This window comes from Oncorhynchus nerka, linkage group LG21, assembly GCF_034236695.1.
Source record: "Oncorhynchus nerka isolate Pitt River linkage group LG21, Oner_Uvic_2.0, whole genome shotgun sequence".
Taxonomy (NCBI): domain Eukaryota; kingdom Metazoa; phylum Chordata; class Actinopteri; order Salmoniformes; family Salmonidae; genus Oncorhynchus; species Oncorhynchus nerka.
Window position 1 is genome coordinate 24,969,375 of NC_088416.1, and position 120,418 is coordinate 25,089,792.

The 120,418-nt window shown below is 44.9% G+C and overlaps 3 protein-coding genes and 1 pseudogene across 3 annotated transcripts; 2 read left to right on the forward strand and 2 right to left on the reverse strand.

Moving 5' to 3' along the window:
• Positions 1-45,196: 45,196 nt before the first annotated feature.
• LOC115104156 (ADP-ribosylation factor 2) lies at positions 45,197-54,594 on the reverse strand. Its single transcript, XM_029625402.2, has 5 exons — positions 54,487-54,594; positions 48,846-49,003; positions 48,118-48,228; positions 47,860-47,984; positions 45,197-45,930 (listed from the first exon to the last, which is right to left on the reverse strand). Exons 2-5 carry the CDS (start codon positions 48,991-48,993, stop codon positions 45,769-45,771), a joined length of 546 nt encoding a protein of 181 aa, XP_029481262.1. The 5' UTR covers positions 48,994-49,003; positions 54,487-54,594; the 3' UTR covers positions 45,197-45,768.
• A 2,137-nt stretch (positions 54,595-56,731) lies between these two features.
• Positions 56,732-63,017, forward strand: LOC115104158 (protein Wnt-9b-like). The gene is made up of 4 exons (XM_029625403.2): positions 56,732-56,927; positions 57,915-58,168; positions 58,995-59,260; positions 60,852-63,017. The coding sequence occupies exons 1-4, from the start codon at positions 56,842-56,844 to the stop codon at positions 61,311-61,313; spliced, it is 1,068 nt and encodes a 355-aa protein (XP_029481263.1). The 5' UTR covers positions 56,732-56,841; the 3' UTR covers positions 61,314-63,017.
• An 8,381-nt stretch (positions 63,018-71,398) lies between these two features.
• LOC135559633 (Golgi SNAP receptor complex member 2-like) lies at positions 71,399-78,442 on the forward strand (annotated as a pseudogene).
• Positions 78,443-79,240: 798 nt separating this feature from the next.
• Positions 79,241-117,543, reverse strand: LOC115103502 (G patch domain-containing protein 8-like). The gene is given in 9 exon segments (XM_065006464.1): positions 79,241-81,407; positions 81,410-84,510; positions 86,673-86,803; positions 87,065-87,208; positions 89,099-89,185; positions 89,308-89,375; positions 98,293-98,365; positions 105,626-105,703; positions 117,439-117,543. Coding segments are annotated over 9 exon segments (4,602 nt in total). The 5' UTR covers positions 117,529-117,543; the 3' UTR covers positions 79,241-80,577.
• Between the last annotated feature and the right edge of the window lie 2,875 nt (positions 117,544-120,418).

The following is a 120,418-nucleotide window of genomic DNA, read 5'->3' on the forward strand; positions in this document are numbered from 1 at the left end:
GCTTTGACCACTTCATAATTCAAACTGTCCTCCAGAGGTAGCGCTGACAAAACCTCTTGGGCTTTACCAGTTAATTTACACTGAAGTAATAGGCACCATACCTCTTCAGGCCATTTCAATGCTACGGCTATACGCTCAAATACACACAAATAGGAGTTAACCTCCGACTCTCTGAACAAAGGTACTAAGGCAATCTGCCTACTAATGTCAAACGTGTTTGAGGACACAGCTGGTGAGGACGGCTCACAAACAGGCACAGTAGGAACGAAGGCTAGCCTTGCTGTCTCTGCCTCCATTTCCATCTGGCGCATTTTGAACTCAAACTGCCTTTGTTCTCTGTCTGCCTCAATTTTACATACCTCCAACTGGAGAGTCTCTCGCCTAATTTGGGCTCTCTTCCGCCTCCAGTTGGAACTGTGCTAAATGGACATCCCTCCTGGCATCACTGTTTGACAGTGGGGAGAGTGGATCAAAACGGGACAATGTGGCTGGTGTTTTAGCCTCGCCCTCATTCTCAGACACCAATGGGCTTACAGGAGCAGCAACATCCCCTACAGGGGTCGTAGGCTCAGGCAGCGGTAACACAAGCACCTACTCTTCCAACAATACATTTAACACTAGCTGTTTAACCTCCGCCTTAACTAAACTCTGCGGAATCAATATTGAATAATGGTCAGCCAAGGTCATTAAATCAACTCTACGACATTTGTCAAAAACCTCCCACAAAGGGTTATCCAAAAAGGACTTCAACTCAAAAGTAGCCATCTTAAACTACTTCACAAGAGCCAACGAAAATAGCAAACACTAATTCTACAGCAGTTATGACGCTCAACACTGAACTATACCACTATAACAATCTACATGAGCGGCATGGGTGTCAGTTATGACAAATCCCAGATGAGCTCCCACTTATGTTACAAATCCCTTTTGGCCCGACAGTCTAGGGGGGGATGGTAATGAGACCCGTAACATAACTCATGCAAATTATAATAGTGACAAAGTAAAAGTGTGAACGAAATAACCACGACAACTGAAATCTACCATCAAACTCAGGGTTTATTGTAAAACACACGGTAATGGGGGGAGCAGGAAAAGGGGCTGAGCTGGACCCACGGAAAGAAACAATAAGTATTCAAAAACACCCCTAAGCTAGACTAGCCTACTTTAACAACAGCTAACTAACTAACCAAAAATACAGTGGGTGGGTCCGCCCAGTTCTAACTAGTGTTTTTAAACAAAGTTTACCTACGGGTAGTGTATGCCCATGGGCGACTTGTCTTGGTTCCCCCTTTTCCCACCAGCAAACAAACACAACACCATAACCAAAAACAATACTCACAGGTGATGACAAAGTGCTATGGAGGTGCTCAAACAAAAGATAGCTCAATACATAAAGAGAGAGTGAAACAGAGAGACCTACAGACATGGCATTTACAGAGAGATTGAGCTCTAGAGCAAACAACTGACAGGGTTTTTAAACCAAGGGAAAGGAACTGTGATTGGGTCGGAAACAGGAGGAGGTGTGTCTTCTGATTGATGATTGGATTGGTGACTGATTGGGGAGTGATGATTTTCACCTGTGAGGGGAGAAGGAGAGAAAAGAACACAGGATACACACACACACAGGATACACACACAGGATACTGGTATCCGTAACAGTCTCGCTGCCAACATTCCCTTCAGCATTCCCACCACATCCACAGACCCCTGTCTCCGAATACTGTTTTTTCGGGTCTTCCATATCACAAATTTTGCTGCCCCTAACACAAAATTAAGCAACACAGCTATACACCCTTTTGACTGAACCTGTACTTTGGCCCAAATATATACAGTTGGGAAGAGAAAACCTATCCCAATGTTGAGAACCAATCAGTGATCAGTTCAATCATCCCGAACAACCTGGGACACAGTAAAAACCGATGTGCCAGAGTTTCAGACTCAGCACAGAATGGACACCCCTCCCCAACAGTAGGGTCCAGGTGTACCAGGTGTACCAGATGCATGTTGGTGGCTATAGCCATTGGAGGTCAGCTGTTCTCTTATCAATAGGCAGTTTGTATAATGATCGCCAACAGCCTTTTGGAGAGGCACCTGGACCAAGCACATCCGCACACCTCATCGATTTGACCCCTTCCAGGGAAAAGGCATGGGACACCTTTACACATATTCTGTACATGGCCTTCTTTCCCACCTCCTTGAACTCCCCCAGCTCCGGGGTATCGAAGGAAAGCAGCATCCCCACGTCCTCCTCGAATGCCCCCATCGCAGCACTAACAATCAGTGCAGGGAACACATAATCCAGACCCTCATTCCACCGATCAGAATTGGAAGTGTCAGTCACATACTGCAGATGAAGCACTGGCAAGGAGTCGCAGACCTCAGTGATGACCTTCCTCAGTAGGTGAGATGATCGGATCTCAGCTCCTCCAACGGTCTGCTCCTGCTCCGCATCAGATGACCCAGCTTGGTATATCCCACACCTAACAGGCATGAACGTAGGCTAGCTGAACCCACAACACGGAACTGGATGGCAGTGTTGTGAAAAAGAGGCTCTTCAAAAAGCCACATCCCTGGTGGCGTGCAGGCCTTTACGGGACTAAGACTCTCCAAGCCTGCATAACAGACAAATTTAATGGAGTCAGGCCAGGCAAATCACCCCCCTCCAGCTTTAAGAGGAAAAGGTGCTTGTCTAAGCCCAAACAGCCCGCTCTCCTCATCAATATGTAGGCTGTTTCGACCCAGCTAGAACCGTCTCTGTACAACAATCTCTGGGCTGCTTGAAGCCGGTGGCAGGTACAGGGCTGCAGCTTTAATCCAGTGTTGTCCAGACCAAAAAATACAAAGTCTTCATCCCATCTCTGCCCCACTGAAGCCCCCCTGGTAACCGTGGAGCGGACCCCGTTTGAAGCCCCCCTGGTAACCGTGGAGCGGACCCCGTTTGAAGCCGACCTGCCCACAGCGCTTCACTCTTTCCCCAATTGACTCTAGCTGAGGAGGCCCCCTCATACACCTTTAAAGCGTTTGAGAGAACCTTAACATCATCACCCCGTAATAAAAACTATCACGTCATCTGCATACGCAGACAGTGCTATCGTGGGACCCTTCATTACACCTGGCACAGAGAAACCAGTAAGCTTCGCTCTTAAAAAACAAAGCATTGGTTCAATCGCCAGACTATATAACTGCCCTGAAATTGGACATCCCTGCCTGATGCCCCTTTGGACAGGGATGGGGCAACTCAAACCACCCCCCATCTTCACCATACACAAGGCCCCAGCATACAGTAAATTCATCCAAGACAAAAAAACATCCCCAAACCCAAAGGCTTTCCTAGTTTTAAACAAGTACTGGTGGCCCACACGATCAAAAGCCTTCTCCTGATCCAAAGAAAGTAAACCCACATTTACATCAGACAGTTTACAAATGTCTAAAACATCTCTTATCAGAAACAAGTACTCGGTTTGGGATCATGTGACCCTTGAACGAGATGGCCGCGTGAACTAAGAGCTCCGCACAAGTAGTTTCCAATTCCTAATCTTACCTCCATTCCAAGTTCACACTCATTTAGCTTTAGTAAGAAAAAGTCATGGCGGCTACAAAAGGCGACACTACAGGTGACATTTTTACCCGGACTCGAGTATTAGTGACGGAAAAAGCCTCCAAGAAGAAGCTAGCTTCAGAAATAACTAGCGCCATTAGCCAGGAGCAAGAGAACCCGCTCCCCCACGAGGCACAACGAATGCCAACCTCGCACTCTGTCGAAGACATCCTCTCTGAGTTGAGATCCCAACGTACAGAACTAAACACCAAATTAGATGCCATTAACTCTCAGCTCAGTGCGATAGGGGGCAAGGTGACAATCCTGGAAAACGCATTGCCTGACATCAACAACAAGATAACCATAAACGCGGCGCCTGGACGAGGCAGAGGGGCGAATCCTATCCATGGAAAACTTATTGACAGATGCCATGGAAACAATAGCATATGCTAAAAAGAAAATCGAGCATCTGGAAGAAAAACAGAGGACCTGGAAAACAGGGGGCGAAGGAATAATTGTGTTCTATTCAATCTGGGCGAAAAAGAAGAGGGAAACATGCCACTGATCCGCTACCTGCAAGACAAACTTCCCAGTGGCTCCACCTGCCCACCGACAGGCCCATAGAACTCGAGAGAGCTCACCGAGCACTGAGGCCCCCACCAGCAGCCAGACAACCACCGCGCCCAATCACCATACGTTTCCTGAGATTCACCGACAAGGAACGAGTCCTACAGGTGGCGAAAAACAACACCATCACAGTGGGAAACGCCAAACTCGCTTTACACCAGGACCTGTCAGCTGGAATACGCCGAAAGCGCAGAGAATTTGACGAAGTGAAGAAATACTCCATTGACCGAGGCATCTTCAGGGGATTCAAATACCCAAACGAGCTCAGGATTCTTCACCAAGGAGCCTTGCGACACTTCAAAACTCGAAGAGGCAAAACGTTTTTGAAAGACAATCCTGGCCAATGAGAAACAGACCAATGACTAAATGCGATTAATGCCATTACTAAAGGAGGTAAGACGACATATAGCCGATATCCAGAGACCCACCCCCTAAATGTCATTACAGCCGTCCAATTTATATTTATTTTCCTTTAACTGAGAGGGATGGGCTGTATAGCCTAACCTAGGCCTACTAATGTTTCAGCCTACTTTTATTTCCCTGTTTTTTTTGTTGTTGTTGCTATTATTACCTGGGGTTCCCTATGTCCCTTGGGGGAGGTATATGTAGGCTGGGCTATTGATTTTATTTTTCTCCCCTCTTTTACTGAGGTCTGGACGAGGGCAACTGTGTTACTTACTCAATGCGGGGTGGAGAGGATGAGGCATTTCTTTGGTGGGGCGAGGGAGACGTTGTGCGTTGCTAACTGTTCCCGGTTTTTGTTTTATTCGGAACACAGAATTGAGACTGAGCGGGGTAATAGATCCAACTGGATGTGTCGAGTTGATTGGGAACTCGGCTGGGGTGTTCAGAGATTATTATTTTATGTACACCATTTATTTTCCTTTTATGTGAACGCAGTTGTAATTACTATCCACTTTTACCCAGCGATGACTTGCACTAAAGTTCGATTACTGCTCGATGACGATGACTAGTACCTTAAATCTATTGACATGGAACTGCCATGGTCTAGGGCATGCAATAAAACGGAAAAAGATACTATGTGCTCTAAAAAAGGAAAAAGCAGACATTGCGCTATTACAAGAGACACACCTCTGTGATGCTGAACATGCCAAACTCCGCAGAGCTTGGGTGGGACAGGTGTATTTCTCATCTTTCAAATCAAACAGTAGAGGCACAGCCATACTTATCCATAAAAATGTTCCATTCATAATAGACAAAAACATATCTGATCCGGAGGGATTTATTTTGATAACTGGGTCACTATATGGTCAACCAATTACTATATTAAACATATACGCCCTAACACAGATACTCCTGCCTTCATGTCAAAAATTATAACCCTGTTCAATGAGCATTGTGTCTCCTTTGGTGTGGTGGCCGGAGATTTTAATTGTACCCTTAACCCAACCCTAGACAAATCATCTCAAGTCCCCACCACAAATCCTAGATCTGCAAAGATGTTGAACTCTCTTACTAAAGAGATGGGGCTGATAGATATCTGGAGAGAGAATAATAGCTCATCTATGGACTATACATACTACTCTAATGTCCATAACACCTACTCCCGTATAGATTACATTTTTATCCCAAAGAGTTTCATAAATTCAGCCACTTGTACAATCGGACCCATAGCACTTTCAGATCACGCCTTTGTCCACCTCCGCTTTGACCTCTGCAAAAACATCCCGAGGTCAAAGAGCTGGAAATTCAACACCTCCATGCTATCAAATGACGAGTTCCATACATTAGTAACTACATGGATAGACAACTACACACAAGACAATAAAGATTCCCCTGTTTCTCCGGCCACAATGTGGGACGCTGCTAAAGCCACACTAAGAGGTCATCTAATTGCATATGCTTCCTCTAAGAAAAAAGCAATGGAAGCACACAGGCTAGATCTTGAGAGGGAGCTGGAATGCTGTGAAAAAATACATAAACAATCCCTAGACAGCACTTCCTGGAGTCATCTTAAAGCAGCCAAAGCCAAACTGAATTTGGACTACACTCGGAGATAAAAAAAAAGTTTTCTTTACTAAACAGAAATACCATGAGTATAGCAATAGGCCCAGTAGATTGCTTGCTTACCAATTAAAAAGGAGCAGTCAGAGCGTACAATCATGGCTATCCGAACAGCAGAGGACGAGGTCACATATGACCCAAAAAGATCAATTTAACTTTTCATGATTTTTACTGCAAACTATATACCTCTGAGAGAAAACACACGGAGGCAGAACTCCACTCTTTCCTAGAGGGAATCTCGCTACCTAAACTATCAGAGACCGACCAGGAAGATCTCAACTCCCCCTTCACTCCTGAGGAGATCCTGGAGGCAATTACCTCCATGCCACCTAATAAGTCCCCAGGCCCAGATGGATTCCCCAGAGAGTTCTATAAAGCTTTTTGGCCCCAGCTCAGCCCTATCTTCATTCCAATGCTGGAGGATTTTTGCAAAAATGGAGTTCTCCCAGACTCAATGCACACAGCTCGCATTACAGTGTTGCTAAAAAAGGACAAGGACCCCCTATCCTGCTCGTCCTTCCGGCCCATAAGCTTGTTGGATTTCGACTATAAAATAATTACCAAATTGCTCGCCATAAGACTAAACACTCTTCTTCCCAAAATAATAAAAAGCGGACCAAACTGGATTTATTAGAGACAGATACTCTTCTGATAACATTCGCCGTCTTTTTGATATTATTGATCAAGTAAACGCACAAAAGACCCCTGTCCTGCTGGCTTCACTGGATGCTGAGAAGGCGTTTGACAGGATGGAGTGGAGCTTTCTGTTTTCAGTCTTAGAAAAGTTCAATATGGGCCCAAATTTTATTAAATGGATCAAATCACTATACTCTCATCCAAATGCCATGGTGACTACTAATGGACTGAACTCTGACAGATTCCCTCTGGAACGGGGCACAAGACAAGGGTGCTCGCTGTCCCCGCTGCTCTACTTGTTGGGGGCGGAGCCTCTGGCAGAGCTGATAAGGAGCAATCCAAGTATTATGGGTGTTTCTGCAGGTGGCCTGCAGCACAAGATTTCGCTTTACGCGGATGATGTCTTGCTCTACATATCCAACCCTGAGAAATCCCTCCCTCTCATTTTAGACACAATTGCCCAGTATGGCAAGTTCTCAGGTTATAAGATCAATTTTAACAAATCCACTGTCTGCCCTCTCAATATTACACTCACCAGCTCTATGAAGACACTTTGTCCTTTCCAATGGAAAACACAGGGGTTTCAATACCTCGGGATCTTCATAACACCAGATCTGAATAGCCTTTTTAAGGAAAATTATCTTCCACTCCTGGATCGAATCAAGAACAATCTCCAAACCTGGATCTCCCTCCCAATTAGCTTAGTAGGAAGAATTAATGTAATCCGTATGAACGTCCTCCTAGACTGAACTACTTATTTCAGATGCTCCCATGCTATCTCCCAGTTTCCTTCTTCAAAACAACTAACCAAAGCATCACCAAATTTATATGGGGCAATAAAAAACCTAGGATCAAGTTTTCCACTTTATCAAAACCCGAATCTAAAGGTGGCCTTGCCCTTCCCTCCCTTCAATTGTACTACTGGTCTGCCCAAATCCGCAACATGCTAACATGGATCACAAACAGACAAGAGTCAACGTGGATTCAGATAGAAGCCCAATCCTGTGGTTCATTGCCCTTAAGCTCAATTATATTCATTAATAACTTTAGTGAAGTGGGCAACATAGCCAAATCCTTTGTGATTTACAGCACCCTACTAGCGTGGAGGGACTGTAAGAAATACCTGGGCATTTCCTCCCAAATATGTTCTCACTCGCCTATAGTAGGCAACCCAGACTTGCCAAAAGCCCTGAGGGATGCCAACTTTAATCTTTGGCATACTCTAGGAATCAGGACCTTTTCAGACCTATTTCATCAGAAAACCACTACACTGAAATCCTTTCAAGAGCTCTGCAGTGAATTCGACGTGCCAAGATCCCATTTTTTTTAAATATCTTCAAATTAGACATGTAATTTCCTCATTTACCTCCAAGAGGAGGTTTAGAACTCAGTTGAACGAAGTTGAAACCCTTCTTGTCACAGCACAATCCATTAAAGGCAAAATATCTTGCATCTATAGACTCCTTTCTGAGAAAGGAAGCTCCTCCTTTACTCCTTTGAAAATAATCTGGGAAAAGGACCTTGGTCTGACTATTAGTGATGAGTTATGGGCGGAGGTTTGCGACAAGGTATACTGCTCCTCTACCAGTGTAAAAATGAAAGAATCTAATTACAAATTTTTGTACAAATTTTATTATACTCCTTTGAGACTCCATAGAATGAAAACAGATATGTCTCCTAACTGTAAAAGATGTACCTCTGAATGTGGAACCTATATGCATGTATTTTGGAGCTGTAGGGAGATTGCCAGATTCTGGCAATCTGTACATACCGCTGCACAGAAAATACTAGAGGTACAGTTTGATATGACCCCATGTATCTATCTTCTTAATGCCCAGCAGGACTTTGTTCTTGATCCTGACAGAGAAAATTTGCTTATGACTATTACATACTTTGCTAAGAAATGTATTTTTCTATTGTGGGCCTCTAATACCCCCCCTACATTTAAAATGTGGATTGACCAGATTGTTGACTTCCTTCCTCTTGAAAAGCTCACTTATGACCTCCACAAGAGACAGCCCAAGTTTGATAGACTCTGGTCCCCACTATTCAACTATATTTCAAACTGGACAGAGAGAACGGGGTGACTAGGGAAATGCGCAGATACATTTTGTGTAAGGTACTGTAAAACCTAAAAAGGAATTATTGGCCCATCGTCTCAGCGAATGCTTGAAATAGCTGATAAGAACCTTGATAGTGCTGCTGCAAGTGGTATGTTGTTTTTTTGTGTGTGTGTGTTTTTATTTTAATTTAGTTTTTGAGTACGTATGTGTGTGTGTATGTATATGTGCGTATGTGCGTATGTATGTATGTATGTATGTATGTATGTATGTATGTATGTATGTATGTATGTATATACAGGTACCAAGGAAAATATATAGATTAAGAAAAATAAATGCTTTTATTTGACTTTATCATTCATTTTTAATTGTATTTTAATTTTTTCAAATGTATTATTATTTTTTGACTTTTTATTTTTTTAAAGCCTGTCACATCTGTGAATGTGGAATGTGTTTTGTTGGTTGATTGAAAAACAAGAACTTAATAAAACTTTAAATTGAAAAAAAAAGAAACAAGTACTCAACAATAGAGCGATCAGGTTCACAGTAGGACTGGTCCTTGTGGATCAACAATCCCAGATACTCTTTCAACCTGTTTGAGAGACATTTAGAAACAATTTTGTATTCAGCGCACAGCAAAGCAACAGGTCTCCAATTTTTTATTAGAGCCAAATCCCCCTTTTTTGGCAACAGTGAAAAGCACCGCACGATGACAGCATACAGGAAGAGAACCCTCATGAAAAGATTCACACACCACTTCATAAAAATCCTCCCCAATAGACCCCCAAAAGTGCTTATAAAACTCAGATGGTAAACCATCGATGCCAGGGGCTCGGCCTGTTGAGAGCTGCATAACTGCTGTGGACAGCTCTTGCAGTGTAATGTCAGAGTCCAATGCTCAGGTCCCAATTGAGGAAGACCGTGTAACAACTGTTCAGTACACAGAGTCACAATCCTCCGCCTTATAGAGGGCCGAGTAGAAATCCACGGCATGTTGACGCATTTCACTGTCATCCGTGGTCACCTTCCCATCAGGGAGACGAAGGCAGACCATCTGTTTACGTTGCAATGTCGACTGTCCTAGGTTTTAAAAAAGCGCTAGGAGCATCCATATCCTTGAGGGAAGCGAAACAAGACCTAATCAAGGCACCCTTCACTCTTTCATGCAGAAACGACCTCAGTTCATGTCTCTTGTCCTGTAAGTTCATGACTAGTCCAGGGTCGTTCTGAGTGATCAACTTCAATTCAATAGACTTGATGTCCTGTTCAAGGGCCTTGATAGTCTCTTTAACTTCAGTTTGAGACAGAGCAGTATACTGTTGACAAAATACTCGTATTTGGGCCTTCCCAACCTCCCACCATTGTCTCAAAGACTCAAAATTCCCTTTGTAACCCTCCATTTTTCCCAAAACAACAAAAACCTTTCACAAAACATGACATCATGTAACAATTTAACATTAAAATACCAGTAAGGTGATGACCTTCGTGGACAGGACAAGTGAATATCAACAGTAACAATATGATGATCAGAGAAACCCACAGGAGTAATGGCACACTTTCGAACCCTACTACAGTATTGCTCAGATACATACATCCTGTCTAACCTTGCTGCACTGACACGACCTTCATAATTTTTAGCCACGTGTACTGCCTAACTTTTGCATTCCTTACTCTCCACACATCAGAAAGCTCAAATTGGCTGACCGCAGGTGTGGTTCTTCAGCGGTGCGATCAACAGTAAAATCCACTGTACAGTTCCAGTCACCCCCTAAAACCATACACCCTTCTAGATCACACTTAAGATTTCCTTTATTTGATCAAATATAGCAATACGCTCTGTACCCTCATTAGGAGCATAAACATTAAAAAAACAATTGAAAAAAAACATAACATCCACCTTGACCAATAAAACCCGACCTTGACAATCTCTGTTGTAGATACCACAGTCACCCCTAAACCTGAGGAAAACAAGATTGCCACCCCAGCACTGAAATTAGTAACGCGACTGAGTACATGCTGCCCCTCCCAACACATACCCCAGTCAACTTCATTAGCCTCATCACTATGTGTCTCCTGTAGGAAAACTACATTAAGCCTTTTCTGTTTTATTACTTCTAATACCCAAGTCCTCTTATTCCTGTCCCTTCCCCCATTCATATTGAGAGAACCTACCCTTAGTACCTCCATGTATAAAAGAGAAAAGAAAAGCAGAAGAAACCACAGAGAAACCAAAGAGAAAAAAAGACACCCTATGAAGCATGATCATCATCATTGTTTTAATCTTCTCTTATTAACCTGACCACGTTTCCCACCACCTTTTGCTGCTGCAACAGCAGTAATACATTTCCTCAAGCGAAACCGCTTCTTCTCACTCAATTGGTCTAACCCCACCGTCTTCTGTAACATCACAGCTGACCTCACAAACTTATCAACATCAAAATAATCTGCCAATTTGACAGATTTCCCAAAAGTCTGATCCAGAAACTCATTTAACTCCTCCAGATCGTAAATTGAATCGTCACCAGCTGCTGTCATATCTAAAGAGATATCCATATCATTCTCTTGATCCTCAGCTGAGGCCACAGACAACTGACTCTCTACCACATCCCTTTCAACACTCCCCACTCGTACCAGGCATCTCCTCCACTACCTGGGAGACTAACCCCACCTGAACCTCATTACTCGTAGTGGGCATCTCCTCCATTACCTGGGAGCCTAGCTCAACATGAACCCCAGCACTCGTAGTGGGCAACTCCTCCACTACCTGGGAGCCTAGCTCCACATGAACCCCTTCCTTTACCCCAGCACTCGTACTGGGCAGCTGCTCACCAGTCTGAGGAACTGGCTCTTCAGATACATCCTTACCTTCTACAACAATAATTTTCTGCTGCATAACATTTCCCTCTAATACAAGTTGCAACTCCGTGCCCTCAACATGGATAACTTGTTCCTCAGCAACAGGTGCTTTTGGCTGCTCTACCGCTGTCGGTCCATCTCTCCCTACATCAGTGGGCCAAGGCGTTACGATGACCACCTGCGCCCCTCCCTCTGCCTTCTCCCTTTTTCGGGCAAGCATGTCGCTTACGACCAATATCCCCACACTCAAAACACCGTTGACTACCCGTACTAGCATAAGCCATATACAGTCTATTGTCATGCTTGATTTTAAACGATAACTCTAAAGTCTGCTCCGGTGAGTCCAAAAACAAACACCTGTCGCCGAAACGACATAACCTGTTTCAACGCCGGGTGTTTGCAACCCAACGGGACAACCTTAATTGAACTGGCGAACTTCCCAAAGCGCAATAACTCGCGGTCCAATAGCTCATTTGGAATAAACGGCAGTACATTTGAAATCGTTACCCTTGTTGATGGAGAAAAAAGCGGCGTAACTTGAATAAACATTCCTTTAAGAAGTACGCCATGCTCAACCATCCGATCAACAAGACACTCTTCTTTAAGAAGTACGCCATGCTCAACCATCCGATCAACAAGACACTCTCCTTTAAGAAGTACGCCATGCTCAACCATCCGATCAACAAGACACTCTTCTTTAAGAAGTACGCCATGCTCAACCATCCGATCAACAAGACACTCTTCTTTAAGAAGTACGCCATGCTCAACCATCCGATCAACAAGACACTCTTCTTTAAGAAGTACGCCATGCTCAACCATCCGATCAACAAGACACTCTTCTTTAAGAAGTACGCCATGCTCAACCATCCGATCAACAAGACACTCTTCTTTAAGAAGTACGCCATGCTCAACCATCCGATCAACAAGACACTCTTCTTTAAGAAGTACGCCATGCTCAACCATACGATCAACAAGACACTCTTCTTTAAGAAGTACGCCATGCTCAACCATCCGATCAACAAGACACTCTTCTTTAAGAAGTACGCCATGCTCAACCATACGATCAACAAGACACTCTTCTTTAAGAAGTACGCCATGCTCAACCATACGATCAACAAGACACTCTTTTTTAAGAAGTACGCCATGCTCAACCATCCGATCAACAAGACACTCTTCTTTAAGAAATACCACCACCGCTTTATTCATCCGGGATGCATAAGCAACATTCTCGTATCCTACCTTCTCTCCTATGGCGACCAGAAACTCCTCCACCGTGACAGTAGCTTCAGTAACACACCTAAAGCCTTGCCGAAGTGACAGGGACGGCATCCCCATTCGGGTTGCCATCCCCGCCAAAATCAGGGTAATTTCGATACGAAAAACAAAATACTTAATTCTACCACAACAAAAATAATAACCTTAATCATGCACAGAAGAAAACCAAAAAATGCCACCAAGAAATAGAAAACCGAAAGAAAGTTGTGAATATCTAACTCTACACAACACACGCACTCCTTCGCTCATACAATTTCCAGCATGCACCAAACACTCCCAGCATGCGGAGAGAGAGAGAGAGAGAGAGATTGACTGAGATTGACATTTTCAGCAAATAAAGTATGCAAATGTTCAGTTAGATAAATGAATGTTACTTTTCCAACAGTCATAGGCTTGACGACTTAGAAATGGTCAACAACAAATCATCAAATATGATTAATTTCAATAAAGCTAATTTCAGGACTGGTATGGGGATATATTTCTTCATGATCTGTAAACACACTTAGGCCTACAGCTTAGCGTAATACAAAAATATATACATTGAAATGAACTGCTGTGGAAAATCAGAATAAAATATTCAGACGTTCATAACGATACACAGACATAAAAATCTACTGATCTTAGTATGAAAACAGGGACCTTTGATAAACACATGTAATCTTCAAACACTTGAATCATTAATGACCTTCAAAGCGTAATAGTATAACTGTGACCGATTCCTGATACACGCTATTCCTTTTGGAAGGATCCAATCTCAAACACAGAGAGGGGGGAGGAGGCCATGTGATTGGTTGGGAGAACCCCTGACTTCTCAACAACAACAAAAACAGTGAAACTAGGGAGGGAGTATGGAAGGAAGGAAGGCTGTCCCAATCAATATGTCAGAGTAAAAGTTGGCTCTGTAGAAGTGTTCAGTCATCCATCTTCTCCCACAGCGATGAAGCCCATATGAATGCAGAGAGAACCTGTATGGACCATCTGCTGACAGAGAAGGATTGAGCACCATCACACACTGTTCTAAATCAGTACGCTATGCTCTCTCTCAGACACACACACACACACACACACACACACACACACACACACACACACACACACACACACACACACACACACACACACACACACACACACACACACACACACACATACACACACACATACACACACACATACACACACACACATACACACACACACACACACACACATACACACACACATACACACACACACACACACACACATACACACACACACATACACACACACACACACACACACACACACACACACACACACACACACACACACACACACCAGCGTCAAGGACACGGTAAGAACCGCACCTCCTTCATGGAACAACAGCATGCCTAATTGATTGTAGACGAGCTGTGTGTCCTGAAGGGTAGCCTATTGCCTTGTGTGTCTGTGTTCTGAACATACTTTGTAATGCATGTGTTATCTGGTTTGCTATCACTACATTGACGCAAAGCTGCTCCCAGTTGGTTCAATTACTTCCAAAAAGCCCTAAAACCAAACAGCTATGCTGCCATGAAGCGTTGCATCATCACCAGCCAATCGGCAGGCAGCAGTCATGTGCTTTGTGCAACAAAGACCTGGGGAATAAGCAGGTGCATGGCAAGAAAACAATGAAATATAGTCACATACCGTATAGTATAGACAAATACACAGACACGGTACAGAAAATGCATAACATTAAAGCACACACACGCTCATAGGTTTCCGCAATTGCTGTTCCCTGCTTGAAATGGGCCCATGGACAGACTGAAATGTTTGCTTGTGGCTGTATCTCTTCGATTCACTCAAGTGTCTCTTCTAATGAAGAGGAGAGAACAAATAAATAGAGAGGAGAGAGCAGATAAATAGAGGAGAGAGCAGAGGTACACAAGCCTTCTCAAGTGTCCTTTTAACTAACTACTCTAAGAGCTACGTTGAGATACTGTTGCATTAGCCCTCTGCCAAGGCAGGGTGAAGCTGTACACGAGCACGCACAACCACACACTGACACACACACACACACACACACACACACACTGACAGACACACGCACGGACGCACACACACAAGCACACGCACGCACACACTTCCTTCCACTCATCCCATTATACAGTAGGCTGTGTTCGTTATCCTTCCGACATCGGCAGTCATGCCGGGGTATTAGAATGTTTCCATCCCTCAGAGTAGTGTTATCTCCCTCCCATACAGTATTACAGCATCCTCTCACTAGCAGCACGCCTACCGCTTCCCTCTGACAATGACTTCCGCTCACTGGTGACCATCACTCAGCACACGCATGATGTGCGTTGAACTCAATCCCACATAAACCCTACTACACAACGTTGTTGTGGGGACAAAGCTCGGGCCAAGATCGGATCCCTCTGCTCCAAGGTATCAGTAGGGGAATTAGACTCATACAAGGCAGGCTACTGGGCTGTAGCATACTTCTCCTATTAATGCATTGTTTCTGTTAAATGGTTTCTGTAGTGTGTACTGGTCAACCTCAGTCAAGGGCTTAAGATAGACTTGTTTCCGTTTCATCATTAGAAACTGCATGGTGATATTTTCAGGCTACTTATTGCTGGCCTTCAGTTACCTCCCTCGGCAAGTGGGCTACAGGCACAAGGCTTGACCTCGGCTTTGTCCCAAATGGCACCCTGTTCCCTACATGGTGCACTACTTTGACCGGTTGCTATAAGGCTATGTTCAAAAGTAGAGCACTAGGTAGGGAATAAGTGGCATCTGGGAGGCAGGCCCTCATGTCTGTTTGGAAGAAAAGAAGCCAGTGGCTCAGCTATTCAGCCTACTAATCCATTTCCATCCATTCCAAAAACCAGACAAGCAGGCAAAACCCCAAGGACGAACAGAATGAAGGACAGCAGACAGACAGACAAGAGTCCAAAGCAGCCCCGGCACATTTTGTTCTGACCGTTGACCAAAGGCATTTCAGAATACTGCAGTTTCTTTCTTTCTTTCTTTCTTTCATCTCCTGACCCTTTTTGAAAGTGTCTTTTCCTTTGAGGCATTTCAGGTTATGTGCTCTGGATGGCGACATCAATAGAATCACACTTGTCTTTGGATTGTAAGCTCAGGCAGGACCAAGTCATCATCACTAAGAGAAAAGACTCTCGTTCAGCTCCACCTCTCTCCTCTACAGTACTCTTCATTGTCATCCACATCCCTCTGTTACTTGCAGTGCATTCGGAAAGTATTCAGACCCCTTGACTTTTTCCACACTTTGTGACGTTACAGCCTTGTTCTAAAAATGGATTCAATTATTGTTTCCCCTCATTAATCTACACACAATACCCCATAATGACAAAGCAAAAACAGTTTTTTTTTTATTCTTGCAGATTTACAAAAAATAATAAACAAATAGCTTATTTACATACATGACACTCATGACACTCAAAATTTAGCTCAAGTGCATCCTGTTTCCATCGATCATCCTTGAGATGTTTCTACAACTAGATTGGAGTCCCCCTGTGGCAAATTCAATCGATTGGACATGATTTGGAAAGAAACACCTGTCTATATAAGGTCCCACAGTTGACAGTGCTTGTCAGAGCAAAATCCAAGCCATGAGGTTGAAGGAATTGTCCATAGAGCTCCGAGACAGGATTGTATCAAGGCACAGATCTGGGGAAGGGTACCAAAACATTTCTGCAGTATTGAAGGTCCCCAAGAACACAGCGGCCATCATTCTTAAATGTAAAAACTTTGGAACCACCAAGACTCTTCCTAGAGCTGGCTGCCCAGCCAAACTGAGTAATCAGGGGAGAAGTGCCTTGGTCAGGAAGGTGAACAAGAACCCAATGGCCACTCTGACAGAGCTCCAGAGTTCCTCTGTGAAGATGGGAGAACCTTCCAGAAGGTCAACCATCTCTGCAGCACTCCATCAATCAGGTCTTTATGGTAGAGTGGCCAGACAGAAGCCACTCCTCAGTAAAAAGCACATGACAGCCCTCTTGGAGTTTGCCAAAAGACACCTAAAGACTCTCAGACCATGAGAAACAAGTTCCTCTGGTCTGATGAAACCAAGATTGAACTCTCTACGTTGAAGCATGGTGGTGACAGCATCATGCTATGGGTGATGTTTTTCAGCGGCAGGGACTGAGAGACTAGTCGGGATTGAGGGAAAGATGAACAGAGCAATAGTACAGACCGATCCTTGATGAAAACCTGCTCCAGAGCGCTCAGGACCTCAGACTGGGGTGAAGGTTCACCTTCCAACAGGACAACAACCCTAAGCACACAGCCAAGACAATGTGGAAGTGGCTTTGGGACAACTCTCTGAATGTCCTTGAGGGACCCAGCCAGAGCCCGGACTTGAACCCAATCGACCTGAAAATAGCTGTGCAGCAACTCCTCCCCCATCCAACCTGACAGAGCTTGAGAGGATCTGCAGAGAAAAATGGGAGAAACTCCCCAAATGCAGGTGTGCCAAGCTTGTAGCGTCATACCCGAACACATTGTATTGTCTAGCAAACTTGTGTCTTTGTACTGCTCCTGGCCTGTTCTTCCCTCAACCCTTACTTTCACTTCCATCTCATCTCTCCAAAACTCTCCTTTATTCTGTCATCGCTTTCATTCTCTCTCTCTCACATCCTCCCTATCTCTCTCTTCTCAACTGGTTTTCCCTCTAGCAACCACAGTCCCTGGTTGATGGAAAAATTTGAGCAGTGGAGGGGGAAGGAAAGAAGAGGGGAAGAGACAGGAAAAAACAGAGAGGGAGGAAAAGAAAGGTAGCAGAATTCCCCAAGCTATAGTCCTCCCTCCACTCTGAGCAGTCAGCCATCCTTCCCTATTCTCATTTTCTCTGCCTGTGTTTCTGTTACGGCTCCCTCCTGCTCTGGCTTATCAAAGACGCATATCCATCCATCCCATTAGGACTAAGGCATGCCTAGAGCATTTTTTTATTCATCCATTTCTGTCTTTACATCCCACACCCCCTGACATACACACACCCTCTCACTCCTCTCTTGCTCTCTCTCTCTCTAAGAATTCCTCACTTGTCTCCCTCCATTTTCAGGGGTGTGTCAGCAAACCAAACCTGTGCACTGCTTTTTCCAGTTTGGAAACAGAGAAAGAGGGTAAGAAAGAGAGAGAGGGTAAGAAAGATAGAGAGGGTAAGAAAGAGAGAGAGGGTGAGAGAGAGAGAGAGAGAGAGAGAGAGAGAGAGAGAGAGAGAGATAGGGGTAAGAGAGAGAGAGACAGAGAGAGAGAGGGTAAGAGAGAGAGAGGGGGTAAGAGAGAGAGGGTAAGAGAGAGAGAGGGTAAGAGAGAGAGAGGGTAAGAGAGAGAGAGAAAGAGATAGGGGGTAAGAGAAAGAGAGAGGGTAAGAGAGAGAGAGAGAGAGAGAGAGAGAGATTTTACACTCACGCATACAAACAAATTGACTGTGCTCTACACACCCATTCATTTCCATCTTACTTTCTCTCTCTCCCTCTCTCACACACACAATCCTTGGAACGCTTCACTTCCCCAAGGCTTCCCATGAGGCTGACAGATGCAGCTGTTGTCACCGCCACCTCCACACACCGGTATTTCCACACACACACACACACACACACACACACACACACACACACACACACACACACACACACACACACACACACACACACACACACACACACACACACACACACACCAGCGTCTCCTGCCTCAGTAATGACAGATCTATTCCCTCTGCTCCCCCCTCCCATTTCCCAGCTCTTCAGCGCATGCATGGATCCTGCAACCTCCACCCAATTCCTCCAGCATCTCTCTGACCCACAACCCCACATCCCTTTCCCCAGCCACCCTGCATCCTTGTCCCCCTCATCAGCCTGGATCTGTTCAGAGCATCACATTCTAGCAATGCCTCATCGCCAGCGCCCACATCCAACCCCCCACTCCCTGCTGGGAGAGAATCTGATAGCACAGCCAGCAGATTGGAAAATGAAACACATTGCAAACTACAATTGAGCTGCTATTTATGTATACATGGAGATAGTAGCGTTGACATGCCTTGGGATGGTGCATTGCCCATGCTGCGACGCGGACAGCTGGAGCCGAGAGGGATCGCGTTTCCTGTTCCTCCTCTTTTTTTCTCCTCCCTCCTGTCCGTCGCGTTCTCTTTTCACACAAGCGTTTAGTCTCTCCTTCCTCGTGCCGTCCCCGCTTCCTATTCGCTCCTCTCCTTCTTCCGTCCTCCTTCCCTTTGTCTCTTTCTCTCCCTCGTCCTCTTGCTCTCTTGGATCCTCCTCTGCGAGATGGCTGTGATCCAGCAGCCAAGCTCTGATAGCTGTGAGCGTGTGTGTGTGAGAGAGGCGTACTCTTTAGCAATAAGTGCCTAAGAAGAGAGTGTGTGTGCCTGTGCAGAGATGCTCAGCACACGGCTATGAATGAACAAAAATGTTGCTCATGATAGTTTAATGTGCTCTCTCTGTCTCTTTCTCTCTCGATCTCTCCTGTTTTCTCTCCATTGCACACCTCTCTCTCTCTTTCTATCTCTCGCTCTCCCTCTCTCTTAAAGGCACAGGCATTGCATTGCATTGCTACAGGCCTGGGGGCGCATCTCTCGCACCGAGAGATGATATGGCAACCAACGGGAGCCAAGGGACTTGGTCTTGTGGAGCTCAGAACCAGAGCTAGGAGGAGGTGGGTGGAGAGACGCTCCCCAGTAATGAGAGAGGGTTCCTTTCTAGTTCCCTCAACCACACACTCAATCTGAGGAAGATTGTGTGTGATGTGTACACAAGGAGATATGGTGGATGGGGGGGGACAGACAGACAGACAGAGCAATAGAGAGAGAGACAAAGCAATAGAGAGACAGAGACAGAGCGAGAGAGAGAGAGAGAGAGAGAGAGAGAGAGAGAGAGAGAGAGAGAGAGAGAGATTGGAGATTGTGTACTGTACCAGCAGTCTTTGGCCCATGCAGAGAGGGCATTAGCTCACTATCACAGCCAGTGTTAAGCTCTGTCAGCCCACATTCCCACTCCACTGATAACCACAGAAATAAAGTTTTCCGTTCAGTTTCATACTTATAAAAATGGTGAGGTGAAAATACCGCCCTGTCACGGGAGCAGCTCGGGATAGCTCTGTGGTGGGCGGGCCACCTTGGTAACCCTGGCATTACTGTTATCAAATCAAATCAAATTGTATTTGTCACACGCTCTGAATACAACAGTGAAATGCTTACTGACGAGCCCCTAACCAACAATGTAGTTAAAAAAATGTTTTTTTTAAAATACAGATAAGAATAAGAAATAAAAGTAACTAGTAATTAAAGAGCAGCAGTAAAATAACAATAGAGACTATATACAGGGGGGTACCGGAGTCAACGTGCGGGAGCACCGCTTAGTTGAGGTAATATGTACATGAAGGTAGAGTTAATAAAGTGACTATGCATAGATATTAACAACAGAGAGTAGCAGCGGTGTAAAAGAGGGGGAGGGGCAATGCAAATAGTCTGGGTAGCCATTTGATTAGGTGTTCAGGAGTCTTATGGTTTGGGGGTATAAGCTGTTTAGAAGCCTCCTGAACCTCGACTTGGCACTCCGGTACCGCTTGCCTTGCGGTAGTAGAGAGAACAGTCTATGACTAGGTTGGCTGGAGTCTTTGACCATTTTTAGGGCCTTCCTCTGACACTGCCTGGTATAGAGGATGGCAGGAAGCTTGGCCCCAGTGATGTACTGGGCCGTTTGCACTACCCTCTGTAGTGCCTTGCGGTGGAAGGCTGAGCAGTTGCCGTACCAGGCAGTGATGCAACCCGTCAGGATGCTCTCGATGGTGCAGCTGTAGAACCTTTTGAGGATTTGAGGACCCATGCCAAATATTTTCAGTGTCCTGGGAGGGAATAGGTTTTGTCGTGCCCTCTTCACGACTTTCTCGGTGTGCTTGGACCATGTTAGTTTGTTGGTGATGTGGACACCAAGGAACTTGAAGCTCTCAGCCTGCTCCACTGAGGCCCCGTCGATGAGAATGGGGGCGTGCTCGGTCCTCTTTTTCCAGTAGTCCACAATCATCTCCTTTGTCTTGATTACGTTGAGGGAGAGGTTGTTGTCCTGGCACCACACGGTCAGGTCTCTGACCACCCCCCTATAGGCTGTTTCGTCATTTTCGGTGATCAGGCCAACCACTGTTGTGTCATCGGCAAACTTAATGATGGTGTTGGAGTCGTGCCTGGCCGTTCAGTCATGAGTGAACAGGGAGTACAGGAGGGGACTGAGCACACACACCTGAGGGACCCCTGTGTTGAGGATCAGTGTGGCGGATGTGTTGTTACCTACCCTTACCACCTGGGGCCGGCCCGTCAGGAAGTCCAGGATCCCATTGCAGAGGGAGGTGTTTAGTCCTATGGTCCTTAGCATATTGATACGCTTTGAGGGCACTATGGTGTTGAACGCTGAGCTGTAGTCAATGAATAGCATTCTCACATAGGTGTTCCTTTTGTCCAGGTGGGAAACGGCAGTGTGGATTGCAATAGAGATTGCATCATCTGTGGATCTGTTGGGGCGGTATGCAAATTGGAGTGGGTCTAGGGTTTCTGGGATAATGGTGTTGATGTGAGCCATGACCAGCCTTTCAAAGCACTTCATGGCTACAGATGTGAGCGCTACAGGTCAATAGTCATTTAGGCAGGTTACCTTAGTATTATTGGGCACATGTGCTATGGTGGTCTGCTTGAAACATGTTGGTATTACAGACTCGGACAGGGAGAAGTTGAACATGTCAGTGAAGACACTTGCCAATTGGTCAGCGCATGCTCTCAGTACACATCCTGGTAATCCGTCTGGCTCTGCAGCCTGGTGAATGTTCGGCTGCGGAGAGCGTGATCACACAATCATCCGGAACAGCGGATGCTCTCATGCATGTTTCAGTATTATTTGCCTCGAAGCGAGTATAGAAGTAGTTTAGCTCGTCTGGTAGGCTTGTGTCACTGGGCAGCTCTCGGCTGTGCTTCCCTTTGTAATCTGTAATGGTTTTCAAGCCCTGCCACATCTGACGAGCATCAGAGCCGGTGTAGTACGATTAGATCTTAGACCTGTATTGACGCTTTGCCTGTTTGATTGTTCGTCAGAGGGCATAGCGGGATTTCTTAATAGCTTCCGGCTTAGAGTCCCGCTCCTTGAAAGCGGCAGCTCTAGCCTTTAGCTCAGTGCAGATGTTGCCTGTAATCCATGGCTTCTGGTTGGGGTATGTACGTACGGTCACTGTGGGGACGACATCATCAATGCACCTGTTGATGAAGCCAATGACTGATGTGGTGTACTCCTCAATGCCATTGGAGGAATCCCGGAACATATTCCAGCCTGTGCTAGCAAAACAGTCCTGTAGCTTAGCATCTGCTTCATCTGACCACTTTTTGATTTATCTAGTCACTGGTGCTTCCTGCTTTAATTTTCGCTTGTTAGCAGGAATCGGGAGGATTCCTCTGTTACATCTATAACTTTTGTAGCCTTTTAGGATGTTTGTCACTGTAAGCACTGATGTATTCTTCTGTTGTCTGGGCAACATACACCTCTCAGACATGAACACAGCCAGGATCTAGGGCAGAGCCCAGCTACATACACAAGAACAGTTTACAAATAGAAAAATCTATATGGCTTTGCATTTTTGTTGCACATAACAACATGGTATCTGACAGAACAAGGTAAAGTGTGAGCCACTGCTGGTGAAATCACACACGGTATAGCGAGGGTCAGGGACACACCAAGGTCGAGGGAAAGAACCACAGGCATTATGGGTGAGAGGAAGATCCTGAGCATTGCAGTCGAGGGACCAAGATTGAGGGGCGAGTGGGAAGAGAGTACAGCAGCTAATGGACTGTGACAGATGGAGGAGAGAGAAGAGGAGGTGAAATGCCTGAAGATGGAAAGAGATAAGAGGAGGAAGGAGAAAAATTGTTTTTAAATGATCGGATTGATAAATAATGTATGGAAGAGCCAGGCTGCCCAGAACTTTAAGAACATGCTGGTCTGTCAGTCAGTCAGTCTGTCTGCCTGTCTGTCTGTCTGTCTGTCTGTCTGTCTGTCTGTCTGTCTGTCTGTCTGTCTGTCTGTGGTCCAGCTGGTTTACAGGCAGAGAAAAACATGAGCCTGTTGCCCGCTGTCACTCCATCTCTATTGGAAACAGAGTCAGAGGATGGTAGAAGCCTGCTGTACTTCAAAGAACAGACCACAGTGTTCCTTCCCGAGGAGGGAGAGAGCGAGAGACATCCCCTGAGTCCACGCTTTTATCCCAATCACTCCCCCGTGTTATACAAGCTTATAAGAGCTGCCAGTCTTGGGATTCGCGTACACAGGGACAAACAGGCCACTCTGCATTTCAGTCTGAGAGCATCAAAATGATGATGATAATAATGATAATAGCCGGTAATGACTGTCATGATGGGAATGATTTTCACTTATCAACATAAACAGATTGGGTGGTTGTGTGCCACAATGTGTCATGGCAGGTTTGATTTCAACAGAGTGAGTGTGAGAGAGAGAGAGAGTGGGGGGGTTGACATTATTACAGGTACTCAAAAGCCCAATATGGAAACAAGACCATCATTACTCATCACCAGTATGTACATTTTCTATACCGTACTTAGTCCGCCAATTCTAATCAGTTACTATGGATGGCAGCTGGGCAGTGACATTTCACAACGTGCCATAACAAAACACAGAGCCAACTATGGGACATCCCATATTTATCAGTCATCTATCGTTCTAAACCTGAACAATTATCCAGTCACTACTCCGATGAACCTCTCATGGCCAAGGAGAGGGAGGCCCTATTAGTGACAACAAAGCCCCCAGAACAACAGATAGGTCTAAACTAACGTAATGTATTACAGCTACAGAGAGAAAATACAAAAAAAACTCATTTCACTGTAATTTAGTGCAGCTCCCTCGGGCTCTTTTGATGGCAGCAAGGTGATGTGCTTAATATAGTTTTGTGGAGCGCAGAAAGAGGATGTCTTCGGTGGCCATTCAAAATCATTCAGGCCTAGATCACTGTGTGTAGACACAGTGGGGGAAGGAGCACCTGGCTGGACTGCACAATGACTGGGTCCAGCTAAAACAAAACAACCAATTCAACATTGCACATACAACTGAAGGCTTAATGCTGCCTGTACTATGACCTTTTCAAAAGCCCCAGAAGGACTCTAATAGTTGTAGGTTACACTAACTTAGTGGAACATCAACATGAAGGAAGACCAGTCCTGCCTTTAAAAGACCATCAGGATGCACATTATATACTCTAGAGATGCTTCTCTATAGCTGAATATCAAAGTCCTATGTGGCTCACTTGGTAGAGCATTGTGCTTGCAACGCCAGGGTTGTGGGTTTGATTCCCATGGGGGACGAGTATGAAAATGTATGGACTCACTACTGTAAATGTTATGCTATAACAAAAATGTCTTAAAACAGAACTCTTATAATAAAAGGCTACATACTCACTTGCAAAAACATGTACCCTGTAGGCTACTATGGAATGAGGGGCAGTCTAACATCTTGGGTTGCATGGCAATGGGCTTCTTCTTTAAACGGAATATCGTTGACTTTAACTGGACAGCAGAACATTTCAACAATTGTTGTGTGCAAAGTAGGCTAAAGCTATTTCATTTAGTTGTTAGTAGGTTGTTCTGTCGAGGTGCAGGTACATTTTTACCAAACGGTCAATACAAAAAGAGAAGGAAAAAAACGCGACGCACCTGCACAGACCACGCAGACAGATGGAGACAAATTGCCTCTAAAAAAAAAAGCTATTCCGTTATGATGAAATGGAAACTTTTCCCCCCATGTCCACCTGAACTAGGCTACCTAAAGGCTACATTAAGTTAGAGATATTTGTAGCTTTTCCGTCTACGATGATTTAGACTCTAGAATATGCTAATTTCAATTGTTCACGGCCTCTCAGAATGCGCTGACATTTATGACAGTCCACTGTCTTTTTCATCTTCATCAACTTTGTACACCACTGTGCCTTTGTCTGCAAGGGCCTCAATCAGCATACAAATTCGACGCCCATACAAGGCATGGTGGCAGCGATCTAAATGTCATCAGAGATGTTTGGAAATTCCTAGAACATGGCTGCAATGATGTTTTTCTCAATTATATTCCAGAGAAAATGGGCCCTATTCTTTATTAGAACAGCCAAACAGCTCAACAATGATAACAATGATATCGCCCCTTGTTCATGTTTCATTCACCAGGGTTCCTTCCTTGCAAAAAGGTTGCAAATGTTATCTATGTTATGTTTGTCCCTAAAGATTCTTGCTCGCATGAAGTTACATATGTTCTCTGTGTGTGGCTGAAGAAAACATTACCATTAGCAGTAACAGCAAGCAACGGTGGCAGCAGCCAGTAGGAGTTTTGCCTGGTGGGCTTTCTCTCATCAGGTCGTGGGTGTGGATTGAGTGAGGCCAGGGAACTGGTTGTTGTGCAAATTGCTGAAGAGGCCGAGCTTCATCGTAGCAGCCCTGCAGTGTTCTGTTGGACTGCAGGCTCGGCTCATGCCTTCTTATAACATGACATACACTGTTAGCATCTTCACTTTGGAGCTGACTTCATTTGTAGTGAAATGTTGTCCTACCCTAGACCCACCCACCCTAGCCTCCTCTCCTTGACATCCATTGCTTTTCAGTTGGCTCTTTAATGATATGTGTGAATGAAATGTAGGTCTACCCATCCTCCCCACCCACACAACTAACCCACATATCCATCACTGTCACTTTAATGATATGTGTGAATGAGATGTAGGTCTACCCATCCTCCCCACCCACACAACTAACCCACATATCCATCACTGTCACTGTAATGGACATGCACATCAATCGGGGGGAAATCTGAGTAACTGCCTTGCACTTTGTTCCTTTCTCTGCATGCTGGCTGGGGGGGATGCACAGCGGAAAAATTGACCATTAGGCAGAAGAGGCAATTGCCTCAAGCCTCACTTCATCAAGGGGCCTTGTGAGCTGGGCATAATTTAATAAAATAATACAAGTAATCTTTCATTTAAAAAATATATAATTTCTTCGCTTGAGACCCCGGTTGCTCCACTCGATACATATACATACATATACACATACACTGAGTGTACAAAACATTTGGAACACCTCCTCTTTCCACGACATAGACTGACCAGATGAATCCAGATGAAGGCTACGATCCCTTATTGATGCCACCTGTTAACTCCACTTCAATCAGTGTAGAGGCAGTGGAGGCGATGGGTTGAAGAAGGCTTCAGCCTTCAGACAATAGAGACATTGATTGTGTATGTGTGCCATTCAGAGGGTCATTGGGCAAGACAAAAGATTTACGTGCCTTCAAACGGGGTATGGTAGTAGGTGGTTTGTGTCAAGAACTGCAACGCTGCTGGGTTTTTCACACTCAACAATTTCCCATGTGTATCAAGAATGGTCCACCAACCAAAGGACATCCAGCCAACTTGACTAAACTGTGGGAAGCATAGGAGTCAACATGGCCCAGCATCCATGTGGAAAGCTTTCAACACCTTGTAGAGTCCATGCCCCGATGAATTGAGGCTGTTTTGAGGGCAAAAAGCAACTCAATAATGTTTTGTCCACTCAATATATATATACATACCATATATTTCAAATAAATGTTAATATAATCCACCTTTTCTTTCATAATAGTAGAAACAACTGTTATTAATAAATAATAGACTCTTCCACCTGTAATATTTGTGTTGTGGAGAAATGACCAGGCAGGAGACGGGAGTACAGTTAGTTTTCGTTTAGTCAAAACCCCTCGTGCTCTACAGTTCCCGGCACCCCAGTGCACATGTGCATTTCCTATTAGGTATAGTAACGTAACACTGCCGTAATGCATTACTGCTTAGTAACAGCACAGTAACTAATATAAACAGATGTAGATCCCAGATACTACACTCCTCCCCCATAGTGTTTAACTCCCAGAGAACAAGGTAAATATGTTAGGTAACTACTAATGCAATATCTGATCAATGCATTCTTAAACATTTTTCAACTACTGGGTTGAAGCAGACTTTTCACATCAGCATGGCGAATCGTTTGGACAACCTCCTGCGGTCCCGACGAAGACCTGTGCGGAATCCGGAGCCCATGGCTACACCTGCTCCGTGGCCAAAGCCGATGGAGGTGGGCTCTGCACGTTTGCCCAAGGCAGAGCGTAGGAGAAGGAGGAATCTGGGCCTCTGCTCCCATTGTGGGGAATGGGGTCATTTCTTCCCAACCTGCCCTCTATCCACTAATAAGCAAGGAGGTGACAAGCCAGGGAATTCTCCTGCTCCAACCCAGGTAGGATGCAAGATCTGCCCTCCTTTTCTATCAACTCAACCAGTGTGTTTTCCCATTAAATTCCCTGAATACCCTAGCCACTCACTCCCGTTAGCTCTGATTGATTCCGGAGCTGCCAGGAGTCTGTTCGATAGTGAGCTGGCCACTGCATTACGCATTCCTTTGGTTCCCCTAAAGTCACCCATTCCGGTTCGAGCCCTGGATAATCGTCCAATAGGGACAGGGCTCGTACATCACATCCCTGTTTCTCTGCTGACCCATGACACTCATTTAGAACAGATTATCTTTTTGATTATAGACACCCCCAACGCACCCCGTTGTTTTAGGTCTCTCCTGGTTGAGTTGGCATAACCCTGTTAATTCCTGGTCCTAGAGGAGACTGCTGGGTTGGTCGCAGGAGTGTTGAGGGAGGTGTCTCGCAGTGTCTGTCAACACGACTACGGTGGAAAGTCCGGACCACGCCCCTAAAGTGGAGTTACCAGAGGAATACCAGGACATGCACCGGGTTTTCTCTAAGACCCATGCTACACGCCTGCCTCCTGGGATTGTGCCATTGACCTGCTGTCTGACACAGCCCTCATGAGAGGACACGTCTATCCCCTCTCCAATTCGGAGACCGAGGCCATGGAGAACTACGTACAGGAGAGCCTCCAGCAGGGTTTTATCCGCCCCTCTACGTCACCAGCCTCCTCTAGCTTATTTTTTTGTTAAAAAGAAATATGTGGGACTGCGCCCCTGCATTGATTATCGAACTCTGAATAAAGACACCGTCAAGTTCAGCTGTCCTTTACCCCTCGTCCCAACCATCATCGAACAAATGCACAGGTAGCAGTAATTCACAAACTGGACTTGAGGAGCACCTACAATCTGGTGCGCATTCGTGCAGGCGACGAATGGAAAACGGCCTTTTCCATGACCACGGGCCATTACGAGTATCTCATAATGCCTTTTGGCCTGTCTAATGCTCCTTTAGTCTTCTATGCCTTTGTTAACAAGGTGTTTTGGGACATGCTGGGACGGGCGTAGTGGTTTATATAGATGACATTTTGATCTATTCTGCTGACCGCGCCCAGCATGTCTCATTAGTCAGGTCTGTGCTGGGAAGACTGTTGGAGCATGATCTATATGTTAAACAAGAGAAGTGTTTGTTTTTTCAGTGGTACGTGTCATTTTTTCCCCCCTCCCAGGGGAAGAACACCATTCTCGTCGTTGTGGACCGGTTTTCCAAAGCTTGTCGCCTCGTTCCTCTGCCTGGGCTCTCGTCGACCATGCAAACCGCGGAGGCTCTTTTACGAACGTCTTCCAGCACGATGGGATCCCGGAGGACATTGTGTCAGACCATGGCCCTCAGTTCACCTCACGCGTATGGAAAGCATTCATTGAACGCCTTGGGTCACGGTCAGTCTCACCTCTGGGTTCCGTCATCAAGCTAATCGGCAGGTGGAGAGGGTCAATCAGGAGGTGGGCAGGTTCCTGAGGTGTTACTGTCAGGACCGGCCGGGGGAGTGGGCGGATTGTCTACCTTGGGCTGAGTACGCGCAGAACTCCCTCCGCCACTCCTCTACTATCCTCACTCCTTTCCAGTGCGTGTTGGGGTATCAGCCGGACCTGGTACTTTGGCATCCAAGCCAGATCGAGGCCCCTGCGGTGGACGAGTGGTTTCAGGGGGCGCTGAGGAGACCTGAGTGGTTTCGGTGCGCGGATCCCCCTGGTACTGCTACTCATTCTGTGCACCAGCTCTGGAGGTTTACGTCACCGGCCTTCAAGGAGTCACTAAACTGGACTCATTACCACCAACCCCAACCTGTCTTGTCTCATTACGTACACCTGGTTCCATTCCCCCTGATTAGTATGTTATATATGTGCCCTCTGTTCCCCCTTGTCCTTGTCGGTTATTGTTACCATGTCCGTTGGTCCTGTGAGTACCTGTGCTGTTGCATCGGCTTCCATGCTACGTGTTATTGTGCACTTGTTTTACGGGTCTCATCCCGTCTATTATTTAGAGGTTTACACCTCACTCTTTTGTTTGGGTGGAGTAAAGAAAACCCCCTATTAAGTATTCCTGCACCTGTCTCCAATCATTAGACAACGTGACAGCAGCAGAGCAGGGCAGAGGAAGAAAGAACGTTTATTGAAAGTTCCCAGAATTTTGCAACCTTAGTCACATCCCTTCAATAGAGTTCCCGACACTTGTAGAATCTATGCCAAGGTGTATTGGAGCTGTTTTGGTGGTTGTGGTGGCCCAACGCCCTACCAAGACACTTCATGTCGGTGTTTCCCTTCTTTTGGCAGTTACCTATAGTTTCAGTCACTTGCGAATTCAAGGAAAGTTGGTGGGTGCACTGTTCAGATGCTGGAATTATATGGGATAGACTTTTTCAAGTGATTTGTTTGACAAGAATTGGTTGTGTTCATGGCACATTAAAATGTAATACATTTTTACAGTTAAATGTCTTTACTATAAAACCCATTGGGGAGGGCTCAGACTGGCCTCTGCCTGGGTCCTCCAAATCACTAAATCCGCCCCTGGTGATACATGGAGAATGGTCTGGAAAATGGTTTAGATGTTATGTTTTTAGGTTGAGCTGATCACTGCACATAACAACTTGATAATATTCTGCTTGGGACCACTTTCTTCAATAGCTCATAGAGCAAGTTACAATACTATAAGTGGTGCAATGATGCTATTAATCTAAACATATCTACAGGTTAATTGCTGACATTTTGCATTTCCCAGGGCTGAGCTTATAAGACTGGCTCGTCCCCTAGGGCTAACACTGTTTGTCATCTTCGTCATCCTCTTCATCACCACCCCTCTCTGTTCTCTCCATCCAAGCATTGCGAGCTCACCGGCCCAGAAAGCCTTTCACCCGTACAAGCAGTGGCACAATAGATCTGCCCTCGCTCCAGTGGTGATACTGTAGGGGAATGTCAATGACAATGTGGTTGGCTGGATGCTCGAGGGGGGGACATGTTTGGTAAGGGGGGGTGCATCGATCATCCTTCAACCTCGCCTCCACCACTCTTACACTCTCTCACACATTCAGTCACTCACCTCTCAACGGTAACCTTCACAGCTACCTCCAGCCAATAACACAATAACCCTGCATCTTGGATGGAGTGTACTATAGAATGAAATATACACTCCCCTACATATTTATTTGATCAGTGAAGCTAAAATGTTTCATTTGGCTTTAAACTCCAGCATCAAATGTTTTTTGAGGCAATAGCACAGAATATATGTATTTTCATACATATATGTTTTAGCATTTAGAATTGAAAGCACTTTATGTATCTAGTCCCCACATTTGAAGGTGTCATAAGTATTTGGACAAATTCACTTATGGTATATTGAATTTGGTCAAAAGTTTAGTATTTGGTCCCATGTTCCTGGTACACAGTGACTACTAGTGACACTACAAACTTGTTGGACACATTTGCAACTTGATTTGGTTGTATTTCAGATTATGTTGGGCCCAATAGAAACGAATGGTAAATAATGTATTGTGTAATTTTGGAGTCATCTTCATTGTAAATAACAATATAATATGTTTCTGAACATTTCTATATTAATGTGGATGCTACCATGATCATGGATAATCATTAATGAATCGTGAATAATGATGAGCGAGTAAGTTACAGAGGCAAAAATATCATACCCCCCAAAAAATGCTAACCTCAACTGTTATTGGTAATGGTGAGAGGTTAGCATGTTTTGTTGTAGCCTCTGTTATTGGTAATGGTGAGAGGTTAGCATGTTTTGTTGTAGCCTCTGTTATTGGTAGTGGTGAGAGGTTAGCATGTTTGGTTGTAGCCTCTGTTATTGGTAATGGTGAGAGGTTAGTATGTTTTGTTGTAGCCTCTGTTATTGGTAATGGTGAGAGGTTAGTATGTTTTGTTGTAGCCTCTGTTATTGGTAATGGTGAGAGGTTAGCATGTTTTGTTGTAGCCTCTGTTATTGGTAATGGTGAGAGGTTAGCATGTTTTGTTGTAGCCTCTGTTATTGGTAATGGTGAGAGGTTAGCATGTTTTGTGGGTATCGTCTTTGTGCGTCTGTAACTTTCTCATTATTCACAGAAAAACAAATATGTAATACAGATATGTATGAAAATATCCTCCAATAGAAGGTGACATTCTATGCTGTCACCTCATATAAAATATTTGATCTTAAACCAAAATGCTGGAGTACAGAGCCAAATTAAGAGTTTTAGCTTCACTATCCACATAAATCCGTAGGGGAGTATAGGTTTCTTTGGGCAATAGAGGTTAGAATAGGGGTATAGTAGTGCATGTGGAGAACATGATGGATGTCAAGCCAGTGGATACACAAATACTGCAATGTACAGTGAACCCAGCCTGATCCAATATACTGACTAACATTTAATTCATTAATTAACCTCTTATGCTCTATGTACACTGCTCAAAAAAATAAAGGGAACACTTAAACAACACAATGTAACTCCAAGTCAATACCACTTCTGTTAAATCAAACTGTCCACTTAGGAAGCAACACTGATTGACAATACATTTCACATGCTGTTGTGCAAATGGAATAGACAACAGGTGGAAATTATAGGCAATTAGCAAGACACCCCCAATAAAGGAGTGGTTCTGCAGGTGATAACCAGAGACCACTTCTCAGTTCCTATGCTTCCTGGCTGATGTTTTGGTCACTTTTGAAAGCCGGCGGTGCTTTCACTCTAGTGGTAGCATGAGACGGAGTCTACAACCCACACAAGTGGCTCAGGTAGTGCAGCTCATCCAGGATGGCACATCAATGTGAGCTGTGGCAAGAAGGTTTGCTGTGTCTGTCAGCGTAGTGTCCAGAGCATGGATGCGCTACCAGGAGACAGGCCAGTACATCAGAAGACGTAGAGGAGGCCGTAGGAGGGCAACAACCCAGCAGCAGGACCGCTACCTCCGCCTTTGTGCAAGGAGGAACAGGAAGAGCACTGCCAGAGCCCTGCAAAATGACCTCCAGCAGGCCACAAATGTGCATGTGTCTGCTCAAACGGTCAGAAACAGACTCCATGAGGGTGGTATGAGGGCCCGACGTCCACAGGTGGGGGTTGTGCTTACAGCCCAACACCGTGCAGGACGTTTGGCATTTGCCAGAGAACACCAAGATTGGCAAATTCGCCACTGGCGCCCTGTGCTCTTCACAGATGAAAGCAGGTTCACACTGAGCACATGTGACAGACGTGACAGTCTGGAGACGCCGTGGAGAACGTTCTGCTGCCTGCAACATCCTCCAGCATGACCGATTTGGCGGTGGGTCAGTCATGGTGTGGGGTGGCATTTCTTTGGGGGGCCGCACAGCCCTCCATGTGCTCGCCAGAGGTAGCCTGACTGCCATTAGGTACCGAGATGAGATCCTCAGACCCCTTGTGAGACCATATGCTGGTGCGGTTGGCCCTAGGTTCCTCCTAATGCAAGACAATGCTAGACCTCATGTGGCTGGAGTGTGTCAGCAGTTCCTGCAAGAGAAAGGCATTGATGCTATGGACTGGCCCGCCCATTCCCCAGACCTGAATCCAATTGAGCACATCTGGAACATCATGTCTCGCTCCATCCACCAACGCCACGTTGCACCACAGACTGTCCAGGAGTTGGCGGATGCTTTAGTCCAGGTCTGAGAGGAGATCCCTCAGGAGACCTTCCGCCACCTCATCAGGAGCATACCCAGGCATTGTAGGGAGGTCATACAGGCACGTGGAGGCCACACACACTACTGAGCCTCATTTTGACTTGTTTTAAGGACATCACATCAAAGTTGGATCAGCCTGTAGTGTGGTTTTCCACTTTAATTTTGAGTGTGACTCCAAATCCAGACCTCCATGGTTGATTTGATTTCCATTGATAATTTTGATAATTGATCATTTTTGTGTGATTTTGTTGTCAGCACATTCAACTATGTAAAGAAAAAAGTATTTAATAAGAATATTTCATTCATTCAGATGTAGGATGTGTTATTTTAGTGTTCCCTTTATTTTTTTGAGCAGTGTATTACACAGTAGGAGCTAGGCCATATACCATAGGCATCAGTGCATCTCCATGATAGAGACTACTGTCCATCTAAACCAATGAGCAACATCATCGTGGGCTTCCTGATTTGCATGTTACCCATGATTGCCCACAAGTCAGCAACATCGCAGTCAATATTGTCGCACCAATGTCAGTGTTAACACAGAACAGAGTGAGATAATGTGGGAATCAGCCCTATCTCTTTTGTTTCACCATTCAGACAGCACCAGTATGATCAGACTATGGATTTGACTCCCTTATCAATCAAAGTGTGCTGCTCCCCAGTACTTGGCCTCTTTCACATACAGCGGCGAAGCCGCCGCCAATCAACTGACCAGATCTGGTGTTTCCATGGCGATGTGGATGGTAGGAGATGAGTCGTGGTCTTTATGGATGAGGACAGACTTGGGGGGTGGGCTGTGTTTGCGCGTGTGTGGAGCAGTGTGGGTGGATGAATGTCTGTCGCCATGTGAACTGGATTGTGTTGCATGCTGATGTGTGTGTGTGTGTGTGTGCGTGTGTGCGTGTGCGTGTGCGTGTGCGTGTGTGTGTGTGTGTGTGTGTGTGTGTGTGCGCCTGTGTGTGTGCGTGCATGCATGTGTAACGGATGTGAAACAGCTAGCTTAGTTAGTGGTGGTGCGCGCTAAATGGCGTTTCAATCGGTGACGTCACTTGCTCTGAGACCTTGAAGTAGTAGTTCCCCTTGCCCTGCAAGGGCCGCGGCTTTTGTGGAGCGATGGGTAACGATGCTTCGTGGGTGACTGTTGTTGATGTGTGCAGAGGGTCCCTGGTTCGCGCCCGGGTATGGGCGAGGGGATAGTCTAAAGTTATACTGTTACACGTGAGCGTGTGTGTGTGTGTTTGCGTGCAGGCTCATGAGGATCAGACACATGGCTGAGTGCAGACTGTGGTCCGGCGTGCCATGCAGAGGGTGTTTTGGTCTACGTATGTGGGATCAATGAGGGAGAAATAATTAGATAATTATAGGCGGTGTTTGTGGAAAAAATAAAGATAAATGTACTGGAAGATGTTTTGTTGTTGATCTCTAAGATCATACTAACAGCCCTACAGAACACACACACACTCAGCCCCCCTCTTCCATCTGCTCATAGTCCATCTTGACAGGACAGGAAATAAGGAATGGCAGATAGAGAGGCTTGTCACGCATGCTTCTCTCTCTCTTTCTCTCCCTCACTTCCTCTCTCCTTCTCACCCCTCCCTTCAGATGGACCTGCAGTGACTCCCTATGGGATACATTAGGACAGGATGGATCAAATGAAAAACTGTGCTGCTGCTGTCACAGAGATCCCCTGGGTTGGTATGCTGATCAGTGCTCGGGGGGGGGGGGGCAGTAAGGGATTAATGTGCCGGTAAATTGGGGGTGTGATGCCTCTGATCAAGTTGGACGTAGGCACTCCGCAGAGACCTCCTTCTAAAGGTCAGGTTCAGCCGGCCGCTGTTTGGCCATGTGTGAGAGGGAAAGAGTGTGTTACCGGTGTTAAGCTGTCGGGGTGTGTTTGTTGGTGTGTGTCTGCGTGTGAATTTGGTGAACGCTAAGATATATTTTTTTACATCTGCATGTTTATCATACATCATTTTTTGCATATATAGGGTCAACATCCACTGTTACAAAAGGAACAATCAAAAAGCATTTCACTAGCAGATCACTCCTAAAATCACACTCCATAAGCAAGGGATTCCAGGCATCAGATGTGACTAGCAAGATCTCACCCACATCAACCAATCATTGAATCAGCCGGACAGACTCTGTCAGTCTCCTTAGCGATGACAGAGCGTCCTCGTTAAGCAACCCTCAACAATAGCATGAAAACTAAGATGTAAAACTGCCCACTATCACCACACACACATCCTGTGGCAAAGAGTCCATGTCTCCCGATCTCCTTTCTTTTTCCATGTCTGCCCAACCACTCTCTATAAATAAGTAAGGTGCTGTTTCCAAGGTAACGCCACCATGGAGAATTGTCCATCTGAAATCATGCTGTAGAGAGAACCATGGAGCAGTGGTCTAGCTAGCACAGTATGGGCTCCGTTTTATATAAGCAGACCCTCATCACCAGCACCATGATCCTCTGCCTTCATTAACCACCATGATCTTCAGCCCTCATCAACCACCATGATCCTCTGCCCTCATTAACCACCATGATCTTCAGCCCTCATCAACCACCATGATCCTCTGCCCTCATTAACCACCATGATCCTCTGCTCTCATTAACCACCATGATCTTCAGCCCTCATCAACCACCATGATCTTCAGCCTTCATCAACCACCATGATCTTCAGCCCTCATCAACCACCATGATCCTCTGCCCTCATTAACCACCATGATCCTCTGCTCTCATTAACCACCATGATCCACTGCTCTCATTAACCACCATGATCCTCTGCCCTCATTAACCACCATGATCCTCTGCCCTCATTAACCACCATGATCCTCTGCTCTCATTAACCACCATGATCCTCTGCCCTCATTAACCACCATGATCCTCAGCCCTCATCAACCACCATGATCCTCTGCCCTCATTAACCACCATGATCCTCTGCTCTCATTAACCACCATGATCCACTGCTCTCATTAACCACCATGATCCTCTGCCCTCATTAACCACCATGATCCTCTGCCCTCATTAACCACCATGATCCTCTGCTCTCATTAACCACCATGATCCTCTGCCCTCATTAACCACCATGATCCTCTGCCCCCATCAACCACCATGATCCTCTGCCCCCATCAACCACCATGATCCTCTGCCCTCATTAACCACCATGATCCTCTTCCCTCATTAACCACCATGATCTTCAGCTCTCATTAACCACCATGATCCTCTGCCCTCATTAACCACCATGATCTTCAGCCCTCATCAACCACCATGATTCTCTGCCCTCATTAACCACCATGATCCTCTGCCCTCATTAACCACCATGATCCTCTGCTCTCATTAACCACCATGATCATCTGCCCTAATCAACCACCATGATCCTCTGCTCTCATTAACCACCATGATACTCTGCCCTCATTAACCACCATGATCCTCTGCCCTCATTAACCACCATGATCCTCTGCTCTCATTAACCACCATGATCCTCTGCCCTCATTAACCACCATGATCCTCAGCCCTCATCACCAGCACAATGATCCTCTGCCCTCATTAACCACCATGATCCTCTGCCCTCATTAACCACCATGATCCTCTGCCCTCATTAACCACCATGATCCTCTGCCCTCATTAACCACCATGATCCTCTGCTCTCATTAACCACCATGATCCTCAGCCCTCATTAGCCACCATGATCCACTGCCCTCATTAACCACCATGATCCTCTGCCCTCATTAACCACCATGATCCTCTGCCCTCATTAACCACCATGATCCTCTGCTCTCATCAACCCACCATGATCCTCTGCTCTCATTAACCACCATGATCCTCTGCCCCCATCAACCACCATGATCCTCTGCCCCCATCAACCACCATGATCCTCTTCCCTCATTAACCACCATGATCCTCTGCCCTCGTTAACCACCATGATCCTCTGCCCCCATCAACCACCATGACCCTCTGCCCCCATCAACCACCATGATCCTCTTCCCTCATTAACCACCATGATCCTCTGCTCTCATTAACCACCATGATCCTCTGCCCTCATCAACCCACCATGATCCTCTGCCCCCATCAACCACCATGATCCTCTGCCCCCATCAACCACCATGATCCTCTGCCCTCATTAACCACCATGATCCTCTGCCCTCATCAACCCACCATGATCCTCTGCCCTCATTAACCACCATGATCATCTGCCTTCATTAACCACCATGATCCTCTGCCCTCATTAACCACCATGATCCTCTGCCCTCGTTAACCACCATGATCCTCTGCCCTCATTAACCACCATGATCCTCTGCCCTCATTAACCACCATGATCCTCTGCCCTCATTAACCACCATGATCCTCTGCCCTCATTAACCACCATGATCCTCTGCCCTCATTAACCACCATGATCCTCTGCCCTCGTTAACCACCATGATCCTCTGCCCTCATTAACCACCATGATCCTCTGCCCTCATCAACCCACCATGATCCTCTGCCCTCATTAACCACCATGATCCTCTGCCCTCATTAACCACCATGATCTTCAGCCCTCATCAACCCACCATGTTCCTCAGCCCTCATCAACCCACCATGATCCCCTGCCCTCATCAACCCACCATGATCCTCAGCCCTCATCAAACCACCATGTTCCTCAGCCCTCATCAACCCACCATGATCCTCAGCCCTCATCAACCCACCATGATCCTCTGCCCTCATCAACCCACCATGATCCTCTGCCCTCATCAACCCACCATGATCTTCAGCCCTCATCAACCCACCATGATCTTCAGCCCTCATCAATTTCTGCGAGCTAGGCAGTTCCACTATGGCCCTAATTTAAATCCTGTGTGTGTGTGTGTGTGTGTGTGTGTGTGTGTGTGTGTGTGTGTGTGTGTGTGTGTGTGTGTGTGTGTGTGTGTGTGCAGATCAGAAACCAAATAGAAGGCCAGCAGTGAGCTAAATGGAACTTTGCTCCCCTCTAGTGGTAAGAGCAGACACTGACATATTTAGGGTAGATTCTACATAGCAGCAAGGCGGAGAGGGGTAATTACCCATCATCACACACTAGTAAAGCCAAATTCAGTGTGTGCTTGTTAGGTTACAGTGCAACATTACAGTTGAGGTGTTTTCATAAGCAACATTACAGTTGAGGTGTTTTCCTAAGCAACATTACAGTTGAGGTGTTTTCCTAAGCAACATTACAGTTGAGGTGTTTTCCTAATTAACATTACAGTTGAGGGGTTTTCCTAAGCAACATTACAGTTGAGGTGTTTTCCTAAGCAACATTACAGTTGAGGTGTTTTCTTAAGCAACATTACAGTTGAGGTGTTTTCCTAAGCAACATTACAGTTGAGGTGTTTTCCTAAGCAACATTACAGTTGAGGTGTTTTCCTAAGCAACATTACAGTTGAGGTGTTTTCCTAATTAACATTACAGTTGAGGGGTTTTCCTAAGCAACATTACAGTTGAGGTGTTTTCCTAAGCAACATTACAGTTGAGGTGTTTTCCTAAGCAACATTACAGTTGAGGTGTTTTCCTAAGCAACATTACAGTTGAGGTGTTTTCCTAATTAACATTACAGTTGAGGGGTTTTCCTAAGCAACATTACAGTTGAGGTGTTTTCCTAAGCAACATTAGAGTTGAGGTGTTTTCCTAAGCAACATTACAGTTGAGGTGTTTTCCTAAGCAACATTACAGTTGAGGTGTTTTCCTAAGCAACATTACAGTTGAGGTGTTTTCCTAAGCAACATTACAGTTGAGGTGTTTTCCTAAGCAACATTACAGTTGAGGTGTTTTCATAAGCAACATTACAGTTGAGGTGTTTTCCTAAGCAGCATTACAGTTGAGGTGTTTTCCTAAGCAACATTACAGTTGAGGTGTTTTCCTAAGCAACATTACAGTTGAGGTGTTTTCCTAAGCAACATTACAGTTGAGGTGTTTTCATAAGCAACATTACAGTTGAGGTGTTTTCCTAAGCAGCATTACAGTTGAGGTGTTTTCCTAAGCAACATTACAGTTGAGGTGTTTTCCTAAGCAACATTACAGTTGAGGTGTTTTCCTAAGCAACATTACAGTTGAGGTGTTTTCCTAAGCAACATTACAGTTGAGGTGTTTTCATAAGCAACATTACAGTTGAGGTGTTTTCCTAAGCAACATTACAGTTGAGGTGTTTTCCTAAGCAACATTACAGTTGAGGTGTTTTCCTAAGCAACATTACAGTTGAGGTGTTTTCCTAAGCAACATTACAGTTGAGAGGTTTTCCTAATTAACATTACAGTTGAGGTGTTTTCCTAAGCAACATTACAGTTGAGGTGTTTTCCTAAGCAACATTACAGTTGAGAGGTTTTCCTAAGCAACATTACAGTTGAGGTGTTTTCCTAAGCAACATTACAGTTGAGGTGTTTTCCTAAGCAACATTACAGTTGAGGTGTTTTCCTAAGCAACATTACAGTTGAGGTGTTTTCCTAAGCAACATTACAGTTGAGGTGTTTTCCTAAGCAACATTACAGTTGAGGTGTTTTCCTAAGCAACATTGCAGTTGAGGTGTTTTCCCAAGCTGTGGTATTTATGTTAGAGGGATGTAGTGTGCATGTGAAAGGAGACAGTCTGCAGTCTGCTTGGCACCCTACAGGAGGTGATGAGCCTGTCTCTCTGAGTTCCCTCTCAGTAGTGCCAGTGGGCTTTTCAAACACAGGGCTGTCACTGAGTGTGAGGTAACACCTACCTCTGGTCTCCCTTCAGGTGGGAGGGAGACATTCACACGCGCATGCAGACACACAGACACAGACGGACGGACGGACAGACACACTGGTTTTACCATTCACACGCGCATGCAGACAGACAGACAGACAGACAGACAGGTTTTACCATACACACGCGCATGCAGACAGACGGACGGACAGACAGACAGACAGACAGACAGACAGACAGACAGACAGACAGACAGACAGACAGACACACCACTGTCCTCTCTAATTACAATGTCTTTCCCCTAAAACCTGACTAAACCAATCCAATTTCAATCTGAAAGATGGAATAAAGAGGATTCTCAATCATGGGAGATTTTTCATGGCAGAGAAATATGGAGAACGTGGTAGAGATATATATTGGGCTTCTGAGCAGCGCAGTGGTCTAAGGCATTGCATCTCAGTGCTAAAGGCATCACTACAGACCCCGGTTCGATTCCAGGCTGTATCACAACCGGCCGTGATTGGGAGTCCCATAGGGCAGCACACAATTGGCCCAGCGCTGTCCAGGTTAGGGTTTGGCTGGGGTAGGCCGTCATTGTAAATAAGAATTTGTTCTTAACTGACTTGCCTAGTTAAATAAATAAATATGATTAAAGTGGACATCTGGGGGATAGGGGGTCTCTCTCTACCCTCTTCTCTCTCTCACTGTCAGAACAGCTCTCCCATGTGGGCCTTGTCAGGAAAGGTCAACAGTTAAACTATTGAGGAGTTTGGGAAGGGCCATACTGAACCATCGCAAGATCTCCTTTGGAGAGACTTCTCAGGTGTCGTCATTAGAATCATGACAGCCACGTCTGTTGAGAGAATTGAGCCAGGTGCCTGCTAATGTAAATATAATGCCCTTCCTTTCCCAGACCCCCTACCCAGCTACACACAGAGTATTAATACCACAACAAACATCAAAGAGACAAATTAAATCATCATGATTAGTCCATCAACACTAATAATCTATTTTAGTTCCTGATGGTACACTAAAAGCAAATCATGGAAATTTGGTCTGGAGGAGAAAGAGAGGATTATGGGGGATTCCAATATACACTGTAGCTACTATATCTGCATGGTGATATGACTCTGACTCTGACTCTGACAGTAACAAAGCCATACATGCTGCACCACTGTCAGATGGTCTTCATTAGGTGCATACTGATATAGATCCTATGCATATGAATTTTTATGGGAGCAAAAATAGTATGCAGTATGTGTGATCAAACCCTCTCCTACTGCTGAGTGGCTGTCACCTCACAAAGGGAAAGAACAAGCCGTCTCTCCTTTGTGATCAACATCACCTTGTTTTCAATCTCAATGGCAGGTACTTGAAAACGGTGTAAATTGCTACATGCATGACAGGTGAGATAGGCACGTTTCCAAGGGGACAAGTGTCAGTTGGCATGGGGATAAGACTCTAGTCCATCACACTGACTTCAATATGTCACATGTCACATGACCTGTACATCAGACAGCCAAGATGTAGGGCGAAACAAGGGGAGATCCCTCTCTATTGTCATTTGATATTGTCGCTATACTTCAAGGGGGTTCCAATAACGTTCGCTTCATATGAGGAACATTCCCGAAGACTCCTTTCCAATGTTATATCCTCCCTTTCTATGAGATGAAGGAAAGAAAATGAAGCTTTCTTATCCGAATGAAAAACACTGGGCATGTAAAAATCTAAATCGAATCCAGATACCTCGACCTGATTCCTTGAATCCTTTGTAGAATTTGGGGAGAACCCAAACAAAGAGGATAATGAACCGTCTGCATGAGCTTCACCTAAACCGTATGGACCCCTTCAGAAGATATAACTGCAAATGGGATATGGTCCCCTGTCAAGTATATCTAAGGGCTTGTTCTAAGCTCCACACAGGGACATTCTTTGGGATATTGACTTGCTTAATACTCAATCCCAGCCTGGTCTGAGGAAATTGAGAAATGATATTGCGATAGATCACCTGTCAAATGATGACAGAAGTAGGTGAAAGTGCTCCGAGCGTTCTTTGAAAGCATCATTTTTTGACTTCTGGTTAACCGATACAAAGTGTACATGCCACATATTATTGATTCATCAGGGGAATTCCAGAGGTCATTACACTTATTCCTGAATAACCACATTATGGGGTGGGCAACATAGCCAAAATATCATATCATGTTATTTTTTATGTCAGTATTTAACAGTATTTAATGTTTTTGAATGATACAAGTTTTAAATATCTTTTATGACCCTAGGGTGGCAACAAATGAATTCTAAGTGGTTATAATGGGCTTTCTCCATTCTGATTAGGCTATTTATACTCAACCAAACTAGGAACAAATTGACAGTGATGAAGTCCACTTTGTAAAACTTTTAATTTATTTATCACTGTATCAACATATCGTTACAGTATTGTAAAAATCCATATCGGTATACCAGTATTCCAGATATATCGCCCAGCTCTAACCGCATTACTGACCATAATTCTGGGCGGGTCAATGGACCTGAGACAATGAGATGGTGAAACAATCACCTTTTTTTTACTGAAAAAGTACACAAAAGCTAGCATAGAATTGATGTGTGTGGTTTACCTTGCCATGGAGGGGACACAAACATGGCCTAAAAACCACCCCAGTTCTCTCTAGCAGACACTACAGGAAAAGACAGACTGAGCCTCTGGAGGCCAAGCCTCCCTGAACCACCTGCTATGAAAGTGTTTTCTGTCAGTGGGAGAAAGCATGCTGCACCACTTATTCTCTGAAACAAGAGAGAAACATAATACTATTATTTTGTACGTAGTGCCACACTGTGACTAAGACGTGTAATTGCAGCCTAGGAAAATCTGCCTCAGGTGCTCTTGACATTCCTTTGTGATTTATGTAACTCAAAAACACTAATGTTAGCCTGAAAACCTTAAAGGTGAACCCTTGTTGAATATGATCTCTGTTCCAAGGTAATGAATAGGTTCTTACTGTGATGGAATTGTGAAACTGATGTTTCAGTAACTAAGCCTATTTTAACCCAGTGTTTCAGTAACTAAGCCGATTTTAGCCCAGTGTTTCCGTATCTAAGCCTATTTTAGCCCAGTGTTTCCGTATCTAAGCCTATTTTAGCCCAGTGTTTCAGTATCTCGCCTATTTTAGCCCAGTGTTTCCGTATCTAAGCCTATTTTAGCCCAGTGTTTCAGTATCTACGCCTATTTTAGCCCAGTGTTTCCGTATCTAAGCCTATTTTAGCCCAGTGTTTCAGTATCTAAGCCTATTTTAGCCCAGTGTTTCAGTATCTACGCCTATTTTAGCCTAGTGTTTCAGTAACTAAGCATCTATTTGATATTTTCATGAAATAAATATACAAGAGATTTGTAATAGAGATCTCTTTATTATAGTGCATTTCTCAGATGTTACAAGATGGGTTAAAAACAAGCTAAAAACAAAGGGAAATCCTTAAGACACACCTTGTGTCATTTGCACAGAAAATGATCTCAAAATGAAAGCTTCACATCTGAACAAGGGTAGCTAAATGAAATTGTCAATAAATGTTCATCCAGAAGTTCATATACACTTGAATTACTTGCCATATGCCGGAAGTGACGCTCATCATTCAATTCAATGGATTTTCCTTTTAGCACTAAACTCTACAATATCATTACAGGAAAAAGGCCAAAAATTAGATTAGAGTTATTCATTTGTTGAAAACATTTTATGGAACAATTCATAAAAGAAAAAGAAGAAAAGATCTAATTGTCCAGTTGTACACAGATACAAGGGTAAAGGTCAGTCCTTCCCTCAAGAGGTCAGTGTGGGGCTGGGACCTTAGGGTCATCTTCAATCAGCAGGGGGTGTGTACAGTACAGTGTACTAAGGGTTTCTCAACTAAATTCGCAGTAGCCTTTGGAATACATGGGATGTACAGAAAACCATTCTGTCAGTTATGGTATACATTTTGAAGCTGCGTGTTGATGTGAAGAACATCTGCGGCTTAAATTGCACATGGTGACTGTCTGCTGGTGTAGTTGCTATGGCGATGCTGATGGGGGAGAGTTGTCAATGAGAGCATTGCTGATGTGAGCAGAAAGCTCAAGCTTTCCCCCCGCTGCTTGTTGTAAAGAGGTTGATGAGGCAACCTTCCATGGTCTAGTTACAGTACTATTGTATTATAGTGCAAGCTAGTCATGTTTCACATGGAGCGAAGGGGAAGATGTGACTCTACCTGTGCAGCAGAACCGGGATAACTAACCCCGACAACACATAAAGATCAAACAACATAGAAAGCCCCGCATAGGGTGTGTGTTCACAAAAGTAAAGCGTAATGCATTGAATGCCATGAGAGCTTGATAACACAGCACTATGAGGAATTGGAGAAGAGTGCCGTGTTAGCTCAGCTAAAAGTCAGTGGCGGCTGACGGAAGGCGCTTAAAGGAGGGGCTTAATGTAATGTCTGGAATGGAATCAATGGAACGGTATCAAACATATCGAAACCACATTTGACTCAGTTCCAATTACGCCATTCCAGTCATTACAATGAGCCCATCCTCCTACAGCTCCTCCCACCAACCTGCTCTGCTGGAAGTGACCCATCAGGCCCACCCCATGCCCTGCAGGAAAGCCCAACTCTGCAGCAAACATCCTAAAAGCTAACCCAAACACAACCAGCCCTTCATAAGTCAAACCCAAAGGATCCTAGAGCATTTTGATTGAAAGACTGCACACCTGGCTCCTCAGCTCATGCTAGACCAAGGGAACCAGGTCATCTGTACAAAAAAGAACAATGGAAATAAAATATAATAAAAAGGAAAAAAGTAGACAACAGAAAATGTAATGAGGAGAAAGCCAGAGTGGGAGCAACTCTCAAAAGGCCTCGCTGTTCCAGTGGACAGGAACGGTGCTGAAAACACCCAACTAATCCCATGTACACTAGCAGAGCTGTGGCTAGCTACACTCAACTACACTGACCCTCTGCCTAGCATAGGTAGTATAGTACTACACAAACACAGACACAATTTATTGCGTTTTCCATACCCGGCAGTAAGGATCTTTCACTCAATCAAAACATTATCAATGATCTCACAAGGCCCTGTGAAAGGAACATCACTTAGTGGTGTTAGCCACCAATAAAGATGCAGCGTGATAGAGGCCATCACTTCTGATCCTAGAGGGCAGCAACTGGTCACCATGGTTACCTTTTGGAACAACAACTTTGTGACATGGAGCCAGCAGACAAGTATTGCTCCATTCTAATAAACTGAAACCAATAGTAACAAGTCATTTCAGTCAGTAATGTCTACCAAACAACTGACCCTAAAGTCCTGCAGGTCTTATCAAGCACCACCATCATTCAGGCTAAGGTGGAAACGAGTGGACGAGGGGCATGGTGACATCACTAATATGTTGTGCTTCAATTGATGTTTGAGGGTTAGGACAGCGACTGAATGCTAGCTAATAATTTATTAGCTAGTGTTCCCAAAACAGCCAGAACAATGCAGTTGGGCATACTAGAACAAAACAGCATGATTTTCCAAAGAATGCAAAGAAGGATCTAGGATGGAAAAGCTATTTTTATTGGTCTTTTTTCCAACCTGATACAGGTTACATTGAGATGTATTTCATGGTGGGGTCTCAAACCAACAGTTTAACAAGAGTGTCTGACAGATCGCAACACTAGTAGATGTAAAATCAAAGTTGTTTTTTTAATCTATAAACTTTATTCATTTTTCAGATTACACATAAGACTTAGCATCCCGGGTCTTTCTTTGCCTTGTGAAAACCAGGGTGTCTTAAGAGCCACTGCGGGTGGGGCAGGAGGGGAGGGATGGGGGGCGCTAGAGTTAGCCATGCTGTCATTTCCACGGGTGAGAGTGACTGTTGAAGGCACAGCAGGGCTGCTCCCACTCCCGGCTCACACACATGCACCCACACATACATACACATTAAGATCCACACAAACACTTGCACTCTCACACACACGCGTATGTGGGGTATCACTGGTCAAAGCCCCAATGGTTGGAGGGGGTGGAGTGAGAGAGACGGGAGGAGAGAGGGGCTGGGACCAGCGCTGTCGCCCATAACACACTGCGCAGACGAAGACGCAGACAGACGGCGGAATGGTGGATCATTTTGCGTTCTTTAGCTGGTTGGAGAGCCAGTCGAGGCCCTCGTAGAGCCCGTCCCCGCTGGTAGCGCAGGTGGCCTGGATGTACCAGTTACGCTGGCGCAGGGAGTGCAGGCCCAGCTTGTCTGTGATCTCCGCTGCGTTCATAGCGTTGGGGAGGTCCTGAAGAGTGGAGAGAAAAGGGTTAACCCAGGAAAACATGCGTCTGCAACAGACAAGCCATCTTAGTATTAGAGGTCGACCGATTAAATAGGGACGATTTCAAGTTTTCATAATCGGTACTCGGCCTTTTTGGACCCCGATTATGGCCGATTACATTGCAATCCACGAGGAAACTGCATGACAGGCTGACCACCTCTTACACGAGAGCAGCATCAAAAGGACCTTATGGCTGCAAGGAGCCAAGGTAAGTTGCCAGCTAGCATTAAACTTGTCTTATAAAAACAATCAATCTTAACCTAGTAAACTAGTGATTATGTGAACTCGCTTGTCCTGCATTGCATATAATCAACACGGTGCCTGTTAATTTATCATCGAATCACAGCCTACTTCAACTTTGCCTAACGGGTGATGATTTAAAGCACATTAGCAAAAAAGCACTATTGTTGCACAAATGTACCAAACCATAAACATCCATGCCTTTCTTAAAATCAATACACAGAAGTATATATTTTTTTAACTTGGCTATTTAGTTAAGAAATTCATGTTAGCAGGCAATATTAACTAGGGAACTTGTGTCACTTCTCTTGCATTCAGTGCTAACAGTTTGAGCCGCCTGGCTCGTTGCGAACTGAACTAATTTGCCAAAATGTTGCATAATTATGACATAACATTGAAGGTTGTGCAATGTAACAGCAATATTTAGACTTAGGGTTGCCACCCGTTCGATAAAATACGGAACGGTTCCGTGTTTCACTGAAAGAATAAACGTTTTGTTTTCGAAATGATACTTTCCGGATTTTACAATATTAATGACCAAAGGCTCATATTTGTGTTTATTATATTATAATTAAGACTATGATTTGATAGAGTAGTCTGACTGAGTAGTGGTAGGCAGCAGCAGGCTCGTAAGCATTCATTCAAACAGCACTTTACTGCGTTTGCCAGCAGCTCTTAGCAATGCTTGTTGCACAGCGCTGTTTATGACTTCAAGCCTATCAACTCCCGAGATTAGGCTGGCAATACTAAAGTGCCAATAAGAACATCCAATAGTCAAAGGTATATGAAATACAAATGGTAGAGAGAAATAGTTGATGCGTCATAATTCCTATAATAACTATAATCTAAACCTTCTTAAACTGGAAATATTAAAGAACTGGGAATATTGAACAACCAGCTTTTGTGTTCTCATGTTCTGCGCAAGGAACTTAAACGTTAGCATTTTTACATGGCACATACTGCACATTTACTTTCTTCTCCAACACCGGGTTTTTGCATGATTTAAACCAAATTTAACATGTTTCATTATTTATTCGAGACTAAATTGATTTAATTTATGTATTATATTAAGTTAAAATAAAAGTGTTCATTGTTCATTCAGTATTGTTGTAATAGTCATTATTACAAATGTATACATAAAAAAAATATAAATAAATAAAAAAATCGGCTGATTAATCGCCATTGGCTTTTTTGGGTCCTCTAATAATCTGTATCGGCGTTGAAAAATCATAATCGGTCGACCTCTACTTAGCATAGAGGGAGTCCATTGTATGACCTTGAGTATAACTACTAGTATCTGCAAACCATATGAATAATAATACTGTACTACCAATTACAGATGCAGTTTACTGGTGAAGCCTTGGGCTGTGTTAACACAGGTAGCCCAATTGTGATATTTTTCCCAATTAGTGATCTGATTGGTTAAAAGACCAAATTAGTTGAAAAAGAGACCACCTGTTAGTCTCGCTCTGCTCAGTGTAAAATTGCTCTCTGATTCCATTTTAAAGAATTCGACGCACAGCTAACGCCGAGAAAACTTGATTGAAGTGGCCCACTCTTTACGCGTCAAGCTAAATTTACATATCCAGTGTAGCAAGTAAAATAAACTGTTTTCCTGGCGCACTAGTGTCTCTCCCCAGGTAGTCAGTTCACCTGTTTGTTAGCGAACACAAGAAGCACAGCGTCCCTCAGCTCATCCTCAGCCAGCATCCTTGTCAGCTCCTCCCGCGCCTCGTTCACTCTCTCCCTATCGTTACTGTCCACCACAAAGATTAGACCTGAGAGAAGCAAAGGGAGAGAAAGGATGGAGGGTGAGGAAAACAAAAACATTTACCTGGGACAGTCTTGACTCAAAAAGTCAGAAATAGTGAAGATGGTGCTGAGGGGGGTCTGGTGAAAGTGTCCACTCACCTTGGGTGTTCTGGAAGTAGTGCCGCCACAGAGGCCTGATCTTGTCCTGACCGCCCACATCCCACACAGTGAAGCTGATGTTCTTGTATTCTACCGTCTCAACGTTAAAACCTGAGAAAGCGAGAGAGATCAGTTTTGTCAGAAACCTAAGACACTAACATTCCAAGAGGCTGTGTGAGATGACATATCAGCAATCCCAAACAGGCAAGCTAAATCACTCCTTTAACACACATACCTGCATGAAATGTCTTTGCTCAAATGTAGCTGCAAATTAAAATGTATATTTGAATAAAATATGCAAAGTGAATGAACATCTACTGGAATATGTAATGTCATCAGCCTTGTGTTACATTCATATAATGCAAAAAAAAATTTTTGGGGGGGGGGCTGTTGAGCTCCATTCATTCCTATATTTAAAAGTCACTTAATCCCTATGACAACAGCCACATTGCAGGATGTTGCCTGCCTGCGGGAGCTCTGCAGCTGATGCAGGCAGCTACTCTGGGCATGTGGGCAGTGATCAGGGTTCGGATGAGATGGGGACAGAGGCAGTACATGGCTGTACGTATGACATTAATTTCCACTCCCCTACGACTAAACAAACGGGAGCCTAGCCCTCATGAAAATCACATGGAGCAAGGTATTGGGGAGCATTTCAAGAGGGTTTTGTACCTAGGTGAGGAGTGTGTGATGAGAAGGGGTAAAAGGGATAAGGCTAAGCTACTCACCGATGGTAGGGATTGTGGTGACGATCTCTCCCAGTTTGAGCTTGTACAGGATGGTGGTCTTGCCGGCAGCGTCCAGCCCCACCATCAGAATCCGCATCTCTTTTTTACCAAAGAGATTCTTAAACAGGCCTGCAAACATGTTCCCCATCTTGGATAATCTGGAGGAAGGGAGAGAGAAACCAAAACGGTCAAGCTAGTAGTGGTACAACATTCATTGTGCTTATCACCGGGCTAAACCGTTCGTGTATATGTGTGTCCACGTGTTCGGTAACACAAACGCTTGCTGACGTATGTGAGCAGTGTGGATGAAATGATTCATTAACGTTAAAATATTCTGCACAGCTCCCGCATACGTGGGTGGTGTGGGATCGGTGTAAAACAACATTTTTTATGAATCCATTTATAAATGTATATACTGGTTCCCATCCTTGGTAATTTCATTATGATTTTTGACCTGTGAGGGTAATAATGTCAGGCTAAGCTTCCTTATCTCTGATAAAGGGTAACCACGGAGAGTAAATTCATGAGGGGGAGAAAAAGTGCTGAGAAAAGCATTCAGTCGCTGTCTGTGTTTATTTTGCGTGTTAACAATGGGCCCCCACAGCGGCGCCTCTGAGTCTCACACCACACACGAGCAGGACTTGGCCGATGGGGCTGCAGGTCAGTGTTGTTCTGAGTGGCAGGCAACTGTTTACCCATAGCCGGGAGCAGAGAAGTGGATCACATGACTGGCAGAGCACTGACCAGAGACATGATCCAGAGGTAGAGGCTGGTTACAACATAGCGCCACCTGAACACCTATTGCCCAACACCCACCAAGCAAGAACACAAACCGGCTCTGTAACAGCAGCCACAACGATTAGAATGCAATAGCCCAGTCAGTCCCAAATAGAAGCCTACATATATGTCTAACAACACCATATAACTAATTCATGTTTTTTTTAACATAACTTTCTCACTGTTGAAATGTGTTTCTAAATGTACACAAGTCTTTCCACCAATTTGGTGCCTTTTGAGAAGTGTAACTTTCACAATTTCAACTTCATGAAAAAATACAAATAAAAATCCTCTCAAGAGGTACATTTTGTTTTTATAAGCAGTGCCTAACTTAGTGCAAATATAAAGTAACAGGGTTGATGATTTCTTCTTACATCAACCATAACATTTGGGGTGGCAGGCCTAGTGGTTAGAGTGTTGGACTAGTAACTGAAAGGTTGCAAGATCAAATCCCCGAGCTGACAAGGTAAAAGAAATCGTTCTGCCCCTGAACAAGGCAGTTAACCCACTGTTCCTAGGCTGTCATTGAACATTTGAATTTGTTCTTAACCTTTTTGGGATAGGGGGCAGCATTTTCACTTTTGGATGAATAGCGTGCCCAGATTGAACTGCCTCCTACTCTGTCCCAGATGCTAATATATGCATATTATTATTAGTATTGAATAAACACTCTGAAGTTTCTAAAACTGTTTGAATGATGTCTGTGAGTATAACAGAACTCATATGGCAGGCAAAAACCTGAGAAAGAATCCAAACAGGAAGTGAGAAATCGATTTTCAAAACAATGCCTATTGAAATCTCAGTGAGATATGAATGAGGATGCACTTCCTAGGGCTTCCCCTAGATGTCACCGTCTTTAGAAACTGGGTTGAGGATTCTACTATAGAGGGGCTCTTTGCGTGAGTGGTCTGGCAGAGAGCCTCGGTCTCATGACGCGGGCGTTCCAATGCTTTTCTTCAGACAATGAAATTCTCCGGTTGGAACCTTATTGATGATTTATGTTAAAAACATCTTAAAGATTGATTGTATACATGATTTGACTTGTTTCTATGGACTGTAACGGAACTTAGAGTTTTTGTCTGGAGGAAGTGCTCACGCCTGGATTACTGGGCTGAACACGCTAACAAGTGGCTAAATTATGGGCTTTATGGAACAAATCAGTCATTTATTGTGGAACTGGGATTCCTGGAAGTGCCTTCTGATGAAGATCAAAGGTAAGTGAATATTTGGTGTTTTTTCTAGCATCTACTGATGCTAAAACGGAGGATGTTCGTCTGGCTGTTTTGGGTTCTGAGCGCCGTTCTCAGATTATGCTTTTTCGAAATTGACACAGCGGTTGAATAGAGGTTAAGTCTTTGATTCTGTGAATAACACTTGCATCTTTTATCAATGTTTATTATGAGTATTTCTGAAAAAACACCAATGTTTTGGAATCAAAACATTACTGCACGTAACGCGCCAATATAAACTGAGATTTTCGGATATAAATATGCACATTATCGAACAAAACATACATGCATTGTGTAACATGATGTTCTATGAGTGTCATCTGATGAAGATCAAAGGTTAGTGATTAATTTAATCTATATTTCTGCTTTTTGTGTGTCCTATCTTTGAATGACTGTGTGTTTTTGTGACTTGACTCTGACCTAACATAATCATATGTTGTGCTTTAGCTGTAAAGCATTTTTGAAATCTGACACGATGGGTAGATTAACAAGATGTTTATCTTTCATTTGCTGTATTGGACTTGTTAATGTGTGAAAGTTACATATTTCAAAAAAATAATAATAATTGAATTTCGCACGCTGCCTTTTCAGCGGAATGTTGTTGAGGGTTCCGCTATAGAAAGGTTAACTGACTTGCCTAATTAAATAAAGGTGAAAAAAAAAAATCCACTTATGACAGGGAAACTGTCACAGAAACGTGTGTGCAACCAGGAGGGGCAATTGAATGCAAGCTTCACACAAAAAAATACATTGTTACAACATTTGTAGTCTATGGGTAACAGGGTTGACATGTTATGCTCGACCCACTCAGTTTTGCACCACAAAATTGCCAAAAAGATATTACTATTAAATGTTCAATATTTTAAAAGACAGTGTCACCATATTAAAAAGAGAGTTAATTTCACATAACAGGGTTGAGGGACATAGTTAAATTAATCACATCACATAAATAATCATCTTCAGAAATAACTGTCTAGCCAAAATGACTAGGGCTTTACAATGATGCTGAACCATGAAGACATTTAGGGATTAAGTGGGTTAGAATTGTCATAAGTGAGAGTTGACAGAGCGACGTCAAAATGCTGCATTTTGGCACTTTAGTAGATTTGAATTCTCCATGTTGTCTATAAATATTAAAGGGCATTTAATATAACAGGCTTTTAAAATACAATATTGGTGCACAATTTCTAATTAAATTATCGAAGGGTCGCAAAAGGCACTCATGGAATGACCCACAAACGTATCAATTGTTGACTTTCATTTTTAAATCAGGCATATTCGTTGCAATAACAATCCATCCTATTATTCAATATGTTGCCAAGCACATCGCAGAATCATGTGATTTAAGACACGGCCTATGATGAAACAGGCTCACTACATCAGAAAAATAGTGTATCCTAAACACCATGACAAAAACAGATTCATATTTGAGACAAGTTAGCGGTCTTAATAGAAACTGGACAAGAGTAGGGGACGATGGGACCGCATTATAAAAAAAACAACATACAGGTGTTGTTGGTGAAACGAAGAGCATATGCAGGCTGAGCTCAAGGAAAAGCACACAATGAGGCCAGTGATGTGGCGAATATAGGTCAGCGCTCAGAGGAACCAGAGTACTGGAGGCTGGATATGGGAGAGGTAACAACACACCTGTAAGCAGAGACACACTGCTGAATTAACCAGGAGAGAGACAGGGAAATAATGATCCTGTCATACCAAAAACAGGCTATTGAACACTCAGGTCTTTCTCCAAAAGACACAAACGACTTCTAAAATAATGGAACATTTTGCTACACAACTCTGATCTTGTGCAAAACACCTCCTAGTAACACATGCCTACAAATGATAGCATAACACCAACACAGTATTATTACACTCCTTCAAGACAATTGTGGCAAATGGTATAGAAATTAACATAATTCATAAAGGTGTTCTTTGGTGGAAACATGCTAAAGCCATTTACATATGACACATGCCCTAGCACTTCTGAAATAAACTATACAACGACTGTAGGCAAACAAAAGCTAGGAGGGGTGTGATTTGAGTTCTAACATCATGAACACAGGGAGTTGTCAGTTTCACAAAGTGCCTTCCTGGATTCAGTATGTGACAACGACTCTAGCTCTAGCCAACAGATATTCCATAGAGGGAAGTTTCAGAACTAGAGAAGCTCATAGCTTGCAGATTTCTAACAATGACATCACAACAATGGCAGCTCATTTGAATCAGGATTGTCCACCCTGCTCCTCAACTAAAGCAAAGAGGAAGTACTCAGAATGCATCATCCTCAGAGAAAACAGGAATGATAGGGGAGGGGTATGGGAAGCCAGCAGCAAGTCATCAGAGAGTAGTTAAGTGAACTTATCACAGTATGCATGTGATAAAGGCTGCCTGAGGTGGAGTCTTTTTGGGGTGCATCGACTGTCCGTGTTAATCTATCAAAACACACATCGTCCCTATGACAGTCACTAGAATTCAAATATGGCAGACGGGACTTTTTGCGCTTGTCCTGAACAATCTTTGAAAAACATTTTCAGCAACACATTAATATTGAGGGAACACTAGGGGCATCGTGGGGGCTCATTTTCTGGTTGGACAGGCAAGTAGTGGACATTTTTCTTTTAAGTCTAACAATGTTTTTCCATAAGGGAAAGTTGAAGCGTCAAGCATGCTGGGGTTATCCTGCTACACTGGTTGTTTGATCAGCCCCTCATCAGGACCTGAACAAAGGGGGAACATCTGCCAGAGATTCCTAGAGAACTCAATGTTGGAAAATGGAAATGTATGGAAGACAGACATGGGTGTCACAGTCATAAAGAACACTAAAATGAGTGTAGCGTTGTATGTATCTCACACACTATTTTGCTTCAGTTGTCTGTCCATTAAAATGACTTAGGTCTAACATAAGGGTTTAGCTAGTTAGCTACATTAATTTGTAACACACTAGCTAGTGACTAACCATGTGACCCGTTCAGTTTGAAGACACTGACAAGTTTCCAAAACCAAATCTTTAACCATAGAGTACCAACAGTTACGCTAGCTAAAGCTTCCCGGCACCGTTTAGTTACCCAGCTAGATGGCCATAGAGACCACTACGACCAAGTTAACCAGCCTGTGGGTTAAAGGGTAAGATAACTACATTAATTTAGAGACATGTTTAACGTTGGTTAGCTAGTTAAGCGGCGGACGACTCAAATCTCAATCCACGTAAATTAACGTTACGCAGTCAGAAAATAGGCGTAGCTAGCTAGCTAAGGTTAATTGTGCTTACATCGTTAGCTAGCGCAAGCAAGCGAAGCGGCTCGACATAATGACTCAAAATAGGAGGAAGCTGAATGTCCAATCACAATGACCAGCGAATACTTACAGACACAATTTCAGTAAAGTTAGCGGAATAATGCTCACGACTTTTACAGGTCGTGAGAATATAATGCCGGGCGAGCTAGCTAACGTTAACTAGCTATTGACGGCAGATGATCCTAGTTTGGTTTGAGTCTACGCAGGGGGATTCGCTGTTAAAAAAGCTTGCGGTCAACCCGAAAGCAAATAAGCAATCGTTTGCATTCCAGATCCATGAAAAAAAAACAAATACTATAAATTACATATTATATTGCTACGTTGAATACATGTTTTACCTTTTAGTGGCGGTTTCTCGATCTTTCTTTTACGCTCCTATTCACCGCTAACAACAAAATGGCGTCTTTCACAAGTGTCAAGAAAGCCGCGTCATGGACGTTGCACATCGTAAAATCTTCACCAATCATGTTATCCATGCAAGTCACAAAAATTACCTTGCTGTGCTGCGGACCAATCGATGCAACAACATTTAATGTTGAGGGCGGAGATTTACAAAAGGCCCTCCTCCAGTTTGCCCTACAAACTGAAAGACCAGTCAAGCTTCCCGTAAGATCAAGCATCCCCGCCTCTTCCCCGCCCCCTGTTTCCGGCTTCAATGGAGACTGGAGAAATTTGCCACTGGCCCAACTCATTATCATTGGGGAGGATAGCAAACAAAACAAACCGGTTGAATTGTTCAAACCAGAAGAATTGAAAAAAACGTCCGGAAAATAAAGGACCATGGGTGTGTATAGCCTTACATTATATATGGCAAGCAAGTCCTGCCTTATGGCTAGGCCACTTGCCTATAATGTCATAGAGGTTATCATCTCAATCAATAAACAACAGCCTACAATTTACATTTCTGATCAAAGAATTCCAGCCTGTTTCTGTCATTCATCTTTTAAACAGACTGAACGAGTCTGAGCCAACACCATAGAAATAGGAATTAGAATACAAATTAAGTAATTTAATGGGATCTCTATGGCCAACACTAACATGCAAGGTCTACAATGACAGCTAGGTCTATAGGGCCAACAGGTAGGTAACCTGGAGTTGGGGGGCCCCTGGAGGTGGGCAGAGGGGAGAAGTGGGTTGCAAGGTTCAAGGTGCATCAGGGTTCAAGCGTTCATCAAGGTTGTTGGGGGTCATCGTTAAAGGCTCACAATGAGTGTTGTTCATATTAAATCCACTAGATGGGGCCGTCTCCATGCTGCGTCATAATGTCCCAATAAATCAAAGCCAATAGTTTCCGTTTACTTGTTTCCTTTCCATAAATCAATCACTCTGAAATTCTAGGCATAGGCCTATGTGAGTGCAATATCATCAGGTGGAAGTTTGTCCACCTTTCATGTGTTTGTGCTCATGGTTAGCTAATTCAAGTGGTTGTCCGGATCCCCTCAGTTATGCAGGTGCAGCACTGAGCAGACAACTAGATCTTTGATTACCCATTCATCCACATGGTAATTGTAAACCAGAGTTGTTGCTGTTGGACATGAAGTGAACAAAAGGGATTTGATATGAAAATGGCTTATGGACTGAGACATCATGGGTGGTAGGCAGATATATCTACAGGTCTCATGAAGCACAGAATATCCTTTAATTAGGGGGTATAAGCCTTGAGATGCAATGCATTAAAATAAAAGCTTATTGTTGATGTTTGTATGTGTTTTTGTACAGTATTATTCACCGTGACTAGGCAGTGGGCATGCCACTAGTCATTAGTTTGTGTGTTGTCTAGGGCTGTCTAACCCACAATGTGTTCCTTCTCCTTGCAGGTGTTTGGTCAAGTGCCCACGTATTACAAAATAAAGATCTTATCCAGTTGAGTACAAAAACGTATTTATAGACGTTTTTCCCTACTGCTATGAAACAGTAAGTAAGAATCAAAGAAAAAACACGGTTAGGTAGGGAAAATTAGATTGGAGCCTTGGTGGTTTGTAAACATTATGATCAAAATGAAAATAGAATTATGAAGAAGGAGACAGACCATCAGCGAGTCTTTGCTGGCAATGGAAAATAGTCAGCAAGTGATGGTGGAGATTCAACTGTATAAAAGTATATATTGCTTAATATATGCCTATGGAATCCTATGCCTATAAACCAAGATCCATTTTTGCTATAACAAGTGTATCTGCATCTTTGTATTTGTAGGCTATGTCTACCTTCTCAGGCAGCCACAGAACTTCTTAAAGGAGCACACTCGGTTATAGTCATTCTATAGCCAGCCACATCCTATAGCCTATAGTTATTCTGGTATATGCCCATACACTTGCCACTGGTGTATCCACACATCCATATCCACATGGCACAGTAGATCTGTCAGTGGGTAGAATGAAAATGCACCAGCACGTTTGAATATGAGGCACGATAATGACAAAACCCAGGCGAATGCTCATCACAGACAGGTAGATTTCCGACCTGTCACTTCCATCTAAGTGTGGGGCGTTTCAATGGTTGGGGTGGGACGACAAGGGAATCCAATGGGCGTGTGGCACGATGATGCGCTCCCCAGAGGCCTTGCCTCCCTTGGGACCGCGCCTGCCGCAGTGGACCGAAGTTTGTGTGGGCCACTTAGGAGGTGAGCCTGCCAGACGGCACAGACTTTCCCAGTGCAGAATCAGCGAGATGAAGAGCAGCGTCGACCCGTCATCATGTGCTTTAGGCTCCCAAGGACCGCCTGCCTACTGCGACTCATTGAGCTCTGCATCCTCCTCTCGCACACTGCAGCATATTTTGGGTCAGCCACAACTCCTTTACTGTTATGTCTCTGCAGTTGTATTGTATTTTCCTTGCTTCTAACATATACAGCAGATCGATGTCGGTAGGAAATAATGCATGTGATGCGACGTACATAGCCTGCTTATATGATGGAAGCCCAGCGTTCCATGACTATCGTGCGCAATTACGCACGAGACCTTACTGTAAATGTTGACTTGTTTGGATGTTCAAGTCCACAGAGATGATTTCTGATTGCATTTTTCTGCTATCTAAAAGTAAACAAAGTAGACTAGTTTACAAGGCTGTGTGACAATTTTTCAAATAGGCCTACATCCTTATGATACCACATCTTGATGATTATTAATTTGCCAAATAAGTCTCAGAGCAGAATATTTGAATATTTAAGATAGCCTTTGTATAATCTATGACTTGCTGTGAGTGTGAATGGTTTCTCACGGTCTCCTGACCTCTCGAGTTTGGCACCACCTCAATTCTCTCACTTTTTGGCAATAGTCGACATTTGTATGAGGGAGCTCATTTGCATGCATAAACAGATTTGTTTTAATATTTCATTTTAAAATTAGAATCCTACACTCCGTTTTCTTTTTTAGCATTATTGTGTGGTTTTATTGGGCACATGTGGGTAGGACAGACGAAGTCAAATATAGGCCGATATGTGCCACATTTTGATATGACTACGTTTATACATAATTGCGCGTATGCCTATGTGTAGTGTGTTGTTAAAAGCTTGTAGAGTCAGCAAAAACTATACATATTGTTTCGATTTATAGGCTATGGCTCTATAAACAAAATGTAATTGTTATGAACACATGTTATAGAAATTACTCTCGAACAACATGTTTTCTTTATTCCCAGGTTATTATTTATAGGTCTACATATTTATATTCTCTTGATAAGATTATTCATATGACATGTTCCTTTTGAATTTGGTAACGTCAGTGATAATTATACTGCACTGAATGTATACATTTGTCTCCTTTGAAAGGCTGACAGGCCGAGAGCCCTTGGTCTTTTTGCCTGCCCCGTTCTCCAATGAACCCCCAACGGGAAAAGCTCACCTAAAACAATGCGAGCAGATGACCCTGACCCGTAGGCAGAAACGAATGTGCCGCCGCGAGCCGGGTTTGGCCGAGACGCTGCGTGAATCAGTGCGCCTCAGCCTCTTGGAGTGCCGTTATCAATTCCGGAACGAGCGCTGGAACTGTAGCTTGGACGGCCGCGGGAGTCTTCTGAAAAGAGGTGCAATAATATGTCATCAATTCATAGAGTTCCATGTATTTACACACAGAGAGATATGAGGGAAAGATTTCCATCTGGAGGGACGCATCATGGGAAGCATGTAAACATGTAGGCCTAATAGCCTAGACTGCTGTTGTGTTGTGAATATCGTAAGGGTCAAATTACTACTTGATGAAGCAAATGATTTCTCAAGTGCAATAATGCAATTGATTGAAAATGTATGTATATTGAATTGATAAATTGACTGTTGTGGGGTAGTTGAGTGATCTCAAAATAAAGAGCCAGGCTAAACTCTAGTCTATAGCCTACGAAAAAGTCAGCGGCTAACGCTCCACCACTTATAAAATAATTTCAGAGCACGGTTATGCTATCAGCACGAAGAGCCATGAACAGGTCAGCATGGAGTTAATTAAGGGCTGAAGAGCCAAAAAGCCCAGTGCGGCGGGGCCTACGAGGGACGAGTGGTTATTTATATCTCCCCAAACCGCCCAGTTACCAGAGAAAAAGGGCGCCGTGATTACTCACTTTCATCTGAGAAATAAATCCTTCCTAGTCAAAATAAGAATTAATTGGGTTAAAATACATCATAGCGATGTCTCTGGGCTAAGCAAATAACAGTGCGAAATCATGACACAACTCTTTAAATGGAACACTGGAGTAGAAACATGGGAGTAGAATGTAACCAAAATATGTATCTCATGAGCTTGGATGATAGTCTAGTCTTTGCATGTTTGGGTCTAGCCAATGTACGAGGAGTAAACAAATATATAAAACAATTTTTTATTGTAGACTATTATTAATTGTTGATGTCATTTGTCTATTCCAGGCTTCAAGGAGACGGCCTTTCTTCTTGCGGTGTCTTCAGCGGCATTGTCCCACGCACTAGCAAAGGCTTGCAGCTCAGGCCGAATGGAGAGGTGCACGTGCGATGACTCCCCAGGAATACAGCATCGCGAGGCATGGCAGTGGGGGGTCTGCGGTGACAACTTGAAATACAGCACCAAATTTCTCAAGAAGTTCTTGGGCCAGAAGAGGGTCAGCAAAGACCTGAGGGCACAGATCGACTCCCACAACATTAACGTTGGAATCCGGGTGAGTGAGTGTTGACATGTGCATAAGCTCAAGCAATACAACAAGAAGCCCATTAAGCATTTGTGAGTGACACTACTGTGGCTTAAGTTCTTTTTTTTTTCAAAATAGAAGGTATATTAGCCTATGCCAGTGGGGAGTAGTTTCCTCCCAAACTCAGGATGGCATCATAAATATATCAGCCAATAACAGCTCGATTTTAGACCCACCAACAGAAGACAAACCCAACACTGCTCATCATACAATGAACTCTTACAACAGAGGCAGCAGGGACTGTGTGACTTTACCAGACTCCTTGCCCATATATCTCATCCAGTGCCAGTTGTCCACTCCCCCTGCATGGTGTCTCCCTTCCTGTAGCCCTGGTGGATAGATAGCTACTGGGCCTGGGCTGGTCGAGGCTGAAGGAGGCAACAAGTACCAGGGATAGGAGAGGAGACAGACTGCTGTCAGATCCCTGGAGCCAGGTGTTCCAAGGCAGGCATGATAAAGCTTGCTGTGCGGGCCCACAGCAAATTAAAGGTCTCCCGTCAGAGAGAACAATTATAACTGTTGCCTCCTTTAATATACGAGCAAGCATTTTTTTCCACATACTGTATGGCGCTGAACTGTGCTCTTCTCTATAAACCCACATAATGTTCATACGGTAACCACTATGTGTGTATTTGTGTGTGTAGCTTAGAAACAGCCAGCCCCAAGGCTCTTCCCCCTTACCTTTCACCAGAGGCAGCAGGCCATTCAGAGGGAGAGAGAGAGAGATACAAACAACAGGATGAACTGAAGTAGTCTATCTTATCTTTATTGAGTGTGGTGTTTTCCTCATCTTCCACCTATCCGGCTCAGTAGAGACCCGGAGGTGGTTGTTTTTTTCACAACACCCCCCTCTAACCCTCATCCCTCAGTAATGTTCTGAGATGCCCCTGAGGGGTTCATACCTGCGTAGGGCGGAACTCGGCAGAACTCTTCAACCCTGAAGTAGCCCCTGGGTCTCCCCCTCCCCGTAAGGATGACCCCCATGCCGCATGACCTGTCTCTGGCCCCCACCCAGTTAGAGTCTCTCTGGCTGAGTGCCTCAGCGCTGGTACCCCCACCCCACCACCACCAAGCTCAGTGAACTTTTGAACAAGGCATCCTTTGGCCGCTAACCCAAACTCTCTAACTGTTTCAGCTTTTTAAGCTCTCATGATCGTTTTCCGTGCACACACACACGCAAAGGACAGGGTGGAAAGATTCTGCTGTCTGTCTGTGATGCCTGTCTTTAATGCCTCAGGCTTCATAGGAGAGAGAGAGGAGAGAAGCAGCGAGAAAGAGCTAGTTTCAACACATTGAAAAAACGAATCCGCAGGCGCTGTCTCAATGCGAGACGTCAGGTGAATGAAATACTGCATGCCGAACAGTCTCCCTAATCCATCATCTCAACCGTTCATACTGAGCTAAACTAAAGGATGACTAGCCCCATACCATCTGACCCCCGCCCCACCAACCCACCCTGCAGGAAACTGGTTCCGTCTGTCTAGATAGGCACCGAAGATAAGAGCCCAGTTAATGAATCAGACTGAAGAAACTGACATCTCACTCCCCCCTTCCCTTTCAGGCAGTGAAGAGTGGCCTGAAGACTACCTGTAAGTGTCACGGCGTCTCCGGTTCCTGTGCCGTGCGGACCTGCTGGAAGCAGCTGTCCCCGTTCCACGACACCGGGCGGCTGCTCAAGTTCCGCTACGACACGGCCGTGCGTGTGCTGAGCGTCACCAACGAGGCCACCGGAGAGACGGAGCTGGCGGGGCCGCGTCGCCACGGCCAGAGCCACCGCTCCACCGACCTGGTGTTCCTGGAGGACTCCCCCAGCTTCTGCAGGCCGTCACGCTACTCTCCCGGCACGGCCGGACGCTCCTGTGCCAAGGACACCAGCTGCCAGAGCCTTTGCTGCGGGCGCGGCTACAACACGGCCATGCACCTCACCACCCTCTCTTGCCACTGCCAGGTGCGCTGGTGCTGCCATGTAGAGTGCCAGACCTGTGTCAGGGAGGAGGAAGTGTACACCTGCAAACATACCTGAAAAGGGGGAGAGATGGAGACAAAAAGAGAAAAAGATGGGGAGAAGAAAACGAGAACATTCAAAATGGCAGGACTAGAACCACTCAGACATTACTCTTGATAAATTAAAGGGTTTGACTTTTAAACATACCCTTACAAATGCCTGTTTTGAACTGAGAACTGTTTTGGGAAGCATGGAAATGGAACGAGGTCATAATGTTGTTGGTAGTTTGCCACTTGTTGGAATCGAACATGCGTTGTCTCCTCAGAGGAGGCAGTATCAAGACCACTTTCTGCTTTGCTCTTACTGAATGCACTGACATCACAGACCTTAAGTGAGAGGGAGAGAGGGTTGCCTTGCTGGACAGTTATGGGCAGGGAATGGGCTCTTCACAAGGTACTGGAATGGACAGTAGGTCACCATCATTGTTTGGCAACATCATCTCTGTGGGAGCCCTGACAGTTCCATTGGTCCTGTCCTCTTGTCGGTCGGTTTTCTTAGTCCGTTTGTCTTACTGCTACTATGCTGTAGTGCTTAAATCAAGATTTAGAGTATTTCCAAAGTGGCAGAAAATGCCAGAAAGGAATCTAGAGCCTCTTGACGTCTCATTTGCTGTTTGCTGGTCTCTTTGTTTGCTGTGAGAGCAGTCTAAGGGTTCATTCATTGATAATAGAAAAATAAAGCACTTATGTTGGCTATGTTATGTGTAGTAATTTACTCATTTGCTTTAAGGTGAGAAATGTATCTGGGTCAATACTGATATCCACCACACACCTTAAAAAGTCCCATTGAATCACTGGATGTCTGAATATGGAATGCTAGTACAGGTTGCCTATAATCACAGTGAGTTAGTATGTCATTTATGACTAAACGCAGTCATAGGGTTATTGTGTGGTAAAGTAGACCCGTTGTCTCTTGTGAGAATGTCTATGATAATACTACATGTTTGACATTGTTAATACAGTAAAGGAAAAATGCAAAGGAAATTGCACTCAAACTAAGGGAAACTCCAAACACTGTCCTTAAAAACGGCTATGCAAAGATCTTCTTTTGCTGACACTGTAAAGAACTTTGCTCTATTTTTTTATTTATAAGTGGGCATGTCTGCACGCACTGTGCTGTGCTTTCAAGTGTGTTCCCCTGACCAAATCAAACCGTTTTCTCTACAGTCTAATTCAGGCACATCTTTGTTCGCTAATGTCTTTGAAATGGCCCAATCATGCTGCTTGTTTTCTCAATTACCAATCAGAGAAAATAGCAGTATTTGACTCCGCCATTCCTCCAGCTCTCCATGCCAGACCTCTGTGTCTGTCCGTGGGTTAGGGTTGAAGGTCCATATCTGCCCCTAGGGTTTTTAGGTACCCATGTATGTTTCCAATATTTTTTACAATCGTTTCAGTTCCCTGTGCCAGTGTTTATTTTCTTGTTTATGCAGAGATAGAGTTATGTACATGGATATACGTGATATCAGGCTCAAAGCATATTAGACAGTGGAATCGTATATATCTCTACCTCATCTGGTCTTTGGGCAATTATCATAATGATTTATTTGCCTTGCAAATAGTTCCTTGTGTCTGTCACGAAACTAAAGTCAAACTTTTAGATCAATGTACAATTCCTTTAAACTGGGTCATATCTGTATACTGTAACAATATGATTTACATTTTGACATACTGTATATTCTTATTTAAAAGCAATTCAAATAAATCAACATATACATTTGTAAAAAAAAATGTCTTTGTCTCCATTCATAGTTACTATAAGTAATGATCAAGCTTGTTACCTGTTACTATATTTTACTTTCTCATCTTAAAATGAAAGTACGGGAGCCTTGTGGCAGTAACTTCTCTTTCTTTCATCCTGATCAATTTGTCATCCTTTCTCTGTATGGCTTTCTCTCTCTCTCTCTCTCTCTCTCTCTCTCTCTCGCACGCACACACACGCGCACACACCAATCACAGAATCACAGTCACAAAAGCCACGGCCAAACACCTGCCCTGAGCTCCACACACGAGCAGTCTCTCTCCAGCAAAACCACTTCCTGATTGTGCTGCTCTGCCCTCCTTTTCATCTGAAAGGACTGTGGTCTCAGTGCATCACTCTCAACCACCAACTGCCCAACACATGCAGGGGGAGGAGAGCAGCACGCACATACAGGTGTTCTGCCTCTGGCACAACAGGCCAGCCATGATGACAACAATAATGATGATGATGTCCAAGACGATGATGTAGAAGAATGTTGTCTGCAGAATGTTTTTTCCCCCTTTGACCTCAATATACAGTGCGCCCCTCAAAGGGTAAAAGGTCATATCGAACGCTAATGATTAGAAATGAAATATTCGTACCTGTGAGAGAAGGCTCTCCACTGGGAACCAAATCACACAAAGGCTTATTGTTTGAGATATTGCTACATTTACAGACTGTGTCGTGTCCTGGAGCTTTTGATGTTTATCTCCGATCACAGTGATTAGACATGAGCATTCTCTGCTCCAACATAATGAGCTCTGCTCTATTAAAACATCCAACAGGTCACAGGTTGACACAAGCAGACTGCTAGCTCATATATGACGCCACATAATGACTGTTTATCAATATTTACCTTTATTACATATAATTGCTTTACAATAAGAGGGGGGTGAAGAGGGAGAGAGAAAGGACGGGAAAGCAAGAACAAGACGGAAGGAGGTGAAAGAGGGGAGAAAGGGGAGAAAGAGAGATATGGCGAGAAACATAAAGAGAGTCGATGGAAGGATGAGACGGGGGTCGTTTGGAGCCCAGGAGGCTGATCTCCTGCTGCTGCTGCTGCTGTTGTTGTTTTATAATGAACTCCTAAAGCCTTCATTTCCCCCACTGCCCTGAGTGGAGGGGGCTGCTGAGTCCACTACCATCTTCTCACGCACAAGCCCCCAGGGACAGGACTGAGGCAGCTCAGAGTTGGGAGTCTGGGGAGCTTCAGAATGGGGGGGGGGGGTAAACATACACGTGTGTGTGATTGTATTTCTATGTGCAGACTGAAAACAGCAAGGTGAGGGAAGATAATTGTTTTTGCATATGTGTGTGTGTGTGCACCTGTGGTTAGCATAATGAGAGTGGTGTTCGTGTGTGTTTATAGTCCCAGTGTTCATGTGCGAGTGTGTGAGGCTGGCCAGGAAGGCTGGATGTGCTCGAACTCTTCACTGTCATCCTGAAACACAACAGAGGCGTGAATGACATACACAATGTAGGGTGACGGTGGCAGTAACACTATCCGCCCTGTGTCTCTGTTGGCCGGGTTCAGTGGGCGGTGACTATGCTGGGCTGGGCTGTGGAAATGTGTCATGCTCTGATGGATGAAGATGAATTGAGCTCTGAGCCTGGACATTTTGATTCATGTATTTGTATGATACATTTGCGTTGCTTAGCGAATGCCCTTAACCACAGCAACATACACAGCTTTCAGGATTATACATTACTTATTTGTACAAGTACAACAGATGTTAACTGGAGCATAGTGGGTTAGGTAGCTAGGTACCTTGCTCCAGGATACATACATACAGTGGGGCAAAAAGGTATTTAGTCAGCCACCAATTGTGCAAGTTCTCCCACTTAAAAAGATGAGAGAGGCCTGTAATTTTCATCATAGGTACACTTCAACTATGACAGACAAAATGAGAAAAAAAATATCCAGAAAATCACATTGTAGGATTTTTTATGAATTTATTTGCAAATTATGGTGGAAAATAAGTATTTGGTCACCTACAAACAAGCAAGATTTCTGGCTCTCACAGACCTGTCAATTCTTCTTTCAGAGGCTCTCTGTCCTCCACTCGTTACCTGTATTAATGGCACCTGTTTGAACTTGTTATCAGTATAAAAGACACCTGTCCACAACCTCAAACAGTCACACTCGAAACTCAACTATAGCCAAGACCAAAGAGCTGTCAAAGGACACCAGAAACAAAATTGTAGACCTGCACCAGGCTGGGAAGACTTGAATCTGCAATAGGTAAGCAGCTTGGTTTGAAGAAATCAACTGTGGGAGCAATTATTAGGAAATGGAAGACATACAAGACCACTGATAATCTCCCTCGATCTGGGGCTCCACACAAGATCTCACCCCGTGGGGTCAAAAATCCCAAAACCACACGGGGGGACCTAGTGAATGACCTGCAGAGAGCTGGGACCAAAGTAACAAAACCTACCATCAGCAAGGGCATTGAAGATGAAACGTGGCTGGGTCTTTCAGCATGACAATGATCCCAAACACACTGCCCGGGCAACAAAGGAGTGGCTTCGTAAGAAGCATTTCAAGGTCCTGGAGTGGCCTAGCCAGTCTCCAGATCTCAACCCCATAGAAAATCTTTGGAGGGAGTTGAAAGTCTGTGTTGCCGAGCAACAGCCCCAAAACATCACTGCTCTAGAGGAGATCTGCATGGAGGAATGGGCCAAAATACCAGCAAGTGTGTGAAAACCTTGTGAAGACTTACAGAAAACGTTTGACCTCTGTCATTGCCAACAAAGGGTATATAACAAAGTATTGAGATAAACTTTTGTTATTAACCAAATACTTATTTTCCACCATAATTTGCAAATAAATTCATTAAAAATCCTACAATGTGATTTTCTGGATTTTCTTCTCATTTTGTCTGTCATAGTTGAAGTGTACCTATGATGAAAATTACAGGCCTCTCTCATCTTTTTAAGTGGGAGAACTTGCACAATTGGTGGCTGACTAAATACTTTTTTGCCCCACTGTACATATAGCAAGGTCCCCTCCTTTAATTTGAACCCTCGGGTCAAAAGTCTAGTCTCTGTCACATTTCCTCCTCTAAGGAGAGGGTACTGCAGGATAGCATCAGTGTGTATGCCCAAACCACCAAACCAGGCCACACCCTACCCAGCCCTGGCAAAATGGAAGTGGTGAGCAGAGCGATGGATTGAGTGAAGGAGAGCGGGAGAGAGAGCGAGAGGGTTGGGGAATACGGCATGGGGTAGGAATTTGGAATGTGAAATGACTAATGCAATTGCTCAACCCACAACAAGAACATGCAATGCCTAGAGCCATGACAGGGCTGAGTGCATACCTCTATGGAGGGGCCTACCACTGAAGTATAGGTGGCTGGATGGGGAGTTATTACTGGCGGTTGACTGGGAGGCTGTTGATGAGTCTGGATACAAATAGGTGTTAGGGTAACTTGTGCTGTAGTATGGGTGTCAGCAGAGGAGACATGGGCATTTTACTGATGACCTTTGAGGCAAAAGTGAGCTCTACTGAAGGTTCTATAGGTAGAATTCACAGGTAGAACTCATGAAAGTCCCACGTGAGAGAATACCTATGCTGTGTTTGTTTTGTGTAACGCCGAGTTTTACGACATTGTTTTCTGACACTGTCACGTCTCAAACAGTGCAGTTTTCCGTGCAGGGTTGAAGTAGCACCCTGAGGGAGACCGTGTGGTTCCTCGGAGACCGAGCCAAGGCCTCAGAGACAAGTACACAGAGGAGAGAAACATAAATAGACAGATGACAACAATTGCTTTAGTGAATTCATTTCACACAGCAAAGATGCCTCCCATCCCCTCAGCCTGTGTTCGCCCCCCAACCCCCTCCTCAACTTTTTGTTGCTGAGAATATTCCTTCACGGCAGGAAATGCAAACGTGAACTGCATTCAAAGGTTTAAAAAGGCTTTTAAAGTTTGTAATTTCCACTTAAAAAATGTCCGATTTGATTAGCCCTAACAAAAAAATGCATCAACCCCTTCAAAAATGTCCATGAATTATAATCCACATAATAATTCACATTTCCTGTTGCTGCAGGATTATTTTCCTGCTGGAGCAAACTTGCTCAAATTAAGATCCTACATCTGTAAGCCCTTGGCAATCCTTTCCTCCATGTCTGAGGGCTGCTGAGGGCTGGGAAACTGGTGGGGGAGGCTGTTCCCATGAGCCCCATGGCTGCAGTGGAGGAACACCTGGAGCACCAACACAGCTGTTAGCTCTGCAGCTAGGGTGATAGGAGACCACGATAAGCCCCCTTATACCTCCCTATCTGTCTCCCCCTTTCTCTCAGCTCCATGATGTGCACACACAAATACAAAGAAGTACAACACACACACACACACTACACTGACACTCTCACACAAAACCCACACACATTCACATAGACTACATACACACACACACACACACACACACACACTTTTACACTAATCATATGCTGCTCATATTCTGTTCTTTAATTTACTCCTACTATTTATCTATAATCTGATATCTGGATGCCTAGTCACTGTACCCTGCCTTCATGTACATATCTACTTCAAATACATCTGCACATTGATCTGGTACTGGTACTCCCCGTATATATCTCCATTCTTGTGTATTTCATTCTCTTGTGTTACTATTTTTCAACTTTGCATCGTTGTAACAAAGCATTTCACGGTTAAGTCGACACCTGTTGTATTCGATGCATGTGACAAATCAAATTTGATTTGACACACACACACACACACACACACACACACACACACACACACACACACAACAGTGTAGGCCTGACCTCCATTACAAGCACAAATAAAGCTTTCCCAGATCAACAAAGTCCAGAACAGGAAAATAGAGATAAGGTCCAGAGCTCTGTGTTCTCAACACATGACATCTGGTGCTGCTATGAACTCATAAGTGTATTCATACTGTATGGGATATTTACATTCATGTGGTATCACCTGAAATTCTATTTGATTGTAAAACTAAGATTTTTTGTTGTTGAAAGATTACCCTTTGTACAGATGTAGGATCTTATTATGAACCAGTTTGCTACACCAGGAAAAAAAATCCTGCAGCAACAGGACATGTGAATTATAATGTGGATTATAATTATTGGACATTTTTTGCCAGGCTTGATACATTTTTCATTAGGGCATATCAAGTCTTACATTTTAAAGTGGAAAATACAAACTTTAGAAGACTTTTTAAACCTTGAATAAGTTTGCATTTCCTGCTGTGTGGGAAAATTCTCAGCAACAAAAAAGTGATCACATTAAGATCCTACATCTGTAAAATCAAACCTCTAAATTATTGGATAATAATCAAATATGTGGACACATAAAAGTGTTAGTTGCGATATCCACATTTTCATCATAGAACCAATTCATTCATTTCAGTATCACAATTAAAGTATTCATCAATCTATCATCTATCTTTTCTTTTGACTTCCTCAAAACCACATTTTAAGACTCATTGACACATATGACTTGATGATGAGTGTGTGATTAAACCCTGGTGCATGACTGTGGGTAGGAAGCTGTCACTCTGTGTAATGCTACTGGCAGGCAGGGGAAGCCGGGTGAGGTGCTATGTTGTGCTCCTCTCTGTGCCATGTTGCTGTTTACCTTCTCTCCCTGGGAGAGCAGAGTGCAGGGAGACGGCATGTCATCCAGTCATGGGGATGGACATGATCTCTCATCCTCACCGAGACAGCAGAGCGGATGCTCCGGGGTCTAGGTGTCACCACTCCTAGGTGGTATGGCCACAGGGCTGTGTGTGTGTGTGTGTGTGTGTGAGGCTGACAGCTGCATGATCCATGCTCCCTGTGCTCTCTCAGGCCAGAAAGGCAGCAGGTGGGGGGGGGGGGAAGAGAGAGAATGAGAGAGGAGAGAGAGAGACTCACCAGTATCTTCAGGGCAGTCATTTCACCTCCTCCTCCTCTCTCTGGGTGGGCACGCCCCTCTCACCTCCACACCTCCATTACAGCCAAAGAGCAGAAACAAATGCCAGTCGAACCCCTCTCCCTGGTCCCCATAGACAGAGACCTTATGAATTCTCCCTCTCTTTTTTGACAGGTACTCATCTGCTTTCATTCAACCTTTCATCACGGCTTCAAAGACAAACTGATAATTTCCCTCAGGAGAATGAGAAGATCAGTTGCCTTCCAAAAAATTACTGGTATCCAAACATCGTTGCCCTGAAGCAATTTAGCTCGTCATAATTGGGCTCTTCATTTTGTCTCTCCGGGTTTATGATTGTAGAGTTATAATGTATTATTTTGCCTGAGAAGGATCGTTCAGTGCATTAAATATAAGTGATTTAATAACATATAATTTTCCCTTTATGTTTAAAACAAAGGCATAGGGGACTCATTCAGTGGGACGGGTGAGTTCCTCTACCTAACAACAGTGCTGCTGCCATGGTGTCTAGCCAGGAGAGGGAGACTGATCCGGCTCAAAATCCTCTAGTTCCAGGAAACTGCTTTTGACGGCCCCAGGGATCCAGTGCTGGCATCAGGAAATAGGGTGTCTTACTGGTGGTTCAGAAAAGGGGCCACACACACACACACACACACACACACACACACACACACACACACACACACACACACACACACACACACAAGACCTATCCTGAAAACCACAACAACAAACCCTAACTCAACCCTACCTACACATTCCTTCTTTGTCTCTTTCCCCATAGGTGGGTTCAGTGACTGATGTACCTGAATGTAACAGAACAGGGGAGTTTAGCAGGAGCGGGGTTGAAACGGACACATGATGATGACTTGGTCAATCAGAGTGAAGTGAGCAAGCTCCACATCTGGAGTCTAGGTGTCAGTATCTGCCTGTAGTGCTCAGGTGTGGGAGGGAAGACCGGTAAACTCTGCTCCTCCTTTCTCCAGGGTTAGGGTTAGAGCACAGACAGTGAAAGATAGAGCACAGACAGTGAGGACCCTACAACCTCAGAAGGGAGGCAAATGCGGCCAACATAATCTGCCAAAGGGCTCGTAGGGGCCCTTCCTCTCCTTCTCTACTTGCCTGAGCTACATGTTAAATCTAAACATATCCCACCACTGCCCTGGGGAGGTGTTATGACAACCGAAAATGGTGAGCAGCAAGAGCAAGAAGTGGCTTGAACATGAATCATGTTTTTTTGACATGTGGGGGTGGGTTAAAACAGGCCTCTGTTGAGAAGTAAGTAGCCTGGAGAGACAAGTGTCAACCATCAACCAACAGGCCCAGCAAACCATCTCTCTCATGATAGGTCGGTTGTGCTGTGTGGGGTAAACAATAACACATTATAGAGACATTAAGAGCCAATTCCCCTGAACATATAGTATCTGTCAATGGGACACCTGCGCTTGTTTGGCTGCTCTGCTCATACCCTCATGCATCTCCAGTGGTAGGCTGATGGAGCGTGGGAGAGAGCGAGAGCTAATGTGAGGTGTGGTTTTGTAGGGGTGCCAGGGATAGCCCCAGGATGATTCTCTCTTCTGCATCACTAAGGATCCATTGTTAACATCTTAAGGGGGGGGGACACACACACACCACTCAGTCGCAGCATAATTCTGAGTAATCAAACCTGTCTGTTTTCACACACTCATTGAAGGGGAGAGAGAATTTGATTGGCAGCTTAACAAACAATCTGACACCTTACCTCATCCTCATTTATCCTGGGTGCAGACATTTGTGACTTCTCCCAATCTCAACTGCCCGTGGAAAGTTTGATATCATTATTGTTGGTCTGTCTGTATCCGCGGGCAGAGGAGGGAATCCAGGATGGACAGACAGGTGTATTCCGACACCAATCTGTGGAAAAGGGGGATAATTAGAAAAAGCCAGGGTGAGCTGACAAAACTTTGCCTGGAGACGTCTTCTCATTAAGTCTTTCCAGTTACATTCGTCTCCCCGTCAACAGATGAGCCCTGGTTGGATTGAGGGGGAGAGGATGCTTTTTGTTGTTGTGGGAACAGAAAGCACACTGTCTGTGATTCAGATTAAGGGTATGATATATGACATGTAAAAAGCTGAAAATAGATGTAGTTCAATAAATATGACTTTTGTTACGGTAGTCTAAGCATCAAATGAACCAAAATAGAAACATGATTTAAAAGAATCACTCAAATCTAGAAAGCTCACTTCCACTTCATAAATGTAGACTATTATCATGCCATATTTTGGTGTTGAAAGGTAAGAGAGGAAACACGAACCTCGTTTAAATTGCACTAACTTTAAATAATTTGATTTAGCATTTTCCTACATTTCTGCTTCTTCATTGTTTGATTGGAGCTGTCGAGGTACCTGTACCTGCCTCGTAGTGTCGCTGCAGCAGTTCTTTGGCTTTTATCACTCGGTGGAGCTTCCGTTATTCCATTTCCGTACACAAATCTTCTCAACTGATGACGTGTGCGTTGCACAAAACTCAACTTGTTTTCAGTTTCACAATAAAACCGGCTAAAGGTATTCTTCTATAGACCGAGGGTATTTTTTTGTGGATTGTGTCTTGAAACATACAAGGAAAATGGAGACATTGTACCATCAAACAAATAAGTGAGTGTTTCTGTTCTCTTTCAAAAAAAGAAGACATCTAACGTAGCTCACTTGCCTTATGATATACCGCGTTACTGTAACTAGCTGGCTAGCTAACAGCATTTCACGACAAAAGATAGTTTTAACTAACCCCTTCCATTAGTGGTCATGATGTCAACAGGAAACTAGCTAACCAACCAGCTAATAGATAGCCATATATCCATGACCAACAATATTTAACTATCACCACTGTAACGGTACGCCGCGTTCAGATCAACTGGGAACTCAGAAATCTTTGACTTCATTGCATTCAAGAATATTAGGAACTCGGGGAAAAAAACTAGATCTGACTGGGAAACATCGTTTTGAACGGGCATCCAACTCTGAATTCCAAGTCGGAAACTCGAGCATCTTTTTAGAGTTCCGATTTTCTGACCTAAAGATCACTGACGTCATGATCTTACCTTGTTTCGCCCCCCAAACCCGAGTTCCCAGTAGTCTTGAAAGCACCATTAATTCACTGTCTGTAGTTTACGTATCTAGCGTGTGTATTAAATTGTCACATACCATTGTCTAGTTCCTTATCTATTCAATAGACCCTTATCTAATATTACGCTTCCATATAGACCTCTGTTTAAGATTTACGGTAGCCTAGGAATATTATATATCTTTGCTCTCTCTCCTCTTTGATCAGGCAAATCCAGGAGGTGCAGTCGCTCATGGGACGCCTGGAGAACACAGATCGTCAGTCTGTCCACTGTGAGTTCACTCTTTCTAAATAATGTATCTTCTGCATTCAATGAATGTTGCAAGTGTCAACCTCCCAGAAATGTTCCATATGCACAAAAAGTTCAAAAATGTGTTTACATCGCTGTTAGTGAGTATTTCTCCGTTGTCAAGATAATCCATCCACCTGACAGATGTGGCATATCAAAAAGCTGATTAAACAGCATGGTCAATACACAGGTGCTACTTGTGCTGGGGACAATAAAAGGTCACTCTAAATGTGCAGTTTTGTCACACATCACAATGCCACAGAAGTCTCAAGTTTTGAGGGAGTGTGCAATTGGCATGCTGGCTGCAGGACTCTCCAACAGAGCTGTTGCCAGAGAATTTAATGTTTATTTCTCTACAATAAGCCGCCTCCAACGTCGTTTACAGAATTTGGCAGTACGTCCAACTGGCCTCACAACCGCAGACCACATGTAACCAGGCCAGCCAAGGACCTTCACATCTGGCTTCTTCACCTGCAGGATTGTCTGAACCCTGCCACCCAGACAGCTGATGAAACTATGGGTTTGCACAACCGCAGAATTTCTGCACAAGCTGTCAGAAACCGTATCAGGGAAGCTCATCTGTGTGCTCGTCGCCCTCCCCAGGGTCTTGACCTGACTGCAGTTCAGCGTCGTAACCGACTTCAGTGGGCAAATGCTCACCTTCTATGGCCACTGGCATGCTGGAGAAGTCTGCTCTTCACAGATTAATACCGGTTTCAGCTGTACTGGGCAGATTGCAGAAGGTGTGTTGGTGAGAGGTTTGCTGATGTCAACGTTGTGAACAGAGTGCCCCATGGTAGGGCTAGAGTAAGGGAAGGCATGTGCTCATTGTCCGTAGCTTAATTTCATTTTATTGATGGAAATTTGAATGCACACTGTGATGAGTTTCTGAGACTCATTGTCGTGCCATTCAACCCCGCCATCACCTCATGTTTCAGCATGATAATGCACAACCCCATGCCGCAAGGATCTGTTCACATTTCCTGGAAGCTGAAAATGTCCCAGTTCTTCCATGGCCTGCATACTCACCAGACACGTCACCCATTGAGCATGTGTGGGATGCTCTGGATCGGCGTGTACGACAGCGCGTTCCAGTTCCCGCCAATATCCAGCAACGTCGCACAGCCATTGAAGAGGAGTGGGACAACATTCCACAAGCCACAATCAACAGCCTGATCAACTCTTGTCTTCGCTCTGCATGAAGAAAATGGTGGCCAGCTACTGACTGGTTTTATGATACCTTTTTTAAAGGTATCTGTGACCAACAGATGCATATTTGTATTCCCAGTCATGCGAAATCCATAGATGAGGGCCTAATTTATTTATTTCAATTGACTGATTTCCTTACATGAACTGTAACTCAGTAAAATATTTTAAATTGTTGCGATTTTTTTATATTTTTGTTAATTATACATTTGGAATTTACAACTAGGCAGTATTTACATCTGTATTTACCCCTTCTCCAGTGTTGCGCTGCCCTTTGAGCCAAGCTGTACCCTGCCCTTCCTACTGATTGTTTTGGGAGGTGAGCAGGGCGGGCAATGTTCTGTGAGCCAGGCTGGTGCCAGGGCAGGAAGCATAGGGGTGGCAGCAGAGGGACGACCGGGAAGTCTTCTCTAAAGATAATGGTGGCAGCCAGTCGGCCGCCCAGTTGTGACAATGACATCATCTCGCATGTTAGAGGGTGGAAGGATGCAGCAGGCGTCCGAGCGAGGAGTCACTCCGTCAGGACAGGAGAGGGTGGGGGACAAGATGGTGCAAGTCCTTTTAAAGAGCAGATAAAAGCTTCCCACAAGCCTAGTGCTGTTGTCACCTTGGAATCAAATGCTATCTAGAATCTCAGCAGTCTGCGAATGAAACGGGTGTAACCATAGATATCCGACTTCAAATAAGAATCAGTGGCTGATTTGTCTTCATGAAGAGATGATGTACAAGGCCCTTTGTTTCAATGTGGATTAACTTCCTCTGCGAAGTTTGAGGAAGTAACATATTTGCTTTCATCTCTCTCTTGGATTCACCTGAAACCATGGGGCTATATTCCATGGTAACATGGCATAAGGAAATCTTGTCTGATTTATTAGAATGAACATAACTTTAAAAATTTATTTTGTATAAGATTGGCCTATTTGGGGAGTGAAACAACTGTTCAGGGTGTTTTTAATAGTTTCTGTCTGTCTGTGTGTGTGTGTGTGTGTGTGTGTGTGTGTGTGTGTACGCGCTCTCTCTCCAGTGTTGGAGAACGATCTGCAGGCCAGAATCGACCATCTTCAGCCATTTGGAACGTCTGGAAATCCTGGCTGGCAAAGAACCGCCAAACCGCCGTCAGAACGTCAAACTGTGAGTACACAAACTGCATCGATGATCCAAATACACCAGAGGTGGCGTGGCGATGAATGTTTCATAAAGATGGGTGGGTCCGGGACGAGGTCACAGCGAGATGAAACGGGCAGTGTGTTTCTCGTCCCCTGTGGCGACGCGGATCTGTGAAAACATTCCCTCGGCAGCCCCGTCATTCACCGGCATTCCTGCCGCGTTGGGCAAGGTGTCACTTCAGAGCCGGGTAAACAGGCCCCAGGGGACAAACTGCTGCGCCCTGTCCCACAGCTCTCCTCTGATCTCTGGACAGCTACAGTACGCTGGGGCCGCAGGGCTGAGCCACAAGCAGGTGATGCTCAGGAGGAGCGGGAGAGAGGGGTGGAGGGAGACAGGCCCTCGGGTGTTTCAGCCAGGTGGAGGAGTAAGTCAGATTGGGAAGAAGGGAGGCATGTTTACTTATCTTATTGACGATAGAAAGCTTTTATTGAGAACGAGAAGACATCCATACACAGATGTCATGAGTTAGTGAAGAAGGAGTGACTGAACCACAGTCCTGAAATGCTGGAGGCAAAGGCTGACTTTTTTTACCCTCTCAGATTTCCTCTGCCATTATTCGGCTGGGGGGTAAGAAGAATGTGGTCTCCGTCTGTGTCCCCTCCGCAGGCGGGTAGACCAGCTGAAGTATGATGTTCAGCACCTCCAGACGGCGCTGAGGAACTTCCAGCACCGTCGCTACTCACGAGAGACCCAGGACCGAGAGAGGGAGGAGCTCATGAGTCGTACCTTCACCACCAACGTCAGTAGTAGTGGCCCACTCCAAAACCACCAGATCACACTCGTCTCCCATGTAGCACTACAGTAATGTCTGCACTCATGTAATGATAACCTAAAACATGCATACTAACTCTGCTTGACACACCACAACTGGTGTAACATGGGCAATAAAACCAAAATACATTTATTAGGGGAACATTGTTGTTGAGATGTTACCGGTATTGTCCCTTACAGGATGCAGACACCTCCATCCCCATAGATGAGACGTTGCAGTTAAACTCCAACCTGAACAACGCACACAGAGGCATGGACGACCTCCTGGGCAGCGGCAGCAGCATCCTCACCGGACTCCGGGACCAGAGGGACACGCTCAAGGTGTGTGTGTTTGCTCACATACGGGCCTTTCCCAACAATGCAGAGAGAAAAAATAGAGAGAGAATGAATACACAATGAGTAACGATAACTTGGCTATATACACGGGGTACCAGTACCGAGTTGATGTGCAGGGGTACGATGCAATTGAGGTAGATATGTACATGTAGGTAGAGGTAAAGTGATGAGGCAACAGGATAGATAATAAGCACTAGCAGCAGCGTATGTGATGATTCAAAAGAGTGCAAAATGCTGATAGTCCTGGTAGCTATTTGGTTAACTATTTAGCATTCTTATGGCTTGTTGGTAGAAGCTGTTCAGGGTCCTGTTGGTTCCAGACTTGGTGCATCGGTACCGCTTTCCGTGCGGTAGCAGAAATGTCTACCATTTGGGGGGCTGGAGTATTTGACAATTATCAGGGTCTTCCTCTGACACCGCCTGGTATAGAGGTCCTGGATGGCAGGGAGCTCAGCCCCAGTGATGTACTGGGCCATACGCACTACCCTTTGTTGTGGATGCCAAGCAGTTGCCATACCAAGTGGTGATGCAGCAAGTCAAGATGCTCTCAATGGTGCAGCTGTAGAACGTTTTGAGGATCTGTTTTTGTTGTTGTTGACACTTTGCCAAGGTACACTGACCGTGACACGGCAAGGCAGGTCCCTGTATTCCCAAGACAAACCCTGGCTGACCCGGTTTCTGTCTCTGTAATGATCACTATGTGTAGTAGAAGTGTGCGTGTGTGCGTGTGTGTGTGTGTGTGTGGTGCTGGTTGTCAGCAGCAGGCTAAGTACATATTTCCAGGGAGGAGAAGAGATGGTGTTCCTGGTGGAGGTTGCTGTGGGCCTCCTGTTATCAGGGCGTCTGGTGATCAGATGGGCTGGCCGTGAGAAACGGCCGAGGGACAGACCGGGAGGACAGAATGGCTGGGTGCGGTTCCTCAAGACAGCCTCTCCCTAATCAGTTGAATAGAGCTTTCTCATGACCAGGCTAAATGCAGGTTATGATACGACTGTGTATACAGTATTCCCACAAACAGCAATGAAGCAGAATACCCATTAATAACTAACTTCAGCTTGTTCTTCAGGAAACAACAGCACAATCGATGGAACTTCAGCAGCTAACGTTTGATGTCTTTTCTCTCCTCTGTCTTCCCTAAATCCAGGGGACCCACAAGAAGATGCTGGATGTGGCCAACATGCTGGGTCTGTCCAACACGGTGATGAGGCTGATCGAGAAGAGGGCCACCCAGGATAAGTTCGTCATGATTGGAGGGATGCTGCTCACCTGTGTGGTCATGTTCCTGGTGGTCAAGTACCTGGGCTGACCATGACCGCGTTCGCAACCACAGTTTTGCGTTGGTCTTGGACATTTTTGCACAGTAAGATACGTGAACGGTGATAAAATAGGCTCGTCTTCAAAGCGGAGAGTTCCCTGAAAGTATTGGTTCCGATCGGAAGGCGAGGAATTATCCCTCTTTTAATTTCCATAGGTTTTGCCACCCACTTCTATTTCAACCACTCTTTGTTTGCACCAGTAAAATGGGTGCTAAGCAAGACATACACCCCGAGTGTACAAAACATTAAGGATGCCTTCCTAATGTTGAGTTGCACCTTTTGCCTTCAGAACAGCCTCAATTCATCGGGGCATGGACACTACAAGGTATTGAAAGCATTCCACAGGGATGCTGGCCCATGTTGATTCCTATGCTTCCCACAGTTGTCAAGCTGGCTAGATGTCCTTTGGGCGGTGGACCATTAGCGATACACACGGGAAACTGTTGAGTGTGAAAAGCCCAGCAGCATTGCAGTTCGACACAAACCGGTGCGCCTGGCACCTACTACCATACCCTGTTCAAAGGCACTTTTCTGTCTTGCCCATTCACCCTATGAATGGCACACATACACAATCCATGTCTCAAGGCTTACATTTAAAAAAAAAAAAACATATCCTCCATGTATAGTGCTTGAAGTGAATTTAGCAAGTGACATCAATAAGGGATAGCTTTCACCTGGTCGGTCTGTTATGGAAAGAGCAGGTGTCCTTAAAGTATAGACACTGAGTGCAAAACATTAATTTTACTTCAAACTGAACGTGGAACCTTGCAACCATAATTCCAGCTCACTGACACCTGTAGGTGGGTGAGAAGGACATTTCAATATGACTGGTCACCTTTTTTTCAAACCAATTCTCCACTTGCTTGCCTTAGTCTCCCCTATAATGAGTTCTCCGTTACCTTGTGGATGGCATTCATTGTGGTTTCATCTAAACCATCTATTTGAAGCATAATTGTACTGTTTGCTGCCATTGTTCCCAAATGAGGATGATTCTGGAAATGGATGAAAAGCTGATGTTTTTACCTTACCTCATCACACTGCCTATAGAATACTTATGCCAGATTAATCAATACATGTATTTAGTCCAGGGAGGAAGAGGGTAGTTAACAGGGACCTGTGCCCAAGATACAGACCAATATTGAGAACAAAATGTGTTTTGTGAAACTATCTGAACAAAGTGTATTGTCACACTTTCAAAATGTAAATTATCTGGACATTTTCTTGGCCCTAGTCTCACTATGTTAGTGCAACCAAGGTTCAAATTGTAATTCTCTGGAGATAATTTTTAAAACTTGTCTTAATCTGTCTCTGAAGTGTACATTATTGTCCATGTAATCTAGCAATTGAATTAGGTATGGGTCAAATCTAACAATGGACATAAAGCATAGTTTAAATAAATCTCTCACTGATGTCAGAAACTGTCATATAATATAGAGTTTACATTTACAACAGTAAAACTATTGTTTGAAACAGGATTATTTTCAAGACTAGTACTTGAGTGGGCCTAGTCTGGGGACCTATCCGGACTGTGCATAGGAACCCCTACCATCACATCTGACATGTTAGTGATTTAGCAGACACGCTTATTCAGAGCCACTGACAGTACTGAGTGCATACATTTAGTTCAAATACAATCCTGGGAGACCAATAAGCATGGAATGTTCCAGCAGGTAGATGAGAAACTATGGATGAAAAGTTTTACGCTGAAATTAGAAAGTCTGACTCCTGGTCTTGATGTACAGCTAGCTGTGAGACTACATAAAACGGAGCTCTGGCGCCATCTAGTGACAGCTCAGCATTCCATAACCAGAGGAGAGGCGAAGCACTGTAAAAATCCTCTAGCCTCATTAGCCTAGCAGACTTGTCCTCCATTCTAAAAAGGGCTGCATGCAATATGCTGAGAATGAGAAATTCACTTCCCATTGCAGTTTCAGAAGCCGTTTGCCACAGTAAGTAAAGAACGCATGTCTGTGCTGGTATGTTACTATATGTAATCTGCCTATAATGTACCATACTGGACATTTATCTTTGTGTTGCTCGCAACCCTTACTCATACCACTGCAGACTACTCACTCTTCACCAGCCAAACAAAGTTAAGACAGACATGTAGCAACTCAAAACTCTTTATTTGCTGACACATTATATTTAAAAAAGACATACCATTGCTGCCACTTTACAAGGCAGTGCCATCACCCAATCCTCCCCATACAGGATAATAGTTCAGAAAATGCCTCTAAAGTATTCTTGTCCATCTTCATTCCTTCAGTTTTTTTTTTTTTTTTTACAGTAGCAACAAACCCCTAGAATGTTATTGGGGTTAACTACAACAATTTTATTTACATTGAGCAAAAATTACACAAGAGGAAAAACATCTCCTTTTGAGGAGCATTTTGGAAAATAATTTAGAAATAAAACAAAAAAAATACAATTATTGCAGTATACTACAATCATACATTTGTTACATGATGCGAAAGCAGCATCTTGATGTACAGATTTCAGTGCAAGTCATTTCGATATACAACCACTACCACTTGGAACAACATGACCTTTAACCCTACAGCACTAAGAGGCTGTGACCCCCCCCCCCCACAGTACCTCCAATAAAACTTGAGCTTCACCCAACCTCTTATCGGTGTTCCCCCACCAGTGACCATTTTAATTTCCTTATGGGCAACATTTCATTAGTCAGTAATAAAGAACATCCCTTAAATGCCCATCATATTAGAGGGATACTTCACATTGCTCAGTGATCTATGTACACTATACTGTATTACAAATTGTTGGTGAATATTACGGGTCATGAAGAGAGCAAGTAGTCATGTGAGAAAATTAGATATTAATGACAACAGAATTCAGGCAGTAGACTAGAGCCACCAGATTACATTACAAAGTCAAGGCTGTTTCCAGTCATGGATGGCACCCTTAAACCCCCTCTTGTCCCCATCTCATCTCCCCTTTCCTTTCCCACAACACCATCCTGTTTATGGCTTCAGCCACTGCGTCTCTTTGGCTGTAAAAACAAAGAGGAACATTGACAGTGACAATCAGTTATAAAATGTGGGACAAAAAAATAAAAAAAATACTCCAGAGGTTTCTGCTTTAAAAATAATAAACTGGGTTCCCATTCAAAACATCTTAGATTTGAGGTTGCCTCAAACCCTCCTCCACCCTGTCCAGAAACCTCAGGGTGAATCTCAGTCAACTGTTAGGAGGGGTCCATCAAAGTGCCCACAGTAAATGTCTGTTGTTTACCTCTGCACAGGCAGCATATCACAGCACCTCTGTCTGGCCAGTGGTCTAATATTCTCATCATCATCATCTGCTGCACAATGGTGCCACTACATCTCCCTCTCTCCATGTTTACTCAGATGTTTAACCAGGCCTGCTCTGGCCAAAACACCCTCCTCTGATGTGGACACATGGCTCCTAGTGAAGGTCTTTCTCAGGAGCCGTGGTTAGGGGGGTGCTGGAGGTCCTGCCCTGAGAAGATGGGGTGCAGGAAGGGGTGGAGCTGTAGTGCGGCTGCCGCAGCTGCGTTAGAGTGCCGGGGGGCGAACAGCGTTGGGTAGAGGGATGAGTGTGGTATGTGGTGGAGGGCTAAGGGGCTGTGGTGATGAAGTGCTGAGGCTGGGATAATGTGTATGGGCTGGCCAGAGAGGAAGGCCGTGTGGTGGGCAGGGATCAGTCCAGCGTGTCCCACTCCCAACTGGTGGCCCAGAGTGTGGCCTAGAGAGTGTCCCAGGTGAGACAGGGAGATGGGGGTGAGGTGGTGCTGGGGGATGTGGTGGACCTGGGCTAACTGGGGGTGCGGGTGGGGTCCGTGTGGGTGGATGCCCATGGCTGCAGCCTGAGCAGCATGGTGCTGCTGGATGAGGTGTTGTACTGTGGTGAGGGAGGTAGCCGAGGCTGCAGACACAGCAGGTTGGTGGATCTGGATCATCTGCTGCTGGGGGGGAGGGGGTGCCGGCTGCATATGGTTCGCTGCTGCAGCCATGTTCGCTGCAGCCTGTGCTGCTGCGGCTGAGGGGAAGGTCTTGATGTGCTTGGCCAGGAGCTGCTGCTGGATGTGCTGCTGGGCGGCCTGCTGCAGCTTGCCGTACTTCTCCATCTCCTCTGGGGTGAAGGTGATGGGCTGGCTCTCCAGCGGGGCCAGATCGTCCTCCTCTGCCTCCATGCCCATGTCCTCCTCCTCCAGGCTGGGCGGGGGGTAGTTGGGGTAGGCGTGCATTGGGGGTGGCTGCTGATGCATGTCGGGGATGAGGACTCCATCATGGGGTTCTGGGAGGGGTCCTGTCCCGGGTCGCCCTGGTATGGGGGCATCAGCATGGAGGGCTCCTGATGGAACAGTGGCCGGGGCTCATGAAGAACCCGTGCGTCCAGGGTGAGGTGGCGGGCTTCCTGAACTACCACTACCGTCTCCTCCACCTTCTTATGAGCTGGTGGAGGGGGAGGCGGTGGGGGGAACTCCCGGATGGGCTCCATCAGGATGACCTCTGCCACGGCATCTGAACCTTTCCCTGCTGATGACTTCTCTCCACCATCGGGCCGGGTCAGGGGGATCGCAGGGAATTTCTTCCCTGCCTGCAGCTTACCGAACAGGGGCAGCATGGACTTATTGCCCAGAGCTGGAGGCAGTTTGGGCCCAAAGTAGCCCGATGGTGGGTCCTTGATCTTGGCGCCAGACTTGGTCCCTGTGGTTGGGACATCAGATCCCTTCCTGGACTGGATCTTATCCAGAAGCTGACGGGCGGTGAAGTGTGAGGAAAAGTTCCTCTGGTCTCCTCCTCCTTCTCCCCGGGACCCCCCTGCCCTCTGGCTCTGGGAGCTGCTGTTGCGGTTTGGGGCTCGTGACGAGGCAGAGCGGGGGGACTGGGAACGGTAGATGCAGGAGCGGTTGAAGTCTCGGCGCTGTGTAGCGCTGTCTGCCCGGCCCCTGTGGCCCCCCTGGCCTCCCCGACCCCGGTGAGGGGAGCCCTTAGTAGAGCTGGAGGAGCGGCTGGCTGAGCTGCGGCTGTAGCTGCGTCTCCACGACCTGGCGCTGCTGCTGCGGCTCCTGCTGCTAGAGCTCCGAGAGCTGCTCCGGTGCCGCCGCTGGTGCCTCTTCCTGCGGCTGTGGCTGCGTGAGCGGGAGCGAGAGTCCTCCGAGGACGAGGAAGAATAGTGACGTCTTCTGGAGCGTCGCCGCCCGCCGCTTCCCCGTCGATCGTACTCAGAGTCAGAGGAGCGTTTAGAGTGTCTCCGGTGGCGGCCTCCGTCACTGTCTTCACTATAACTGTCTGAGTAGCTGCGGCTGCGCCGGCTGTAGGCGCTCGAGGAGCGCTCCGAGCTGCTGGAGTCTGACTGGCTACGGGAGGCCTGGCCGCGGTGCCGCCGCCGGCTGCTCCCTCGCCCGTCTCCCCGATGCGACGAGCGGCTTCGGGAGCGGCCGGAGTCCTCGCTCTGGTGCCGGCGCCCCTCCCCGGGCGTGGACCTGCGGCGGCTGGATCGGGAAGCTGAGCCTCCACCTCCTTCCTCCTCACTCTCACTGCTGGGTGGTCTGCCTGGCCCGGGGCTCTTCTGGGCCGAGGAGGAGCAGGAAGCGCTGGGTGGGGCGCTGGGGTCTGTCTTCAGACGCTTGGTGCCGTTGTGCTCCTCAGAGGGCTTGGCCTCATCAGAGCCTTTCCCTGCCCCACCTTCCTCTGCCCCAGACTTCTGAAGTGCTTCTTTGGCTGGTCGTTTCCTCTTCCCAGGTTCCGCTCCTGTAGCAGATCCTGTTCCTGCTGGTGCTGGGGGAGCACTAGAAACCGTTGCGGCTACTGCTTTATCCTCTTTAGGCTTTTCCTTATCACCACCACCTCCTTCTTCCCCCTCCTCACCTTTGTTTTTGCTCTTCTTTCGTTTGTGTTTTTTCTTCTTTTTGGTTTTCTCTCCTAGGATCTCAGTTTCCGCGTCCCCGTCCACTATGGCTCCCTTCTCTTTTTCTTTGCGCTTGGAGCCTTTCCCAGATTTCTTATGCTTCTTCTTCTTCTTCTTCTTCTTTTTCTTCTTCTTGGCTCCGCTTGTGCTACTCTGTAGCTTTTGCTCCTCAGTCTCCCCTTGGGAACCCTCTATTTTTAAGGAGGGCTGCTCCTTATCAGTGTTGTCAGTGCTGGGCCCAGGGGTGGTGGTGGCAGCAGCAGCATTCCCCTCATTGTCTGCAGCAGCTGCCTCAGGATTGTTTTTTTTCTCAGCTCCTTCACCAGCGGGCTTGGAGGACTTTGCTGCTCGTCCAGCACGGCCCCCTTTGTTGCGGGACAGTTTGAAGTCGAAGTACAGGGGGTTGCAGCTGTAAGAGAGGGCGGGCTGAGCCTTGGTAAAATCCAGCAGCTCCGAGGGCCACTGCAGAGTGGTGCTCTCATCTTTGCTCAGGACCAGGAAGAAGGGGCCGGTGGGGATTTTGGGGCCCGAGTTGGGCTCTGGGACTGGGGTCTCCTGCTTGTTGCCTGGTACTGGGGTAGGGGCTGTTGTGGGAGGGGGGTCTGTTAAGCTGGCAGAGGCCTCTTCAGTCTTCAGTTTAGGTGATGTGGGAGTGGGCTCTGTGACTGGAGCTGCAGGAGTCTTCTCTGGCTCCTCTGATTTGCACTCAGTAGCTTTTGGCTGTGTCTGCTCAGAAACCTCTGCTACCACCTTCTCGGTCTTCTTCACTTCCTTCTCTTCCACCTCTTCATCTTCTTCTTGCTCCCTGATCTCACACTGGTCTGTGGCCTTCATGAACACCAGGAACTGGAAGCGGGGTTTGACTCTGCAGTGGGTTGGTGGGATGTAGTGGTAGTACTCAGGCTCCTGGCCGGCCCAGCCTTCCTCCTTCTTCATCATCATCTTCAGCTTGTTGAGAGTGATGGCTAGGGAGGCGCCATCATCTTCTTCCTCCTGCTCTGGTTGTTCTTGATATAGTTGCTCCTCCTGCTGCTCCTCCTCCTCCTCCTCTGGCCCTGCTGTTCCATTCCCTCCTCCTCCCTTGGGGCTCTCGGTGCTGCAGCCGGAGGTCTCCTCCTGTCCCGCGGCCTTCTCCCCTCCCTCCTCCTGTCCCCCCTCCTCCTCGTCATCCTGATGGAGTTTAGCTAACACTGCTGCGACCGTCTCCAGCTTCACTGGGGGTTTCTTGGCGAAGGAGAAGGACACGCTGACCTTGGAGGCCCCGGCCGGGGATGAGCTGCTCTTCCCCAGGGAGAAGCTGACGGTGGGGGCTGGTTTGGGGGAGGCCTGACCCCCACTGCTCTTCTCCTCCCCTGACAAGCCCTCCATGGCAGTGTCTGTAGGGGGAACATACTCGGGGGTTACAGCACTCCCCTCTTCACCCTTCTCCCCATCTACTGCCACGGTGGTGGGTTTGAACATGGGACCACTTCCCGGGGTACTGAAACAACGATAGAGAACATATTAAAGTGATGTGTTTCATGTGTTTCATCCAGAACACATGATTTTAAATTATAATTTTTCTTTGCACATACATCTGCAAACACTGCACTGATAGGAAGCTGCAGCTATTAGACTGTTAAACAGCCATCACTAGCACATTAGAGGCTGCTGCCTTTAGGCATAGACTAGGAATCACTGGCCACTTTAAGGAATGGAACACTAGTCACTTTAATAATGTTTACATATCTGGCATTACTCATCTCATATGTATATACAGTGAGGGAAAAAAGTATTTGATCCCCTGCTGATGTTGTACGTTTGCACACTGACAAAGAAATGATCAGTCTATAATTTGGTAGGTTTATTTGAACAGTGAGACAGAATAACAAAAAAATAATCCAGAAAAACGCATGTCAAAAATGATATAAATTGATTTGCATTTTAATGAGGGAAATAAGTATTTGACCCCTCTGCAGAACATGACTTAGTACTTGGTGGCAAAACCCTTGTTGGCAATCAGAGGTCAGATGTTTCTTGTAGTTGGCCACCAGGTTTGCACATATCTCAGAAGGGATTTTGTCCCACTCTTTGCAGATCTTCTCCAAGTCATTAAGGTTTCGTGGCTGACATTTGGCAACTCGAACCTTCAGCTCCCTCCACAGATGTTCTATGGGATTAAGGTCGGGAGACCGGCTAGACCACTCCAGGACCTTAATGTGCTTCTTCTTGAGCCACTCCTTAGTTGCCTTGGCCGTGTGTTTTGGGTCATTGTCATGCTAGAATACCCATCCACGACCCATTTTCAATGCCCTGGCTGAGGGAAGTAGGTTCTCACCCAAGATTTGACGGTACATGGCCCCATCCATCGTCTCTTTGATGCGATGAAGTTGTCCTGTCCCCTTAGCAGAAAAACACCCCCAAAGCATGTTTCCACCTCCATGTTTGACGGTGGGTATGGTGTTCTTGGGGTAATAGGCAGCATTCCTCCTCCTCCAAACACGGCGAGTTGAGTTGATGCCAAAGAGCTCCAACACTTTCACCCAGTTGTCCTCAGAATCATGAGCAGGGGCACCTTGCGGGCGCTGCAGGATTTCAGTCCTTCACGGCGTAGTGTGTTACCAATTGTTTTCTTGGTGACTATGGTCCCAGCTGCCTTGAGATCATTGACAAGATCCTCCCGTGTAGTTCTGGGCTGATTCCTCACCGTTCTCATGATCATTGCCACTCCACGAGGTGAGATCTTGCATGGAGCCCCAGGCCGAGGGATATTGACAGTTCTTCTGCGTTTTCTTCCATTTATGAATAATCACACCAACTGTTGTCACCTTCTCACCAAGCTGCTTGGCGATGGTCTTGTAGCCCATTCCAGCCTTGTGTAGGTCTACAATCTTGTCCCTGACATCCTTGGAGAGCTCTTTGGTCTTGGCCATGGCAGGGAGTTTGGAATCTGATTGATTGATTGCTTCTGTGGACAGGTGTCTTTTATACAGGTAACAAACTGAGATTAGGAGCACTCCCTTTAAGAGTGTGCTCCTAATCTCAGCTCGTTACCTATATAAAAGACACCTGGGAGCCAGAAATCTTTCTGGTTGAGAGGGGGTCAAATACTTATTTCCCTCATTAAAATGCAAATCAATTTATAACATTTTTGACTGTCTCACTGTTCAAATAAACCTACCATTAAAATTAGAGACGGATAATTTCTTTGTCAGTGGGAAAACGTACAAAATCAGCAGGGGATCAAATACTTTTCCCCCCTCACTGTACTGCATTCTATATTCTACGGTATCTTAGTCAATGAATAATTTTTACATATCTTGTATTACTCATCTCATATGTATATACTGTATTCTATACTATTCTACGTTATCTTAGTCCGTTCCGCTCTGACATCGCTCATCCATATGTATATAGTCTTAATTCAGTCCTACTTAGATGTGTGTGTATTGGGTATATGTTACGTAATTTGTTAGACATTACTTGTTAGATATTACTGCACTGTCGGAGCTAGAAGCACAAGCATTTCCCTACACCCGCTAACCCAATCACGTACATGTGACCAATAAAATAAAAAAGTGATATTATTTATTGGGTTACAGCCTCCACTTCAGCCAGGAGAGGGCGGTTGAGTGTGCAGTATATACTGTAGCATGTGCTCACCGGTTCTGCTGTTTCCTCTGCTCAGCCAGCACATGCAGCCTGCGTAGCAGCTTCTCCTGCTTCTTCCCACCCTTCCGGGAGCGTGATGACACGTTTCTCGCAAACTCCCTCTGCTTCAGCTCCTTAAGCCTCTGCAGCAGCACACCCAAGGGCAGGATGGCGGGAGAGTGGAAGGGAAGAGAGGGGGAGAAAGACAGATTGGGTCAGAGGGAGAGAAAGAGAGCAGTTAAGGATTCCTGCATCCAAAGTAAGGTCAATGGTGCAGAAACATCATTCAACAAGACCATTTTATATCTGCAAAGCCCTCTCGACTCCGCTCGTGTACACGGTGACAGGAAACCCAGTGTGTGGAGGGCTGTAGCAGCGTGGGGGTAAGCGGAGGTCCTCCTCACCTGCTTATGAGCGTGGTCGTACGAGTTGATGTGGTTGTCAAACTCTTGGTGCTTCTGGTACTGTTTCTCACACAGCTCACAGTAAAAGTTGGCCCGCAGGTCTTCCAGGGCTTTGGCGATGGCCTTCTCCTTTTCCACCTGGTCCTGTTGTTGGGGTCAAGGAGGGCATAGACAGGAGATGTGAGTGACATTGATACAGATTAGAGATGGAAAGATGAAATAACATCCTGAGATTAGAGCCTGTATAATCTGGTCTTTATTCTCCTATCATAGGGCTCGGTAGTGGTTGAGTAACCCACAGGAAACTCTATGGTTGTTTATCATTGAGGTTAAAAGTCCAATAACCGAAAGAAATCAATCACATAAGGTAACAAAGCGTACAAGGATTGTGCTTGCAGGTAGTTTTTATACAGTGCATTCGTTAAGTATTCAGACCCCTTCCCCTTTTTTCAAAATATTGTTACATTATAGCCTTATTCTAATATTGATTAAATAATTGTTTTCCCCTCACAATCTACAAACAATACCCCATAAGGTTGTATTTTTTTTATTTAATTAAAAACAAATTGCACATGAATTAAAAACAGAAATACCTTATTTACAAAAATATCCTTGAGGTTTCTACAACTTGGAGTCCACCTGTGGTAAATTCAATTGATTGGACATGATTTGGGAAAGGCACACACCTGTCTATATAAGGTCCCACAGCTGACAGGTCCCTTAGAGAAACCGTGATCTCCATCATTCTTAAATGGAAGAAGTTTGAAACCACCAAGACTCTTCCTAGAGTCAATCAATTGAAGGGGCAGCAGGTAGCCTAGTGGATAGAGCGTTGGGACAGTAACTGAAAGGTTGCTGGATCAAATCCCCGAGCTGACAAGGTAAAAATCTGTCGTTCTGCCCGAGCAAGGCAGTTTAACCCACTGTTACCCAGGCGCCGATGACGTGGATCTCGATTATGGCAGCCCCCCCGCACCTCTGTTTCAGAGGGTCAAATGCGTTCAGTTGTACAAGATTCTCTGGTCTGATGAAACAGAGATTGAACTTTTGGCCTGAAAGCCACTCGTCACGTCTGGAGGAAACCTGGCAGCATCAATCTGTGTGGATGTTTTTCAGCAGCAGGAGGGATCGAGGGAAAGATGTGCAGAACAAAGTTTCTGGAGCATACCTGCTCCAAAGGTTGACCTCCCAACAGGACAGTGACCCTAAGCACACAACCAAGACAACAGCGAAGACAACGCTCCCCATTCAAGCTGACAGAGCTTGAGAGGATCAACAGAGAAGAACGGGAGAAACTCCATAAATACAGGTGTGCAAAGCTTGTAGTGTCATACCCAAGAAGACTTGAGGCTGTAATCGCTGCCAAAGGTGCTTCAACAAAGTACTGAGTAAAGGGTCTGAAATAAATGTGATATCAGTTTGACATTTTTCATGAATTTCTAAAAACCTGTTTCTGCTTGTCGTTAGGGGGTATTGATGTGGGACATTAAAAAAAAAAAAAATTCTTTAGAATAAGGCCGTAACGTAACAAAATGAGGGAAAAGCCAAGGGGTCTGAATACTTTCCAAATGCACTGGCATATGCCATTTCCGCAGATATACCGGTAACCCGCTAAAATAAATGATTTGGCACATGCATGACAGTATAAGTGTTCCATTGACTGAGCGTCTGTCTGTGTTTATCTCATATATTCAGAATCTCACACCAGCACAAACAGCAACTCCTCACATGAAGTCATCCAATTTTCTCCACTAGAAAGAAGCGCAAGTGAGTGGGAGATGAGGAACAGGAGAAGCTCTATGATTCTCCAAGGCCGATTTTACTGCATTGAGACACAGAACGGCAGCAGAATCTTAACAAGATAGGGCTATGAGTCACTGGCACAGGAGAAAAGCAAGAAGGTATGTAAATGCAGGAAACAGGGTCACCTTGAAGCGAGTGAACGAATGCTAGTGAGAGATTGTTGAAACGAGGACCTTGAGAAGAGAGGCGTATGTATGGCTGGACTGAGTTAGCTAGTAAGGAGAGTCTCACCTTGTATTTCTGCTGTAATTCCTCTGTGACTTCCTTCTCCACCTCCAGCACTTTCCTCTTCTCTGTAGCATCTTCGGCAACGTCCAACTACACATACACAGGGTATATGTAAGTTAACAAACTCGCTATGAACAAACTAAAACAGCACTCACAAATACACAGACCCATTTTACACATGGATATTTTGCGAGCCACTGACAGTGTCTTACCTCCATCTCCATGCGTCCCATCCCCATGACATCATATTTGAGGACGATGGGCACAGGGTCGGTGCGTCCTGGGGGGAGAGAGACAGAGAGAGGAGGAGGTGAGGCTCTGACACTGGGACGGGGGGACAGCTCGGGGACAGCCTGCCTAAAGAGCACAGGGTGCTGGGGTTAGAGAATATTGCCTTGAAGTGCAAAGAGACCAGAAAAGCTACAGTGAACCAAAAACCAGCCATTCTCACAGCTTACCATAGCCACCAGGCACGGCACAGCTTAAGTACCCTGACTACTTCTCAGCTGCGTTCTCTTTTCTAGAAAGACACATCCAAATTGCTGCACTGATCCTAGTTCTGAGACGTAACCAGCAGAGGCCATATGAGCAGTTCAGAGACGTCCATTTGGATAAGGGAGGGGGAGAGGACAAGGAAACGGAGGGATAAAGTATACTGGAGAAAAACAGAGTGGCAAGGACAGGGTTTAAGCCTGTATCTGTCGCAGTATCTCCGTGTCTCCCTCCAGTCTCAAACTGCTGAGCGTAGCCTCTCTCCCCCCTCCCTCCTCCAGTACCGCAGTCCGTTTCAACAAGAACGCCAAGTTTACCAAGGACAATACTGCCGGAGGGGCTGGCTGACGCAGCTGCTACAGATTACTGAGCAGAACACCACTGCGACAACATAGTACAGCCTCCCCATCACCCGGCTCTGAACTGCCCAGTGACTGACCCCACAACCCCCTGTACTGTCCCATAGGAGACCCAGCCTCTGCTCCCCCTCTACCCCAGGCATCTCATCATGGCCCTGGCCTAACAGCCCCCCCCCCCTCTTTCCCTCAGTCTACTTAAGCTATGTTACGTAAGCTGTGAAAAGAGCTAGATCAGAAGGAAATTAACTTCAGAAAAATAAATGAACCAACCAAAAACAACCAGAAAACAGAATGAAACAGAAAAAGATCAAAACTATGTTGGAGATTTGACACGTAATTTTGCTTTAATCCACTCATAATCAGCCAAACGAAGCAGAGAGAGAGAGTAAATAAAGGACAAGCACTGAACTACAGCGGAGTAACGTCACAGGCCAGGAATTGCCATGGTGACATTGCAGGGGAGGGGATACTTACCTGAGAAAATAGGGTATGGGGTGGGGTTGGACAGACAGGGGTTCTCAAAACAAAAAGGGCACAAAACAGAATTTGGACTAGTCTGCTGCAGCAGTGGCTGTTGGTTGGCAGCCAGGTTCACAGTAAATCAGATAAGAGTCCAATCAGCACTTCAGTTTGGTTTCAGTTTTTTTTCTTCTCTCCTTACTTCAAGATTACGTTATGATCAATTTTAGACTCAGTTTATACCCTTGGGCAAGAGTGATTATGAACATTTTAAAAAGATGCTTGTCTATAGTTAAACAGGGCTAGGAATGAACAAATCCACAATCAGAAACAAATGACGACTAACTATTATTACCACATAGCACAACCTATTAGCCATATTAAACTGGGTGGTTTGAGCCCTGAATGCTGATTGGCTGAAAGCCGTGGTTATCAGACCTTATACCATGGGTGTGACAAATTATTTTAACTGCTCTAATTACATTGGTAACCAGTTTACAATAGCAATGGGGCACCTCGGGGGTTTGTGATATATGGCCAATATACCACAGCCAACAGCTGAATCTAGGAACGCTGTGTTGCGTCGTAACTAAGAACAGCCCTTAGCCGTGGTATATTGGCCATATCCCACACCCCCTTGTACCTTATTGCTTATTTCTAATCCACATGCCTCACTAGCGAGGAGGAGAGACTGTAGTCTCTCATTCGGAAACTAAAAGAGCAGGTTTGGTTTACATCTTAAATCATGTGATAACTAATAATGTTAGGGCCATAACGACATTAGCGGTCTGATGGCATAAAACCAGACATATTAAAAGGGGCTAGTGATAACAGTGACTAAGGTCTTGCCGACTGACTACAGTCTTCTATTGCAATGGAAGCCAGCGTGATAATCAGCATTGGCATAACAGGGCAGCAGCATAGGCTTTACATACCTAATGTATTCATTAGTGCCAGAATACAGATGTGAGACTAATTCATTCCTAGCCCATGGGGCAATTTTTATTTGATTTGAATCCTCTCTGTTAACATCTGTCTGTTCTCTGAATTGTTCTTGCATCATTGTTATGGTCACAGCCCAATGGTATAATCCTAATTCTTAAATTATAGCCGCATGTGTATCAAATAAGGGCCTGTCTGGACTCCAAACCCCACTACAGTGTCTGTCTGCCGGTTGGGCACATTAAGGCAGGGTGGAGGGTGTGACGCAATTGCCAAATTGAGCTCCGTACCGCATCGCCGTGTGCCCCTCTTAATTTTGGAATAATGTTGAAGGCTCCGAATAGCTCCGCATTGACATGATTGATTGACAGTAGGTGGGAGGTCCTGTATAAAAACAAACTCACTTCCTCAATAACAGCTCTGCTCCCCGAAGCGCAAGAAGTACGAATGTCCTGACCTGCGCAGAGGCCGTATCACCATAAATGCTGCACGGACAATGCAGACGTCCAAATGACAATGCAGCGCCTATTCTACCTGATAATTAATTACACCCAGGTCTAAATCAGTCCCTAATTAGAGGGGAACAATGGAAGAAGAAAAAAACACAGTGGAAATATAGCTTCGAGGTCCAGAGTTGAGTTTGATGGACCTAGACTATTAGAGTGGATATTGAGCAGTCCAACCACAAGGGGGACTGCTTGAGACCAGCCCACGGACAGACAGACAGGCCACTGCAGTAAAGCTCTCCACCAATGGACCAGTTCCCTGAGAACACGGGGGAGGAGTCACAATCCAGGCACCTAATCTTCATGAAATACGATTTTTTTGTTTTTTTGTTTTACAATTACAGAAGATGTCCCCAACTATAACCATTTTTAGAAACACAGTGACAATACCTTCAGCATTACCCATTCCAGTGGACAACAAAGAGACCGGACAAAAAAGTGTGCATCTAAATCACAAGGTAAAAATAAAAACTGAAAACAAACAAAATGAGAATGTTTCTAAGAGTAATGTAGATGTATATACATGATAATATACAAACAGCAGAATGAGTACTAATACTGAGAGAGAATTGAAAGCCTATGTAGCATTGGTGCTCTGATGACAGGAAAACAACAAATGAAAGAAATGGGAGGAAAAAATGAAACAAAATAAAAACAATTCAATCGGGGGGGGGGAAAATAACATTTACCACTAAGTTTACCATCAGCACAACATGGGCAGGATCAAATCGCTGTAAAAAAGAAACACCAATTGGTTAAGCAGGAAGATTCGAGGCACATAGAGAAGGGCGAATGTGGTGGGGATGGGACTTGGGGGGGGAATTAAAGCCCTCCTCTCTTCACTTTTGGCCCTCTGGGTGCTTACAGGGATCTCCTCTCACCACCACTCTCTCCCCCACCGTCCCAGTCCCCAATCCTGGCTCTTACTACCCCAATATCCCATGAGTGCCTGGACCCCTTGTTCCTCTCTCCTGTATGCCCGTATCTGTGGTAAGTAACTCCCAACACCCCTCACTCTTCCTTCACCCTACCCCAAAGAATGACAGCTAGAGCCAGCAGTTGGCTTCAATAACATCCCCATCAGATAAGAGCTCTGGGGGAGTTGAGTTGGACTCTGTTCTTCAGGGTAGGGGATGATTGTTTAAACAGCTGAATCTGAGGACAGATCCACTTGGAACAGGAGAACAGGGCGAGGTTCCCTGTCCGGCTGTCCTACAGATCATGCTTTAAATGTAGCGTGTTAAAATATATATCTATCGCATCTGGTACAGTAAAGAGGAATGACCATGCCTCATTTGATACGAGCATGCAACCAATCAGCTGCCCCTGACAACAGAACACCACTCGACACACAGCCACCATTCTCCCCTCTGTCAGCCTCACAGACAGATGTTTGTCTTGTCAGCCTGGTTAGCCTAGATTCCCCCAAATCCCCTCACTGTCCCACAGTCAGCAAGCTCAGTTTGGGACATGCTTACCCCCAGGATGGTGAACATAGACAGGAAATGTACCTGAAAAAGGGGGCCACAGGGCTTTGAGCAGTGCTTAGGAGACTTGGTCTAGCACTGTAAGTGTGCAACAACAGGAAAACAACAGTCAAATGATTATTTAGAGCTGAATTTGAAGTACTCCATGGAGCATATGAAGGGTTCTTTGAGTGTAGCACGGTAGCCTATACAGAGCACTGCTTAAATCCCCAGATGACTGACAGTCCAGGCAGGCAGGGTTGAACCTCTGGGACATGCATGCTGTGCAGGGGGGGAAGGCCGAAAGGAGAGGGATGATGGGTGTGTGTGACGTTGGTGGACATGAGAGGGAGGGGCAGACACATTTTGGGTGAAGGAGGGGGGAGTGAGGTTTTCCCTGTAAGTTTTCCCTAGGGCCCCCGCGTCAGTGACTGACACACCCAAATACACACGTCTCAGTCCCATATGACAACTGCACGCATACATACAGTACACACTCACTCCACAGGTTTGAAGGTAGATACAGGCAGATGGGGGGGGCTACTCTGCAAGCCATTCAAAAGACTGAGCCGTGGTCACAGCCAATCAGAACCCCCAACCATGGCAGCCACGGACAATCAAAGGGAAAAACACAAATCTAAAGAGACTTGGAACAGGTGATTCTACAGGATATGATGCAATCTTTTGTTACTAGGATCTACCTTGATTTTAATTGGATTTTGGTTGGGTTTTTCGTACTTGGAATCAAAGCACTGTAGGTACTTGTGAGCAGATTGTGAAAAGTGAAATAATAGTTTAGTGTTTTATAAAAGCCAAGAGGAGGAAGCTGAGAGAGGCCAGTATTAGCCTACGTTGTAAAGGGCGGTGTTACATTGAGGTCAATTGTAGAGTGGGAGAAACACACACACACACACACACATACATACATACATACATACATACATACATACATACAGAGGGAATCCAACAAACCTTACCTAAAAAAGGGGCAAAAAGAACAAAAGAAGAAATAAGAACAGAGTCAATACAGTGAAAACTCAGAGCACAGGGGAAACATTGCTATCAAGTCAAACAAGCTTCTGTTCTGACAGGAGGGGAGAGAACGAGTATAATCCTGTAGTATTATTATTATTATCATCATTAGAATATGATCCCACAGATTCATTCTATAGTGATGTGATGGCGTGATACGGTGATTGTGTTATAAGTCCACTCCGGAGTAAAGTAGATGACCATATTTGTCCACAGTTGTTGGGTTCAGACACAGGACCATTAATATCCACAACAATTGGACATGCAGGCAGGCTAGCGCCAGACAGACAGACTTGTTTACCCACAGAGCAGAGGCCACTGCTTACATAACCACACTGTACTGACACCATGCAAACAGCAACAACACAAGAGCTACACTCCAACTTAAACATTTTACTTTGGAGTCATTTAGCAGACGCTCTTATCCAGAAGGACTTACAGGAGCAATTAGTGTCAACTGCCTTGCTCAAGGGCACAGATTGTCGGCTCAGGGATTCGAAACCTTTCGGTTTCTGGCCGAACGCTGTTAACCAGAAGGCTACATGCCGCTTAGTACATAAGCCGTAAACATGTACAGATTATCACATCAAACACACAAACACAACCCCCTTTATTTGCTAGACTACTGACAACCAGACAGCAGGTCCGGTTTTAAAATGCATATTTATAAACAAAACACCCTGTACTGTCTGCCTCAATCCCGTTATCAACGCATCAGAGTCATGGGTCACCGCAGTGCTTTCACACTCAGACAGGTAGTTCCCAATGTGCCCTGTAGGAGGCAGTGTCCTGGACTGTAGGGCCTCTGGCTGGTAACTGGTAACAGAGAAGTGGATTGAAAGCCCTACATGTCCATGAGCAGAGGAGAGGTGAGAGCGGAGAAATACCAGGAACCCCTGCCAACCTCCTTACAACCAGTCCCTGGCATTAGCCTCAATCCACCATTCCTCATGGGACAGCGTCGAGACCCTCAGCAAGCAAGACGCCACGCAACGGCTGTGTTCTCTTCAAGGCCAGAGATGACGAGTCGTTGACACAAGTGTAGCAACGTCCTCAAAAAGCTCCTTAGCATACGAGAGCGTTGTTGGTATTACATTTGCCGTGGCTGCTGTGTGTGTGTGTGTGTGTGTGGCATTCCTCTGTGTGACTGTTGTGTTTAGCAAATGGGAGGGTGGGATAGATCCCCAGCTAGACGAGCCATGGCTAAACACTACAGACAGAAAAGCAGACACTAAAAGAATGCAGTGTGCCCTGCGCTACGTACACTACTCGCCTCCCTTAAAACAAATAGCCAGCTGACCTGACTGACGCAGGTCTTAACTCAGTGCAGATCCTCATGTTGCACGTGAGGCTACTACTGCAGGGAGGCTGGCAGTCTACAGTTGCATAAGCAGCATTGTAACGGCATCCTCCTCTAAAAGCAAGTATAAAAACAAGGTTCTCTAACACGGGCCTATTTATCCACTTAGTAAGACATTAAGATGCAAATGTAGCATTCGACACATTGTTACAATCACCTGCTCAGGGTGTCAGACTGAACAAGAGGAGAAGTCCCCAGTAGTGTACGGTCTTGAGAGGGAGAAGGCATCCAGGCACTGTGTCCCGGTTGAAAACAAGACTTGTGTGTTAGGAGACAGAGAATGAGCAGACTGGGACGTTTCCCATTAGCGTGTTGTAATCCAGATGCTTCCTGCTGGGTGGGCAGGGAAAAGGCTGGCGTGACTAAGGGAACGGGGCGAGAGAGAGGAACGATGGAGGGATGAGAAAAGGCTGGGTGAAAGACGGGTCCGGGTTGTGTAGCTAGCTCTGGGCGGAAACAAATGAGACTGAAAGGGGTTGGGTGAAGAGGTTAAGGCTCCTCGTGAAGTAGACACACTCACTCTAAACCAATTCTCAATAGACTACATGGACCAACCAGCCTGCCAACTATGACATCATTCAAAGCTGAAGGGAAACAACACGACACAGGGCTCTACAGTGCGACCATTTTACTCGCATAGGCACCAAAATATTTTGTTGTGCGACCTTTTCCTAGCACCAGTGCGCCTAGAAAAATGTAAGATTCTAGCTTTCTGACCTAAAATATTTTACACTGTGCTCCAAAATGTATTCACGTGCGCCTACAATTTTACATGTAATTTTTTTTTTAAAAAGGCCAACGTAGAGACTTGCTATTCATCACCCTCTATAGAGAGAGCAGGGGGAAGGGGAGGGAGAGACGGAGAGAAGTGAGACGGAGAGAGGGAGAGAAAGAGGACGAGGGTATGAGTACGAGAGAGACCGGAGGGGCAGAGAGTGAGCGAGCGAGGGAAGAGAATCTAGCGTAGCAGACAGGAGTTGAGAGGAGAGAAGCCGGGGCGCTGCACCACCAGGACCAAGTAAATGAGGCCGTGAGCTGAACTAGAGGCTGAGGTGGCCTAAGCACCCCCCCTCCACCATCCTGCACAGCACCAGTCAATGCTGGGCCAGCCAATCCCTGCCTATAGAGGAAAAACAGCATGAACCACAGCCAACAGCTCTGCATCCTGCACCGAGTGTTGCTGCTGCGTGAGGTTCTGAAGGCCGTTTTCAGACCAAGACAGTCCTACACACAGACACAGACATGAAAGCTTGTACTAGCACAGCAGTGCAGGTAGATAACATGCAAACAGGTGTTTGGGCTGTCTAATGAAAGTTCACCAGGACATTACAGACCTAAAGGGAGGAGGAACTGCAGAGACAGACACTGAGTGCATTGGCTGTACTGTCTTGTCTGTCACTGCTAAACGCAGAGGCTTTTATGCTCAAACCCTTGTCAGCCAACTAAAAACACCATCTGACATGAGATGTGGTCAATCAGTGCACACAAAATGCATCAATACAACTAATTCCAATCAAAAGTTAATAGTTCATTACCATGGAAATCCTGAAATAACAGATAACCAGTGTACCCCCTAAAGTAACCCATCAATCCTTCAACCAGATTAGCTTCAAATTCATTTAAATAAAGTGCCAGTTAATAACAGGGAGAGATCGATAACGGAAATGGGAGGGAGTGAGATTAACAGTTTAAATCTAACCAACATATTGACATATTGAATTATTTTGACTAAGTACTGGGGAGGGTAGAACACGAAGGCATGACATAGGTGATTATATTAGACTATACATAGCTACATACAGACCTCATCAGTTACAATAACTCCGCAATCGTCTACGAGCACACAACCCTACAGTGCCTAGTATCACTGTACTAATCACCACAGCTATGAAGCAAAGACATTCTAGAAACTGAGGTGAAATTCCAAACATGACACAGGTGTTCCAAGGCAAACTAACTTGACTCTTGATCAGTGGAACATCTGAGAAGCAGACCTGGACTCTGTCTCCTACACACTTCACAGTGGAACCAAGCTGGGTACACACAGGCATTCCACCATGAGACTAATGTGTTTTGTGGAGGAGAATGAACAGCAGCTCCCATTGGCTGAGGGCAGTGTCTCTCAAGGGAGCTTATGAGCAATGTGCATCAGTGCGAGTGTGTGTGGGGTGGACATGCATTCTACATCCCCTTAAAAAACATTTTTTTAACTCGAGCCTGCAGTGGCGCAAGGAACACCCCCCCCCCCCCTTCTCCCTCCGCCCCTCCTGTCCTGTCCCAGGGTGCATTACACTATCCTTTCTACACCTAGTTCTGGCGAAGACCAGGGCAAGACCGACAGGGACAACTGTACCGGGGTCATGCACCAAATCCTCTGATACCTTTCTACCTACCAGAAGAGGAAGACAGAGATCAGAAGAAGTACAGAAAACAGAAAGGAAACAGTCAAAAAGAAAAAACAAGCACAAAATAAAACCTGGAGAAAGGGGAGGCAAAGAGGAGGAGTACTGAGAGGTATTAGCACACATTTGAGAAAGGAGTATGGAGAGAGAGAGAGAGAGGGGCGAGAATGTCTTCTTACCCTGCATGGTTTTGCCCAGTCCTTGCCCCAGCTTCCAGCCATGTTTCTGAAGCAGCCGGTGCCCAATGTTATCCTGGCAGACAGAACAGAGGAGAAAAAGACCAAAAACATTCCAATAATAAGAAAAGCTTTTCCCGTGGGCACGGGTCACAAACACATACAGGACTACTACCAAATCATCACCACCTCCTCCACCATGTGACATCAGTGTCTTCCAGCACAGGGGGGAGGTGAGGAGGGAGGGAAGGAGTGCGTAGTCTCTGTACTAACATCCTTATGGCCACACTGAGGGTTTAGAGAAGGAGCCTACCCTAACAGGAAGTGATTAAAACCTCGAAAGCTTACAAACTGGGGATGAAGCGTCCCATGTTCTACTCGTTGTTGTAACACAGAGAATATCAGCTGTCTGGGAAGGGAGGAAGAGGAGAAAGGAGACGGTAATATATGTATCACACGCTTATACATATATGAACCGCTATATAGCGAGATCTATCGTACACAGACAAATGGAACAAAAACGAGGAATGGAAATCTTGCGTTAACAGAAAGGAGGACCAGAAACTCCCAAGCTTGTTGTGATTCCATAACCAAGACAGAGGGGAGCGCCACGAAAGATATGCAGCTGTCACGAGAGAAATACAGCGAGAGAGTGGGGAAAGAAAGAGAGAGAAAGTGCTAAGAGGGCCTTGGGTTACCATTACAAGGCCCAGGGTTGAGAGTGTGTATGACTGTGTAGGAGAGAGGAAGACATCAGGTGCGTGACTGAGACTGTTATAACGCTATGGAACGGCAGTAAAACAAAAGTGAAATGCAAGACTGTCGCACCACTACAAACTACAGTACACCATCAAGCACAAAGAAAACAGAAACAATGAGATTTGTAAAAAAAAACATTTAAAAGGTTGCGTTTCAGTTGTGATTATAACTATTCCAAGCTTTTCTACTACCATTCACCAGGGTGCTGCACTCTACCAAAAACATACAAACCAACCCCAAAAAAAGGATATTTATAATCACAAAGAGAGTAGATGTCAAACTTCACAAACAGAAAACCAAGTGGGAGGGATTGAAACCAAACAGTAAAACAGCATGCAGCTTTTTGTTGAAGAGTTAAACAAAAAGGAGACGATGTTAGTACTGGACTGTATATGATGATGCATATACAGAAGGGCAGGGTCAACAGAGGGCCAACGGACCAATGGTGTTAGTCTGAGATGGGCTCAAGCACAGAGGTGATGGTTGGATTGGGTCATAGTAGATCGTCTTGACAGAGAGAAAGCAGTGGAAGTGGATGGAGATGTAAGGGTGGTGGTGGTGTGGGTCAGTATAGGTTAGTGCATGTGGAAGGGGTAGTGGTTGTCACACACAGAACATGCTGCATCTCTGCCCATCTGCCTTTGTCCAAGCCATGGAATTTAGTCCATTTTATCGAGTCCCTGTGGTATTTCTACCCAAACTACATCTGTATACGCTCCCCGCTTGCTTATCGTTAACTAAAATGTCATTTCCTAATTGGTTTCTTTTAAGTGGGCCACAAAATATTGTTGAAATGGCAACTCCCCTCCAAAGACACTGATAATCTCCCTCATATACAGCACTTGTTTTAGGGCCTTGCTGATAAAATACACAAATATGTGTTTTCCTACCTTACCCCAGGGAAAGGTTGAACTGCACCACTTCCTAGCTCTGTTTGGTTGTGTTTTTCTCCCAGTCTATGTCCAGACAGCAAGACCCAGTAGAACAGAGCCTGGGAATGGGGGATATATGAGCTGTGTCTGTGTGCCGGTCAGATCTTCCACTCCAAGCACAGATAAGGGAGGAATTCATACTGGGCCTCATATTCTGGGGAGAGGGCTCGCATGTGTACTTATAATAACTGGGGCTATACATCACCTAGCATGGTGTCACCATATAAACATGTTCATGCTGGTTGCTAGACACATCAAGTCAAAGCAGATATAAATAAAAGAGGGGCTGGAGGACTACAACTCCCATGATCCTCTGCAGCCTCGTCTCTCTGCACTGCAGATGGTGCTGCAGTGGGCTCTTCCCTGCTCCCATTGACAAAGAGATACTGGGGATGCTTTTAGTTCTCACCGCAGCAATAACCCACACAGAAAAACAAGCACTGGCTGAGGAGAGTAGTTGATCTAATAGCACCTTTCAGGGGTTATGTAGGTTGATGGGGGGAATCAAATGTAAGCCAATAGTCTGTAACCCTCCCCCAAAATAACTCTAGCAGCGTCTGTAAATCAGAATGAGGAAAACCAGGTGGGGCTGGTGTGGGGGAGAAACTTCAGTCCAAAGCGGCTGAGACTGATCAATGAGCCAATCAGAATGGACTGAGCAGAGTGTGAGGGCGGAGATGAGGCGCAGGCTGTGTGCTGAACAACAGATGAATGAATGCACTAAATGAAGAAGAAAACGGACAGACGGACGATGAAAAGCAACGACGGCGAGTTCCAACAGCAGTGCAAGTGGAGTGAAGGCATTTCCATACGAACCTGGCTTTAAAATACTGGGCTGTCAAAAGAACAGTCACACGTGACACAATGTAAGAAAAAGGCCAGTCACTAACGCTTTCAACTGCAATTTGTTTTATAGCTTTTTCTTATTAAAAAAATGAGCTAAAATCTTTATTTTGCCCTAAAAAATTTATAGAACACTGTACACAAAACAGAAATGTGGTAACTAGGCATGTCAATAAACTCACTGATTTAATGATTACTGTTAATATAGGAGAAATAAAAAGAAAATGTTATCCAAACAAGAGAAATCCACACAGAGTGTTGGTAGGGAGGGTCATGTGCATTGTGCTGTCATTGACACAGGGGGGGGGGTAAAAACAAATAGATAGGGGTAAAGGCAGGAAGAGGTATACAGGGGGCACCATACCAGGAACCTCGGAGTGTGTGGGTCTTCAAACCTTGTGATGCTGACGGTGTGTGTGTATGTGCAGTAGACGCTGGCTGTGTGTGAGCCTGTCTGAGGCCTTAACCCGCAGAACAGACAGCACGCTAATCCACTTAACCAAAAAAGGTCAGAAAAAAGGTCAACTAAAACTTGGGTAATATTTTATATGATTATCTCTGTGAGATTTCAGTGCGTGAGAGTGAGTGAGAGACTAGTAACTGTGACAGTACAAAACAGAGGGTCGCAGTCAGGCGTCACCCGCTCTTATCCCCCTGTGGAATGTGTGTTTTTACAGGAGTCTTGTGGAGCCGGGTCTGTTAGACAGAGCAGGGGGGCAGCTCTCCTCTTCCTTGTAAAGCTCTTTTTCCAGCTCCGCTGTCCTTGGCTCTCTGTCTGTCTGTCTGTCTGCCTGCCTGCCTTGCACACTCACATTCCTCCCTGCTGAGGCTCAGATAGGTGTGACTAAATGGAAACAACGGTCCCTGCATGGGCCTCAAGGGACTCAAGGGACCTGCCCTCTTAACACCACCATATTGGAGAGCAGTTGTTACCTAACCTTGGGTCTGTTCAGCTGACCTTGAGTTGTGACTTAACTGGTCAGGACCATTGGATCCATTACCATCAATGACCTTAAAAACATCTAACTGACCTCGTCAGTCTGCCTCCTGCAGTGTTGGAGCTGGTGCTGAATAGAGATGGAGCCCTCGGCGGGGTCAGGGTTGTAAAGGGGACGAGTGACTGACGGCAGATGACCTTTCTCTTGGTAATCTTCCAGGGGTTCATTTTCCCAAATGAAGGCGGGGAGGCGGTGGGAGTGTAACACTAACACGGCACGGAGCAGAGGAAAGATACAGCTGGTGCCTGAGCAACAGCACAGTAGTCTGTGGCATATAATTGTGTGTGTTCCTCCAGGCTCCCTCTGTGTGTGTGTGTGTGTGTGTGTGTTGTTGTTGTGGTGTGTGTGGGTGGCAGTGAAAAAAAAACACCTATACAAGGTTGATCATTTCAAAGACACCTACAGCTCTGTTGATACATGGATGTGAACAACAACATAGCCTTTAAGCAGTTGGTACACTGTCACAGTCTGTCAGACCCACCTCATGTTGATGATGTCAGCACCTGGACCCAGAACAGAGAGACACCAAATGGCTGTTAGCACCCGTGATAACACACGGAGGGTGGGCAGGGGTCAGTGTGTTACTGCAGTCGTACCGCACCATGAAAGGGTGATGTACGACCTTTGACCTGTCATAAATCCCTGGGCATGTGTGTTTCCTTCTAATCTGACTGAGGGTTGACTCTGAATATTGTTGTCTGTGGTTCTGTGATGTAGCTGACCCTGACTTGGTGCAGTGTCTCAGTAGTCAAAGGTAAAAGGCCGGATGGCATCACGTGAAATGGCACGGTGTGAAATCAATCTTCTCTCTCAAGTTTGAGGCCAGAACAGCTTGTGCACAGATGCTTTTTTAAAATAGAGTTTGCTCTTGTGTATGTATGTGTGTCTGAGGCTGCCCACTGCATCTCTCTCTCAGGGCCAGGGATTTGGAGGGGGGGAACAGGGGTAGGGGACATTGGAGAAATGGGGGAGGGGAAAATGTGTGATTAGGACAGCAAGAGAGCTAGCACCGAATGATAGCCAGTTAAAACATGCAATGCAAAAAACAATGTTAGAGAAAGAGCAAGAGAACAGAGGGGAAAGACAGAGAGAGAAAACAGATCCCAGTAAAGTACCACAGACCTCTAGCTGCCTACAGATCAGAACACACACGAGTGGCAGGGGAGGGGCGCGGAGAGGCGCTGCACACACAGCCAGCGCCTTGACGTGAGACATGCTGACGACTGTCACTGCCCCAGTCACCCCAGAGCCATGACACTGCTGCTGGAGTAAGAGGGGGGGTCTGACAAACTTAAGTGGAGCTGTGAAATTTCGAAGCTGATCAACTGCAATTTCACTGAAATTAAAGGTTGGTGTGTGTGTGTGTGTGAAATACGCATTATGTGAGCGCATGCGTCTGTGGTGGAAGTGACAGTCCTCTCTCTCTCTCCACGTGTGTCAGGAGCTGTCGTGCTGCAGCCCGGCTCTCAGCGCCCCTCCATAGACAATAGCGCAGGAGCAACAGAGCCACTTTACCCAGGCAGGCAGGCCACCTCTCCTGCTCTCCTCTCCACTCCTCTCTACTGCCCACCCACAGTGGGCTCCTGAGCCAGTGAGTGGGTTGGTGCTACGTTTTATCAATCCGCCCACCATGACAACCCGTCAGGGTATGTATATGTATATATATATATATATATATATATATATATATATATATATATATATATATATGAGTCACATGAAGGCCTATGGAGAAATGGTCAGGGCCAGACAGGATTTTCACCCTCACATTTCACCAAGGAAGCATTTGTACCATGGCTTAGTAACTCTTTCAGAGCAGCAGGACAACAGCAGAGCTCGGAGAAGGACAGACTGACCTTTCTGTTACCGCTGTTGTTACTGCTGCTGTCCATGTGCCTCACAACAGAACAGACACAGGATTATTTACACCAGAGTGCCTGGCTGAATAATTTGGCTTTGTTACAGCTACATGCTTAAGGCAAGCTCTCATGGTCTAGCGGTATAGCTGTGTGGGTGTGTGCCGTTTCAATGCAGACTGGCTGTATATAGTTTAAAACAAAAGCCTAAAAACCCTCCTCGTACCTACTTGTAATTAAAGCTTTATTTATCAATGCAGCTGGAACTCTCGCCATGAACTCTCAATGCAGCTGGGATAAGATACTGTTCTGCTGTGCCTTGAGATGCTCAGAATCAGATCAATAGTTGCAGTCAGAGGACATCCACTATGCCCTGAGGAGGAGAGGGGATAGACGTTGTGGAGACAAGAGTGGAGTTCAGGCCTGCTCTCTGCAGTGCTTCAGAGAGAGAGAGACACGGAGAGACAGAGGGAGAGAGAGATGGAAGGGGGAGCGAGAGAAAAGAGCTGCCTGCGATATTATCCATGTGCCTCGTCAGCGAAAAATGCAGTCCCAGTTGCACAAGCACCATGCCAGCACAGAATGACAGAGGGTACTGAACACCGAATCAATGTGTAGTAGAGAGGGAAACCATTGTTTGAACATAGGTGCATGAAAAAGAACAGAGGGGAGATGGATTGAGAGAGAGCAGAAAGAGGTAGAGCGATGTGAAGAGAGACAGTAAGAGAAGCGTTACAAGGAAACCCTAAAAAGATGGGAGTAGGAAAGCAGAGCGTGCAAATACAAACCGGGTCATTGCTGCTTAGCTAATAGGGGCCAATTCGCTGCAGGAGAGAAATGTCGAACACCCCAAGTTGTGTACAATACTGTAATGTTCTGAGACAACTGTCCTATATACACACAAACACACAGAGTACACAAACGCCACACACACAAATACTAAACACACACTTCCATCTCCAAGCCTACACCTTTTCTCTTCTCTTGCTGTGGAGTGGATAAGGCACCAAGTCCCTTTCCTTTCCCAAATCAGGTCAGAGCAGAACAATCAGACCACATCTGATTCGCCTGTCCACCCCCAGTGTGTGTGTTATGAACATGTGTGTGAGTATGCGATTGTGTGCTACGCTTCTAATCTTGTTAGCCCAGAGAGTATTAGATTAGATGTTATTTATCGACAGGACCCCTCGTGAATATGTCCATCTCGTGATAGTGCTTCAGTGGCTAGGGTGCTAGCAAGCTATAATTAACTATGTGTGTGTTTAAATATATAAGAAGAGTTTGTGTGTGTGTGTGTGTGTGAGATGAGATGTGTTGTAGAGGGGGCTAGAGAGGTTTGTACAAATGGCCTTTATTTATACGGTGTAATTTAGCACCGAGGGCAAAGGAGACAAACAGGGATAAGCAAACTTCCACTACTAAACTCAGGGACCTCACGCTTCCCAAGAGGACATCCACAAATGACATTTTACTGTACACTGCCCTTTTAACAGAGTGATTGGAAGTTATTTCAACTATAGACTGGTAACAGTGCCTTATCCACTCCACTCTAACAATCTGGTGAACTAGTGCCTGGATCACTGAAAACGGGCTTAAAAAAGACACACGCAAATTCAGAGTAAAGAGCTACGATTAAAGTCAAATATAATAATGAATAATAGTGAAAATATAATCCTATTCATCCAGCTAAGAGCTATCACAGGAAATGGCACAGGAAGCAGAGGGCTTGGGAAGGGAGGGGGTCTACAGTGATTCTACTGATTGAGTAGGGAGAATGGGTTGTCAAGGGAACACTGGATGTGTCTATCACACAGGCAGTACAGGGTGAATGAAGGGGGTGAGGCTCTATTGCTCTCTCTCTGGACCAATCATTAATTCTCTCACACACACACACAGTCTCAAGTTGGGCTTGTCCAAAAAGGTGTAGGGGTGAAGGATGAGGCCTTACCGATTCTATGGGCTTGTCCAGGGACGCCTGCTCCAGCTCCAACTGGCCCTCTTCATACTGGTCAAAGTGATTTCCCCCCTAGGAGAGAAGACATGGGGACAGAGGGTTAGACACCAGACAGCTAACACACACAGAGATAGAGAGACAGCAAAAGAGAGAGAGAGACAGTGAGACAGCGAGAGAGACAGCATGAGGGAGAACGCAAGGAGAGATGGCGAGAGAGAAAGAGCGAGCGAGATGGAGAGAGACAGCGAGAGAGAGCGCGAGCGAGATGGAGAGAGCGCTCAGTAGTGAAAAGCCAGAGGGAACAACAACCGAAGGAAAATGGAACAGTCTACAAAAGAGAAACTCCTACTGTTTCTGTGTTCCCTTGATGGAAGTGAAACCATTTCAGCTCCCAAGAGGCTAAAACACATTTCACAATTACACAGAAACCACACACACACACAATCAAAAGGGGATGAAATGGACATGTTAAAACACATATAGATTCCTGCCAAAGACATAGCTTAATGCACGCACTGTTGAGATAAGGTTCTCTACTGCTAAGCTTGACAGCTGAAGAGAACCATATCTTACAAGACAGATGGAAACCTAATTTTCACCCTGTGTGGTTAAACCGGTTACAGTGGTACAAAATAATAGGCTAGAGAGTGTGTGTGTGTGTGTGTGTGTGTGCTATATTACCACAACATTTCCAATGCCATGAGGTCAGTGCAGAGATCTAACCCATTTCACTTCCCTGTCTGCAATGAAGGGGAACAGATTGGGGGGGCTAGAATTCATTTGAGTCATTTGTATTTTTCAGGGCAGCAGGATGCAAAAACGAGGCATCCTATTTGTACGAGACAGGGTCCTTGACCTGAGGACGACATCATGAGACGAGTAATGAGCGTGTCACTCCTTCCAGAAGGTGGGTGTTGTATACAGTCTCCGTTCCCAGATGAGACACATTACCCCTCAAAGCAGAGGCAGCAGAATGGCACATCAAGGTCACCTTGGAAAGCAGATGCGATTCCTCTTTGACCTTCAACCTGCTGAGACTGAATGACTGGAAGACACAAGGCAATGTTCCTTCAATGTGTTCAATTAGACTGACTGAAAGCCACTGTTCAAGTGTGTTCAATATTACAGAGATCCGGAGCCCCATATCCCTTTGCTCTGAGTATATTTGAGACTTGGGTCGAGCTGCGGTACTGACTTCATCAAATGGGTTTAGACGACCGAGGTAGGGTTATACGCTGACCTTTTGTTACGAGGAGCACGTGTGCGCCTAAGTTGAAAAATGTTGGCGCACACTGAGAAATTTAGGAACACGATGACAAATATTTGAGTCAAATCGCTTCACTGTAGAGCCCCGTGAGGCTTATTGAGTTTAACACACAACCTCAGCGGAGGAGCCATTTCTAATCCCTTTTTATTGCAGAACATCAAGCCGAAGTGGGTTAGAACCTGCGGGACGTCTTCTGATGACACTGATGTGCTCTGAAGTCTGTAGAGGCGGCAGCCAGCAGCAGTGACTGTCTACTCACCTACTGATTCTACTACCGCTTCATCTTTCCAACTGGGGGATCCACTGAAGAACACAGATACTAGCCTAACTACAACAGATCACGTTATCGTAGCTCAAACCTTCCAAGACAAAACCAGGATTAAATTCAAAACGGATCACCTGTTCCCTTATTTCTATCCAGACAACATGATTAGTACCACAGTAAAGCTTTACATGACATCCCTGGATGACACTAGCCTGACCGATTTAAAAACAGGTACAAACAACCCTCAAACCGCTGTCCGATCCCACATTAACGGGTCATTATTTCAGTTGGAGGGCAAGCTGCATCAGCATGTTTGTTTTGGAGAAATCCATTGGGGAGAGGCAGTTCCTTATAACAGAGTGTGGGGGGAGGGGGTTATTTGCCAGCAAATTAATGGCTGCCTCTCCCCTCCATTTCCCTTATTAAAAGTTGGGCACTCTTTAGGGAATAGGGTTACATTTGGGACACACACACACGACTCTTGAATGCCTAATGTGTAACCAGCTGCAGCTACTGCCACAATCTCATCTTCCCACTGCTGCCTGCTGGTCCTCTCTCATCTCTCCTCCGGTCTAATTTCACCATTCACCAAAGCAAAATAAATATTTTGGCATAAATAAACATCCATCTAAACTTGTAACTGAGGGTTCCCCGCTTCCACTGCCTACACTGAAATGGATAATGAATGCTTACCTCGAATGACCCCACATTAGGGGAAGTCTGCTGCTCAGACCGAGTCTGATGGAAGAGACTAGAAAGAAGAGAGACTAGGTGGCTGCTCTGAATACTGAGCAGTATGCTCTGCATAGTGTTATAACATGCCTGAACCCCAATGACAATTTAGTCTAAATCAATGGTCTTTCTATGAGATGGGTGGGATGAGACTATGTCTGTGTACACAGGCTGAAGTTAGTTTATCTCTGGGTGTTCCATGTGCAGTGTTGCTTGGCAGGGGGCTCTCGTGTAGACCAGGAGAGATACACCTGGAGAATACTGAGAGCCTGGGTATCCTGGACTGATAGTTGTAACTCCATAGTTACATATTTTTATATTACTTTTGACAATACATCGTATTTACAATTGTAGATACCAAAACTCCAGTAAAACAATAATAATAAAAACAGTATCAAATCGCAATACATATGGAATCATGAGAATAACAATACATATTGTAACTGCACCTAGGCTAAATATCATGATAATATCGTATCGGAAGGTCCCTGGCAATTCCCAGACCTACTAAGTAGCGTAACATACACATGCACACACAACGTTACTTTCTAAAATCATCATCTAACAAGAGTTTTAAAAAAGTAGTGAGGCACCGATGACATTTTTGGCCGATACCTGATCATTTCCTTGCCAAAGAACCTGATACCGATAACCAATATTTAACATTTTTGCACCCTTTTAAGCATTCTAGTACAGTTAAATAGTTAACACACACACACACGGACGCAGCGGTCCAAGGCACTGCATCTCAGTGCAAGAGGTGTCACTAGAGTCCCTGGTTCGAATCCAGGCGCACAATTGGACCAGCGTTGTCCGGGTTTGGCCGGGGTAGGCTGTCATTGTAAATAACAACTTGTTCTTAACTGACTTGCCTAGTTAAATAAAGGTTACACACACACCAAAAAGTTATTTTGTTGCCATTTACGTATGTCCCCATTATTTTTTATTTAACCTTTTAACCAGGTAGGCTAGTTGAGAACAAGTTCTCATTTGCAACTGCGACCTGGCCAAGATAAAGCAAAGCAGTGCGACACAGACAACAACACAGAGTTACACATGGAGTAAACAATAAACAAGACAATAAAACAATAAACAAGTCAATGACACAGTAGAAAAATAAAGTCTATATACAGTGTGTGCAAAAGGCATGAGGAGGTAGGCAATAAATAGGCCATAGGAGCGAATAATTACAATTTAGCAGATTAACACTGGAGTGATAAATGAGCAGATGATGATGTGCAAGTAGAGATACTGGTGTGCAAAAGACCAGAAAAGTAAATAAAATAAAAACAGTATGGGGATGAGGTAGATAGTCCATCTGTAAACAGCCCACCCAATCTATGTACAGCTGCAGCGATCGGTTAGCTGCAAACATAATCAAAACCTATTTCTTTCACTTACTTGCTGTGCTGTTTCGTTGTTCATTTGTACAGTCGTTTAATTCTCAACCAAGATTTCTATGGAACACCATTTGGGTCTTCGCGAGTCAAAACATACTACTTAACGTGTCAAATAAGCTTGTTGACCAATCAGGACCTGAATATGCCTGCATGTCACATAATAATTTAACGCGTTCATTAATTTTTTTGCGTAGTTATTACACATTGATTACACTATCACTCGCATTTCATATGTCACAACGATTCATCTATACGTATGCTATGATGCTGGTAAAGTTGTCTCGTGCACCTGCGCAGTGCTGGTCATTTAAAAAAAAAAAAAAGCTAGTTAGCTCATGGATGCAAACAATGTTCTTCCCCAAAAACGACAATCTGTTTCAGTTGCTATAGCTAGCTAACTATATAGGATAGGTGTCATCTGAAATAACCCTTTTATAAGACAGTTCTTATTTGATTAATAGTGGTCGGACCCATCTATGTGAAGCTAGCCACAATAAGGATTAGCCACAAGTGTGGACTTTGCGGTTAGCCTTCAAAATAAAAGTACTGCATAATTCTACTATTTATATTCATTTGCATCACTGTCAATTACATACTTTTAACTTGAAGGCAAACCGCTAATTCCACTATTGTGCCTAATCCTTATTGTGGCTAGCATCACAACACATAAGCTAGCTGGCTGCTTATAACGTTAGCTTTGGGCAACAGGGTTAAGTAGCTGGCTAGCTATTTATTTTCATGAACTGAAGTACAATTTCAATAGGCGAACAACAAGTGGCAACTTAGCTAATACTTACTCACAAGGATTCCTAAATCATTGCTAAGAATAATTTAAAGGACTGCAGTTTTTACTGCTCATTATTTGCATGCTGGTTGTATTGGTGCTTGCTAGGAACCAAGCTAAAGCTAGCTACCCCAGAAGTTGCGGTTGAACAAATGATGCTTTATTACCAATGTGGTATTGTAAACAGATCGTTTGTGGCCGGTGTTTGCTTGTTTGCACAGCTTTGACAGTACTACTGTATGTTTTTTGACACACAAAGACCCAAACGGTGTTCCATGTATGAATGTCGTGAAGCTAATAGCAGTGACGCTATTACTGAAAAATAGTGCACTTGGTAGTGTTAACCGGTGCTCGACCAGTCGGCGAAAGCCAACATCACTCACGACAGAACGGTTGATTGTCAAGGGCAATGAATTCCATTATCTTGGCTTTAATGGATTTCGCCTTTGAGTTATCTCGCTGAAATTTTGTTACTCTTTCAAATGACTGCTAGTTTGGGAATGCTGTGTTGCATGTATAGCGCAAAATTTTACGCGGCGTCATTATATGGGTATGCACGTCAGCTTTGACATCGGTTTTGCACATCGGGTGTTAAACTAGACATCGGCCGATACCGATGTTGGCATTATTAGCTAATAGTGGCTGATTTCGATACGTTCACCGATATGTTGTGCATCCCTATTAAAAAACATTGAAAGGGGAAAAAGCTGGCCTCAGCAGCATGTGAGGAATGAGCTCCGACTGGAGAGAAGGCAGATGATAAGAGCCTCACTTTCCCCCGGAGGTCTGTAAACCCCATAATCCCAGTATCCCATACCATCCAACCACCACAGAGCTGATCAGTTAGGGGAGTATTAGAGGTACGATAGACCGCTTGTTCTGTGGTCTACATTCATAAAAGAACAATTCAAACCCCTCATTATCTCTGGGAAATCAAACCAACAACTGCATCAAGGGAGAGTGTTGAGGTAGTGTTGTTCTAATGTGAGAAAATAACAGACTGGGTGTCTGGACACAGCTCGGAGAAACCCACTATGATGGAACCCAGGACAGCAGATAGTTCACAAATTCTTGGAAACCCAGAGTGTTTGGAGAGACAATAGATCATGGAAATTCAGAATGCTCCAGAGGGAATGAAGGCAGCAGAGTGTGAACACTGACTGCGACAGTTTGAGACTGAGCAGTAATCACGGCAGCAGACTGGCTTGGCAGGGCTCTGGGTGCGTGAGGCTGGGCCGACCTCACGCCTCTGTCTTCCGCTCCTCACAGGAGGTAACGTGGTGTGAGGAGGCCTCATTGGGGCTCTGGCTGGCAGACTGCATGCTGGGGACATCTGGACTGGAGCAGTCTTCACTGGGCCCTGAGGCCACACAACAGACCGTGTGTGCTGGTACTGCCACTCCTAGTCCTAACCCACCCCCTCCACGGCAGCTGCACAGGATGCCCAGCCACAGAGACAGATCTGTGGAAACCATGAGAGTGGCCAGTGGTTGTCCACACTTAAAACAAAGATAATAATGTTGAAGTGCTGTTTCTGGTCCAGAGAAGCTGACGACCTTGCTGACCACTAGGTAACTAACCGTTTGGAAACAGAATCTTGTGTAATTTCCTTGTTCCCCTGTTCTACATTCTTTATCTGGTATTTTATCTTGGATCATTCAATCAGGTCTTGGATTAGGGCCGCGTTAAAGAGCACCCAAAAGCACATTTTTAAAAAACAGAAAAACTTTCCATCCAAAAATAGGTGCTGCCATCACATTTACATTACATTTAAGTCATTTAGCAGACGCTCTTATCCAGAGCGACTTACAAATTGGTGCGTTCACCTTAAGACATCCAGTGGAACAGCCACTTTACAATAGTGCATCTAAATCTTTTAAGGGGGAGGGGGTGAGAAGGATTACTTTATCCTATCCTAGGTATTCCTGAAAGAGGTGGGGTTTCAGGTGTCTCCGGAAGGTGGTGATTGACTCCGCTGTCCTGGCGTCGTGAGGGAGTTTGTTCCACCATTGGGGGGCCAGAGCAGCGAACAGTTTTGACTGGGCTGCGCAGGAACTGTACTTCCTCAGTGGTAGGGAGGCGAGCAGGCCAGAGGTGGATGAACGCAGTGCCCTTGTTTGGGTGTAGGGCCTGATCAGAGCCTGGAGGTACTGAGGTGCCGTTCCCCTCACAGCTCCGTAGGCAAGCACCATGGTCTTGTAGCGGATGCGAGCTTCAACTGGAAGCCAGTGGAGAGAGCGGAGGAGCGGGGTGACGTGAGAGAACTTGGGAAGGTTGAACACCAGACGGGCAGCGGCGTTCTGGATGAGTTGTAGGGGTTTAATGGCACAGGCAGGGAGCCCAGCCAACAGCGAGTTGCAGTAATCCAGACGGGAGATGACAAGTGCCTGGATTAGGACCTGCGCTGCTTCCTGTGTGAGGCAGGGTCGTACTCTGCGGATGTTGTAGAGCATGAACCTACAAGAACGGGCCACCGCCTTGATGTTAGTTGAGAACGACAGGGTGTTGTCCAGGATCACGCCAAGGTTCTTAGCGCTCTGGGAGGAGGACACAATGGAGTTGTCAACCGTGATGGCGAGATCATGGAACGGGCAGTCCTTCCCCGGGAGGAAGAGCAGCTCCGTCTTGCCGAGGTTCAGCTTGAGGTGGTGATCCGTCATCCACACTGATATGTCTGCCAGACATGCAGAGATGTGATTCGCCACCTGGTCATCACTTAGAAAAATAAGCCCCTAGTGTCATCTGTCAAAATATCTCACTTATGGGCTGCTAAAAACACTCAAGGGATGTGTCAAGTTAGACATGGCTTAAACAAAAAAACTAAATTGATCACAGACTTATAAATATCAAAACACACTAAAGATGTAGCAAGAATTCTAGAAGGGGAGAGAAGAGAAGAAGAAGATGCCTATTTGAAAGTTAGAAAAAATGAGTTGCCTGTGAAATTTCATTTTGTTAAAAGTAGCTCTCATGCTACAAAATATTGGAGGTCCCTGGTCAAAAGAGTTCTCAAACACCTCCTCCCGGTCATTCTCTGTCCATTTCCCTGTCTTGTCCTGTCCTCTATGCTGCCTGGCCCGTCGCCATAATTTAGGTGAGTGACAGAGAAAAGAAAAACACACAAACAAACAGGGATGAAACAGGGCAGTTAACACGTCGTCTTCTAAGCCTCACTAGGAGAGCAGAATTATGCTGGGTTCAGGAACGTTAGAAAATAACCCGTATGAAACACAAACAACAGCTTTTCATAACAAGCATGAGACAGGGGCATGACTGATGTGTCATTTTTGCAGATGGTTAGATTTGCTTGCAAAGGCATGTGAGAGCAGAGCAGGGAGATTTAGGCGAGTTAATGGGAAACGTTCAACATTCAATTGCGCAGTGTAACCTGCAGCGACAACCCCCCAAACTCTACCTTCTCTCATACCCTGCAAAAGAGACGTGTTGGCATGAATATTTAAGAGACATCTTGAGCTAAATTCATTCATTCACCAAATAGGCTGCAGGTATTTGAAATGGAAGTATGCCACAGACAGTCATTGGAGGACTGAAGGGCAAGACATAATTCATCACAGACACAGCCAATAAAGAAAGTAAACATAGTCTATATCAAAGCACATCATTTAATCATTTTCTGTATCACGAACACTTTATATTTGCAGAGTTATATTACCTTGTGACCTAGCAACTAGCGAGCATTACAGACTGTGGCATGACTCTTTGGAAACAATCTCTCTCTGTCAATGAGAACTCAATGAACAGAAAACACTATGCAGTGTACAATAAACCGGTAGTACACATCCATGGCCCTGCTTTATATAGCCTAGTAGTGGACTTTACTATAGGGTAGTGACAGAGCAACACTTTGGCCTCTGCACAATTTATAGGCACCATATGAAAATAATGACTGTCCTTTCTAGAGGTCGGCCGATTAATCGGAATGGCCGATTAATTAGGGCCGATTTCAAGTTTTTACACCTTTATTTAATCTTTATTTAACTAGGCAAGTCAGTTAAGAACACATTCTTATTTTCAATGACGGCCTAGGAACGGTGGGTTAACTGCCTCGTTCAGGGGCAGATCGACAGATTTTTACATTGTCAGCTCGGGGGATTCAATCTTGCAACCTTACAGTTAACTAGTCCAGCGCTCTAACCACCTGATTACATTGCACTCCACGAGGAGCATGCCTGTTACGCGAATGCAGTAGAAGCCAAGGTAAGTTGCTAGCTAGCATTAAACCTATCTTATAAATAACAATCAATCAATCATAATCATGAGTTAAACTAGTAATATCATCAACCATGTGTAGTTATCTAGCGAGTCCTGCGTTGTGTTGCATATAATCGATGCGGTGTACCTAACCATAAACATCAATGCCTTTCTTAAAATCAATACACAGAAGTACATATTTTTAAACCTGCATATTTCGCTAAAAGAAATCCAAGGTACCAGGCAATATTAACCAAGTGAAATTTTGTCACTTCTCTTGCGTTCATTGCACGCAGAGTCAGTGTATATGCAACAGTTTGGGCCGCGTAATTTGCCAGAATTTTACGTAATTATGACATAACATTGAAGGTTGTGCAATGTAACAGGAATATTTAGACTTATGGATGCCATCCATACGGAATGGTTCCGTATTTCACTGAAAGAATAAACATCTTGTTTGAGATTATAGTTTTCGGATTCGACCATATTAATGACCTAAGGCTCGTATTTATGTGTTATCATGTTATAACTAAGTCTATGATTTGATAGAGCAGTCTGACTGAGCGATGGTAGGCACCAGCAGGCTCGTAAGCATTCATTCAAACAGCACTTTTGTGCGTTTTGCCAGCAGCTCTGCTGTTTATGACTTCAAGCCTATCAACTCCCGAGATTAGGCTGGTGTAACCGATGTGAAATGGCTAGCTAGTTAGCGGGGTAATAATAGCGTTTAATGCAATGTATTGTGATAATGTATTGGGCCTATAGCTTACAGCACAAACCTCATTGCTACAGTACTGTTTTTAATCGGTTAATTTTGCATGGGTTTACGTTAGATCGCAGGTTGCATTTGAACTGAAAATGATCTTGACTCAGAATAGGTTGGTGACCACTGTTCTAGAATTTTCCCTGTTAACACTATCAACATTTCCCTTTACTGTGGAAAATGTGATCGAATCAATGCAATAGCCACTTTCAATGCAACATACCGAAACAAAACAAACTATGCAAGAGATTTTGTTGAAGGCAGAATGCATCGGAGTAGGATTCTATTGCATTGACACACACTACTCTGCCCATACTCTACACAGACCGGTGCGGCATAAACAATCAGAGCTGCAGTAGGCCTATATGCAATTAGACCATTGACATATGGATCGGTGCCATTTACTTTGAACTGGACTGTGTTTGCAGCATGAGGAGTCGAGAGTAGATGCGCTTGTTTTGAGATCAAAGCTAGAGCTGCATGTAGCCACGTGTGCACATTTTGTTCATATCCTTTGCTAGTTAGTGAGTTATTAGCTCAGTCATTTGTAGTCAGCAATAGTGGAGTGACTGCTTCCACAAGAGAATAAAACGTGTACATTTCTAGACATCTTTGAAACCCGAGTCAGGTAAAGAGCTTTATTTACGCCTTAAAGGGGCACTGTTGTATTTTGAGACAGGCTTGAATAAGCTAAGTAGCCAATAGGCAGAGGGTAGCATAACTTGTCTGATGATCTGTAATAATGGTATGAAAATAATAATGCATTTTGTAAAGTGGTTTCTTAGATCAAAAGACATTTTTAGTCACCTTCTTGTCTGAAGCACAAGTGGATAAACAGGTTAATGTCAAGCCTTGTATATTTATTTTCAAAAGTCTCATGGAATGAAGGCCTACATTGAACACCAGACAGTGGCTGCTACTGCAGGCTGAATGACAGAACAGCTATTTCCATGTTAAAAATGTTATGGGATACACTTTATCCATTGTTTTTTTTATGGTAGGCCACTCTGGTAGGACTACATTATGATCAAATAGCCATAGTAGCCTACATTACCACTGTTAAAATTGTAACTTAAATCAGGTACAGCCTCAGTGTTCACAGTAAACACTTACTGGAAATTCCACAGAATTTTCACAAAGTTCAAGTTGGCGCTCAGCAGACCTGAAATGCTCAGAGCCTAAAAACATTTTAGGTAACATTGCTTTAGACCACAACATAATCACTGACATTTAAAAAAATCATAATACTGTATGTATTCACTTGTAACAGAGGCCGAAATTACACACTGGAAGACCAACAGATTATAAGGGTGACGTCAATCGCAGGCAGAAACTGAACAGGACACCAACTCAACCCCATCCTGTCTTGGGTTTCAGACAGGCTAAGCAATAAACCAACTAATCTGAATACATTCATTGCATATGTTGAGGTTAATAGTTGGTGTTGTGGTTCTGCCAGCAATACAGTTAAAATTGTAGCCCATTAGAGGTAACATGCCAAGAAATGCGTGATCTAGTTGGCATAACTGGTAAATCCGATATCAACAGAACAGAAGCAAAACACACCCAGCATTGTCGAGCAACTGAGAAGGGAATACGCTAACCTACCAGTAAATAACAAAAGCGAATACATTGTGGGTGCAGGATTCTCCAACAAGCGGCGTAGCTAGCTACAGTAGCTAACTAGCTGCAAACGATACATGTAGTTAGCGCTAATATTACACATAATATTCTCAACTCGACCGAATTATGCACAGCCAGGTATTGTATGTAGTTCCATGGATGGTGGCTACGGGACAGTAAAACCCCTGTTTCCCCCTTACTAGCTCGGACTTTGCTGATAGCTAACGTTACCGTGAGGAAAATGTTACTGTGACGCGTTTGTCCCACCTAATAAGCTACCTTAAGATGAATGCAGGAACTGTAAATCGCTCTGAATAAGACCGTCGGCTAATTGACTAAAATGTTACATGTACATTGTCGTCATTGTCATACCAACAATGTGACAGCTAGCCAGCCAACTAACCTTAGCTAGCTCGATGTAGTTAGCTCATTTCCCCAAGGTCACTCGGTTCACTTTGTCAAAATTACACATTATTTGTATCCACTAAGCACGTGCTTAGAATTGGTAGTTGTGTGTTCAATCCATTGCTCGCTGGCCAAGACGAGCTCGACAGCAATGCAACTCGTCGAACACTGGACTATCAAGTTGCTGCTAACTAGCCTAGCTAGCATACCTGCAGACTTCTCGAATAGTGCGAGGCTATGAACCTAACTACAGGTTCCTGACTAATTTTAAAATGTGTTATTAAGGTGCACAGTTATTATCGTGATATTATTTATACTACATTGTATTTAGTTGCTAAATATTTTATTAACATTACCTGGAAATCACGTTCTTCGTTGAACCTAGAAAATCTGTCAGCCATTTTCTGTACGCAGCAGCTTCTTTCGTCTCTCTGAGTGCTGGACATGTAAACGCCTACTGAGTTACCAACAAAGCAACTGTCCAATTGTAACTCGCAAATGCGTTGATTGACGTAAACTTTGAAACAACGTTGCAAATTTGTAAAACAGTGTAACTTATTGTTATTAAGCGTGCCCAAACATATTAGCTGGTTCATAAACCAGCAACGGCCGCCCTCATATGACAATCTATGTCATTTGGTTTAGTCTACATTTATATCCCACACATATACCACTCATGTACACTTTGTTAGTATTTATAATCTATTATTTTACTTTCTGCTGTCGAAAGAGAGCAGTAAGCTATACATTACATTATTACTTTGTTATTATAACTCAATGGGAGACTACACATTTCCACAAGCTCTACCTGGATAATAATTAAGCTAGGTTCCCATGCCATCTCGTGGCCAGTACATTGAATAGCGCCAAGGCCACACATCAAACAGCATTTAATTGTCACACACTTCAAAAACAACAGGTGTAACCTAACAGTGAAATGCTTACAACAACAACAACAAACAAAAACAAATAGTAACACAATGAATATATACACAATGATACAAAAGCTTGGATATATACATAGAGTACCAGTACCGAGTCGATGTGCAGGGGTACTAGGAAATTAAGGTAGATATGTACATATAGTTGTGTGTACATGTTATGTGTGAGTGAGCGGTGATGCAAACTGTCAAGATGCTCTCAGTGGTGCAGCTGTAGAACATTTTGAGGATCTGAGGGCCCATGTCAAATCTTTTCAGACTCCCGAGGGAGAAGAGGCGTTGTCGTGCCCTCTTCACGACTGTGTTGGTGTGTTTGGACCATGATAGGTCCTTAGTGATGTGGACACTGAGGAACTTGAATCTCTCGGCCAATCTCTCGGCCAGTTCCACTACAGGTGTGTTCTGCCCTCCATTTCCTGTAGTCCACAATAAACTCCTTTGTCTTGCCCAATGTTGAGGGAGAGGTTGTTGTCCTGGCACCACTGTGCCAGGTCTCTGACCTCCTCAACATAGACTGAGAAAATATGTTTTGACTTTAAACCCAGCATGACAATTACTAATTAATCTCAACTCTTATCTGCTGTACCATGGACAGCCACATCATATTTAGCTTACATTGATTGGAGTGTAATTGTTTTTGGTATCTTTTAGTTGTCACAGCCATTTTGCGCATAGATCATTTTATTATGTTGAAATGTTGAAGTTGAAATGGTGCTGGAATAGTGGAGGCAGCTCCTGTTTTCTTTGCGACTTAATTGTGGTAGCCTAACTCTCCATGGCTCTAAATCAATAGTTTTTTAGTAGTCAGAAAAATGTCAGAAACATTAACTTGCCTGACCATGTTGTAGGTAATGTAACTGTTTGTTACATGCAATATGCTTTGTGGACTTCACCCGAAAGATGTTGCACTCTGGTTTTGTGATGAAACACACGTGTGTTGAATTTATTCTGCCACTGTGCCATTTTACCCCTTGATCACACCTACAGTGTCATTGTGCTAAATGGTACGCAGCATCATCTGGATATGTGTGCAACAAAAGTTCAACATTCACCTTCTCCTACCATCTGTTAAGTTACACTTAGATCACACTGACAGCATCGCATTTTGATACACCAGAATTACATTAATTTCCAATGAAATGTTGTGTTTGCCTTGCCGCATTGCGTTGCATTGGCAGTTGTAGTGCGTTTGGTGTGATGCTTAAGTTGGAATATATGTGTCAAACTGTATGCAATCGACGGATTGACAGAAATGGTAGCAGAAGGTGAATGTTGAACTTTTGTTGCATAAATATCCAGATGATGCTGCTTACTATTTTGCTCAACGATGTTGTCGGTGTGTTCAAAGCATTATACACATACAGTTTGACGCATACGTTTGATAAATCCAACATATGCACCACACAGAACACACTGCAACTGCCTCTCCAACACAATGCTGTAAGGCAAATTAAGCATTCAATTGGAAATGAATGTACTTCTGGTGTACCAAAATGCAATGATGCAGTCGGTGTGATCGGTGCGTCAGCATCATTGCATTTTGGTACACCGGAAATACATTCATTTCCAATAGAACGCTGCGTTTGGCTTGCAGAGGCCGTTGCAGTACGTTCTGTGTCGTTGGATTTATCGAATGTATGCATGAAACTGTATGGTAGTGGGTTTGACAGAAATGGTAGCAGGTGAATGTTGACCTTTTATTGGACACATATCCAGATGCTGCGTACCATTTTGCGTAATGAACCTGTAGGTGTGATCAAGGAGTTAGGCCTATATATCATGGTGGCAAGGCACACGACAGGGATCATCTACTACATTCAGCCTGGGGATGATTTCTTCTTGAGCGGATGGTCGGGGGTCGTAACATAACTACACATCATTTGTAGACTGCAAATTGAACGCAAGAAGCCCCCAAAAATATGTTTGACTAAAACAGAATAATTTCAAACATTGGTTACATTTGTATATGATCACATCATGTCTCTCTATTTTGTGTGGAAATACTTTTGAACAGATTTTATAAATGAAAAGCACTTAGAGCTAATTTCCTGGTGTTTTTTTTTTTTTTTTTAGCATTTTATGTCCAACAATGAAAATTCCACACACCAAAAAATGTATAAATATATACAGCACAAGCCAAAAGTTTGGACACACCTACACATTCAAGGGTTTTCTTTATTTTTACTATTTAGTAAAAAGACATCAAAACTATGAAATAAAGTTTTGATGTGAAGACATCAAAACTAGGAAATAACACATGTTATCATGTAGTAACCAAAAAAGTGTTAAACAAATCAAAATATATTTCATATTTGAGATTCTTCAAAGTAGCCACCCTTTGCCTTGATGACAGCGTTGCACACGCTTGGCATTCTCTCAACCAGTTTTACCTGGA

Excerpts from the sequence above, each read along its gene's own strand:
- LOC115104156 (XM_029625402.2), bottom strand. The coding sequence starts at position 48,993 with ATGGGGAACATGTTTGCAGGCCTGTTTAAGAATCTCTTTGGTAAAAAA. Across the intron at positions 47,985-48,117 it reads CTACTTCCAGAACACCCAAG|GTCTAATCTTTGTGGTGGAC; the intron begins GTGAGTGGACAC and ends TGCTTCTCTCAG. Across the intron at positions 45,931-47,859 it reads TTGTGTTCGCTAACAAACAG|GACCTCCCCAACGCTATGAA; the intron begins GTGAACTGACTA and ends TCCACTCTTCAG.
- LOC115104158 (XM_029625403.2), top strand. The coding sequence starts at position 56,842 with ATGTGCTTTAGGCTCCCAAGGACCGCCTGCCTACTGCGACTCATTGAG. Across the intron at positions 56,928-57,914 it reads CACACTGCAGCATATTTTGG|GCTGACAGGCCGAGAGCCCT; the intron begins GTCAGCCACAAC and ends CTCCTTTGAAAG. Across the intron at positions 59,261-60,851 it reads ACATTAACGTTGGAATCCGG|GCAGTGAAGAGTGGCCTGAA; the intron begins GTGAGTGAGTGT and ends CTTCCCTTTCAG.